Source organism: Pan troglodytes, chromosome 4 (assembly GCF_028858775.2).
Source record: "Pan troglodytes isolate AG18354 chromosome 4, NHGRI_mPanTro3-v2.0_pri, whole genome shotgun sequence".
Lineage (NCBI taxonomy): Eukaryota > Metazoa > Chordata > Mammalia > Primates > Hominidae > Pan > Pan troglodytes.
Genome location: NC_072402.2, coordinates 129710301 through 129830000, shown reverse-complemented (window position 1 = coordinate 129830000; position 119700 = coordinate 129710301). Strand labels below are relative to the sequence as shown.

The 119700-nt window shown below is 46.9% G+C and overlaps 2 protein-coding genes across 17 annotated transcripts; one reads left to right on the top strand and one right to left on the bottom strand.

Moving 5' to 3' along the window:
* Window positions 1-3104: 3104 nt before the first annotated feature.
* IL3 (interleukin 3) lies at window positions 3105-5387 on the bottom strand. Its single transcript, NM_001135634.1, has 5 exons — window positions 5048-5387; window positions 4908-4949; window positions 3517-3606; window positions 3351-3392; window positions 3105-3249 (listed from the first exon to the last, which is right to left on the bottom strand). Exons 1-5 carry the CDS (start codon window positions 5207-5209, stop codon window positions 3127-3129), a joined length of 459 nt encoding a protein of 152 aa, NP_001129106.1. The 5' UTR covers window positions 5210-5387; the 3' UTR covers window positions 3105-3126.
* Window positions 5388-53779: 48392 nt separating this feature from the next.
* Window positions 53780-112044, top strand: ACSL6 (acyl-CoA synthetase long chain family member 6). 16 transcript variants are annotated; one of them, XM_016952773.3, is made up of 22 exons: window positions 54331-54466; window positions 71715-71935; window positions 75001-75115; window positions 75802-75866; window positions 76451-76552; window positions 77056-77155; window positions 77721-77899; window positions 79083-79115; window positions 80478-80529; window positions 89096-89169; window positions 90848-90925; window positions 90983-91060; window positions 92418-92552; window positions 92960-93094; window positions 94170-94265; window positions 95626-95698; window positions 97785-97873; window positions 99278-99394; window positions 103138-103281; window positions 105202-105303; window positions 106217-106288; window positions 111449-112044. In XM_016952773.3, exons 1-22 carry the CDS (start codon window positions 54418-54420, stop codon window positions 111584-111586), a joined length of 2247 nt encoding a protein of 748 aa, XP_016808262.1. In that variant the 5' UTR covers window positions 54331-54417; the 3' UTR covers window positions 111587-112044.
* The last annotated feature ends 7656 nt before the right edge of the window (window positions 112045-119700 follow it).

The window sequence follows — 119700 nt, the reverse complement described above, 5'->3', positions numbered from 1 at the left end:
AGAGCCCCTTCCTGGAGTGGGAGGATTCCTGTCAAGGGGTGAGGCTTGTTGTGCCTTCTGAGTTCTGCCCTCCTTAGGCACTTGCCTTTCTGTCAATTTTCCCTTTGTTCTATTTTTCTGCATTTCCAAGTTTTTCAGTAAAGAGTATATATGCTTTCCCATCTTCTCCTCCAATGAAAAACAATAGTGTTTTTTTTTTTTTTTTTTTGAGATGGAGTCTCGCTCCAACAATAGTTTTTAAGTGAAAAATAAAATTCCTGGCTGAGAGCTGTAATCCACCTTCCCCCGAGCAGACACCTGGGATGTGGGAAGGCAGGAACTTGGGCCTTCTCTGGTGGTTCTGGGATTTATAATGGGGCAATGCTGCCCCCTGGCGCCATCTGGACACACAGACCTGGCCCAAAGGACAGGCTCCACATCCTAATACCATCACAGTGGGGATTCAATTTTAACATACAAATTTGGAGGGAAAATAAACCTTCTGTCAAAGCATGTAGAAATTCCCCCAGCCTGTCCAGGAACTGACTGCCACTTGGTTCTGGCCCCAGTCTGGCTTTAAGCTGCAGTCTATACTATTCCAGAAGGTCAGCGAGGAGCCCACAGCGTATCTGAAAAGGTCCGCCCACTGCCCTCTCCAGCATGTCACCTCCACCTGCCACCCTCCGCCAGCGACAGGTCCCGACGACTGGCCTCGTGCACCAGGTCTGTGTCTGATCCAACCACTAACCCTGCCTCTTGCAGGCATCAGTCACTAACACAGGACCAGCAGAGGAGACGGCTGCTGACCCACTCTCCAGGGTGTGAAGAGGAGGTGGCAAGCAGCGACTCATCTGGGAACATGGGGCTGGGGCACAAATGCTGCCTCAGCCCAGGATGAAAACAGGACTAGCTGTCACGTGCGAGAGGGAGGGAAAGTGAGGGCTGGGGGGGCTGGGTGTGCAGGAGACTTGGGAAACCCAGTTCAGAGTCAGACCTCTCACCCTACCCTCTCAGGCCTGGCTCCTCCAGGACCCCTGAAGTGCCCTGAGACCAGTGGCACACACCTCCCCCTAGTGGTCAATCCAGAAACTGCAGCAGCATCCTCTGTATCTCCTCCCAGGCTAAGTCCAACAACAGACATCCCCTGGCCCCCGCGCAATGCCCTCAGTGAGCCAGGCTGGGGAGAGGTGGGGGGAGGGGGAGAAGAGAGTTCTTCTGTGGGAACATAACGATTTTTTAGGGGGAAGAATTTAGGGAAAAAGAGTTCTGAGCCTGTAGCAGATAAATCTTCCATCATCTCCAGTGCCATTCAAGCAGCCGGGCTGTTCCTTATTCATAACCTCAAGGGAGGGATGGATCAAGGTGGAAAAGAGGAAAAAGGGGGACAGGACCCCTGCACCTGGTGTCAGCCTCTGACGCTTTTCTGGGACTTAAGAGGAATCAGAGAGGATGCTATTGCTGCTTACGTGGTGACAGAGGAAGGCCCCTCTGCCCCTCCTTCCACTGGCAGACTGAGTAGGGCCACAGGGTGGTGTGCAGGGGAGTTAGAGGGGGGCACTCAGGGCTAAAGGGCCAGGTGGTAGACTGAAGCCACACGGGATGTCCCAGCCTCCCGCCTTCTGCCTCCAGGCTGGTCTGCACCACCTCCGTGCCACAGTGGCTGTCCCTCCAGTGGGTCCCTGTGTACCCACCTATTTCGGAGGAGGGCCCTATCCTGGGATGGTGTGGACAGTCCAGAGGTGGGCAGAGTTTGAGTTGGTCCATGGAATAGGAACTCATCAAGCCAAGTAAGGACATGCCAGACTGAGGTGACAATGTGGATAGAAGCTCCGGGGCATGAAGAGAGGCTTCATGGAAGCCTGTCTAGGAAGTCCCAGCACTCCTGTTGGCTGGAGCATTGATTAGGGTGGTAGCCATGGGGGAAACAGAAGCAACAGATGGAGGCGAGCCTTATACGTTGTCCTAAGGATATGGACAAGGTCCAGAAGACCCCGAGGACTGGGGGATTCAGTATAGATCCACATGGTCAGATTTGCATTTTCTAAAACTCCATCTGGCTCCCCAGTAGAGCACAGATCGTCAGGGTGTGGGTTCCAGGGCTGGCCGGGAGGCCTACAGGGTGGCTGCTAAATCATCAGGCAGGAGAGGCTGGGGGCTTAGGCAGGGGTGGAGACTCCAGGCTTGGAGGGTTTTAAAGGAATGGAATGAAGAATTGGGTGGCTTGTGTCAGCAGAACCTGCTGCCTTGAGGGGGTCAGGGGATGTTGATCCCTGATGTTGGCCCTGGGAGGAGCAGGGGCGACGGCTGCAGTTTCTGGAAGGACCACTAGGGGGAGACATGCCACAGGATTGGCGTGCTCCAGACCCCAGGGACCTGAATTCAAGCCCCAGCTGGGCCACTATCAGCTTAGGCAGTTGCTCAACCAGGCCGAACTTCAGTTTCCCATGAAACGGAGAAAACATACTCTTGGTTGGGGTGAGGAATAAGTTAGATAGCACAGGTAAAATGCTCAGAACGGCTCCTGGTACCTCGTAGCAGTTCTGTGGATATTCAAGATTGCTAGGGTTATCATCACCTTTCTGGAAATGGGATGGCAGGAGGGCAGTGTGAGAACAAGCTCACCCAGACAGCATCCACGTGGCAGGATCAAGCCACCCAGGATTTGTGGCACACCAGTCTCCCTTAAAATGGTCACTAAGTCCCAAGTCAAATTGAGACACTGGTAACAAAGCAGTTGTTCAGAGTCTAGTTTATTCTCACACATCCCTAGGAACCAGTTTAAAACTCAAGGTACAAATGAACATGCTCCCCACCCCACTCTGAGTTTTTTGCAGAAGCAGCAGGACATGGCTCCTCTGCTAAAATAAATACACTTCACACTCCAGGAGGCAATAAATAAATAAATAAATACATAAATAAATAGTCTCAATGGGATAAAAATGAGAACACAACCGCACAAGGCCAAATGGGAGCTGCACATTTCAGAAATTAGATAATTAACAATTCATCTGATGCCGCAGGAAAAGGTGAAATGCTTCTGGTCCTGGACTGTGTGAGAGATGACCCAGAGGTTTCAGAAGTTCTGCTGTTTTTGATGTCCTGAGGCTCTGTGGTGAGAAGGCCCAGAGAACGAGCTGGACGTTGGACTCAAAAGATCGCGAGGCTCAAAGTCGTCTGTTGAGCCTGCGCATTCTCAAGGGTTTTCAGATAGAACGTCAGTTTCCTCCGGAATTCATTCCAGTCACCATCCTTGATACGGATTGGATGTCGCTATAAAGAAACCAAGAAGGTGGCATTAGGTGAGTCCAGGCTGTAATGGTGATGACCAGCTGAGGAGCAAGCCATGACGGGCATCTTGGGGGACAGCTTACCGTGGGTGCGGCCGTGGCCAGGGGCAGACATGGCAGGAGATTCTGTGGAAAGAGACCAAAGCAGATGGTCAGAGATTCCCTTGGAAAGGGAGTGGGCCCTGCTGTCCTCCCCAGAGGCAGGGCAGGGCCAACACAGGGATCCCAAACCCTCAACAGCTTCACATACTTTAAGAATGCTCTCAATTGCTGATGCGTTCTGTAAACTCTTGACAGCCCTGTTGAATGCCTCCAGGTTTGGCCTTCGAAGGTTATTTTCCTAACGGGGCAGAGAATACACTTAAGGGGGAAAGGTTACAGAGTATCCCTCCCACAAGCAGGTGGAAGTCACCCCCACAGTTTCCCAAGCCCACTGTTGGGGACATCCTCGGGTTCCCTCCTAGTCCCGTTCTTGCCTCAGGTGGGTCCCTGCCCAAGGGCACAGGCCTAGAAGTGAGTGGCAGGCAGGACCTGGTTTCCTCAAGCCCCCAGTCTCTGGCTCCATTTGAGCTACATAAAGGGCCTAGGTGGGCTGGGCGCAGTGGCTCAAGCCTGTAATCCCAGCACTTTGGGAGGCCGAGGCAGGCAGATAACCTGAGGTCGAGTTCAAGACCAGCCTGACCAATATGGTGAAACCCCGTCTCTACTAAAAATACAAAAATGGGAGTGGTGGTGCATGCCTGTAATCCTAGTTACTTGGGAGGCTGAGACAGGAGAATTGCTTGAACTCAGGAGGCAGAGGTAACAGTGAGCTGAGATCGTGCCACTGCACTCCAGCCTGGGCAACAGAGTGAGACTCTGTCTCAAAAAAAAAAAAAAAAAATGGGTGGGGAGGGGGTACCTAGGTGGATCTTTCTGCACTTGGGGGAAAAAATATCTCCAAAAAGAAGCTCTACAAAAGACGGGGTTTTCCAAGGGAAGCATTTGTAGCTCAGAGGCTGATAACAGTGTTCATGCCCTGACTGAATTAAAGTCTCCTAGAAATCAAGAAGAAAATCACAGAGACCCCAGCATGGAAATGGGTGCAGCATGTGAGCTGTGAGTGCCCCAAACACAGATGGCCCAGGAACTCAGCAAAGGCTTCCACTTCTTGTTTGACCCAAGAAATGTCATGCAAAGGTGAGACAGAACCACTGCAACCAACTGGAACCATGAAAAATAACTGTAAATGATAATGCCACAGCCAATGAGGGTGGAAAACACAAACTCAATTTTTTAAGGGAAAAAGAAGCTGGCACATCTGAGGGGGAAATTTCTGTCTGTCAGTCCAGAGTCTGCCCTACCAAACACTGACCTTAAGGCCCTTGGTATTCCTCACCTAGAACTGCCTTTTCATTTTCTAATTTAAAAGTCATTTTCATTATTATAGCCATGGCTGTGGCCATGTATTGAACTCTTAAGTGCCAGATGCTGGGCCAGAACATGCACATTGTGCCATTTGATTGTCATAACAATCCCACTGAGATAGGTGCTATTAACCCTATTTTACAGATGAAGAAAGCAAGGCTAGGTAAGATGGAATGACATGGCTGAAGTCACCCAGGCAGGAAGTGGATCGGGATCCACGGGCTGAGCTCTTACCATCAGAATGTCTTGGTCTTCCCCATTGAGGTTGTTGAAGTCCTGTGGGGGTGAAGGGAGAGAAAGGCCCATGAGGCCTTTTGGCCTTAGGCAGCCACCACCCCTCACTGCTGCAGGCCAGTCTTATCCAAGCTACTCACCAGCAAAGGCAAAGGTGGCTGCTTTAAGTGTGTTATAATTTCATCGATCATGTTAGAGCAGTTAACCCAGCTTGTCTTCAAGGACGTTGTCTGGGTCATGGGAGCTTGGAGTCCGGGGCGGACCAGGAGTTGGAGCAGGAGCAGGACGGGCAGGCGGCTCATGTTTGGATCAGCAGGAGGCACTCTGTCTTGTTCTGGTCCTTCGTGGGGCTCTGAAGAGTTGGCAACAGCCTCCCGCCTTATATGTGCAGCAGCACGGTGCCCACAACCCCGGGCAAGGCGGGGGGAGGTGGTGGTGTGGGGCAGGCTTCGGAAGGATCTTTATCTGACATGGAACCTCCATAGAAAACCACAGACGTAATTATTCATCCATGACTTTCTAGTACTCAAGATCAGTGAAACAAGAAAAAAGATTACTTAAAGGGTATCACTTCATCTTGTCAAGGAGGATGAGAGATGGGAAGCATGGCAGCAGGTGAGAGGACCCCTGTGGCAGGAAGGGGAAGCCTGACTCAGCTCACTGAGGCTTCCTGCCCAGTGGGATCTCATCTGCCATCACCTGGACTACCCTGGCCCTCTGCTGCCCGCCCTGCTTGGTCCTGGTGGGTGGCCAGGAGGCCACTGGAACAGATGAGAGTTTGTCTGGTAGCCGGTCACGCTGCTAAACATCCACGTTCAGCCTCAGGCTCTGAGAAGCACATCTCTTGGTGCCGTTTCCCAATACAGAATTACTGCTGTTCCAGTCCCCAGTGGTTTGTCCCATGGGCTTCGGGCAGCTTCTCCTTGACACTTTGTTTCTGGTGGATGGCCGAGGGCGCTCAGGCCCCAGGTGGCCATTCTCTTACTGGTCTGCTAGCAGTGGCATGGCTGTTCCCTGCGTGTGGGACTCAGCCTCTGCAGGAGGCCTGGCTGCAGCCCCTGGCAGTCCCTCTGGTAGCACCGAGAGCTGAGCTCAGGTACCTGAGGACAGGAGCTCTTGAGGACACTGTCACTTGGAGCTGGGGGAGGGGCTGGCCTGGGAGGTTTAGGAGGTAGAATTGGCATAGTCTGAGGGGTGAGGTCAAGGGAGGAGAGGAGAAAGGAGAGCAACTCCCTGGTTTCAGACTGGGCCTCAGGCTGCTGGGGCAGGGATTGGCAGGAGACAGTTGTATTGAGAGGTCTTGATCCCCGTCTGTGCTGAGCATGGATTTGCCAGGTGCAGGCCCAGTAGGCAAGGTTTGCAGAGAGGGGATGTGAGTGGGGACAGACGATGGGGAAATCCACAAGGGACCTGAGAAACTGCAGCCAGATAGGAAGCAGGAAACCCAGAAGGGCGGGGGTGGTTATCCCAGAGGGCAGCCCCTGAGAGAAGAGGCGTCCTCCTGATACGGGCCTGTCTTGGGGCCTGCCTGACCCACCCCATGGGGTAGGGGCTTTTGGTAAAGGGATGAGTGTGACAGGGGCATGTGGAAGACTTCTTCAAGATGACTGGCCCTGGGTGGGAGGGAGAGAAGAGCAGTAAGGAAAGGCCAGGGTCTGGGTCATGGTGCGGTGTGTTGTGATCAGTGTGGGGGATGCGGGATAGGAGGTTATGCTGAGGCAGCGGAATTTGGGTGCTTTGGGCTTCTGAGCATAAGCAGATCAGGTGAAGACAAGGACCAGGATGTGGCTGTGGGGAGGCAGGTGAAGAGGCTGTGACTCAAGGCCATGCTGTGAGGATAATTTCTGTAGCTGATATGCGCTCCTGGCTCAGCCCCAGGCTGGGCCCTGGACCAGGAGGAGCCCTAGGTTCTGGACCCCGGAGTGGAGTCTGACAGGCACAACTCAACACAACAGAGGGGAGCCTTAGCACCAGCTTGCATACTCCGTAGGCACAATTCATTCAACAGACGTCTACAGAGCACTTGCTGTGAATAAAACAGACATGGTAACCTCCACTAGCAGCTCAGTCTTGTGAGGAGACAGATTTCAAGTCTTGCTACCCTTCCTGTGGTCCCAGACCTGCAGGTCAGCACTGCCTGGGAGCTTGTTGGCGGTGCCAACCCTCAGGCCCCAGCCCAGACTTTCTGAATCAAAAATTGCACTTTGATAAGATCCTCGGTGATTCAGTGCATTTGAGGGGCTCTGATCTAACTACCTCAGCAATCTTAGCTCTGGTAGGGTCCCCTATTGCCCCACGGACCCAGAGTTTGTTCCTTGCATACTCAACTGTACCTTGGTGTTACTGTCTATGTAAATGTTTTGGGGACTTGTACACAAATAATGTGATTCCTTACAGAGAAAAGCTGTATTTTTTTTAATGTAAGTGGGCTTTTCTAGGGAATTTTAAAGTTCAATGAATTTAAAGCTGTGGAGACAAAACATTCCTGTATTTTTTTTTTGTTTCTTTAAAAGTCGAGACTTTGTGTTGTAACCACACATGCACACAAAATCCTGAATAGTAGTATTGTAAATCTTGACATTTGTAGTGTTTTTCTCATTTTAAAAATGAATATATACCAGCCCGAGCAATTTGGCGAAACCTCATCTCTACAAAAAATACAAAAAATTAGCCAGGCGTGGTGGTGCACACCTGTGGTCCCAGCTACTTAGGAGGCTGATGTGGGAGGACCACCTGAGCCTGGGAGGTCGAGGCTGCAGTGAGTTGTGATTGTGCCACTGCACTCCAGCCTGGGAGTTGGAGTGAGACCATCTCTCCAAAAAAATTTTATATATACACATAGTTTATTAAAGGCAAAAGAGGTTGAGGCTTCATGCTAGGAGCATTGGAGGACTTGCGGGGTTTTCAACCAGGGGAGGCGTGGTGAAGCTCAGGTGCACCTGCTGTGGGGGAATGGATGAGAAAGTTCAAGGCAGCAGGGTGGCCAGTGAGGAGATATTGGGAGTCCTCTGGAAGACAGGTGGTGGGAAGCTGGACTAGGTAGGTTCTTATGGGGTGGAGAGGACTGGGTGAAGGGAAGCGCTCTCACAGCTGACTTCTATTGAGTGGCACTTGTGAAGCGTGGAGAACTAAGTTCTTTTCATGGCTGAACTTGTTAATCCTCATGATGAACTGTGAGGCAGGTGCTGTTATTAGCCCCATTTTCCAGATGAAGAAACTGAGTCTCAGAGAAGCTGAGCTGATGTAGCTAGGAAGTGACATCACTGGGACTGAGATAAGCAGAACAGTCCAACCCAGAGGCTGAGCACCCCCTGGGCAGCATCGGACAATGACGGCCTTAAAGGATGATGCCATGTGGCAGGAGGGGACAGCAGGGTGAGGATGAGATGTAACCACTCTGATTACTGACGGGGAGATCCCTGAGGCCTCTGGCGGAGTAGTTTCAGTGTATGGTGGGGCAAAGCCTCTGGCAGTGGGCTGAGAAGCGAGTGACGGTGAGACGGAGGGTAGAAGATTCTTTGAAGTTTTATTTTGAAGGAAAGAGGGGGATGGGGCAGCCAGAGGAGTCACAGGGTCAGAGACGCACCTTCCACACAGCAGTTTGAGCTCCTTCCTCTCTTAAGGAGGTGAGCCGGGAGTGGGTGAGATGGCTGGCTGGCCAGCACAGGCAGAGCCCCAACATCAGCTGTCACGGGCTCCTCGCAGAGAGCTCAGGGAAGGGCTGCCTGGGTGGCCCAGTCCATCTGGGTGGGGTAGGTGCAGTGGGGTGGGCCTGGTTGGTCCACAGGTTTGTGGTGGGAGGGGACAATGGCTTCTGTGTTCTCTGTGAAATAGAGGTCAAGTCAGCCCCTGAGGTGGGGCTAGAAGCAATAAGGGTGGTGAGGTTTGGTGGCTTGAGCTGTGACTACCTGGAGGTGACCTTGAGGGGCTGGCAGCCTGGGGTCAGAGGGCGAGGAGGTTGGGAGGACCCAGGGCCTTGGCAGGCAAGAATATGGAATGGAAGGCCCCAGAGGCAGGGTGTGGGGCCATGGGAGGAGGCTGGGATGGGCAGGGAGGCCAGCCGGGCAGAGCAAAGGAGGCAGGAGGTGGTGCAGCCCCGGACCCCGGAGAGGCCCAGTGACTGCAGCCCAATACCTGCTGCTGTTCGATGAACCAGGGAGGAATGGAGGGACATGTTCCTAAAAGCAAACCTCATTCCGAAGGGGCTGCCAAGGATATCTGGGTAGTTGGCCACCACAGCGCTTCCGTGAGCCCTTGGACCGAGGCATAGCCTGGGTCATCCTGGGGGTCTCCTTCAAGGTTCGCCTTGACTCTATAGGAGCTTCATGCAAAATCATGGGCACCACTTCCCTCCTCCAGAGGCGACAGTCCTGCCAGCCCTTGAGGAGAGACCTGGTCCCCTGTAAGATGGTGATTCCACCCCAGGCCTTTGTGTCAACCCAGCCCGGCTTAGGGGAAACCTCCTTTGTGGGCTGGGCTGATTGCTATCAAGAAGGGAAATGAGCACACGTGCCCACCCCTGGGGCAGGCATGAGGGAGGGTGTGCCAGGGCCCGGACAGGAGAGCCAGCCCAAGACTGCAGCCCAGGGTCTGCCAAAGCCCTGGAGGTTTCAGGAGGGGTCTCTGGACCCCTGTCTAATGGATCCCTGTGGGCCTGACCCCATCCCTATGGAGTGGGCCACAGTGTTGGAAGTCCTGGCCCTCAGGGTCCAGTCCAACTAGAGGTACATGCCTCCTTCTTCCCATCACTCACCCCCACAGGCCTAGTGGAATTTTCTGGGGTACCCGCCACAGGCAAGAACCTGGGCCTCAGTCACTGTGACGAGCTCCTCCGCCACCCTTTCCATGGCATCACAAGTGTCAGATTTAATCTGCCCATGACCTCGGTTGTATTTCCGCTGGTGGCCCTGATGACATCGCCTGGTTTTGTCACCACAGAAGGCAGCTCAGGGTTCTTGGCCAGCCAAGCAGTGCAATCAGATGTCCCCTGCTCACCTGAGCAGAGAGCTCAGGAAAAAGCCACCGAGTGGGCCCAGCTGGAGAGCCCTGGCCTCCTGTCCCAACCTGGCTCTGCACTCCATCCCCAAGACCTACACAGCCTCCACCTGTGCACCCTCGCCTTTCTATCCCCTGCTGCAGGGTCATGGCTTCCTTGGGGCCCAGTCGGTGCAGAGCAGACCCTCCATCCCAGGCCCAGTCTAATAGAGAAGACAGTTGGAGAATCCCCATTTAGAATGATATGCCTGTGGGAGGTGGAAGCCCAGAAATGAGGCAGCCTCATCCAGCCTGCACCATCAGAGAAGACAGGAGGAAAGGACAGCTATGACCTAAAGGATGATCTGGAGCCAGGCATGCCACAGAAGAAGTGTTCCCTAGGGAGTGCTGGGTTTGGGGCTGCAGGTGCTCCATCTGTTGGCCTCAATCCAGGGCTCCAATATCTGGATACCTGGGGTGGCCATATCGTTCCTATTGTTATTAATAAGTTATGGGCTTTCAGTGTCTGTCACTCTCTTGTTACCCACCTGAAATACAAAGCTTTGGAAGATGCATTCCTATTGCATTTATCATATCTATCGCAGACAAAACCAAGAGCTCCCCGTTCTCAAAGAAGCTGCCCCCAAACTGTGAGGTGACAAGGTTGGGGCATAAATGCTAAGAACCTGGCAGTCCAGGCCCTCAGGAAATGCTCTCTTAAGTGGGGGAGACTTCACATGGAGCGTTAGTTGTGTAGATGATGTTGCCATGCGAAGTCTTGTCTGCCTCCCAGGGAGAGAGGGGAAGGGCCGGCCTGGGTGGGCAGCTGCAGGTCAGAGCTGTCCAGGGAAGGGCAGGACCAGATGCTAGCTAGGCAGGGGCACAGACAGACCCAGGTGAGCTCAGAGCCAGGCTGCCTCTCAGCCGTGCCTGCTCTGTCTTATCTTCCTTGGTGAGGTGAGGAGAAACCTTTTACATTGTTTCCAGCCTTACTGATCTTTTCTTTACAGAAAATGATGAATAAGTTGATGTGTTTGTCGTGGAGGTTCCATATCAGAAAAGAGTATCAGTCCACTGGGGCTTCTCCCCACACCTCATCATCCCCCCCAACCCCCACACCCCCTGAATCTCCTGCACCGCCCTCCCCCGTGCTGGGCCTTTACAGAGGATGTGGGCCAGGCCACTTCAGATCCACACAGGTTAGGGAAGACCGTGGTACCTCCAAGCAGTACAGATATGTGGAGACCGTTTTGCCTCCCCCTCCTCCTCATCCTTCTTCCTCTCAGCCTCCAAAAGCCCCTACCCACAATGGCCATTAGAATCCAGACTAAAGACAACTTCTTGAACATCATCCTTGAAATCCAGTGGCACCTGAGCATGCCCTCTATGAGTAGCTGGTGCCAGATGGGCACAGGGTAGGAACAGCTCCGCTCGGCCCCAGGCCAGGCACTCATGGGTTCTTGCTCTTCCCCTGCAGAAAGGTGAGATCCAGGAGCAATGGATCCTGAGGTGGGCACACAGCCCCGAAGTCCCACTGCCCTCCCTACCAGTCGTCACTGCCATTGTATTGCTGGTCACTGCTCTGGGCTTGGGCACATTTGGGTGAGGCGCACCTGCAGGGTCACACTGGAGTCAGCCTTTATCTGGCATCTTCACTGCAGATGCATCCACCAGCCTATTCTTTGCCTCATGGAGGATGTGCATGGTAGATGTTCTTTGCCAAGTGTGGGAGTTGTAATATTCACATTGGCACAGCTGGCTTCCTTCTTTTTGCATCCTGGAAGCTGGTTCAGAAAGTGCCCGTATACCCCAGGCCCTTGCCCAGTGCATCTGGAGCCAGGAGGCATGATGGTCCCTGCCCTGCCGGCCTGTGTCAGACTGTGCTGTGACCCGCTTGGCTGCTGTGCTCCTAAAGCAGCGGGGTTCCTCCTGGGGCCTGGGCAGGACAGAGCTGGGGGAGGTGATGGGGGAACTAGTGAAGGCCACCCCAGAAAGGAGGCAGGGGAATGGCAAACAAGGCCACAAGGACAGCCCTTCCTGGCCGTACCACACACACTTGGCCCCTGTAGAACACCACCTTTCTGAAGCCTAACCTGGCTGCCTTACTGAACACCTCAAAGCTCTTTAAACCTCATCTTCTTTATCCATGTGTAACAATCCAAAGATGATTGAGGTGTGTGAGGCTGGGGAGCGTCCCTCTGTCACTGGAGTCTCTGTGTTCCCAGAAGAGTCCGTTCCGGGTTAGAGTGCCTGCCCTTGTCCTGCCCTTTCCCAAACAGGAACAGCATTTCCACTCCACCTCCGCCCCCCAGGTTCTTCCCCTCTCCACTGCCAGCAGCCCCTCCAGGGCTGGGCCAGGGCTACCACCCAGGACCTTCTCAGTCTTTTCAAAAGGCCCCCCTAGTCTATTTGGCTTCCAGAAGCTGACTGGCCTCTTTTGTCTCTGGCCCACAGGAACTCCTGCAAACCTTGCCCATCTCCACACGCACACCCCAGGGAAGCTGCCACCTGGGCTGGGATGCCCACTGCCCCAGGCTGAGCAAGGTACCTGCCACGACCCTTCCACCTTCTCTACACCTGACCCAATGTTCTGGTTTCTTCAAGGGAAAAACAGCGGCTGCACATCGAAGAAAGCAATTTTAATAACTTGTTGAATAGCTTCCCGAGAACCCTGGGTGATGTTGGGCTCTTGCTACCAACCAAATCTCTCATGCCTTTGTTCAGGCTCTTGAACTCCCAGGCCTGAGAGCTGGGCTCAGGTCCTGGGTCACCAATATTCCTTCTCGATGTCCCAGGAATACTCCACTCCTTGTTACAGACGTTGGCAGTTGAAAGTTTAGCTCTGGAATGAGCCGCTCAGTTTTCATCTTGGGGATACTGACAATCATGTGTATTTATGTTGCAGATTACTTAACGGTTATTCACTTTGTTGTGAAATTATTTATTTTAATAAGGGAGCCCTCTTAGGAGCCTCTGAGCAGAGCTCAGAGCGGGTACGAGAGCATCTACATTTCTCTCTCAGATTTCAGTAAGTTCCTTCTCCTCTGGGAAAGTGAGCACTTTGTAGAGGGTCCCTTTGTCAGCAGTGCTGCATTTCTAGAAGGCTTCTCCATTTGACTTGGGTCTGGGTTGCAATTTCCACACTCCACAGTTAATTTCTTTCATGCCACAGCTTGGATTCCTCTCAGGACTCTGTCTTTGGGGATTTTCCTGGTATTTCCCTAGCTTATGCCCTGAGTGGGCCCACTCAGACCCTGCTCGTTCTCCCTGGCTCAGTCACCCCCATCACTCCCGCTCCACCTACTCGCTCCTCTCCCCACTGCCCACACAAGCCTCTGAAGGCCTCTCTGCGCCGTCTGCTTCTCATCGCTCCCATGGACTCCCCCATCCTGGTCCAGGCCTGGCCGCCTTGGTTCTCACCACAGCTCTCAGGCCTGGGTTCTGCCACTGCATGTCTCCCAGTTGTCAGAGCAGCCTTTCTGGACACCTCTCTGCTCACGTCACCTCTGCTGTTGGCCCTCCACTGATTTACGGTTGGTTCCCTGGGACCAGGACCCAGGAGACGAACAAGCCAGTTTTCTTCCTGTGGAAATCCCCACTGAGGATTCCTAGGGCTCCTTCCAGTCCAGGGAACAATGGGTCTTTTTTATTTTGGGATCCCTGCCCTGCCCAAACTCCCTCACCCCTATTTAAGACTTTGATTCTCTCTTTCCCCTCCTGCCCTCCTCCACCTCCTTGGAACTATCCCCGTGGGTCTACTGGATAAGAAGCATGCGACCCGTACCATGTGAGATGAAACATGCCCCCACTTTCTTTTTTCTTTTCTTTTTTTTTTCTTTTGAGATGGAGTCTCACTCTTGTTGCCCAGGCTGGAGTCCAGTTGCACAATCTCGGCTCACTGCAACCTCTGCCTCCTGGGTTCAAGCGATTTTTGTGCCTCAGCCTCCCGAGTAGCTGGGACTACAGGTGTGTGCCACCACAGCCGGCTAATTTTTGTATTTTTAGTAGAGATGGGGTTTCACCATGTTGGCCAGGCTGGTCTCAAACTCCTGACCTCAAGTGATCCACCCGCCTCGACCTCCCAAAGCGCTGGGATTATAGGCGTGAGCCACTGCTCCTTGCCCCAGTTTCTATACTCTAAAACCCTGCCATCAGTCTCCATCTAAAGGACGCCAACTACAGACACCAGGCAACTGCGGTGTTGCCTCCTTACTAGTTAACTGTCCACTAGAGCCATCTGCCTGTTCTAAACTGCCCCCTCAGTGTTGGGTAACAGTTTAACAGGATGCTAGGTAGGATTTTACCAACTGCCCTGGAAAAGACAAGCGGCACCCAACCACGTGCCTCTGAGCCAGGAAGAAACTGTTCAGACAGAGGACCCTAGAGCCTTCTACCCTCCCACCGTGTGGAGGAGAAAGGACATAGGGTTTCCCGTCCCCTAAGTGGACGCCAAAAAGTTAGAGGGCTTAAACCTCTGATTAAGAGGGTTGCCTTCCAGGCAAGGGGACCGACCCATCAGGCAGAGGTTGCAGGACAACCACAGGGTCCAGAGCAGGGGGGCTCAGAAGAGGCCACATCATGGGTTTTCCCTTGGTGGGGAACTGTGAGGAGGGAGGTCTCTGCTTGTTCTTATGGAAAGTCCTGTAGGATGCATACACATGCCCCATGGGGACCCATCTGTCAGACAGCCTCACAGCCAGACACAGCCAGTCCAAACAGCAGCAACAGATCAGAGGAGGACGATAGTGTCTGTCATGTAAGAGACAGGTCTCTTTCCACCCTCTTCTTCCCTGCCCCAGTACACCATGGAAGAACAGGTCCTAAAGAGGGAGGGGAGAACAGAAAGGCCAGACCATGCCCTCCCCTGCACCCCCATTTCAGCTGTCTGTGGCCAGTGCTGGTCAGCCCGGGGGAGGGGAAGAGACGGGCGTCACATTGGAAAAGAGATTGAGGCTCTAAGCTGTGCTGGATTTTTTTTTTTTTAATGCTGCAAGTGACTCCAGAATTGGGAATCTGCCCTAGAAGTTGACCGGGGTCAGGAGTGAGTGGCAGGAAGGGACACAGTTGTGGCTGGTGATTGGAAAAAATAAAGTGTTCTGTGTGTGCCCCCCAGGTTCCAGGCATGCCACAGCCACGTGCAGGTGTAGAGCACCTAAACCAGCTGCCCACGGCCCTGCCGCAGCTCCCCCATGCCCTTCACTCAAAGCCAGCTATTCCCATGCACCTGCCTCCCCATTCAGATGCCTGACTAACCTTTCCCCAAGGAGACCTGTCGGGTGTGGATAACCTTCCATTCCTGCTAAAGTGGAAGTCCCTGAGACTGAGAGAGGAGAGTTTGGACAAATGTTCACTGCTCTGACGCACACACATCTTCCTCCAGGGCACTTCTTTGGGGAGCTAAAATCCTTCAGCCCCTGGACCATCACCCTCTTTTCTCAGAGAAAGCCCTCCTCCCAGGCCTGCTCTTTCATCAGGACTCAGCTCAAGAAGATGCCAGAGGTCTTCTCCTTTGCAGAGCCTGGATCCACTTTCTCAAATCCCCAGGTAGGGCCCCCTATCTCAGGCCTGGAGACCTGGCTCAGGAATTGTGGGCGCAGGGGTGATGCCCACCCCCTACTGCTTGGTTTCCAGTCCATACAGTGGGTAGCTCCGAGTTACAGCAGCAAGGGAAGTGTGACAAGCAGCCTGGAACATAAGTGCCAAGAGCCCTGAGTAGTGGTCAGAGAAAGAGGAAGCCACAGGGCCCCGGATCACGGGAGTGCTGTGTGGTCCCAGCAGGCTGGGGCTCGGGTTGTATGTAATTGGGCATTAAGGGGAGAGTGACCCAGAAGTCTGGAGGACAGTGTTCCATGACACAGGCCTGGACCACACAGGACGGGTTTCACTGCACCTCTTCATGTAAGCTCTGCATTCTACAGACTTTGCACCTTCTGACAGTGTCCACTTCTGGGGTAAAGGAGCAGGCCCATGAGAATACCTCGGGGCCCTTATAAACCTTACTCCTGATGCAGGGAGTGGGGGCTGCAGGGCTCTGTGTTTCACATGAGCTCCAGGACAAGCTCACTTGCCTCTTACTCAGAGCTCTCCAGAGTGCTCTTCCCAGATAATCAAGCACATTGAGTTTTCCAAAAGGGCTTTGAGCTTTAGCGGTAAGAGCGTCATAAGCCAGACCTCGACATGGGCTGAGCGCAAGAGTGTATCATCCAGGAGGAAAAGTGTCTTTCTGTAATTCGCCCACTTAGAGGGCGAATTCTCACCCATGCAAAGGCACCTCATGCATGCTAGCGGAGATCGGCTTTGCTTGGCTCGTTGCTGTTGCCATCCTTTAATTTACATAGCTTCTGCGGTGAGCAGGTCTAACGCACACCCACCCCTGAAGGCCAAGGGAGCTGAGAGGCTGAAGTAATAAGAGGCTGAAGTAAAAGTCTGACAAGTCCAGTTTCTCAGAAAGAAGCATTTAATAGGGACTTAGGAACGGAAGTGATGTCTCTGGCAGCCAAGACAGTGGATCCCCACACTTGTCCTCCAGAAAGTACTCTTAATACGGCAAGCTTTAGGATAAATGCATGTGCAACTGTTCATATCTTAGACACTCTTGTGAAACTCCTAACCTCTGGGGGAGTTAGATAAGCATCTTTACAATGGTTTATCTATACTACACGCATTGTTTCTTCACCTTGCTGTCGAACACCTTGGTATGCAGGAGTCAAACGTCAATCACAATGGTGGTTTTGCTTCAAGATGGCATCACTCTTGCCATGCAACAGGCTATTTTCCTACACGTGGCTGCAATTATGGGGATTATAAACTCCCTGCTCACTGTGTGTATTTCCCCTGCAGGCACCCAGAGGCAAGTAGGGCAGAGACATCTTTGCTGAAGGCCCTGTGAAGCCCAAGAGCACAAGAGATTTGCCCTGGCCTGAGGGGGCTCCCAGTACAAAGGACTTTTAGCTTTAAAAAACCAGGATGGGTCCAGGCAAACCTCACTGTAGTGAGGATCTCTATGCTGTCCCTGATTGGTGAGTCTCTCGTCTATACATAGAACCTTACATTTGGCTTCATTTGTAGGAGTTTAGTTTGAAACATTTACTTTACTATTGAGCACTAACGTTTTCCAAGTATTTTCTTGCATACTGGATCTCGCAGGTTTGCGATGGACTTTTTCAACTCTGAAAACTTTCTGATTTATCCACTGAGTCATATTCTTGTCACTCTGCTGAACATGTATAGTATTCCATGAGGCTGGGATGAGGTTTTAGCTGCTATTGAAAAGCCCATGGCCTGGAATGACCACACTTCATTTCTGCAGAGATGCCTGTGCCAACAGGGCCAAGAGGTCACTGACAGCAGGTAGGAGATGGATTTGGAGTTCCTGGGTCTCTCTCTGGTCTTGGTAATTGTAACTGTACTGGCCTCTCCAACGGTTGTTTTCTTAACTGAAATTGCCTTAGTTTTTCACTTTGAAACATCTAGGCTGTATTCACACACCAATGTTTATAGTGGCTGTCTTATCCTGTTAGGGCTGCTATAATAAAATACCATACTGAGTGGCTATTCAAGAACAGAAATTTATTTCTCACAGTTCTGGAGGATGGAAGCTCAAGATCAAGGAACCAGAAGATTTGGTGTCCGGTGAGGACCCACTTTCTGGTTCATAGACAGCCATCTTCTTGCTATAACCTCACATCGAAGAAGGGGTAATGGAGTTTTCTGAGGTGTCTATTATAAAGGCCTAAGCTTATTCATGAGGGCTCTGCTCTCGTGACCTGATCACCTCCTAAAGTCCTCACCTACAAATACCAACACATTAGGGCTTAGGTTTCAACATAAGAATATTGAGGCATAGATATTCAGTCTGTAGCTGCAGCATTATTCACAATAGCCAAAAGGTAGAAACAATCCAAATGTCCATCAGTAGATAAATGGATAAACAAAATGTGGTGTGTATATAAGTGGAATATTACTCAACCTTAAAACGAAAGGAAATTCTGACATGTGACAATATGGATGAACTTTGAAGACATTGTGCTAAATGAAATCGGTCAATACAAAATGACAAATATTATATGCGTCTATTTATTTATTTAGTTAGTTAGTTATTTGAGACAGAGTTCTCACTCTGTTGCCCAGGCTAGAGTGCGGTGGCGTGATCTTAGCTTACTGCAACTTCCACCTTTCAGTCTCAAGCAATTCTCATGCTGCAGCCTCCTCCTGAGTAGATGGGACTACAGGCATAAGTCACCATGCCCGGCTAATTTTTGTATTTTTAGTAGAGACAGAGTTTCAGCATGTTGGCCAGGCTGGTCTCAAACTCTTGACTTCAAGTGATCTGCCTGCCTCAGCCTCCCGAAGTGCTGGGATTACAGGTGTGAGCCACCGCTCTCATCCTGCTTCCACTTATATGAAATACCTAAAGTATTTAAATTCACAGAGCTAGAAAGTAGAGTAGTTGTTACCAGGGGCTGGGGGCTGGGGGATGAAGAGTTAATATTTAATGGGTACAGAGTTTCAGTTTGGGAAGATGAAACCATTCTGGAGGTAGATGGTGGTGATGGTTGCACAACAATGTGAATGTACTTCATGCCACTGAATTGTACACTTAAAAATGGTTATGTTATGTATATTTTATCACATGAAAAAAGTCTAGTCTGGATGTTTTCTCAATAGACCCTGAGACTCTTTCCAAGGTTTCCCATAGATACAGCACCCAGCCAATCCCAGCATCCTCCCCACCCTGACCCCTAGTCCTCCTTAGCCTGGGGGCCTTGCCCCCTTGAGATCTGATGAACGACTCTTCATGTTGAGACCCCAGTTCGTGGTCCCTACTCTGGATGGCCCTCTCAGCCTCCCTACCACCTAGAAGGCAACACCTATCCTCCTGCGGGTCCCCACTGTACCGGCAATCCTCCCTTTTTGTTTGTTAAGGTGTCATACCAGCCCTGGAGGTTTCCATGGAGAGGCCATGTCTATATCCTCTCTAGCACTAGGAGGCCTGGGCAGGGGTTGGAGCACATACTGGGGTAGTAGACACCAGGCAGGCACCATGTTAAGATGGCTCTAGAGGCTGGAAAACTGTAGCTCACAGCAGGATATGGCACAGCCCCAGGCTCCCCTTGAAATTCATACTCTATACATTTGACATTTGCGAAAGTCAGTTAAGTAGATTTGCATTTTCCATGGAGCACCCTCAGGGTGGGAGGAAGAAAGGCCCAGTGGAAAAAGCAAGGGTTCTTGCCATCTTGCCAAACTCTCTTCATTCTAAAAGTTTTTCAGATTCTCTTTGGTTTTCCAGTATTTTAAGTGCAAGAAACATAGTTTTACTTTATTTTATTTTTTAATTAAAAAAAATAGAGCACAAATGCATGCAGAAAAGAGCATAAAACATTTAAATAAAACCTAATTAACCTAATTTAACAAGTAATTATAAGCAATCACCCATTTAACCATGCTTAAGTCAAAAAAAAATCGCCAACGCTCCAAAACTCTCCCCATATTTGTCCTCTAATCGTGACTGCTCGCCCTTAGAGGTAACCCACTCACCTGTCTTTTATGATGATTGCTTCCTTGGTTTTCTTTTCTTTTTCTTTTTTTTTTTTTTTTAACCTGGATCTCTGGCAATTTTTTTCTTCCTTGGTTTTCTCTGTAGCTTTGTCACTTACTTACACATTCCTAAACAATACAGTTTTGTTTTGCCTGTTTTTAAACTTTAAATAAATAGATTGGGGTTGTTTTCGGTACATAATGCAAACAAATCTGCTGTGAACATTATCTTGGTGCACGTATATATGAATACATTAACATGTACTTATTAAACAGAATAATACATCACACTCCCCACCCCCCAAAATGTTCATGTCCTAATCCCTGGAACCTGTGATATGTTATTTTACATGCAAAAGGAGCTTTTGCAGATGTGATTAAGTTAAGGGTTTTGAGATGGGAAGATTATTCTGAATTATCCAGGTAGGCCCAATGGAATCACAAGAATCCTTGTAAGAGGGAATTAGGAGGGTCAGATCTAGAGAAGGAGACATGACAATGGAAGCAAAGGAGAGAGAGAAATTTTTAAACACTACACTGCTGGGCTTAAAGATGGAGGGAGGGGCCATGAAGCAGGAAATTCAGGAGGCCTCTAGAAGCTGGAAAAGTCAAAGAAACAGATTCTTCCAAAAGGAATGCAGCCCTACCAATACATTGATTTTAGGATTTCTTAGCTCTAGAACTGTAAGATAATAAATGTGCATTATTTAGCCACTAAATTTGTGATTATGCATGTGTATGTGTGCACATGCACACATACACATAGGACTGAAATTGCTGAATTAATCACGAGATATATTCACTTTCCTAGATAATGTTAAACAATTTCACAAACATACAATTTATACTTCCATTAGCAGTATTTGAGAATTCCTTTTGCTCCACATCCTTGCCAATACATTAAATTGTCTGAAATTGCCAATTTTTTTTTTTTTTTTTTTTTGAGAAAAGGTCTCACTCTGTTGCCCACGCTGGAGTGCAGTGGCAGGATCTCAGCTCACTGCAACCTCTGCCTCCTGGCTCAAGCGATTCTCCTGCCTCAGCCTCCCAAGTAGCTGGGACTATAGGCGTGTGCCACCACGCCTGGCTAATTTTCGTATTTTTTGATAGAGATGGGGTTTCACCATGTTGGCCAGGCTGGTCTCAAACTCCTGACCTCAAGCGATCTGCCCACCTTGGCCTCCCAAAGTGCTGGGATTACAGGCATGAGCCACCATGCCCAGCCCAAAATGTTTTCATTTATACCAATCTGATATGCACAAATGTCCTCAGCACAGCACAGTTGCTCTACCAAAATGTAGCCAGACAACTTCTTTAAGTAGGTCCCTGATCCATTCCCCTTCACTATGTGGGACCTCCCAACTGGGGCCTCTAGTCACCCCCAACAGAAATTTGAATTCTTTCTCTTATTGTGGTTTAAATTTTCCTTGATCTGATTATGAGTGAGGTTGAGAACCTTTTATTGATTATTTGGATTTCCTGTATTATAAAGTGCCTGTTCAACCTTTGTCTGGCTTTCTATAGGATTGTCTGCACTATTTTTTTTTCATAGAGACAAGATCTTGCTGTCGCCCAGGCTGGAGTGCAGTTGGTGTGATCGTAGCTCACTACAGCCTCAAACTCCTGGCTTCAAGTGATCCCTGAACCTTGGCCTCCCAAAGAGCTGGGACTACAGGTGTGCACCACCATGTCCTGGCTAATTTTCTTATTTATTGAAGTTTTTTTTTTTTAACATTCTGGTTACTAATGCTCTATGGATTATATATGTTGCAAATATCTTCTCCCACTATTTTGTATCTTTTCATTCCACGGTATCTTTTGAGGAACCAAAGTTCTAAATTTTAGTGTAGTCAAATATTTTCATTGTAGATACTGGAGTGTGGCCAAGATGGCCAACTAGAAACAGCTAGGGTGAATGGCTCTCACAGGAATGAAAGAGGCAAGTAAATACAGCACCTTCAACAGAAACATCCAGGTACTCTCTTTGGGAGTAATCAAGGAAACAACCTGACACACAGAGGATGGAGAAAAGCAAGGCAAAATGACGGCCTACCCAGGAGCAACACGGAGCCGAGGGAACCTCTCCCAGACAAGGAAGTGGTGAGTGAATGGGGAAGAAGTGGGGAAACCACACTTCTCCCACGGATCTTTGCAACCCTTGGGTCAGGAGATCCCTTCGTGAATCCACTCCATCGGGGCCTTCAGTGTGACACATAGAGCAGCCGCTCAGGCATGTGTGGACACTCAGGAGTTTTACATACTCGGGCTCCAGGCTTCCTGGCAAAAGTAACTGCAACTCCAGCAAAGTGGGAGGTTAGACCCCCATACACACCCCTAGGAAGGAGGCTGAATCCAGGGGCCCAAGAACTGACAGTCTGCAGACCCCACTTTTAGGGCACCTCACAGGATAAGACCCACTGTCTTGGAATTTCAGCCAGCCACTGGCAACAGTGTTGCACCTACCTGGAACAGAGTTCCTATGGGGAAGGGAGGGCTGCCATCTTTGCTGTTTGGGCGACTCAATCATTGCAGCCTTTGGACTGTGGGGAGTCAAAACCAACTGGGGGCAGAAGGGAGTCTCCAGCACAGAACTGTTGCTCTACCAAAATTTGGCCAGGCTGCTTCTTTAAGCAGGTCACTGATCTGTTCCTCCTCACTGGGCAGGACCTCCCAACTGGGGCCTCCAGCCCACCCCCACTGGTGTTCTCTGGCCAACAGAGATTTGAATTCTCCCTGGGGCAAGTTCCCCAGGGGAAGGGCAGGCCACCATCTTTGCTATTTGGGCAGCTCAGCCCAACTCAGGGCAACAAAGCCTCCAACTCTGGCTTTGGAGAGCCCAAACTGACCGGGGCAGAAGTAGTACCCCAGCACAGCATAGCTGCTCTATGAAAGCATGGTCAGACTGCTTCTCTAAGCAAGTCCCCAATCCCATTCCTCCTCACTAGGCAGAACCTCCCAACCGGGCCTTCAGCCACCTCCTCCAGTGTTCTCCTACTGACAGAGATTTGAATTCTCCCGGGGACAGAGTTAGGGGGACAGGCTGCCATCTTTCCTGTTTGGGTGACTTAGCCATTCTAGCCTGCAGACTTTGGGGAGTTCAAACTGACTGGGGGCAGAAGGGATAACCCAGCACAGCACAGCTACTGTACCAAAATGTGGCCAGACTTCTTTAAGTAGGTCCCAAATCTGTTCCCCCTCACTGGGCGGGACCTCCCAACCAGAGCCTCCAGCCACCACCACCAGTGTTCTCTGGCTAACAGAGATTTGAAAACTTCCTGGGACAGAGCCCCCAGAGGGAGGGGCAGGCTGCCATCTTTGCTGTTTGGTGACTTTGCCATTCCAGCTTCCAGGCTTTGGAGAGCTGAAGACGATGGGGGGTGGAAGTGGTACCCTGGCACAGCACACCTACTCTATGAAAGCATGGCCAGACTACTTTCTTAAGTGGGTCTTCAATCCCGATCCTCCTGGGTGAGACCTCCCAATTGGGGTCTCCAGCCACCTCCTACAGGTGCATTTGGGCCAGCAATAGGTCCATACCTCCCAAGGAGGAGCTCCCAGAGGAAGGGGCAGGCTGTCATCTTTACTGTTTTGCAGCCTTCACTGGTGATACCTCCAGGTACTGGAAAATCTGAGGTGACTAGGGACTGGAGTGGACTCCAAGCAAACTGCAGCAAAGTGGCCAATCTGTTAAAAAAAAAAAATCCAAAAGTCAGCAATCTCAGAGATTGAAGATAGATAAGCCCACAAAGATGACAAAGAATCTGAACAATAATGCTGAAAACTCAAAATGCCAGAGTGCCCTCTTTCCTCCAAATGACTGCATCACCTCTTCAGTAAGCGTTTGGAACAAGTCTGAGGCTGAGATGGCTGAAATGACAGAAGTAGAATTCAGAATATGAATAGGAATGAACTTCAGTAAGCTACAGGAGTATGTTGTAACCCCATGCAAGGAAGCTAAAAATCATGATAAAACATTGCTGGAGCTGACAGACAAAATAACCAGTATAGAGAAGAATGGAACTAATCTGATAGAGCTGAAAAACACACAAGAATTTCATAATGCAATCAGAAGTGTTTATAACAGAGTAGACCAAGCAGAGGAAAGAATCTCAGAGCTTGAAGACTACTGTTGTAAAATAAGACAGACAAGAAAAGAGAAGAAAGCATGAAAAAGAATGAAGAAAACCTTCGAGAAATATGGGATTATGTAAAGAGACTGAATTTATGACTGACTGGTGTACCTGAAAGAGATGAGGAGACTGGAACCAATCTGGAAAACATATTTCAGGATATCATCCATGAGAACTTCCCCAGCCTAGCTAGAAAGGCCAACAATCAAATTCAGGAAATGCAAAGAACCCCAATAAGATATCCACTAGAAGATAATCCCCCAGACACATAACCATCAGATTCTTCAAGATCGAAATGAAAGAAAAAATGTTAAGTGTAGCTAGAGAGAAAGGCCAGGTCACCCACAAAGGGAAGCCCATCAGACTAATAGAACTCTCAGCACAAACCCTACAAGCCAGAAGAGATTGGGAGGCAATATTCAACATTCTTAATGAAAAGAATTTCCAACCCAGAATTTCATATCCAGCCAAACTAAGCTTCATAAGTGAAGGAGAAATAAAATACTTTACAGACAAGCAAGGGAAGTCATTAATGTCAGACCTGCTTTACAAGAGCCCCTGAAGGAAGCACTAAATATGGAAAGTAAAGACCACTGCCAGCTACTACAAAAACACACTGAAGTACACAGATCACTGGCCCTATAAAGCAACCACATAAACAAGTCTGCAAAATAACCAGCTAATACCATGATGACAATATCAAATCCACACATATCAATACAACCTTAAATGTAAATGGGCTAAGTTCCCTAATTAAAAGACACAGAGTGGCGAGCTGGATAAAGAACCAAGACTCATTGGTATACCATCTTCAAGAGACCCATCTCACATGCAGTGACACACACAGGCTCAAAATAAAGGGATGGAGGAAAATCTATCAAGCAAATGGAAAACAGAAAAAAGCAGGGGTTGCAGTCCTAGTTTCTGACAAAACAGACTTTAAACCAACAAAGATCAAAGAGGATAAAGAAAGGCATTACATAATGGTAAAGGGTTTGATTCAACAGGAAGATATAACTAACCTAAGTACATATATGCACCCAGTACAAGAGCACTCAGATTCATAAAGCAAGTTCTTAGAGATCTTCAAAGAAACATAGACTCCCACATAATAATAGTGGGAGATTTTAACACCCCACTGACAATATTGGACAGATTATTCAAGACAGAAAATTAACAAAGATATTTAGGACCTGAACTTGGGACTGAATCAAGTGGACCTCATAGATATCTACACAACTCTCCACCCCAAAACAGTAGAACATACATTCTTCTCATTGTCACATGGCACTTACTCTAAAATCAATCACATAATTGGAAGTAAAACACTCCTCAGCAAATGCAAAAGAACTGAAATAATAACAAACAGACTCTCGGACCACAGCACGATCAAATTAGAAACCAAGACTAAGAAATTCACTCAAAACCATACAATTACATGGAAATGGAATAACCTGCTCCTGAATGACTTTTGGATAAATAATGAAATTAAGGCAGAAATCAAAAAGTTCTTTGAAACAAAGACACATACCAGAATCTCTGGGACACAGCTAAAGCACTGTTAAGAGGAAAAAATGTCCTCATCAAAAAGTTAGAAGGATATAAAGTTAATAACCTAACATCACAATTAAAAGAGTTAGAGAACCAAGAGCAAACAAATCTGAAAGCTAGCAGAAGACAAGAAATAACCCAAATCAGAGCTGAGCTGAAGGAGATAGAGACACGAAAAAAACATTCAGAAGATCAACGAACCCAGGAGCTGGCTTTTGGAAAAAATTAATAAAATAGATAAACTGCTAGATAGACTAATAGGGAAGAAAATGGAGAAGATTCAAATAAATACAATCAGAAATGATAAAGAGGATATCACCACTGACTCCACAGAAATATAGACAACTATCCGAGAATATTATGAACACTTCTATGCACATAAGCTAGAAAATCTAGAAGAAATGGATAAATTCCTGGACACATGCACCCTCCCAAGACTGAACAAGGAAGAAATTGAATCCCTGAACAGATCAATACAAGTTCTGAAATTGAGGCAGTAATAAATAGCCTATCAACCAAAAAAAAGCCCAGGACCAGATAGATTCACAGTTAAATTCTACCAGATGTACAAAGAATATATGGTACTGTTCCTACTGAAACTATTCCAAAAAATCAAAATGGAGACTCCCCGCTAACTCATTCTATGAGGCCAACATCATCCTGCTACCAAAACCTGGCAGAGACACAATAAAAAAAAAAATTTCAGGCCAGTATCCTTGATGAACATCAATACAAAAATCCTCAAAAAAATACTGGTAAACAGAATCCAACAGCACATCAAAAAGCTAGTCCACCATGATCAAGTAGGCTTTATCCCTGGGATGCAAGTTTGGTTCAGCATATACAAATCAATAAATTTGATGCATCACATAAACAGAACTAAAGATAAAAACCCCATGATTGTCTCAATAGATGCAGAAAATGCTTTCTATAAAATTCAACATCCATTCATGCTAAAAACTCTCAATAAACTAGGTATTGAAGGAACATACCTCAAAATAATAAGAGCCATCTATGGCAAACCCACAGCCAACATCATACTGAATGGGCAAAATCTGGAAGCATTCCCCTTGAAAACTGGCACAAGACAAGGATGCCCTCTCTCACCACTCCTATTCAACATAGTATTGGAAGTTCTGGCCAAGACAATCAGGCAATAGAAAGAAATAAAGTGCATTGAAATAGGAAGAGAGGAAGTCAAACTATTGCTGTTTGGAGGTGACATGATCCTATACCTAGAAAATCCCATCATCTCAGCCCCAAAGCTTCTTAAGCTGATAAGCAACTTCAGCAAAGTCTCAAGATACAAAATCAATGTGCAAAAATCACTAGCATTTTTATTCACCAACAACGTTCAAGCCAAGAGCCAAATTATGAGCAAACTCCCATTCACAATTCCCACAAAAAGAATAAACTACCTAGGAACACAGCTAACTAGGGAGGTAAAAGATTTTGACAAGAACTACAAACCACTGCTGAAAAATCAGAGATGACACAACCAAATGAAAAAAAATTCCATACTCATGAATAGGAAGAATCAATTTTATTAAAATGGTCATACTGCCTAAAGCAATCTATAGATTCAATACTATTTCCATTAAACTACTGTTGACATTCTTCACAGAACTAGAAAAAAAATTTTTTAATTTATATGGAACAAAAAAAAAAAGAGTCTGAATAACCAAGGCAATTCTAAGCAAAAAGAACAAAGCTGGAGGTATCACACTACCTGACTCCAAACTATACTCCAGGGCTATGGTAACCAAAATAGTATGGCACTGGTACTAGGACAGACACGTAGACCAATGGAACAGAATCAAGAACCCAGAAATAAGACCACATGCCTACAACCATCTGATCTTTGACAAAGTCAACAAAAACAAGCAATGGGGAAAGGATTCCCTATTCAATGTATGGTGATGGGATAAGTGGCTAGCCACATGCAGAAGATTGAAACTGGACCCCTTTCTTACACCATGTACAAAAATTAACTCAAGATGGATTAAAGACTTAAACGTAAAATCCCAAACTATAAAAACCCTGGGAGACAATGTAGGCCATACCATTCAGGACATAGGCACAGACAAAGATTTCATGATGAAGATGCCAAAAGCAATTGCAACAAAAGCAAAAATGGACAAATGGGATCTAATTAAACTTAGCTTCAGCACAGCAAAAGAAACTATCAGCAGAGTAAACAGACAACCTACAGAATGGGAGAAAATTTTTGCCAACAAAGGTCTCATATCCAGCATTTATAAGGAACTTAACAAATTTACAAGAAAAAAAGCCCCATAAAAATGGGCAAAGGACATGAACTTTTCAAAAGAAGGCATACATGCAGCCAATAATCATATGAAGAAAAGCTCAGCATCACTGATCATTAGAGGAATGCAAATCAAATAAAAACCACAATGAGATACCATCTAACAACAGTCAGAATGACTACTATTAGAAAGTCAAAAAATCACAGATGCTGGTGAGGTTGTGGAGAAAAAGGAATGCTTATACATTATAGGTGGGAGTGTAAATTAGTTTAGCCATTGTGGAAGACAGTGTGGCAATTGCTCAAAGACCTAAAGACAGAAATACCATTTGACCCAGTAATCCCATTACTGGATATATACCCAAAGGAATGTAAATCATATTATAAAGACACATGCATGGGTATGTTCATTGCAGCATTTTTCACAATAGCAAAGACACGGAATCAACATAAATGTCCATCAATGAGAGACTGGATAAAGAATGTGTGGTACATATACACCATTGAATACTATGCAGCCATAAAAAAGAACAAGATCATGTCTTTTGCAGGGACATGGCTAGAGCTGGAGGCCATTATCCTTAGCAAGCTAACACAGGAACAGAAAACCAAATATCACGTGGTCTTATTTAGAAGTGGGAGCTAAATGATAACACATGGACACAAAGAGGAGAACAACACACACTGCAGCCTTTCGGAGAGTGGAGGGTGAAAGGAGGGAGAGGATCAGCAAAAAGCACTAGTGAATACTAGGCTTAATACCTGTGTGATGACATAATCTGTACAACAAACCCCCATGACACAAGTTTACCTATGTAACAAACCTGCACTTGTATCCCAGAATTTAAAATGAAAGTTAAAAAAATAGGTACTGATTTTGTTTTGTTTAGGAATTCCTTCTCTACCTTGAGATGATATTTTCTTGTATAGTATCTTAAAAACTGTGTAGTCTTTTCTTTCACATCTATGTCTTTAATTGACCTGGAATTGCATGAGGCAGGGCTCTGGTTTAGCTGTTTCCATATTAATACTCATTTGTTCCAGCACATTTTTTGCAAAGACTTCTTTTCCTGCTGATTTGCATTGCTGACTCTTATATTTCAAGGGTTCATAGATAACGTGGGTGTGGGTCTTTCTCTGGGTTTTCTATTATGTTCCATTGCTCTATTTGTCTCTCCTTAAACTAATATCACATTGTCTTAAATATTCTAACTTTATAATACATCTTGGTATCTACAAGAGCAAGTTCTCCCACCTTGTTCTTTTTCTTTAAGAATGTCTTGGCTATTCTTTATCCATATTCATTTTAAACTAGCTTGTCAACTTTTCCCACCACACCCCAAAATGCTGGGACTTTGAGATTGCACTGATTCTATAAATCAATTTCAGTAGAATGACATCTTTACAATATTGAGACTTCTAGTTAATAAACGCAGTATTTTCACTTTGTGTGTTTGTGTGTGTGTGTGTGTGTCTCCCAATAAAGTTTAAAATTTTCTTAACAGAGAACTTTTGTTATATTTATTCCTAGGAACTTGGTATTTTGGCATTATATTAAAAAATGGCAACTTCTTTTAAAATATCATGTTAATAAATGTCTTTTTCTGGTATAAAGAAATGCAATTGATTTTTATGGATTGATTTTGCATCCAGCAAACTTGCTAAACTCTCTTATCAATACTAAAACCTTATCTATAGATCCTTTTGAATTTTCTACATATACAAATGCATCACCTATGAGTAGTGACAGATTTTCTTCTATTTTTCATAGTTTTCTATCTTTTATTTATTTTTCTTTCCTTACTACACAGACTGGGATATCTTGTAGAATGCTGAATAGAAGTAATAACATCAGGCATCCTTGTTATAGATCTCAAAGGGAAAGATTTCATCATTTTACCATTAAGCATGATGTTTCCTCTAAGTGTATTGCAGATATTCTTTATCAGACTAAGGAAGTTCCCTTCTATTCCTAGGTTTGCTAAGAGCTTTCATCATGAATGGATGTTGATTTTATCAATTGTTTTTTCCACAGATATTGAGATGATCATATGTGTTTTCTTCTTCAATCTTTTAATATGGTGAATCCCATTAAGTTATTTTCTAATGTTAAAATAATTCATATTCCAGGTAGACCCAACATGGTCATCATATGTTATTACCATTTTTTTGGTATTACTAGTTATGTGTTATACCTTTGAAGGATTTTTGTATCTATGTTTATGAGTGAGATTTAGGGGACCACATGGCCCAATTTACCTGGAACAACTCCAGTTTACACTTCTTTTTCTGCATCATTATTGATAGCATTTACACTCTTAAAGTGCCTGGGTTTGGATGATAAAGTATATGGTCACGCTAGTAATAATGGCCTGTGATATTATATTCTCATATTATCTTTGTCCAGTTTTGGTATCACAGCAATGTTTTCTCATTCTATATTTCCGAGAACAGTTTGTATAAGATTGAAACAGTTATTTTCCTTGAATGTTTGGTAGAATTCACTATTGAAGCCATTTGGGGGTCAAAGTTTCCTTACTGAATCCATTATTTTATAGGTTATAGAGTTATTACTGTTTTCTATTTTTTAGTCAACTTTGAGGTTATAATTTTGTAGTAATTTGTCAATTTTTTCTAAATTGTGTTAGCATAGGGTTTTTCAAAATATGTGCTCATCTTCTTAATGTCTGCAACATTAAAGGTTCTGGTATTGGTTATTAGTTCTCTCTACTTTATTATTTCATTAGAAGTTTGTTAATTGTTTTAGTCTTTTCAAAACACCAGCTTTGAGCTTTGTCGATCCTCTCTATTAAATGATAATTTTCTATTTCATTACTCTTTACTATTTATTACTTTCTTTCATCCTTTTTTTTTTTTTTCTTTGAGATAGAGTCTCAGTCTGCCACCCAGGCTGGTGTGCAGTGGCGCAATCTCAGTTCACTTCAACCTCTGCCTCCTAGGTTCAAGCTATTCTCCTGCCTCAGCCTCCCAAGTAGCTGGACTACGGGCATGTGCCACCACACCCACCTAACTTTTGTACTTTTAGTGGAAATGGGGTTTCACCATGTTGGCCAGGCTGGTCTCAAAACTCCTGACCTCAAGTGATCCGCCAGCCTCAGCCTCCCAAAGTCCTGGGATTACAGGCATGAGCCACTGCACCCAGCCTTCTTTCATACATTTTATTAGGGTTTATTTTGTTGTTCTTTGCCATATTTCTTGACATAGATCCTTAATTTTTTACTTTTCATGCTGTATTTTTTTCTAATGTATGTACTAAACCAAACATTTTTTCTGTAAAGGGTCAGATAGTAAATATATTTGTCTCGGCAGGTCTCTGTCTGAACTACTCAATTCTGCTGTTGTAGGGCAAAAGCAGCAAAGGCAGTAAATAAGCAAATAGAAGTAACTTTGTCTCAATAAAAGTTTATTTATAAAATCGGGTTGTGGGCTGGATTTTGCCACATTTTGTTCTAAACTTTGCTCAGTGTATTGCTTTAGCAACATGCCACAGACCTTGATGTTATACTTTTTTATTCAGTTTAAATGTTTTGTAATTTCAGTTTTGATTTCTTCTTTGACACACGAGTTATTTTTGAAATGTTTCTTAATGCCTAAGTATTTAGACATTTCTAGTTTTCTTGTTTTTTTTTTCTGTTTTTTTTTTCATTTGTCTGTTTTGCCACTGATTTCTATTTAGTTGCATTATGGTCAGAGAATATACTCTATATCAGTGCTATTTAAAAGAAATATAATGCAAGCCTCATATGTAATTTTAAATTTTCTGGTGGCTATATTGGGAAAGTAAAAAGAAGCAGGTGGAAATTAATTGTAATAATATATTTTATTTGACACAATATAGTATATCCAAATACTATATCATTTCAGCATGCAATGAATATAAAAAATTACTGATATTTTACATTTCTTTTTTGACAATGTCTTTAAATACATTGTTGATACATCTTAATTAGGACTAGCCACATTTCAAGTGTTCAGCCTGTGCCTAGTGGCTACTGTATTGGACAGTGGATCTACAGATGATGTCATGGTTTGAAATTTGTTAAGATTTACTTTATTGTCTAGTATAATGTCAATTTTTATAAATGCCCCATGTATAGTTGAGAAGAATCTGTATTCTTTAGTTATTGGATACAGCATTTTATCCATGTTTATTTGGTCAGGTTTTCTTTAAAAACCAAACGGTTTTTAAAGTTTGGTGTCCTTACTGGATTTTTGATATGTATATTCTGTCAGTCACAGAGTAGCATGTAAAAATCTTCCACTATGATTGTAAATGTGCCTAATTATCCTTGTAGTTCTATCAATTTTCCTTTATATATTTTGAGGTTATACATACAAATCATAAATTATTGTATCTTCTTGAATTGAACAATTCCTGGTCATTGAGTTTTTTGCTTCTAGAAAAGCTGTTTGCCTCAAAGTCTATTTTGTCTTATATTTCTATGGCTCCACTTACTTTCTTTTGGTAAGTGCTTGCATGGTATATCTATCTTCCTCTAGTCTTACCTCAACTTTTCTCATGTTTCAGGTGTGTCTCTTGTAAGCAACATATAATTGAGTTTTGCTTTTTAACCCAATTGTTATCTTTTACCCAAAATGTTTGTTTTTCAATCTAATGTAATTATTGTTATATTTTGGATAAATTTATCATCTTATACAGTGATTTTCATTTGTCTTTCCTGCTCTTTTTCTTTGTTTTTTTGTTTGTTTGTTTGTTTTGTTTGTTTTGGTTTGGTTTTGCTCTTTTGGATTAGTTTCTTTTTTAAATCTTTTTTACCCCTCTACTAGACTGGAAGTTATACACTGTGTTTCAATTCTTTTAGTGATTACCCTAGAAATTATAACATTCTTAACTTATCAAGGTCTAAAGTTAATTATTATTTTCCTCTTGAGAAATAGTTTGGAACATTTTGATATCATTTACCTATTTCCCAACTTATATGTTTTCATTTTTGTGTATTTTCCTGCTATATTTTAACTCCATAAGAGATTATTATTTCTGTTTTATGCAGTTTGTGTTTGCTTAGTTCTATCCGCCCCCTCCATGATTATACTTTCTCTGCTCTTCTTTCATCTCAAACATTCTATGTGGAATTACTTTCCTAATGCCTTGAGTGTATCTTTTAGAATTTCCTTTAGTTAGAACTAAATGGTTACGAAATCTCTCAGTTTTTATTTCTTGAATATAAAATTCTAGGCAGGCAGTTATTTCCTTTGGCACATTCCATAAACGATTCCCCTGCCTCCTGGCTTTATTATTGCTATTGAAAAGTCAGCTGTCAATCTAATTCCTGCTCCTTTCAAGTCAATATATTCCTTTTCTGACTTCTTTTTAAGATTGCCTATTTGTCATTTATGATCTACAATATACCTATAATGTGTCTTAATGTAGATTTATTATTATTTACTCTTTTTGGGTTTCAATAAGTTCCTTAAGTGTGACAATTGATGCCTTTACATCAGTTTTGGAAAAATAAAATCTGTTTTGTCTCTAAATATTTCCTCTGTTTCATTCTTTCTGCTTCATCTGGAATCCTGATTAAATATAGGTTAGTTCTTTTTATTTGATCCCTCATATATCCTAATTTCCATTTTTTCCTTCCTTCCTTCCTTCCTTCTTCCCTCCCTCCCTCCTTCTCTCTCTTTCTTTCTTTCTTTCCTTCTTTCTTTTTCTTTCTTCTTTCTTTCTTCTTTTTCTCTTTTTTCTGTCTTTCTTTCTTCTCTCTGTGCTATAATCTGGATAATGCCCTCTTACCTGTTTTACAGTTTACTAAGTCTCTCTTCAGCTGAATCTAGTATGCTATAAACCTTTCCATTGAGTTTTTTATTTGTGTTGTGTTTTTTAAATGCTACAAGTTCTACTTTATTTTTTAATTCAAAACTGCTAGATTACTTTTTATAGTTTCCTATTTCCTTCCGATATTTTCAAGCTTCTCTTCTGTTTCTTTGAATCTTAACAAACATAGTTGTTTTATAATCTATGTCTGATAATTGAAATATCTAAAGTCTTTGTGGTTCTGTTTCTTCTGGTGCTCATTCACAGTGCTTTGTTTTCTCATATGCCTGGTTAATTTTTACTGTGCATGTTTCAAAGTCCTTGAAAAATTATTTATGGTGATAATTGAGGTCTAAGATGAAGGTGACTGCATTAGCTCCTGCCAGATTTATTTCTGTTTCATTCTTATTCTGAAAGTGCAGGCCTCTAGGGCCACAGGCTAGTGAGGAAAGTGTGCCCTATTAGACTCCCTACCTCAGGCAGGCTTGCACTTTGACTTCTGACTCCTCACTCTGTAAGACCATCAGAACTGAAGTCAAGATTTGCAGGACTGGTAAATACTTTGAGCAGAAGTGGCTTCAGAATTTTGTTTTCCCTTTTTTCTCCCCTTCAGTTTTTACTCTACCCCTAGTTTGTACTCTGGTCCTTCTTGACTATCTTATCAAGTAATTCATGCCTTTTTTCAATTCAAATAACCTAGACCAGTATATTACTGTAAATGAAGCCTTTTAGTTTATTTTTGTGACTAAACGCATTCTCCATTGCAAGCCTCTGTGATACTTGATAAATTCATCTGGGTCTTCTCCCATTTCCTGGGTTGTATTTACATTCTGGGTATTTTGGAGCCATCAGAGAAGAGAGAGGCATGGACAACAACAAACCACGTAATCATGAATCAATGAGGGCCTTCAGATGTTGGTTTTCATATGTCATTGCAAAATCTTCCCTCATTCCTCACCCAGGCTTCTTCCATCTGACCCTCTCTCAGGTCACAGACACCCCGCCATGAGGGGAAGAGGTTGGATGGCTCTGTTGCCCCTAGCCATCCTGTTGCTCCTGGGCCAAGCTGGAGGTTCACAGTAATCTCTGTGAGAATCTCTGGCCCAGCAACCTAGATTGGCCACTGTGTGGTCTCACCCACCTCTAGCTCCACCTGAGAAGAGGGTACCCTTCCACACCGAGATCCTTTAAATCCTTCTGGCCAAGAAGGGGGAGGGACAGGACTTTTCCTAGGGACCTTCGCTTTCCCTCTGGCTGGCATCACCCCAAATACTCCCTCCTACCAGTCTAGGGAACCTTTTTCTAGTTGGGCTAGAGGCCTAGCTCAAAATCATTTTGCATTCATTCCCTGTGTCCCAAATTCCTTAAGAGTTTGGGCTTTTGAAACTCAAAAGTTTTTTTTGTTTTGTTTTGTTTTGTTTTTTCTGTTTCTGACCCCTCCCTGGAAGTCTCAGATACATCACATTCCATGGGAATTGGGGAAGCCTTGTGGATAACAATTTACCAGGAAATTACAACTGGGTAATATCCCCTAACATTTTCCTTTAATGTAATTGTCATCTTACGATTTTTCCTTGACTTCTTGGGAACTAAGGAAAGTTATAAGGAGCAGAGCCCAGGGACCACAAGCAACAATGAGGGGGATAGGAGTATGGGTAGAAATCCTGTTCTCTCCTACTCTCATATTTCCTTTTTCACTCCTCCAGTGTGGGCTGTGAGCCCACTACCCAAGGAGGCTGCTTTGAAAGGAGCACTGCTTAAGGTCCTTGCTATAGTTGAAGCACATGAGGGTTCAATTTCAGTGAGTATCTACTCCAGGGATTTCACTAAATGGTTTCAGAATCCTTAACCTGTTGCAGCAGCAGCCTTATTGGTTTTTCTGGTTATCCTCCTGACAGCTCCTTCTAGACTTTGTAACTTATTCCTCTGCCTCTGTCTGACTCCAAAACAGTCTTGGAACTCTACCACTTAGACCAGGACAGCCAGCATTCCACAGCTCCATGACACCTCTAGGCCAGTGTCTCCCCTGGGTTGTGCCGGACCTCCAGCTTACCACATTCTAAGCTGGATCATCTTTCTCTAGTTGAGCCCCCTCTTCCCAAAGCATTTCTCACCCAGTGACTACCACCATCATCCACCCAGAAACTCAAGCCACATGGTCATCCTCACCTCCCCTGCGCCTCACCCTCACATCACCTGCTCACCTCACCTCCACCTTCAAGCACTCTCTCAATCCTGTTGGGAAGACTCTTCCTGGCCCTGTCCCCTGCCCCCAACCCCATGGCTTCTTACTCATTGTCTACTACAGGCTTCTCACTAGAATCCTGCCCTCCAGTCCTGCTCTGTCAATCTCTCTCCCACCCAGAGCCAGATGTGGTCTTCTTAAATTTAACTCCAGGCATCTCACTCCCCTGCTTCTCAAAATTCTTCAGTTTCTCTATGGCCTTGTGTCCAAGGTCATGGCCCCTTTTTCCTCCAGCCTTATCTCCCATCACTCCTGTGCCCCTGAACCCTGGGTTCACCCGGCCTGAACAACTCATGCTCCTTTCTCTCCTTCCCAGGCCTTTACACAAGTTTTTCTTTCACTCTGGAATGCTGGCCTCCTCCTCTCCTGCCCTCGTACCACCTCTTTCTCTTCAAACCATAGCTCAGACACTGCTCCCTCCAGGAAACCTCCATGTCTGGGTCAGATAACTGCTCTGGGCTCAGATAGCACCTGTGCTTACCAGGTGGATTGTAGACTTTATCCTTCTCGTTTAATTGTCATTTGCTTATCTTTCTCATGACACTGTGAGCACTGTGCCTTATTTCCTCTTATAATCCCAGCATCTAGTCAATGCCTAGACAGTAGTCCCATCATAAATGCTAGTTGACTGAAAGTGATTGAATATCTTCTTTTCTTCCTTCCTTCTTCTTTCTCTTCTTCCCTCCCTCTCTCCCTTTTTTCCTTCTTTTCCTTTCCTTTCCTTTCCCTTTTTCCTTTTCCTTTCCTTTTCCCTTTTCCTTTGCTTTGCCCATTTCTCCATTGGGGCCTCAAGAGTTTTTCTTAGAAGAGCTTCTCACATATTAAGGTGAGAAATGTTTTGTCATATTTGTGGAAAATATTTTCTCCAGCCCGATACTTACTTGTTAATATAATTCATGATGATTTTCACACATAAAAGTGAAATTTATATGAGCACATCTACTAGCCTTTTGGCCTTTCTCTGGTTTCTTTTGGGAGGATATTGAGTAAGAGGGAGTATGAGGGAAACCTCTGGGGTACTGAAAATGTTCTAGATCCTGATTGAGTGTTGCTTACACAAGTATATATGCATATGCAAAAATTCACTGAGTTGTACACGTATCTATCTATATTATTATATATAAGACATACCTAGGCCAGGTGCAGTGGCTAACACCTGTAATCCTAGCCCTTTGGGAGGCCAAGGTGGGTGGCTTGTTTGAGCCCAGGAGTTCAAGACCAGCCTGGGCAACATAGTGAAACCCTGTCTCTACAAAAAAATATAAAAAATTAGCCAGGTGTTGTGGTGTATGCCTGTAGTCCCAGCTACTCAGGAAACTGAGGCAGGAGAATCACTTAAACCCAGGAGGCAGAGGTTGCAATGAGTCGAGATCATGCCTCTGCACTCCAGCCTGGGTGACAGAATGAAACTCCATTTCAGAAAAAAAAAAAAAAAAAGTAAAGTTCATTCTTTCTTGTTGCTGAGTAGTATTTCATTGTATGGCTATACCTCAATTTGTTTATCCATTTATCTGTTGGTGGAAATTTGGGATGTTTCCAATTTAGGGCCGCTACACCTAAAGCTGCAATCATTCATGAACAGGCATTCATTATATGGACACATACTTTGATTTCTCCTGGATAAATTCTTTCATTGATTTTTATTTAGAAACTCTTCTACCATTCAATGAGAGGATAAGTATTTAAACTTTTCTTCTAGTTGTTGGGCTTTTTTTTTTTTAATTTAGCTTTTAATCCAGCTGGAATTAATTTTGTTGTGATTAAGCATGAGGCAGGGATCTTAATCAGCTTTTGTTTTGTTTGTTTTGTTCCTAAAAAGCCATTTTCCCCATCACTATTAGTGAAGAATTGATCCTTTCCCCCATTGATTTGTATTCTGTAACTCACCCCTCTTCAAATGTAATTATAGCAATTGGAACATTACAGGAATTGCTCTGACCCACACATGTCCATGCCCCTCCACCATCCCTCAATTATTTCTGAGCGTCCCCAGAGCAGTATCCATGGTCACACACAACTCATACTGATGCCCACTCATGCTCAGATGTTAGAATTATTCACTCCCAGGTACAAGTGACCACTGATCATTGGCAGGAGATTTTAGCAGAGCCTGTCCCATTCATGTAGTGATGCAGGCGTTGGCAGAGTGGGCAGCCTGGAGTGAGCCACAGTGAACAGGGCAAAGCAGCTGGCAAACTGTTTAGCCAGAACTTCTTCCCGCTGTACTCTGCTGAATGAGGCTAGAAAGAAAGCTTGGTTGTAGATGATAGGAGCCTTGAATGGCAGGCCAAGGGCTTTAGTTTACAGATGCCTGCTCTGCCCACAATCCTGCACTGAGTGCTGAGTACACAGAGGTGGCTCATCTTTAGGCCCTACCCTTGAAGCTTAACAACAAGTAAAGAGACAGCTATGGTTCATGAATTCCACTAATATTTATTGACCGCCTCCTAGTTGCCAGAAACTGTTCTAAGTGCTTAAGATGTATAAGTAAAGAAAACAGCCAAAGATCCCTGTCCTTGTAAAGTTCAGCAAGGAGAAAGAGAGACAATACTAATACTACATGTGATTTTAGTAAGAAAATGTATGGGATGTTAGAAGCTGATAAATGCTTTGGAAAAAAGTAGAGCAGAATAAGGGAACCAAGGATACTTGAAAGAAGAAGAAGGAGGGATAGCAATGTTAAATAAAGTAGTCAAGGCAGCACTTGGGGAGATCATTTGCAGCCTCATTGGGAACTACACTGTTGGCCAGGCATGGCAACTCATGCCTGTAGTCCCAGCACTTTGGGAGGCCGAGGCGGGCGGATCACTTTGAGCTCAGGAGTTCAAGATCAGCCTGGGCAACATGGTGAAACCCTGTCTCTACAAAAACTACAAAAATTAGCTGGGTGTAGTGGCACATGCCTGTGGTCCCAGCTACTCGGGAGGCTGAGGCTGGAGAATTGCTTGGACCCGGGAGGGGGAGGTTGCAGACAGCCGAGATTGCACCACTGCACTCTAGCCTGGGCAACAGAGTGAGACCCTATTTCAAAAAAAAAAAAAGAAAAGGAAGAGAGAGAACTACACTGTCCAGGGCCTTTGAGAGCATAGAGGGGTGCCTTCCCTGATGGCAGGGAGTTTATGGAGGGCTTCCAGGAGGAGTGTCCCATGAGTGAAGACAGTGGGGAAAGGTATTCAGGCAGAGGAAGCAGCATGAAAAGTGAAAGAGAGAGTGGCTCCGCAGAAAGCCACAGGCCAATCATGGCTTCAGGAGGTCAGGGCTGTGTGCATGAGGCATGTCCAGCCTGGGTCGTGGAGAGCTTGGGTGAAGATCACAGTCCAGGGATGTTGGTCCACAGATGGCCCCCAGTACCTACATCTGTACCCTTGGCCAGGGGTTCAGTGGGGTTCCCCAGAGCCCGAAGGGTGCTTATCATACCTGTGGTGAGTGCAGGTCTACCCAGAGCTATCCTGTCCATCCAGGGCCAGAGCTGACCCTCCCCAAGACATCCAACTGGCTGCCACTGAATGTGTCCCCTGAATCACAGAGTGCCCACCTTGGGAAGGGCTGGGGTGGGGGTGGGGGAGCGTGGGCTGACGTCACATGCCTGGCCCTGTCTCTAAAGTAGTCTGGCTGACTCTCAGCCAAGACCAGCCTTGTGGGGCAGTCACTGAGACTGTGACTATGGCTTCTGATCTCAGAAGAAGGCAGGAAACTGTGGCCAAGGACCCAGTGACAACGTTTGCTCATCAAATGGGAGAAAGGAAGCGTGTGCCAGGAAATGTGTACAGCAGCCCCACCACCCCCAGCCCAGACCTGAGTAGCCTTGGTCCAGCAGAGTCCCAGGTCTGACCTGAGGCCTGCCATGGCCCACTTTGTCCCAGATGGTATCACCCACCCCATAGTGGTCAGGGTGGTCACTATGGCATCAGAAACTCCAGACCCCAGCAGATGTGGAATGTATGACCAAAGGTCGCAGGATGACTTGAGATCTCCCCACACACACCCTGCCCCAGGGCCTCTCTGAGTTGGGGCTTCCCATGACTGCAGCCACAGAGGTTTCTCAGGCCCCTTTTCTCTGATGCTTTTTCCATAGAACATCTGGGAACTGGTGTGAACTACTCTCTGGAGCCACAGTCTCTGAAAGCCTCACAGATTCTCCCCTGAACCCTCTGCATCTGCATCTGCACCTCTATTCTGCCCAGAGGCCTGGAGGAAAACTCTGGCTTCCAGTGCAGTGGGGCAGAAAGTCCCACACCAGCGAGGCCACAACCACCTTCTGCTTCTATGATGGCCACGAACATTGCTGGAATTCACATTCTGTCCAAATGCAATGCTAGGACCTAGGACATAGTAAGGAACAAGGCTGGGCCTGCCAACAAGGAGTTCCCAAGGGAGGGAGAGAGACAGACAATTGAAAAGTGAACACATGCACACACAAGGTAATGTCCCATAGTGATAAGTGGTATTCATCCAACAAGGGACTGTGACAGAGTTTGGGTGGGCGCCATGAGATTGGGCCACAGGCCAGGCCTCCCTGAGGAGAGGACATCTGAACTCAGACCTGAATGGCATAGGAAGAACATGGGTGCAGTGGAACAGGGACAGAGCCTGCGGTAGGAGTGACCAGGGAGTTTCCGAGGAAGAGGAGGCCAGTATGAGTGGGTGGGGGCCATGGAGAGGATAAGCCAGAAAGGTAGACAGGGCTGGATCGCTCGTGGCTTTGTGGACTTGATAAGTACTCTGGATTCTCTTCCAAGTTGGAGAGTTTCAGGCAGGCTAGTGACATGATCTCATTTAGGTTTTTCAAAGATGAGCCTGGCTGCTGTGGTGGAGTGGGAAGCAGGGAGACAAGAGTAGGAGTGGGGTGACCAGTGAGGCACCTGCCATGGCAGGGCAGGTAGCTGGGGGCAGCTGCAGAGCAGCCAGTCACCCATGGACTCTGCATTTGTCGTTAAAACAGAGCTGGAAGGAGCTGCTGACAGGTGGGCGGGATGTGAGGTATGAGAAGATAGAGGCAAGGGTGAACTGGAGGATTGCAGTTGGACTGCATAGACTCCAGTGACTGAAAAGCCCAGAGGTGGTACAGGTTATGGCATGGCTGGGTCAGCGCTTCTCCATCAGTTGGTTTGTCCTCAGTCTGGCATCCCTCAATAAGGCAAAATGGCTGCACTGGTTCCAGTCCTGACATCCACCAGCAGAAGTTTCTGCTGTCAAACCATTAAACAAAAGTCCTGAACTTTTGTTTAATTTAGATGACCAATCACTTTGGCAATGGTGCAGGGTTCTACCAGTTGCTTTCACACTAGGAGTATCTGCGTACCAGAGCAGGAAGTGTGGGAAGGATGCCAGGAAAGCGCATCTGCACCGATGTCCATAGGGCTGTAGTTCACTGGAGAGGCCACTTGATATCCGGTGGGAGTTACCAAGAGGAAAGGTGGATGTAGGAGTCTGAAGCTCCAGAGAGAGCTCAGGGTGGGAAATAAGAATTTAGTTGTCATTGGCAGGTAGACAGTACTTGCACCTGTGAGGCTGGGAGAGGGGATCGAGAAGCATGTGTAAATTGTGCTCTGAGGACTCAGCCCCAGAGCATTCCAGCACTTAGAGGCAGGACAGCTCCTGAGGAGAAGCAGCAAAGGAGAGAACAAAGGAGCATCTGGAGAGGTGGCAGGAAAGCCTGGGGTGTGTGCTGTCATGGAAGCACGAGAAGAAAACACTCAGGAAGCTGTTTCCCTGCAGCTGAGTGGAAGGCTGCCCGGCAAAAAAGCAAGATGAGAACAAAGACGTGGACCCTGGATTTGGCAACATGGTGGTGTTAGTGACCTTGACAAGTCACACCTTGGAGGACAGGCCATGAGGTGGAGAAGTAGGAATAGTGAGTGTAGATGGCTCCATCAGGGAATTTTGCTGTGAATGGAAGAGAAAAGGTGCGATATTTGGCGGTAAAAATGGACTCAAGTAAGAGTCTATCATGGCTGGAGCTAGTGCCCATGTGGTTCACAGCTGTGGTCCAAAAGGAACATCCAGGCCACAGGACAGTCATTTTCTTCTCTGTTCTGGGTTGAACTTGGACTCAGAGCAGCCCTGTGCTAAGAGCCCCTGTGCCCTATGCCTCCAAACCCCTTGGAGTCTTTCTGTCAGAGCACACAGCCCACCCTGCTGTAACTACCCACGCCCACCTCTTCTCAGCAGCCCAGGCTGGTCCCGGGCTGGGGACAATGGAGTGGAAGATTAAGCCCCATTCATGGGGGCATCAGCACAGACGGAAAACCCAGGGCACTGACAAAAGTGATTGATAGGGAGTTGGGGGCATGGGCATCAGAGAGTTGGGGCTGGACAGGAATGGAAATAAAAGGATGAGGGAGAGTAGAGGCACAATGGCCAGCATGGCAGGGAGAGTGGCATGAGTGCTGGACCATCCTGAGGCTGTGTTGTATGGGATGTGTGTGGGTAAAAGTCATGGAAGGGGAGAGCTGGGACACAGAGGTGATGGCCTGGAAGAAGAGAGCAGGAACAGGATCCTAAAGTTCTGGGCCATCCTTGGAGGCTGATGGTGCCTGGGCTGGGAGAAGCCCCATAAGCTGGTGCCAAGTCATCACATGTGTCATGATAAAGTTTGGAAGCCTTCATCTCCTTCTGAGCTGTGTCATTTCTTCACTCATGCCACCGAACTCCAGCCCAGTGGCCCATCCACACCTGGGAAAGAAGCCACATGATTAGCTGCACAGATCAGGGCAAGATCTATCCATGGCTGACTTAGGAGCCACATGAAACCCCAAAGACTATCAGCACTCCATTTTAGGGAGGATCATCATAACCAGCTCTAGAAGATAGAGCAAGGCTGGACTGGGGGTCAAACAAGGAGCTGGAGCACAGGGAGTAAGTAGATGATCTGTGACTGCTGCTGTCCTGCCCATCTGCCAAACCCACCTTAGTGTGGTCCATGAGAAGAAACAACCCCTACCGAGGACTTCCAGGAGCAGCATCCTGGGCCAGATCAGGGCAGGAGGTGAAGGGAGGGTCTGTGAAAACTTCCAGGACATTCGGGATTTTCCTGCTCTAGAGTCCAGAGGACACAGGAAGGCCATATGGGAGCAGAGGCTGGGATGGAGGTTGCTGAAGGGGAATGGGGTGAGGGGCTAATGACCTGAGGAGTGGAGATTACAGGGGTCAGACTATTGCCAGGGGTTTATAGGATACCCCTGAGGGTGAGCAGAGGTCAGAAAATGGGACCTCAGGCATCTTGGAAAGGGCTTGGACTGGGCTGGGTGGATTGTCATGGGTGTGGTGGGTCTACAATATCTCAGGATGTGGGAAAAAAATCTTGGCCACCCATTACCTGGGTACTAGAAGGAACCAAAAGTGACACATTTGATGAATAAAAAGAAAACAAGCGGTCAAATAATTACTGACCAATTCTGAAGGCTAATTTCCAAAAAGTCAGCAGAGGCTCAGAAAAAATACAATCAAAAAGGCTAGGTTAGGAAGGACTGAGTCAAGCCAGTGGGCAACCTGTCTGTCCCAGCTGCTCAAGGGAAGCCTGGGCCTCAGCCATGCCTGGGGATGAGATGACACTGACTCATGGGAAAGACGCTGTAATCAGGATCAATATGATTTTGTGGGGGAGGTTGTTTGAGAAAGACCTGCAAGATGTTCCTTTGCCTGAACTTTCTTTCCTCCCACCTCTCATCCTGTGTTATCTGGATCCCACACCCACCTCTGCTGCTGAGATGTCCCTTCCCCAGAGCCCCCTCACCTCCATTCCCAGAGCAGCCAACTCCTGAGCCCCATCCAGCCTGTCTTCTCTGCAGCGGTGGGAAATGCATTTAGAGAAAAACAAACCCTGTGATTTTGAAAACCTGATTATTACGTATGTCTTAATTTGCATTCCTTTTTAAAAATATAACTTCATTTTTCTTTCTGACTATAAATGTGATATGTGTTCATTATAGAAAGTTTGGAGAACTCAGAAAAGCGCCAAAAAGAGTACAAAAACCACCCTCGATCCAGCTCAGAGGTCATTATTTACTTCTGACACATCAGTCTGTGTCTTTCCTGACTCCCTTCCAATCACATCTTCTTTTTGTTAATTGGAGCCATACCTTCCATTCCAGTTTATAAATTTCATAATGGAATGTAGGCTCCATGAGAACAGGGGTTTTATCTTCTTTGTTCACTGCTGTTTCCTAGTACATAGTAGGTACTCAATAAATATTTGTTGGAAGAATGGATTTTGTAACCCATTTTAATTTAATGCAGTGCAGCCACCTTCTGGCATTATTTCCCATTCTCATATGCCATTATTTTTACTGGCTACATAGTATTTGTCCTATGGGTATGCAATAATTTATTTCTCTAATCCACCATTGTTAGATATTAAAGTTGCTTCAAACGTGTTATATTATCAGTAACATCGTGGTGAACATCTTCATATATAGCTATTTTTTGTACATATTTCCTTAAGATAAATTCCTAGAGGGAGACTTGCTGGGTTTACCATGTTTACTAAAATTTTCTATGTATTTTGCCAAATTGCCTTCCCTCCCCAAAAGGGTGATTTAAACCCCTGTCCTTAACCCTTTCCAACAGAATCTATTATCATGCTTTAAACTCTGATAACTGACAGGAAAGATGTACATTATTTTTATTTTTATTGGCTTTTTCTTTGATTACTTTTGGGATTGACAAATATTTACTAGTGATTTGTATTTTTTATTTTCTGAATTGCTTAGTCAGCTTCTTTTGGGGTGTGTTTTTCCTAATTGATTTATAAAGAGCTCCTCATATAATACATATTTTTGAGTTGAAATTTTTTAAATTTTATATGGTATTTTTATTTAATATTTGGGCTTTCTAATCAATTGATCTATCCATTTTCATACTTGTATCACAGATTTTATTTTTGTGCTATTCATTGTACTTATTTAATATGGTATTTTAATGCTTAGTATTATTCTCCTTTCACAAATGTTTCTTGGCAAGCATTGTACATGTACAATTTTCAAATGATATTTAGATTCACATTGTTAAGTTTGAAAATGAGATTACATTAAATATAAACATAAGTTTGGGAAGAATTAACGTCTTCATAACATTTAGTATTTTAATCCAAGAAAATAGTTTACCTCTTCGTGCATTTGTGTCCTTCTATAAAGTTTTATATTGCTCTTCATCTAGGTCCTGCACACATCTTAAGTGTATTCCCAGTTATTTTCTATTTTTTGTTGCTTTTTGAAGGAAACATTTTTCCTGTTATTTTTCTGTTTCTTTTCATATGCAATAAATATTCAACCACCTCATAAATACTCCTCTTATGTACAAAGCTTTTTAATTGCTTCCGTTGAAGTTTCTGCCCTCCAGGCACTCACTTTAGGTCTTTTTCTCTCTTCCATCCACATATAGACGCAGAGCTAAATTTGAGTAATCCAAAGCGGAAGTACAAAGCAGTGTGGGCTGCTGTCCTCAGAGGAGTGCGATCTTCCCCCAATGAGCTCATTGTTGCTTATCTTGGAAAGAGGAGTCTTGTATGGAGGCATAGACTTGTCCAGGTTGAGTCAGGAGGGATACCGAGCCAGGGAACTGTGGAAATAGGTCCCCTGGTAGGAGCAAATCAGTTAGGGGAAGCAGAAAGCACATGGAGGGAGTAGTGGTTAATATGGCAGGAGGTTCAGCAGGACCAGGCCTTGGATGCTTGGGCTGGCTGGAGGACCTGGACTTTATGCTTGGGCAGGGAGGACCCACCCTTGAGGAGCATGGTGATGGGAATAGAAGAATGGCCCATGGAGGAAGAGGGGCTGAATCTGCATAGAAGGGGGCTGGCAGGAACAGAGGTGCCTGGAGGGAGGTGCAGGGTGAGTACGGACCTGTCTGCCAATGCTCCTCTTCCTTCAAGAGCCACTGTCTGCCCCTGCCCTGCTGAGGAAACCAAGGGCACAAAATGCACATGCTGACTCTGGAACAAAAAGTACTGCCCCAGGGTGAATTATTTTCTGACTCTCCACCAGAACAGGCCCTACTGGTGTTTACACCTGCTCAAGGACTTCTCTTTCATTCTGAAATTCTATAGCACAACATTTTAGTGAATGCCTTTATTGAGTGTCTCTGGATTGCCAGAAGGCTGAGCGAGATACCATGTGCATGCTGAGTGTAGGAGGTGACGTAGTGTCAGGAAAGGGTGGCCCTGTGGGTTTTGATCTGACTTTTCACAGGTGTTTGTGGCCAAGTCACCTCTCTTACTCCTCACCTCACAGTTTCGGGGAATTCACTTTGTGAAACTGTCCTTTCTTCATTGCACACTTGGCTCAGTGTGTCTGTCCTGAGTGTCTTACATGCCATTACGTTTTCCTTGTTTGGGAGTTTTCATTGTACAGATTTCACCTTTTCTTTTTGGAAATTATTTTGAGAGAGGTTGGAGTGTAGGATGTGCTGGTATTTTGGGTGGATTCCCTGCTGTTGTGTCATCACTGAGAGCTCATGGTTGGCTCTGGTATTTCTACAAAAGCAGGGGATCTTCTGTTTCTTTCCCTCTGGGGTTTGCCCCTACACAACCACAGCAAGGCTATAGTAGCTTCAGTGATGAGAGCAAAGGCTCCAGTTACTAAGGTTTCTGGGGTTACACTTGCTATGTTTTCCTACTATGAAACAGAGTGCCTCCTGAATTCAGTTTGCCTCTTCCCAAGAAATTAATTCTTGCGTTTCCTTTTCCACATTAAGAAATTCTCTATTTCTAATTTTAATAGATTTTATTGAGAAAAGATGTTGAATTGTTGTGAATTCCTCTTTGTATGATCTTTGCCAGTTTTCCTGTTAATAGGTATAATGGAAAGAACACAGTCTTGGAATTTGGATGGCTTTGGGTTCAAATCTCAGGCCAGCTGTGAGACCTTGGGCAAGCTATGTCAGCTCTCTAAGCCTCAGTTTCCTCATCTGTAAAATGAGGTGTTAGTCAGTGCAAGTGACCACAAGCACTGTAACCTACTCAAGCCAGCTAAAAGGGAATTGAGATTGATCAGTCAGTCACCAGAAGTATCTCACATGTTCCAAATGCAGGAGTGCAGCTGGGCTTCCAGGGCTGACTAGAATCAGAGTTGCAGGCACAGTGGGAAATGAGGGCCACTGAAAGGTCAGACTCCATTCAGGACTGGCTGAAAACCTCTACCTGGGCTTTGAGATGCAGCATAGTTGGTTTTGAGCCCTCTTCTAGTCTGATTTTTTGCACTGATTTCCCCACCTGTCGTCTGCCCTATAGAGAATCTAGCAATGCATTCCTCTGTTTTTCATCTCTGCTTCTCTGGGCATATTTGCTTCACTTGTCATGTTTTCTGCAGATAAATATTCTCTGCAGAAAAGGACTAAAGTCCCAATTCAGAGTTCCCAGGGAAGAACTATGATGGGTCCAGCTAGTTATTGGACCAATTAGTTATTGGTCACCTGGACATTTCATAGGTGACCAGTGAGCAGGGTCACACTTCTGTGACCATGGCAGCTGCTATCATAAATTTATGGATGGAATGAAGGGCATAGTGAGAGCAGGCATTCTCTAAAGAAGCTGCTGCAGAGATAATCCTAGCATCCTTATATTTTAGCGTGGCTAGGGGTAGAATGTGAGTTCATCATGCAGTTGCGCTTGGATGATGCTCAACAAGTCTGTGGGTTCTGCCCCTGGCTGCTTGTTCCATATCAACCTGGCACCTTGGAGAGAGATGCTATTTTATTTTCATGGAATTTCTATTTATATAGTTAATCCATCTGTTAAAATTTCATTTAGGATTATGGTGCCTGTATTTATATTCAATATTGGTCTATTTTTAGTTCAAAAAATTTGATGTCACATCAAGTCTTGGAATTGTGTCTATATTTACCTCATAAATTGAACTGGATGACAAATAATGTTTTTATATAGTTTTAAATAATTTATATGCAGGAATTATTTAAGTTTTCAACATTTTAAACATTCTCCCTAGGGAATAATGAATGGTGCATTGGGGAGGGAGTTAGAAATCCATGATTTGGTCTGGTCTTAGTCTTAATTTTCTGTGTGGCCTGGGGCAGTTTCCTGCTCCACCTTGGGCCTCTGTGGAATTAGGGAGGACAGGACAGCTGGCTCCGATGGCTTCTCAGGCCCCCGCCCTGCTGGCCTTTCTGGGTGGTCTGCCACTGGTTCTTGGGGTTGTTTCTTTTGTCAGGCCCCTTCTGCACCTTTCTGGCGCCCTCTAGCAGATTTCTAGTGACTTTTTTCTCCACCTTCCTGTTACTTTCCTGGCCCTGAGGGTGTCCTCCCAAAGGACAGGTTTTGTTTTCCATGGGTCTGGGTGCAAATGGGCAGGGTCCAGTGTCTTAGGTGTTGAAATCTTGGTTCCCTGTAATAAGCTCTGTGAGCAGGACATATTCTGCCTGCCTCCAGAGAGTGCACCATCCTCTTCTGGAAATTCTCTTTTTTGACTTCCTGGCACCTGGCCGCCTCCTGGAGTTCCTCCTTCCACCACCTCTAAAAGCCTCTGGCTCTTCCCCCTTCTCACCCTCTGTACCATCTTCCCAGGCTTAAAGGAGCTACCCTGAAAGTCCTCATGGCCACCTCCAGCCCTGTTCTCTCTCTCTCTCCAGCCCCAGCTCACTGTGGTTTTCTAACAGCCGCAAGAGAAAGGGGGACCTGGGGCAGGTGCCAAAAGACTGCAGGGTCAGAAGGTGACAGGTCCCGGGAGGAGGAACTATCTACTCATACCCTGCTGTCAGGCAATGTGGGAGGGGGCGTCACTCTGATTTCCCTAATTATCTACCCATGACCTGCTTCCCCTTCTCCAGCACCCCAGTCCTCACTGAACCAAGAGACACCGGAAATGGCTTCTTCTTATAATAGATTTTTCCTTGTTACAAAAATGTTTATTCATTGTAGAAAATTTGGAAAATACAGATAAATTTAAAGAAGAAAAAAGCCTTATTATCCCATCACTCACTGATAACTATTAACCTTCCTTCTATTTTTTCCGTGAATATATAACTGCTTCTAAACATCATTTGAATAATGCTGACTATACTGTTTTATAACCTGCATTTTTCAATTGGCCGCATGCCATGAACATCTCTCTGTGTCATTGTGCAGTCTTCTGCATCATCGTTTTTGTGGGTAGCAAAGCATATGCCATCCTATAGATATCCAAAAATGTTTCCAACCTTGTGATTGGGCATTAGGGTAGCTTCCAACTTGGCACTACTGTAAATAATATTGCAATGACAATCCTTTTGAACAAATAATTCCTGACTCCCACCCCCCTCACCACATACACACACTTCGTATTAATTCCTGAGCAACCCACCATTGATAGTCCAAAGGTAAGAATTTTTTGAGGTTTATATTACTCCTTACCAAACACCCCCCCGCCCCGCCCCAGAAAGGGCTCTCAGGCTGTCAGACCCTCAGATACACAGTTTCTTAATATCTCTATCCTGCTTTTATTGTTTAAAATCATCTGGCCTGGTTGGTGGGCTTGAGTTGCTTAGGTGGCCACTGGGGAAAAGGGTCTGGATTCTTAGTAAAGAGAAAAGTGATTGGGGTGGCTGAGGGGGTTCCAGATGGATGAGATGGGGCTTATGGAATGCTGGTCATCTCTCCTATCACAGGGATCAGCATCCTGAGATGCCACCATAGTCTCTGGAGGAGGGAGACAAAACATACAGGCAACAGCTTCACATTTCACCTGGGTGGGCAGTTCGGCTGAGAAGGACAGCATTTCTTTCTTGAATTGCCTGTCTATGGCTTTTGCTCTTTTGTCTTTTTCTTATTGATTTGGATTACATGTCATACCCTCTGTTGCCTGTGGCATAAATATTTTTGCAAGTTATCTATTGATTCTTTAGATTTTTGTAATGGTGTTTTTTAACATCTAAACATTTAAAATTTGCATGTAGTCAGACCTTCAAATCTACCAGTCTTTTCCTTTGTGGTTTCTGCCTTCTCTGTTGTGCATAAAAAGACCTTCCCCATCCCCAGATGGTGTAAACATTAATCTATATTTTCTTCAAGTTGGATTTATTTTCAGTCTTTAAAATGTAGTTTGTTTCCCATTCAATTCTGACCTCGTGTGAGTGGGAGACATATGCACAGGCATCCCCTCAGGAACCTGGAGGTGCCAGTGCTAACTCCCAGCCAGTTGACGATTGCTAACTTCCAGCCCAGTGGACTCAGGACAACTTCTAAGAGCTCTATCTTTGCCTTTCCATAGCTCTGGGGAAATCCCAGAAGCCCTTCAGTTATTTAATTGGCGTTTTTTTTTTTTTTAAACGAATCTCATTGGTTTTGTCTGTCTGGTTGGATCAACAGAGAATTTTCAATTAGAAGAAACCCTCCCCAATAAGCGGGGTTAATTCATGCCTGACAGATGGGCAATGGCATTTCCACAGGGCAAGTGCTCTCCATGCAGGCAGGGACCTTTTGTTTGTTTACTGCTACATCCCCAGGACCTAGAACAATGCCTTGCACATAGTGGGGACTCAGCATATACTTGTTAGATGAATGAATGCGCGAATGGCTCTCATGTATTCATTGTTTAAAATGCAAAGAGGTAATAACATGGGAAAAAAACTCATGTTAGGTTTTTAAAAAGCAGCATAAGGGCCAGGCACGGTGGCTCATGCTTGTAATCCCAGTACTTCGGGAGGCCAAGGTGGGCAGATCACCTGAGGTCAGGAGTTTGAGACCAGTCTGGCCAACTTGGCAAAACCCTGTCTCTACTAAAAATACAAAAATTAGCTGGGAGTGGAGGTGGGCGCCTGTAATCCCAGCTACTCGGGAGGCTGAGGCAGGAAAATCGCTTGAACCCAGGAGGCAGAGGTTCAGAGGTTGCAGTGAGCCGAGATCATGCCACTGCACTCTCCAAAAAAAAAAAAAAAAAAAAAGGGCAACATAAGATACTGAATAAACAATATCCATCATTCATTTATTCATTCAACAAGTATTTCTTGAACTGCACTACACATGGGGAAAAGACAGGGTTGATGTAAAGATTAAACAAGTTAGCATATTGTATTAGGCTGCTGGAGCTGCCATAACAAAAATACCACAAACTTGGTAGCTTAAACAACAGAATTTTATTTACTTATGATTCTGGAGGCTGGAAATCTAAGGTCAAGGTGATGGTAGAGTTGGTGTCTGGTCTGCAAGACCTCTCCTTGTCTTACAGATGACTGCCTTCTCTCTGCAATAAAGTTATCACAATAAACTTTCTCGCAATAAAGTTCAGGCCTTTATTCCTGATGTTACTCTTCTTATAAGGACACTAGTCCTATTGGATTAGTGCTCTACCCTTATGACCTCATTTATCCTTACTTACCTTAAAGACCCTGTCTCTAAATACAGTCACATTGAAGGTTAGAGCTTCCATATATGAATTGGGATGTGGGGGACACAATTTGGTCCATAACACATACGTAAAGTGCTTAGAAATAATGTCTGGCTCATACTAAGCCCTGTGTAAATGTTGGATATTATTATTGTTGTTAGGAAATATACAGAACTGCATTAGTTATTATTGCATTCTCATTGGGGGATGAAATTACAAGTGATTTTATCTTACACTTTTCTGTATTTTCCAAGATTTCTATGTTGAACAATTTTACTAATCTGAGGGGGAAAAAACACCACTACTCAGTAAAAGACATGGTTGAATATTGTTTGCAGCTCCCCAACCATTATATCATGTGTTAAAAGCCTTTGCTCCAGATTGGGTAGTTATCCTTAGTGGATTCTTTGTTGAGTTTCAAGTTTTTGGTTCAGGTCTCCGAATATGTGGTTGTCAGAATACAGAGAAGCAAAGACCTGGCTCAGCCCACCCAGCCCCATCAGTCAGAGCTTCCACTAGGAGATGCAGTAATGGGGACAGAGGATGCATCATGCTGTGTGCCAGCCCCCTATCCACACCCTCTGGAGGGCAGGAAAGACCTTCAGCAGTGGGATGGTGAGTGGATCAATTTGAGTTCTTGGCTCCAAACTGACTAAACAAAGTCTGGACTGACTGTTTTAATCGAAAAAGAGTACATTAAAGAACATGTTCACTTCTAAAAGACTCAACTTTTGGGGCAGTTCAAGAAACAGGCTCAAATTTCAGTTTCTGAAATGACTCCCAGAATCATCCACCATCCATGGCTTCTGTTACCACCCTTGTGCCAGCAACGTAGATGCCATGTGCATGACTTTCTTTCACTCATTTCTGGCTTTTTTATCGAAGGCTCATTATCCCATTACTCAGTGTGTTTCATTGGTACAGTCTAAGTCACTAATCCACTCCTAGCTGCAAAGGAAGCTGGAAAAGTGAGTTTTCTGGATTCTACCAGAGACACTTGCAACTTGGGAAACTATCAAAATGTAGGAGAGAATGAATGAAAAATGAATAAATGGGAGTCAGGAGCCCAGAACTGCTGTGTGACCTAAGACAGTTGTTCGCCTTTCCCAACATCAGTCTTCTGCTCTGTCAAATGGGATAATATCCTCTGCATTCTTTGGGCCAGACCCCATGCCAGGGCTGCAAATAGATGATTAGGCTCCTGCCTGCCAACCCACTCAGAGATGCTAGTCTGGGAGGAGATATGTGTGAACATGGCTGGCAGCTATGGTGGCTGGATTTGCTGGCTAAGGACCAAGAGGGATATCCAAGGGCTCCCCAGCCTGGCCTGGGCATTTCTGGGCCCTGGGTTCCATGGATGCCACACCCATGCAGTCTAGGGCCTGAGTCACAGCGTCTACCCATGCCTGCAGATGGTCCACAGATTGAGACTCACAGAGAAGGAAGAAGACCTTGGGAACTCAGGACAGGAAAGAACAAGTCCCATTACTCAGTGGAAGGAACAGGCCTAGAGAAGAGAGAGACCTGGCCATGATCCCACAACCAGGCTAGGGCCTTTCTGTCCCCATCTCTCAGGGGAAGCCAAGCCATGCTCAGAGGAAAACAGAAAAATACTTGGCTAAGCTAGAATCAGTCACAGCTCCAGTACTGGTTTTTGAATTAAAATATTCACAAGTAGCAGAGACATCTGTAGGGAGAGTAACGGGATGCGACATCCTGCTGGAGGCCAAGCTAAATGTGTCCCATGACATCACTCTGAAGAGGAGGCTGCCAGAGCCGCATAGGGCCCGGAGTGCTCCTGCAGCTGAGTGCCGCAGAGGCCTGAGGCTTGCAGCCTGGCTCCTGGCCCCCTGCTCTGTGAAGAAATGCTCTGTTGGCCCACTGGCCTATGGGGAAATTACCTGACCACCTCCCTATACCAGTCTGGTCTGGGGAGATATGTTCTTTCTGCCCAGCCTTCTGGTTCCTCTGGGTCTCCTCTTCAGTACCAGCAGATCTCCAGTTACTCTGCTGCCAGTGGGAGTGTATGGGTGGGGTGGGGGGATTCTGAAAGCCATGTTACTTGCTGGGAGGAGTCCTGCCACACAGCCTCTGTCACACCCTCTTGGAGGAGCCCTGCCAAGCTTGAGATCCCAGCAAAGTCCCTGCCAGGCTGTGGCTGAGTTCAAGCTGGAGCAGCTCTCCCAGGAGTCCAGATCCTATGATGGAGAAGGTGTAGGATCCTATTGTAAAGATTGGAAGTGACTCAGAGGCACACATCTGCACACTTGCACCACTACAAGGTGCACACAGGCCTGGGCACATACATGCCATGTACTCGTACTACAGATACAGGCCCCCACACACACCCAGCTGCTGAGCTGTGGGCGCACATGCATTCATGGCTGATGGTCTCTGGTGGGCCTGAAGAGATCTCCTGCTCTTCCACTCTCTGCTTCCTGACTTCTGCTCTCTGGTTTTCTATCCTCTTCTTTCTGGGCTGTGGCTCAGCCAGCTCCTGGCCTGGGAGGGCTGCGTATAGAGAAGGCCCGGCTGCCTGAGCGCTGTCCTCGGTGCTGGAGTCCTGGTGGGCTCTGCATGCTTGAGGAAAACAAGCAAGGGCATTGGGAGGAGGTGATCTTGCTTGGAGGTGCAGATGTTCATGGGGTGCCCACCAGGATGCCTACCCTTATTATTTCAGAAAATGTGCAACTGGGCTTCCTCCTTTCAATGGCAGACACTGCAACAGGTGTCCAAGCCCTCTGCCCAGCAGTGTGGGCATCTGTGGCTGTGTGTGGCTATATGGCCATTCATTGTGGCTATGAGGGGCTTCTTGAGACCTCGTGTGCCACATACAGTTGTGTACGAAGATCATGATTTCCTCATGAGACACCTGTGATTCCATGTGGCTGCCTGTGACCATGTTACTACTGGTGAACACATATGGCAGCCTGTGATCACACTGAGTCTCCTGTGACCTTGCGTAGCCTCAGACCTGAACTCGTGCGTCCCCAGATGATCTGGGCACTATCTGGTCTAGCTGCCCGATTTGTCAGAGCCTAGGTGAAAACTTGCCACTCCCTCCCCTCACTGATTTGCAGAGGTGGCACCCGGAGGCTCCCCATGTCTGCAAAATTGGGTCCTAGGGGGCGTTGGTGTCAGCAGGCACCAGCCCACAGGAGTGTGCACCTCCTAGGACAGGTAACCGCGACCCGGCTGCCATTCGAGCCTGCCCAGCCATAAAAGCCAGGATGCGAGCCGCGCGGGGGCAGGGTCGCGTGTTGATGGGGTGGGTGGCGGCGGGGTGGGCTCAATGTCACGCTCTGGCGCTCGTCGCCCGTGCTCCCCCTTCCAGCCGGTTTCCGCAGAATGACAGGTACTGACGTTGGGGAGCGGGGCCGGAGAGGGCTGGTTCGCTCTGCGGCCGGGCCCCTCCCCCGCCCGGGAGCTTGGCGGTTCCGACACCGCGGTCAGTGCGGGGCAAGCCCCAGACCCGGCCAGGCTGCAGGGCAGGGAGTAAGGCTCGGTTGCGAGTGCGCGCCGCGCCCTCCCCCTTGAGCCGTCTCCGCAGCGGCGCGGGGAGGCGGGAGCTGCGGGGCCGGAGGGCGGGGGCTAAAAATACCCGGCAGCGGCGGCGGCGGCGCGGCTACTGCTGGGGCTGCTGGGCTGCGGGGCTGCGGGCCGGGGAGGCCGGGCCGGGCCCCGCTGACCGCCATGCTGACCTTCTTCCTCGTGTCGGGGGGCTCCCTCTGGCTATTCGTAGGTAAGTGCCCGTCCTGTCCGCGTCCGGGACTCCCATCTCCCGCAGGCTATGAGGTCTTCGCCCGAGGTGGAGGTGTTACATCTCCGCGGCCGCCGAGCCCCCATCGCCTGCTGCTGAGCTGTCCCGTCAAGGTCCCCAGGGCCGCCTAAGTACACCCTCCGCCCCCAGTTCTCGCGGGCTCCGGGCCGGGTTTGGGGAGCACCTGGGTCTGCGGAGGGAGATAGGGGGCTTGCTCTCTGCGACCCCACCACAAACCCCCGCCGAGTTCTTGCGTCCCCCTTCCCTGATGGCAAGGACCATCCGCGGATCAGATTAGGCCCTGAGCCAAGGCCAGGAACAGACATTGCGTCCTTGTCCATCTCCTGGGACCAGAAACCGAGGGTGTTGGTCCCCGAGGTCCCACAGCAGGTCAGCTATGTAACCCGGACTGACCTGGGCTTCCTGATCCCGGCGAGGGGCTTCCTCACGACCCCTCCCTGCCCGTCCTTCAGCCAGAGTACAAGATTTCTGTAAGGTAGGGTTCACCTGGCTCCTCTGCTCTGCCCAGGGCTGCTGTGTCTCCACTGTTTCCAGACCCCTCCCCTCCACCTCACAGGAGTCAGCTTCACCACTGCACTTCTTAGGCGGCTACAAGGACCCCTGCTCGATCCCGCCTCCGCGCTTACCTCCCTCAACCCCCCATACACCCACACCTGGAGTCTCACCACAGGCCCTTTTATCTGCCAGTTCTACTACCCGCACCGGCTACTTCCCCTCTCTGAGCCTGGGGTCCTCCAGAATATAATACCACTAAAGGATCTCCACCTCCACCCCAACCCCCATGTGCAGATTCAGCCTGATAATTTGTGTGCAGTGCTTGATCCTTAAATTGGCCTTAAACCTGTCCTAGGCCACAGCAAATGCTCTATGAATGTTAGTGTTTATTATTATCTCACATTCAAACAGCACCATCAGAAGTGGTAATAAAGCTTTTTCTGAGCCAAGGAAGGGGAGGAAGTTGACCCTTTTGAAATCCTTACCTGAGGCTTTGTATGTGTTATTTAATATTCATGGAAAACCCTAGGAGGTCGGTGGCACCATCCCTTTTTTTACTGAGTTCAGAGGTCAGTTGACTTGCCTAGTGTCACATGGATATCTGGCAGACTGGGATTCCATTCGAGGTTTTAATTGATCAACCAATGCTAAGTGCTTGGCTGGATCAGGCCTGAACCTGGAGGGTTGGTGGGCCAAGTAATCACTTCCTTCACCACCACCATTTCCTTAAGTTAGGCCACAGGGACACTTCCCCTGAGCTGGGAGAGTGAGTGAAGCCTCCCTAATCCCCTCAGCTCCCTAAGCTCCTTCTGTCTGCCAGTGTCTGTGACCGGCTGTGCAGGGGAACTCTAGTCCTGAGGCACATCCAGCAGACAAGGGCAGGGCTAGAGCTGGGGTTGGAGGTAAAGGGCAAGGATAATTAAAATAATGGTGATGGTGGTAGTAACAGCCACCATTTAATGCCTGAGTGATGGATGTTCTCAGAGCCTCTCCCCACTGCCAGGACCCCTTTGCCCTACCCTCAGGAGGCCCCACCCAGCCATGGGTCCAAGGTCAGCTCTCTGAAGACTTGGTCTTCTGTGGCTGCAGGGAGGTGTCTAGGGGCTGCAAGACCACTTGTGACCGGGGTCATCAGCAGCCTATGAGAAAAAGTCCCTCACCCTGTGGGGTCCTTGTCTGTGAGCAGGGTTAGCTGGCACTGACTCAAAGTGGAGTCCTGTTTCCTTGTGGAGCATTTCCTACAGTGGTCAGCTCCCTCCTCTAATGGGAAACTGGGGGATCTGCCTCACTGAGAGACTATACAGGGCCTCAGAACCGTCAAGCAGGAGCGATTCTTGGGGCAGGTAGTGGCTGCTTCCACAGAGGCCGAGCTTCCCAATGCAAAAAGCAAGAGGCTGAGGCTGATCTGTGGTGCTTATTGGATAGAATAACCCAGACAAATGCTGGGGCATTTTAAGTTATGTATCCACCCTCCTTGAGACTCCACCTGGCCCCCAGCCTTTCTCTGGTGGCAGAAGAGACTCCTGAGTTAAGAGCTGTAGTTCTGTGAGCACACCTGAGAACATGCTCTGCCTTGTCATCTCCAGGGTCCCATGGTCCCACGGCAGCTGCCAGATCCCTTCCACTCAGCCAGTAACAGGAGGCAATGTCTCTCTTTAGTAGAGTTATGTGCTTTTTGCCACCTAACCTGGCCCTAGGGAGACAAGGTAGGGCCAGGCAAGGGTTTCCCTCAAGGGCCCTCAGGGAGAGATGACATAAAGTCGGGGATGGGGGTGTGGCAGTGCACCAGGAGGAGGAGCTGACTGTTGTTTGCGGGAGGTAGCCATCTGTTCTGGGCTGTGTCTGTCCTGTTGCCTGCTGGAGAGGCCAGCAATGAGTCCTGGGCCAGCCCAGATCTCACCTGTGTGTTGAATACTAAACAAGGAGACAAGTAAAATAAGTCCAGCATGAGTCAGATGCTAGGTCTGGTTTGGGGAAGCATGCCCTCAGTGCCATAAACACCTAGAGGACAATGGGAGCAGAGGATCAGAGCTTCTGCCTGCCTATACAGCACCTTTGTGCAAAGTAGGAAGAAGTCTCACTCTTGGTGGATAACTTTCTAAAAGGGCACACCTTCCTCTAGGCTAAGGCAGCCCCATGCCGCAGGGTCTAATCTGTTCAATCATATACCCAACCATCAGTGACATATGAGTGGGCTTCCGCAGCATTCAGGGGAATTTGTCAGAGATAGGGAGGCCAAGATCCAAGTGGAGGAAGCCAGACTAGCAGAGTTTGTGGAAGAACTGCAATGGGGGATGAGTCTTCAGGGTCTTGTGCCTGAGCAATGTGGGTTGTGGGAGAGGATTCTGGAGAAGGTTTTATTTGGGTGGTAGAGGAGGCCTCCATTTAGCTGCTGAGTCAAGAGGAAGAGAATGGAGTCCAGGAGGGTAGTAGGAGGTCGTTATGATGTTATGGATAAGAATAGATGTGGTCCAAGGATGGCTTGAGTCATGGCTGGGCTCCAGTAAGGAGAAGAGATAAGCCCCCACCCCTGGCCTCTGCCTTAGGAGAAGTGGGGCTGGCCCTGGTGGGGCGAGACAAGGTTGCCCGTCTAAAGAATGGTTTGGCATGCTCCTGGCTATAGATGCCTAGGGCAAGCATAGACTTGCACACTTTGGCTTAGTTCAGGCCTGTGAGATCCTCCCCTTACCCCACTCTGGGCTCCCGTTAGGGAAGAGAACTGACTTGAGGTCTAGGGCCACCCCAGGGGTTTGGAGATGGCAGTTATGAATTGGGACAGATGGTAGAGCTCCAGGCAGAACAGGTGGCTCTGTGGCCAGCTGGGGACATGCCTCACAAAGAAAGCCTGAATTTGTACAAGGTGCACCAGCATGGAGCAGGATTTTGCCCGCAGCACCTTCTCACAGCTCTCCAGCCTATATGGTAGGAACATACTGACACCAGGGGGCAGCAGAACCCAGTCATTATGCTCTCCAGCTATTGTTCTGTCCCTTGTGGTTATAAGGATTCATAGGTTGACCTTCAGAAGGCTGAATTTGGCTCAGCTACAGCCCCAGATGGGACTCAGGACTGTCCCATACGTGGGGTGAGTGATCATGAGGCTCTGGCTTGTTTATAAAAATGGGCAAAAGTTACAGGCTTTTGTATAACAGAAGCTACACTGTGTATCCAGCCAGCACTGGGCACATAGTAGGCACTCAAATACTCATTAAGTACTAGGTGTGTGTGGAGGGGTGTTTTTATGGGATTAACTATTGCAAACAGGCTGACTTGGCTGTTGTTTCACTGAGCACCTACCATGTGTCAAGCACCCTGTCTATGATTCTCCAAACTTTCCTTCCATCCTCCCACAACACTGTGTTGTGTTCTCCCCATTGCCTAGGTGAGGCCCTGAGACTCAGCGAGGTTCAGTGGTGAAGCAACTTGTAAGAGCTGTGAGTCAGGCTACATTCTCAGACTTTCAGTCCAGGAAGGGACCACCAGGCATGATCAGCCAGCCATGTTAGCTAAAATTATAATAACTTGTGTTAGGCTTTCCTTAAAGGGGATCCAGGATTCTAACATGCAGAAAGGGAGTAGGAAAAGAAAAGGCATTCCAGGCCAAGGGACCTGTGTGAGGGAAGATTGGCAATAGGACTGAATGAAGTTGAAGGACCAATTCTGCTGGGCCAGTGAGGTTGCCAGAGGTGGGCTCTGCAGGCCTAGGATAACAGGCCAAGCAGCATTGGCTTTATTCTGTGCAGTGGTTGTGTCAAGGAGGTGTGGGTAGAACTGGGCATGTGGATGACCAAGGTGACACTATTCCTGTGCTCCAGAAGCCTCCTCCACAAGTCCATGGTCTCCTTGAGGGCAGGGCCAGGTGTCTCATGTCTATGTCCCCAACCCAGAGTTGGGCACACAGGGTACATAAGTGTTTATTGCATAAACTAAAGAATTCCCTGAGAGTAATTTATTTTAATAATGTGTTTTATAAGCTGTTTCCTTACCACAAGTCAATCAGTAAACAACAGATTTTGAGTGTGCTCCTGCTAGGATGCCAGGCTCTGTGCCCAGGTGGGGGATGATGCCAATATGTTAGAAGCAGTAGGGAAAAGCAGGTGTAAACTCCTTGCAGGCAGGGCCAGGTTACCCTTCACTGGAGAACCCTGAGTGCTGAGAACCAGTGCAGCCTGGAATAGAAGGAGGTGCTCCAGAAGTGTTTGCTGAATGAATGAATGAACTAGTGAACCCACAGCTTCTGGGTGACCGGTTTTGTGGAAGAGAGTCTTCTCTGAGGGCTGCTGCTTCCTTAGAGCTCCAAGGTTCCAGTCTCCTGACAGATTGGGAGCTTGGGCCACTCTGCCAAGCATAGATGAGAGGAATTCCCAGTGAAGGTCCTCACCTCACTGGATGGTCTGGTGTGATGCTCCCATTCCTTGCGTTGGCCTTGCCAGAGTTCCCACTAACCATCCACTGGGTCCACAGATTGGTGGGGTTAGGGGAGTGCTGTGGATGAGATGCTGCTTTGAGCCTTTGGGGTTGTCCTTCAGGATGCCCAGGGGTGGTTCCTCATCATTTGCTCGGCTGCCTTGGGAGATCTGTGGCAGGTGTGGTTATTCCTGGGCCTACTTCCTTTGTGTAGCTCCTAATTCATGTGAATCTTGGGGCCTGGGACAGGCAGAAATGGGAAGATGGGAAGTGGATTGGAACAGAAATTTCAAGCCAAGCTGAGCTATCTATTCTGAGACCCAACCAATACTCTCAGAGCCAGAAGGATTTCAAATCCCAAGAAGTCTCACCTGACCCTATTTGCCAGCTCTTCCCAGAGATACCCTTCCTCTCCCTGCACCTAAGCCAGGCATGTAGTAGGGGCGTCTGGGGGAGTTGGGAATGGCTTCTGATTTGCCATCTGCCCATTTAAGCTTGTGTTCCGAGATCACTGTCTCCTGGGAATTTAGAGCAGGAAGCCAGGCCAGTGAGGGAACAATCAGCATCTTAGTGCTCAGCCCCTGGTATAAGCAAATGTGGGCTGGCACCTGTTAGGGCCAGGAACAGACTTAGTAATTGATAGCTATTGGAGAAATGAGTGAGTAGGCAGGCCCAGGTTGACTGGGCAGCTCTGGGACAGACCCTATTGACCAGTGCCTGGGACCCCGCCTCACTCTCAGCACAGCCTGGCCCACCAGTGCAGGATGTGGATTCCAAGGGACTGATCAAGACTCAGCTCTGCTACAAAGCTCTGCTTTTCCCTCCAACTCATGGACTGTTGTAGGGGCTGAGACTCCCCTGTGGGACTCCTCCTGCCCACGCACCCCTGTCCCAGCCTTAGCTTTGCTGCAGACCATTCTAGATACTGACTGCAGATCCTGCCTTATAAACAGGCAGAAATGTCACTGGGAGAGACAGTGAGGTCAACTAGATATTGGATAGAAAGGGCAGCTAGAGGCTGCACAGCAAGGACAGTTAGAGCTGGGACAGAGAGCAGCAAGGTGGCATGTGAGCTGGCCAGTGAGATTGGACAGGGAGGTTGGCTGGAGTAAGGCCTTTCGGCCAGTGAGAGGAAGACAACTGTCAGTATGGAGAAAGTGGACTCAGTGGAGACCCATCCAGGCCTGCAGTGACCCCTTTGCTTTGGAAGGGAAGCTCTGGCCACTCTGCCTTGCCACTAGAGCTGATGCTGCATGAAGCCACATAGACCTCAGGACCGTGCTTAGTGGCTGGAGAACTTCAGTGTTCATCGTGACTGTGCTTTCCAGCAGATGGGCTGGATGTGATTCTCTGAGGACACCTTCAACTCACGCATTTTTTTTTCTTTTTTCTTTTTTTTGAGACAGAGCTTTGTTGTTGTTGCCCAGGCTGGAGTGCAATGGCGTGATCTTGGCTCACTGCAACCTCTGCCTCCTGGGTTCAAGTGATTCTCCTGCCTCAGCCTCCCATGTAGCTGGGATTATAGGTGCCTGCCACCACACCCAGCTAATTTTTTTGTATTTTTGGTAGAGACGGGGTTTCACCACATTGGCCAGGCTGTTCTCAAACTCCTGACCTCAGGTGATCCAGGTGATCCACCCATCTCAGCCTCCCAAAGTGCTGGGATTACAGGTGTGAGCCACCATGCCCAGCCAACTCATGCATATTCTGCAGGCCAACTCCCCTAAGCCTAGGTCTGTCTGTGGTGGCAGGGAGGGTTTAGAGAGAAATGGAGGTTGGGCCTTCCCCCATCCAGTAGGCTGGTAGGGGATTTGGGTGCATGTGTCCCCGATCTCCTTGCCACAGACCAGATATGGAAGGCTATGACCTGTGGAGCCAACTTTTCCAGGTCATTCTGAAGTGTCCTGTCTCCTCTGCCTCCTGCTTCTGCTCCCTGGACAGTTCCATGACCTCTCACAGAGACATGCCTGGCACCTTAGCTTCATGAAGATACTGTGTGGCCCAAACGAATACTAGTTTCCTTTAGCCCCAGAGGCTGACAAGACGTATCTCCCTTGGATTTCAGGAGATCCGTGGAGCATCCACCAACCCACCTGTTGGTTCAAAATCAACTCCAAAGTGGTTTTGTCCTAGATGTCCTCTCAGGCTCAACGGCCACATGTGTGTTTGAGATCTTGCTGTGCTATTTCTCCTGGTAGTGGGAGTCTGAGTGGCATCCATGCTCCACAGGGCACAAGGTCTGTGCTGTGGTTAATAGGCAGCTCCTGGTGACCATGGGGTGTCAGAGAAGCAGTGTTCTGGCTGCTGAAAGTCAGCCAAAAAAAAAAAAAAAAAAAAAGGATAGAAGCCTGACCTTGGCATGGAGCCTTGGTTGAAGAAGGAGCCCCAGCCCTGGAAGCTAGTGATCCCGCACATGGGGCTCTGGGCTGCCCTTATCCCCACCTCCCACTCGAGGGCACTTGTGGCAGCAGGAGTGTGGGCACCAGGCAGAGGACACACGTGTCCTCCATTATTGAAAGTCCTCTCTGTGCACTGCAGGGTCTTCTTGTGTACCAGCACTTTTTTCTTCCCATTTCTTTCTCCATGTTTACCGTCAACACTGTGAGAATAACTGAAGTTTCCTTATCCAAAAAAAGGGTGCTACTCCAGATTCCGCCACTACTGTTTTTGAAAAGCACAAAACCAACAGAGCCTCAGAGGGGGCTGACCCTCTTTCTGGATCCCACCTCCATCCCCCCGACCTTACGTAGTGCTTTCCTCAGCAGCCACTGAGGCCTCCAGTTCCCTCTCCAAAGATGGTGGGTTCCTTCCAGTGGGTGCAAAGTGAGAGCCCCAGTGATTGGTGTTCATAGTGGGTCAGTGTGAACAACGCCCGATGGCCTGCCTGGGCCAGCTGGGGCCTCGTTTTGCTTTGGTCTGAAAGACATTTTTGTTTTCTGGTGAGAACAGCCCCAGCCTGGCCAGGAGCCGGCCAGCGGCAGGAATACAAACGCTTTCATGTGACAGACCCAAGTGGAGTGATGCCCTCCTGCCAGCAGCAGGCCCTCCCCTGCCGCTCCTGGGAGGCGGCCATTTGCATATTTCCCATTCATCCTGGCCTTGAAAAGGAGGCCTGAGTTCCCAGTGCTCCTGCCCGCTGAGGGCTGTGCCGCTCCAGTCTAGTGTTAACTCTGTGGACACTGTAGGCTCTCACAGGCCAACAGCAGAACTTGACCGCTTGCTGCCGGAGGGAGAGCAGCTTAAGGCTGCAGCTGCTGTGCCGCCTGACCTCCAGAGGGGGGATTCAGGAGGTGGCAGATTCCCGTTGACCAGCACAGCCTTTTGCTAAACTGGAGGAAATTCAGATTTGTTTTTTCTTCAGGCATTCAGAAGAGGAATTTTGTCAGACTATGGGGATGCCAGAATATTCAGCTATTTACCAAATTTGCCAGAAAATGTGCCCTTAACCAAAGGCAAAACTCTTTTTGTCTTGCTCACTTTCTAGTCTACAAAAAAATTCAATGACTCTGGAATGGTAGGTGAAGGAGCCATGCCGGATCCTGGCTGCAGCAGCAATCCCTTTGCCAAGGATGGAGGAGCACAGCTTGCCTGGGGCACTTTTGCATCCCCAGGGCTGAGTGCCATTAGCTTGTGGGCTGTCACTCTGAAGGCATGAGGCAGATATACAGTACCCATCACCATCTTTTTCCTTTCTCCCATAGCTAAGTGCCATCCTGCCAGCCTCAGCTTCCTGCCCCAGTCCTCAGTGCAGACAGGTCTCTGCCTCCTTCCCGCCACTGTGTGAGGGCTCCTGCCAGGGGCCCCAACATCTTACAGGCTCTTCCTGTGACTTACCAACCCACTTCTGTCCCTCTTTGATAGCCCTGTTCTCTACCCTTTCCCACCCAGCTCGGATCCTCTCCTTGTTCTCCCTCCCTGGCTAAGGATGTCTCAGGTTCTGTCTTTTGTGCATTTCTCCCCTAGCACGTGCCCCCAGGAGACCAGCAGGGCTCCTAAGTGAACAAGCAGGCAAGCAAATCCCTCTGTTGCTCCCCCCACCTCAGTGACCCCCAACCATATATTGGCAGGACCCTCCCTACTTCAAGGAGCTTCCCTCTAGCTGGAGGAGGTCGCATCCCATCCTGCTTGTACCCCAGCCACCTGCAGTTGAGCTCTGAGTGCATGGCCTCACCATGAGCAGCCCATATGCCCTTTACTGGTTCAAGCTTAGTTTGCAGTGTGTCCTAAGTTTGAGCCAGTGGCAGAAATGAATCATTGCTCCTGAGGCCAGGACACCAGCAGTCCGAACGTGGACATGGCCAGAAAGGCAAAGGATCGTGTTACAGCCACAGGATTTGGCTTCCTGCACAGGAGGGCCTGGCCAGGGAGTGTCCCTGTGCCTGTGAGGTGATGGTGACCCTGGTCAGTATTCCTAGGGTCCTGCCTGCTGTCCCAGGGCTTGGCGTGGAAGGATCTGAACTCGTCCACACCATCAGTCCTGGTTATCATACCCTGTAAATATTTCCAAAGGGACTACTGCTGTTTTTTTAGCCCCTGCTGTCCCTCTTTGCTCTGAGAACTTTGTCCTGCCTGATTCATGGTGAGGGCAACCTTTATCTCAGAGCGTGTGAAAGACACTGTGTATCTGTTTGCTCCTCTGTTCTCAAGGCTATTCGTATTTTAAAGTTCCTGAAAGCATTGTTTGTGCCTGGCTTCCTGGTGCTAGCATCAGCAATGTGGACCCACATTCCCTGAGCAGGGCTTAGGGTGAGTGAGATTTTTGAGAGGTACTGTCATGAGGATGGGGAGGCCAGCGGGCAGTGGAGGCCGCTAAAGGGAGGCATGCTCACAGTGAGCTTGGGCTAGTTGCAACAGGTGTCTCTGTAAAGTACTCAGTCACAGTCAGCCTTAGCTGGGCCTTTCTACATTCAAGGGGCTTAATTGAACCATCAGAGCTATGATCAGGCTCCTTGGGGAAGCTTGGCAGGTGAGCCACCATGTAACCTGGCAACCCCGTATCGTATCCTGGGCCTCTATCTCATGGGGGATGTACAGTGGGTCTCACCTGGCAATTCCCAAGTCAGGGAGGCTCTTTGCTCCATTTCTGCCCTGGTCTTATGTGGTTCTGTGAATCTAATTAAAACCCAAGAGGAAAATGGAGAGCAAACCCTTCTCTCACAGCAGAGAGAAGCTTGAATCCCTGTGTGGAGAGGGCAGGTGTTGGGCAAGTGTGTGCTGCTGTGTTTGCACCTCTGCAGGTCAGGGTTGCACATGTGTGACGGTGAAGGCTGTGCATTTCTTAACCTGGCAACTGGGCTGCACACTGCTTGGGGTGAAACTACTCCCTCAGCTCTATGCCTCTGGCACTCTGTGGGATTTCCCACCGACCACTGGATTTCCTGCCCCAGAGGCTGCCTTGAGAAGCATTAAAGGAAGCTTTCATATTAAAAACATCTCTGAAGATATTTGGAGAAAAGTAAGGGTCCTGCCTAGAAGAAAGGGGAAGTGACTTTGTGGGCTGATCGGGGGTGCTCAGATATTCGTTCATTTTAATCGGGGTGGGTTGGGGGAAGCTAGGGCCAAGTTCCAGATGAGGGTCGCTGAGGCAGGACGCTCTTCTCATGGCTCACCCAGATGGTAGGGTGAGTAGTGGAAGCTGTTATCTGCTCCAGGGAAGGTGTTGCAAGCCTGTGGGCTCTAGACTTGCCAGGCAATTGGGCAAACAGCTTTCAAGAGGGAGCTCAGAGCACTGGGTCCTGTCCTGGGACATTCTTGCAGCAAGGGAGCAGGGTTAAATTTGGGTGGACAGTGGCCCAGTGCAGGCAGACTCGTAATTGCCCAGAAGCACCTGATGTGGGTAGGGCCTGGGGGTGGTAGTAAGCTGGGTCCTGTGGCCTAGACTTGTCTTTTACTTATTAGCAGGTGCCACCATGAGTCTAGCTGTCTACCTTATGATCAGAATGAGTGTCCAATTCAAAATACGCAGTGATCATACTTGTGTGCTCAGCCGCATGTTAGCCATGGAAATGGTAGTGAAAATGCTATGGAAGTAGCCACCCACACCCCTAAGCCTCACAGATCTTGCAGTAGTGAGACCCCCGAGAGCCCCTGGGACCTCAGTCTCTCAGTCTGGCAGAGGTGCTGCAGGACTTCGGAGCTCAGCTTCGGTCCTAATAGGCAAGGGTGTGGGTTCTGGCTCCAGGGTGACCATTCCCATGCAAGCTAGGCAACAGTATCTCTTAGTGCAGGCATGAGAGCAGGGCTGGTGTGCTGCCCTGGGGTCTTGTGGTGGAGATCAGCCACTATCTTCCACCTGCTGGCTCTGATCCTTGGTCCAAAGTGTCCTCACTCCCCAGAGCATCCCTAAGCAGATGTTTTATCTGGAACTGTGCCATTTCTTTCCTCTTCCCAAGTAGATTGGCTGTGACCTTGTGGGGGTGGGGAGCAGAGGCAGCCCCTGGGAGAGGCTGGAGGCAGAATCTCCCGGGTAGATGGCACAGTCGCCCTCAGTGCCAGAGAGCTAGCATCCCCATCCCCTACTCCCCACTACTTCCTGTCACCCCCCACCCCCTACACACATAAACTCATGCTCACTGCAGTCCCAAGCCCACAGCAAAGGCCTGGCCCTAATCATTGTCTCAAATGGATGTGTAAGGAGGCTTTGTTCTTAAGAAACCCACTTGGCAAACTCCCTTTCAGAACTGCAAACAGGGTGGGGTGAGGGGAAAAGCAGGGGGGTGTAAGCTGAGGCTCTGGCACGCTGGCAGGGTGAGGGTTAAGGCTGGGTTGCTTGGCTCTGACCTGATCTGAGCCAGCACCGCCCTGCATGCAGATGGAGGTGGGGCTGGCGGGGGCCTTGAGGGGCCAGCAACTCCTTACAGAACTGCTGTGTGCCCTGTTCCCTGCCAGACCTGCTTCCACAGCCACCAGGGAGCCTGTGCTACCACTGCTAACGGCTCTACCACCACCCGGCTTCTCAGAGCAGGCGGCTGTTGCCATCGACTGTCCCCAGGAGGGCAGACTCGGGGCAGGGCCTTCGCCACTTTTGTGCTTTGATCAAGATGTGGTAACTTCTTTCCCTGGGCCCCACAGGCCCTATAAAGGGAGGCTGGTTCTAGTGGGACGAGCTCAGCCGCCTCCTCAGTGCCAGGAGCCTGCTGGAAAGGTAGGGTGTGAATGCATCTACTTGTGCAAGTTGTCTTTGAGCCCCTTTGGCTTGCAAAGAGATGGAGTAACTGCTTCAGCTACTTACTATCTACTAAGTGTTTCCCTTACTACATGCCTGGCACTGCACTCTCTGTCCATGAGCTTGTTTGAGATGAGGCCCAGAGGGGCAAAGTGACCTGCCCAAAGCCACACAGCTATCAAGAGACTGAGTCATGATTTGGACCCAGGTCAGTTCAGCACCGGAATACCCAGAATACCCACTTTGGGTCCTCTCCCAAGCTCATTTGCTAGGGTCCCTGGGCCCTGGGAGAGGTTGTAGTTTTCTTTTTAGAGCTCTTCACTTGGAGTTGAGGAGATTCTTTGACGATTTGGTGGCTGGGCTTGATCTTCCCCACCCGTTTTGAAGACCTCAGAAGTTTGCAGAGGCCCAGAACTCCATCATATGAACCCCTATTAGAGAGGCTGATACAGAGGAAGCTGGAGTGATTCAAAGGGGAGGGAAGAATCCGAGGATCATGGAGAGCCTCAGTGTGAGCATTAGTTTGGACTCTGGTCCTAAGGCAATAGGAAGCCAGATGAGGTTTCTGAGCAGTGGCATGACATGATCCTATCTACATATCAGGAAATAACTTTGGTAACAGGGCAAGCACCTGTTAGAGCAAGGAGACCTATGGAGAGGGTGGTATGGGAGTCTGGGCTGTGGTTGGTGGTGGCTGTCAGGCCTGGGGCCGTTGGGGTAGAGAGGAGTGGTCGGGTATCCAGCTAGACAATGAAGCCTAGAGTATTGAGGTTAGGAGGCTGGACCAGCAGAGAGTTCTTGGAGCCATGTCAGGGTCCCCAGGGCCAGTTCCACAGTGACTGTGCTCTGGGGCTTTGCTTCTGCCACCCCACCACATTGGAGCCAACATATTTCCCACCAGGGCCCCTTTCTTCGTGTTCTCTCCCATGCTGGATTGCCCTAAATCAGCAGAGGGCATGCTGAGGTGGGAGGAAGTTCCAGTTTCCTTAGCCTTAGCTACCACTTGGTATTCTGAACTGGTCTGTGCTGGAGAAAAAGATGTCGGATATTCCAGGAAGAGAGGAGGAGGTGGTTAGTTCATGTTAGGTGGCTTGTTCATGCCTGAGTCCTCCTGCCAGGTGAATATTTACAAACACAGTCACTCACCTGGCAACACCAGCACCACTGATTCCCTTGAGTGCTGTCCACACTCCTCTTGCCCCCGACACACACACAATGCACATCTCTGCTGCAGCCAAGAGAGTCTCTTGGGGTATGGAAGGAGGCAGTATGGCTGGGACCCTAGAGACCACCAAGCCCTACCCCAGGTCAAAAGAGAGGTGTGGAGGTCAGAGGAGGCCAAGGCCCTGTGAAATGAGATGAGACCAGACTCCAAGGCCTAGGCTCTGCCCTCCCCATGTCAAAGGCTTGGTGGCTTGGGCTGGCTCTGAGGCCCATGTCCTCAGGGGACCTGGACTCGCAGCTCTGCCTTGCAGTGGCTCCCAGGTCTGAAGGGAACCTCAGTGTAAACGCAAGCAGTTCTGACTGTCTGAGAAGGTCGATAAGCCTGAAAGAACGAGACCCTCTGGTTGCTGCCCAGCCAAGGTGGGGTACAGGCCCAGCCTCAAGGTCAGAGGAGCTGCCACTGCTGCAAATACCTCCTTCAGGGTGAGCACCTAAGTAGAAGTTGCAAGGAGGAGTGGGCAGCCAAGCCCTTTGCGCACTGCCTTCCATCACCCCAGGTAGGAGGAGAAGGACTCAGCCAGGAGAAGATGGTGAGTTCTTGATGTAAGGCCAGGAAGAAGCCCACCCATGTCCATGGCGAAAAATAGCAAATGACTGGCCCAACTGGCTGGTCCCCTCATACAGGCTCTGGTGGCCCTGCACTTCCCCCAGCCCCTGAACCTGGGCCTGGGCTCTTCCAAGCAGCTGGAGCTGGTTGTCTGTGGGTTCAGTGCCAATGCGAAGGAAAGGATGGATTGTGGGAGTGGGCCCAATGTTGGCAGGGGTTGGGGTGGCCATACCACACGAGGGGCTGGCATTGAGACTGCAGTCTTGGGCTTGAGTCTATGCTCTACTACTTGTTTACTGTGTGCCTCGCTTGCTGAACAAGGTGGCTTCTCCAGTGGAGTCTCTGTTCTCCCAGCTTAGAGGGAGTACCTGCAGCTGTTGTGAGGGTCAAACAGTACAGTGTGTAGGAAAAGGCTGCCCAGGCATCAGGAACTCAGGAATTTTAGGCCAAGTCCCCTTCTTCCTCCCACTGAGGACCATGGTAATACGGTGACTGCTGAAAGCTCAGCATATCCAAGAGGCCAGCCTCACAGACTTGTAGCACTGATCTTTGTATGAGATTTTGTGGGTTCAGTGCTTTATTTTCTGCACAGAATATTCTGTTCCCTAAGTGTCCCATGTGCTCTTTCAACTCCAGCCTTTGTATGTTTACTTTCCTCTGCCGGGCCACCCTTTCATCTTTATCTTTCATTCTCAGGATCAATATCACTTCCTGCCAGAAGCCTGCCCTGACTCCCTCGTACCTAAGTCAGGCAGCTTTTCTGGCTCCCCATGTCTGATCATAACACTGCCCATTTCCTCATGTGTCCTTCCCAGGGGACCGAGGGCAGGCCCAACTCTGAGCTAGATGAGAAGAGGGACTGTGTGAGGGTCTGCCAGATGGGTGGAAAGACAGATGGATGACTTGGCTAATCTGGGCTGTGCTCTGTAAAAACTCTAGCATTGCACCGAATGCCACAATATGCAAAGCTCAGAGTCTGTGAGCATCTGCCAAGGACCAGGGACTGGTGGTAATGAGGTATCCTTCCAGGGTTCCCTTTAAAACTTTTGGGGTATACAGCTGAGCCCTCGTGCTAGGCATGAGTTTCTTGGTCCTTGGCTTCTCATATCATTAAGTCAGTTCAGCTCCTTCAAGAAAAATGTCCATCAGCTCAGAACCCACCCTACGAGTTGGTGAGCATGTCTGGATTTTCTACTAAGTAGTGAGTCATTTATCTGATAGGCCTAGCTGTGATTTCATCTTCCCATCTATAGCTTAGGGAAGTAAATGTCCCAAGAAGGCCAGCTAGTCACCTCCCCAGAGTCTTCTCCAGAGTGATTTTCCCTGGTGAATCTACTGTGGTCTATAACTTGGCCTCTGCTTTATTATGCAGAAGCTGAATTGGATGGATATGCTAGGAGTGGGTTGTTCCTCTAGGATGGTCTCATAACTGACCCAGCTCAAGGAAGCTTCTGTTAAAACTGGATTTCCAGCTCAGGAGCTCAGTGAAAATACCACACTTGGCTAGAGGCTCACCCAGAGCCTGTGGGTGGCTGATGAGTGTTCCCAGGACTCAGCCTGCTGTGCCATCTGCAGGGCATAAACTCCTTCTGTGGGGCCACAGTGTGCAGGCCAAATCACCTCTGCCCAGTGCTTGTACCAGGCCTGCTCCTAACCCCTTTTCATGTGTCCTGGGCTGAGCAGTCCTCTTGGTTTGACAAGCATATTCTTTAGCCATCTCTTTAGTCCTCTGAATATGCCAGATGCAGTGCAAGGGGCTTTATATGTCTAAATGGTACTGCCCTCATTTTAAAGATGGGGAAGTGGAGGTTCAGAGAAGAAGGATAGGCTCAACCTTGCATTGCTCATAAGAGAAGGAGAAGGAATTACAACTGAAGGGTTTTTTGTGTGTCTCTGCAATGACTTTGCACATCACTGACTTCATCTCCGGTGTCATGATGTTATGGTTTAACACAAATGCCATTTATTGGGATTTCAGCAGATCTCCCCTCTCTCAGGGGTCAAGCAATTTTTTGGCTCATATCCCATGGCTGCAGAGTAGCCACTATTGCATTCTCCTTGTTTCCCTTCTTGGAAGCACAGCCATGCTTCCAAAGGCTTAGGGCCTGTGAGGAGGGTGCCTCTGGCTGGTACAGGGCAGCCTTGAGCCCACCCTGCCATCACTGGGCTGGCAGACCTGTAGGTGCCTCTAGCCTCAAGTCCTACTAGGCAGTGACATGAGGGGGTCCCATTGGGGATGCCAGCACCCATCACCTGGCCCACCCTTGATACTTTCCTCAGTTCCAAGCAAGGTACAGAACCCTTGAGCCAAGCTGGCTGTGTATTTGCTGTGCCAACACTGCCTCACTTAGTGGCCGAGAGGAGAATGCCACAGGCCCCTGGGGCCTGCTTCTCTTTCAGCCATTCTCCAGTGCTTCTCACAGAGACCTTCCCTCTCTCTACCCCAGGGCATCTGCCATGTCTCCCTGATGGGCCCACTGTACCCACTTGGGCTGTAGTGGGTGAAGGTGGCTCCCTGGCTGCCATCTGTGACATGGCAGGAGATGTTGGTCCCCCGGGGAGCGCACACAGCACTCCGCTGAGCCATTTCTCTCTGAGTCGTGGTTTCTCTTCCTACCAGGTTAACACCTGCTCTCCTCTGCCACCTGCCTTGCCTCTGAACACTTGCTGAAGGGATCAGGGAGGACAGCACAGGGCCCAGTTATGGTGGGGCCAGTTGTCCTCTTGGTAGTCGGTCAGGGACAGTGCAGAGCCATAGTGCTCATACAGTCAGATAGGTCTTCACCTTCACATCATGAGGGCTGGAGTATCTGTCAGGGCTGATCTGCGGTCTTTGCCCTGCCCCCACTTCGCTCTCGCTCAGGGTCAGGGCCTGGAGTTGGGAGATTAGAGGTAGAGGGGGAGGAGCCTGCATTTCTTCACCCCTGGGCACTGTGCTGAGCACTTCTGCTGCCCTTCCCTCTTCTCCACACCCCAGGAGCAAAGATAAGTAAAATGCTATGACAGCAGTCACACAGGAGAACAGAGCACCCAGGCCTTGAGGTCCAGGAAGCATCATTCCCAGAGCTGCCAGAGCAGTGGCCCTGGAAAATATGGAAGCAGCTGTCAGCCATGGCCCAGGGCCTGAGCGTATGATTCTCAGGAAAAGTGGGCAGGACATCTGACTGTCAGGTGTGATGGCAGAAGGTTCTGGCCTCTTCCTGGGAAAAGCCCTTCTAGGTAGCCAGCTTCTGGGGTGCACTCTGTACATCCCAACTCCCCCAGGGCCTGCCCTACAGTGTTTCAGACCAGATATCAGGTCCTGTGACCCAGGACCCCTCCCTAACCTGCCCGTCAGGTCTCTTGCCTTATCTGACTCTTGTTTTCAACAGAGTTTGTCCTCTCACTTCTGGAGAAGATGCAGACACAGGAGATCCTGAGGATACTGCGACTGCCTGAGCTAGGTGACTTGGGACAGTTTTTCCGCAGCCTCTCGGCCACCACCCTCGTGAGTATGGGTGCCCTGGCTGCCATCCTTGCCTACTGGTTCACTCACCGGCCAAAGGCCTTGCAGCCGCCATGCAACCTCCTGATGCAGTCAGAAGAAGTAGAGGTAAGCAGGGTAGGAGACGTTCCACTGAGGAAAGTAGGGGGCGGAGGACAGGCATCTTGGAAGTAGAAGCCAGACTTGTGGCTTATTTGACCTCACATGGCCCAGAGAAGGTGTCTCCCCTGGCAGTCAGCCACTTAGCTCTGCAGCAGCCTTGGGCAGGGTCTCCTACCAGGCACTCCTTCTGCCTCTCCCAGGAACTGCCTCTGGGTAGAGCCTGACCTGGGCCTTGCACTGGGCCTCTGGTTTGCCTGCTTCTCAGGTAGGAGGGCCTTGGCTCATTGGTATTGCAGTAGGAAGCCTAAGCAGGTTCTTGAGGAGCTTCCTGGTAGATTCCCTCCCAAACTCTCCTGGTCTGGTGCTGGGACCCAGGATTCAGCCCACCCCTGGCCCTGCTCTCCCTGAGTACATGGACTCACACATGGTGCCACCAAGGGGAAGACGATACAAGGGCCAGTGGACAAGGGTGTTCTAGGCTAAGCCTGGAAGGACTGGTGAGGCGTGTTTCATTATTACGCTTATGGAATTTATTTTTGCCTTTTAAAAATTTGCTTTCTCTCCTCTTGAATTCTGTTCATTTGGAATAGATAATGTATCCACATAGTCCAGAACAAACAAATGGAATGTACTGAAAAGCTTCTGTCTTCTTCCTTGCTCTCCCAGTTCTCTTCCCCTGAGGCAACCTGCTAATGCTCTGTCCTGGCCGTGAGCAGATGTGTAGAGATACTCACCACGCTTTAACTCATATCCACCACATACCCTGTTGTGCACCTTGCCTTTTGCTCTTGACAGTGCACCTTGGTGATCATAAGCATGTTTTGCCTTGTAGGGGAGGGTGCAGGTTGAGGTAGGGGCTGGGATCTTCAGGGCATTTTTCCAGCGGAAGAATGGTATGTGCAAAGGTGCAGGTGTGTGCTGAAGCACATGGGGGCTTTGCGTGGGATGCTAGGTAGTGGAGAGGGGCCAGAGATGGGCTGGCCAAGTGCTGTTGAGAATGGCCTTTGGTGACTGGCAGTCCTGGGTTTGAAGCCTGGCTGTGCCTCTGAGTTGTATGGCCCTGGGCAGTTTCTTAACTCTCTGAGCCTCAGGGCTCTCAGTTGTAAAGTGTGTAATAAAAAGAGCACCTGCTTTCTAAGGTGTGGTAAAGTTTGGGTGTGATGACCCAGAGAAGTCACTAAGGAGAGCTGTTTTTGGTTAAGCTTGTGACTATATCACATCTGGAGAGGTCAGCAAGGACAGAGCCCTGTGAACTGTGCAGGGACCAGCAGAGGGAACAGTGTGGAGCTATTTGAGGTTTTCAGTAGGGAGAGACATGGCCAGTTTGTGCCGTAGAAAGGTGGGTGTGACAGGGGCAAGCGTAAGAAAGCAGCTGCAGGCATCTGGGTTGAAGGTGACAGTGGTCTGGATGGTGTCAGAATGGTGAGAGGGATGACCCTGGCTCGTGTATAGGGGCCACTGAGTGAGTCACCTTGTGGGTCTGGAAGACAGGACATGGGATGAAGCTAATGCCTCCCTTCCTGGAATGACTGCATCCTCCCTTGCCTCATCCCCCAGGAGCCCAGAAAGCCAGAGTGGCTGCATCGGAGTAGGCAAAGGAGACAGTGGTAGGAAATGAGATGGGAGAGGCAAGAGGGGCCCAGATCAGACAGGGCCTGGCAGCACTGACTGTGCCTGCTGTGTGGTGAGAAATAATTCAGATCTTGTCACTCCCCCTGGCCTAAAACCCTTTCCTGGCTCCCCATTACCCTCAACCTCAAGTCCAGATTCTGCCTTGATCTGCAGCCTCTCTGGCCTCCTCCCCCACCATTGCCATCTGGAGCTCCTTGAATTGCCTACAGTTCCCCAAATGCACCTGTGCCTCCTGCCGGTGCATTTGCATGTGGTGCTGCCTATGCAGGGTTGCTATTCCCTCCTCCTCACTCTGTCCGGCAACCCCCATGCATCCTTCAAAGCCCAACTTGGCAGCTGATCGATAACACACATGCCCAGTGTTGAGCCTCTTCTGTCCCTGGCATACAGTCTCTCCTTTTACCATATCTGTTGCCCAAGTGCAACTGGGTCTGATTGGATGTGTCCCAGCTTCTCTTGCAGGTCTTAGGTGGGCTTGGTCCTTGAAAGCACTGGCCAATCAGAACTTTCCACTCCAAAACAGTCGGGAGCTGCCTGTGGTTTTGAGTTCGGCTGTTTGCTTTCTGGTTCTCACAGATGTTTTTTTCCTTAGACCTGCTGTTCCAAGAGGTGGCAGGCTCTGGCCCAGCCCAGGGTAGCTCAAATAGTGCTTGAAGAAGAGGTAGAGCTGTGATACTGGAGAGTTTGGGTTTGGGCACCCTGGGGAAGGGTGACAGGGTAGAAGGGGAGGAGGCAGGAGAAGGTTGGCTCCTCGCCCTACTCACCAGCACAGAGGAGGTTTGCCACCTTCCCACTCTGCACCCGTGCCACTTTGGGCCCAGGAACTTGCTGCCTGCCTCTCCTCCCCCATTGCACATGAACATAATTCAGCCTGTCCTCCCTCCCTAGCCTCCTAGGCTTCTGTGCCTGGGACAGAACCTTCAGCACAGTCCTCTAACTCACATCATTATGTGAATGATGGGTGGCAGCCTTCTTAGCTAACACCACACCCAACTGATCCTTAACTCAGGGGCATAGCAGTAGATGATGGGATGGGAGATACCTTGGCAGGTTGTTCCTGAATCCAGCCAATACTCCCCACTGTGTTGTATGAATGAGACATGGGTGTGTACGAACATTAACTGAAAACTCTGGACATTCTGCATATGCTGACCTGCTGTGTGAATGCTGTATGTGTGTGTGGAGTTTGTATGTGGGGACACTGGTATACCCGGCCTTTATGCATAAGCCAACTATGTCAGAGTGTGGCTACATGCAGGTTGAGTGTATACAGTCCAGGTGTGTGTAGTCCATGTGTACGCGGGCACACAGATGCCACAGTGCTAACTGCATGCACGGGTTGTACATCCGAGCTGTGTACAGCCTTGTGCATGCTGCGGCCCTCTCCTGGCACCCCTACCTGCCTCAGCCAACTTCTCTGGCCGGTGCTTGGCTTGTAGGACAGTGGCGGGGCACGGCGATCTGTGATTGGGTCTGGCCCTCAGCTACTTACCCACTACTATGATGACGCCCGGACCATGTACCAGGTGTTCCGCCGTGGGCTTAGCATCTCAGGTGAGAAGGGTTGTGGGGGGGTGTGGAGGGGCTGTGTGGCAGGGGTGGAGTGGGTGCAAGGGTGGGTATGCAAGCATGATATCAGGGCCATGGCAGGTGAGCTATCCCCAGGTTCAGTGGAGAGAAGCTACTCCTGGCCTTCCTCCCACCAGTCAGAGAAGCAGCTGCATTATATGGCTAAAGGGCTGACCTCAGCTTTGTTCCAGCCCTTGGGGCAGCTTGACCTTAGGCCATCACTTGGCCCACACTCTGTACTCTTGGGGAGCCTTGAACTGCCAGGCCACTGGCTGGCATGGTTCTGAACCTGAACCTCTGAGATGTCTGGGTGCTCTCAGGGTAAGAGGCAAAGAGAGGCAGCCTACCACCTCCTCCCAGTGGTCCCCAGGTGTCTGTATCCTTTGGGTCTGTAATAGGGATCACCACACAAATTATGGTGGGGACTAGGCACTGCATCATTCCCCATTTCCAGACCTCCCTGATCCCTGGGATGATGCCATACTTATGTGCTTTAGGCCCTCTTGGGCTTCAGCAGATTAGACAGGTAGCTGGCAGTGCAGGAGGGCAGTTCACTTGGCCCATGGACACACTACAGTATGGGATGTCCATCCAGGTTTCTGATGGGCGGATGCAGGTGGCACACCCACTCTGACCCCTCCCTGACACAAGGCTTTCTTATCTCTCTACAGGGAATGGGCCCTGTCTTGGTTTCAGGAAGCCTAAGCAGCCTTACCAGTGGTTGTCCTACCAGGAGGTGAGTGATACAGGACAGGCCCCACCCTGGCCACCCATACAGATCTGGCACTCAGGGCAGGTAGGGAGGGATGTGAGCACCTGCTGGGTCTCGGAGGGTCATTTATTTCCCTGGCCTGTCTGCCAAACTCCCGGCAACAGCCTTGAAGGGCTTCCAGCATACCCGGGTTGGAAGTCAGGGAGGTCCCTCAGATCTATAAGAATCCCGGCTGGGCGTGGTGGCTCATGCCTGTAATCCCAGCACTTTGGGAGGCCAAGGCGGGTGGATTGCCTGAGCACAGGAGTTTGAGACCAGCCTGGGCAATGCAGTGAAACTCCATCTCCACTAAAATACAAAAAATTAGCCAGGTGTGGTGGCATGCACCTGTAATCCCAGCTACTCGGGAGGCTGACAGGAGAATTGCTTGAACCTGGGAGGCAGAGGTTGCAGTGAGCAGAGATTGTGCCATTGCACTCCAGCCTGGGTGATAGATCAAGACTCCATCTCAAAAAAAAAAAAAAAAAAAAAAAGAATTCCTCCTGGGGATCTCCTTCCCCTGTTGAAGAGTCCTTGTTTTCCCATCACTTCCCCACATCTGTGTGCAGGTGGCCGACAGGGCTGAATTTCTGGGGTCCGGACTTCTCCAGCACAATTGTAAAGCATGCACCGATCAGTTTATTGGAGTTTTTGCACAAAATCGGCCAGAGGTGAGCATCTACCTTGACTGGTTTTAGAGGGATTCGTGGGGTAGGGGTTGGCTGCCATGGAATAGTCCTGCTTTCACTGTTTGTAGGGCCCAGGACAAAAGAAAAAACAGAGACCCTTGGGCTATGCCACCACTCCTCTTCCCACCCTGGCTCTGCCCCTCATCAGCACTGGCCACCCCAGCCATGCTCCATGCACACCCCACCCAGCTCTACAAACAGCTGCCCCTTGAGCCAATGGGGAGGAAAGACCTGAGGAACAGGCTCATGCGGGCCATGGAACTGTCCTTGGGGCAGTTTAGACATGAAATCCAGGAGTTACAGAATTCTCTGGGACAGGCCTGGTCCAGAAGGCTGTGGGTGAGCAGACACAACCCATTAACCTCATGGATTCCTTGCCACAGGCATAGGGCTTAGAGCAGGGACGCTGGTTACCTGGGCCTAAGGGCAGGAAAGCCCTCTAATCTCCCCTTCTTCCCCGCTCCCTGCCTCGTGTGTCTCCACAGTGGATCATTGCGGAGCTGGCCTGCTACACATATTCCATGGTGGTGGTCCCACTCTATGACACCCTGGGCCCTGGGGCTATCCGCTACATCATCAATACAGGTAAGCCCACTGCCACCCCACCCTGCCACTGGCAACTGGCCCCCAGCCTCCAGCCTCCAGCTTCTCAGGTTATGCTGATTGTCTGACACTCGTAAGAGGCACTTTGCTCTCAGAAAATACTAGGGGCTTACACTGTGGCTCCTGAGTTGGCTTCCTGAGTCAAGCTGTCCCTGGTCAGACTTCACATGAAGGTTCCTTCCACAGGGCTCAGCTGCTAAGAAGGAGCCTCTGCAACAGCCTCCACACAGGGTACAACCCTCTGAAGTTCATGACAGCTTGGCACAGATGCAGGGGGGTGGTAAATATCTCAAACAGACCTGGGATGATGGGGGCAGAGCCTGGAACAAAGGGGAGCTTGGACTCTGCTTGAGGAGGTTCCCTGGCCTTCTGCCCTTGGTTCCGCCCAGGACCCACGGCAAATTCCTCTGTACACGAGGCCTGTCTTATGTATTTATTTACACATAAGCTATGGGCACACAGACCATGGAAGTGCTGCCTGGCACATGCTGCCTGCACTCATGACCTGGGCCCACATGGCCTGACTCTCCTTGATGGCCCCCTGCAGCGGACATCAGCACCGTGATTGTGGACAAACCTCAGAAGGCTGTGCTTCTGCTAGAGCATGTGGAGAGGAAGGAGACTCCAGGCCTCAAGCTGATCATCCTCATGGACCCATTTGAAGAAGCCCTGAAAGAGAGAGGGCAGAAGTGTGGGGTGGTCATTAAGTCCATGCAGGCCGTGGAGGTGAGGGTCTGCTTCTGGGCTGTTTGCTGGGCTACTGCTGGCTGGTCACCAAGTCAGAACTTCTGGTTATCTGTCCCTCTCATGCCCTGGGGTGGCTGTTTTGGGCCCGCAGGGTATATCAGTGTCCAGACAGGGCAGGCTTTGCAAGGGCTGGTGGTTGGTGGTGGGGTTGGTGCCCACAGGCATCCTCTAGGAGATAGGCTCCGTGGCTGGATCAGTTAATCCAGCCTGGCACTAGGTGCTGACTGGTGGACCGTGGTGCCAGCTTACCTCAGAGGTACTCACACAGCCTCTGGAGCTTCCTTATTTCCAGCTAGCCTCAGCCTGTCTGTGTCTGAGGACTACAGACATAGGTCCAGGAGTCTGGGAGAGGTTCTTGCAAATGTGATCCAGACCCCCAGCGGCCAGCAGAATGGATGTTTCTGTGCCTGGCCTCCCCAGAGACATCAGGTTGGTGGCAGTTGGTGGTCTGCTGGGGTGACACAGGACATCCTGGCCTCCAAGGCCTCAGGCCCTGCCCAGTAGCAGCTGACCCCCCACTATGCCCTACTGGATCTAGGCCCCAGGCCCTCCTTCTCCTGCCTCCCTGTGTGCTCCCCACTCTACTGGTAATGCCTATGCATTGTACCCCTCCCTGGCACTGGCAGCTGACCTACACTGGCAGCCCCCACCTGCCCCACTAGCACTGACTGCTCATCCAGAAGCCTAGTCCACCCAGCTGCTGCATCCTGAGCATGTGCCCAGCCGTGCCAAGAGCACTTTAAGCCCAACATGCCCACACTCAGATTGCCATCATACAGGTGGCATGTGCACTTTGCTTAGCCTCTCCCTGGGGCTCAGACTCCCAGTCTGTAATGTGTGGGGTGGCCTAGAACCTCTAGTCACCCTCCCTGTCTCCCAGGAGCCTCAGGCTTAGATGTCTGTCTGAGAAGAGGCCACTGAGGTCATGTCTGCCATGACCATCTCAGTGGCTGCTTTGGAATCTTAAACTCTGGGATTGGTGCAGGAGTAAGGCCTACTGAGCTGTTTATTCTGATTTTGTGTGTGGGGTGTGTGTGTGAGTGTGTGGGTATGTGTGTGTGTGTGTATGTGCGTGTGTGAGAGAAAGAGACAGAGACAGAGGGACAGAAAGAGAGAGAGAGAGAACTTTTGAGCATTTAAAAACAGCATTTTCTTCTTTCAGGACTGTGGCCAAGAGAATCACCAGGCTCCTGTGGTAAGCGAATTCACCTGCAGGTCTTTATTGAGCGAGATGGCGTGCAGGGCCTGTCCTCACAGAGTCCCTCACTGTGCACAGAACAGCACCTCTGTGTTAATAAGCAACTCCTGTGTGCAAGCCAGGAAATGCCCACTTGAGTGTCCAGGACTTCTGTGGGCCGAGGGCCCAGGGAAGGACCTGGAACAGGAGTCAGGTATTTGGGAGGGAGAAAAAAGAGCTGCCAATCCTGGCCACCCTTGGTTCTTCAAGTAACTTCTTTGGGAAGTCTTATTTTCTCACTATGAATATGGCGAACTCTCCAGAAGATGCAGTAGACAGAAGCAACAGCAGAACCAGAAATGGACTCTTGTGCCAAATGGCCTTGTGGCATCTGCTGTCTTTGTCATCTTTGCTTTGTGAACTGTTCTGTGCGTCATCCCCATGTGATACTTCCTGGGGTTGAGCCACAGTGAGGACAGCTGCCCCCGGGATGGGCCATGTGGGGGTTTTCAACTTTCTAAAAGGCATATGGCCTCCAGGCCTCCCTCCAGCTCAGTCCTTCCCTCTCCCTTCACACAGGCCTGAGCAGGTCACCCCTGGCTTCCCAGGGCACTGCATGGGTAGCTCCTGGTGTTTGCCCATCTCCTACACATCACGGCTCAGTTTTAGAGAACCACTCTCCCATCCCTCAGCACCCTTTCTCTCTTCTGCCTCTGTGCCTGTGCCCAGGCTGGTTCCTCTCCCCAAAACACCCACCCACACTTCATCGGGAGAAATCTTGCTTGCGCTTCCATCTCAACTCAACTGTCACCTCCTCTGGGAAGCCATCCTCTACATGCAAGCAGACTTCGTGGGCTCCTTCTGGTGACCCCAGACTATCTGCCCAGTGCCAGGGCAAGGGCTGATGCAGAGCAGCCTTGGTGACACAGTGGGCAGCTCAGTGCCCAAGCCACACGTGCTCCCAAGCTTAACCTCAGATACTTGGGAGAACATGGGAAGGAGGGAGGGAACTGGGTCACATCCACTAGAAAGGTCAGAGCTTTGATAGAGACTGAGATGTGGCCACTGCAGCCCAATCCCACCTAGGATAATTCAGCCCAGGCTCAAGTAGGGGAGGCAGTGGGACCAGATGTGAGGTTGGTGGGACAGATTAGTGTTCACACCCCAGTTAGGTTTCCTCAGCTTCTTTTTCTTTTTCCTGAGCGCTCATCTGCCCACCTTTCTGAGCGCAGCACACAGGAGCATGCAGGCGTGCCCAACACATGCTCACACCCACACACAGCATACATATGGGCCTGGCTGGTGGGGGAGCCCAGGCATCTTGGGCCCTGGCTGGCCACACTGGGTCTCCCTAACACACTCCTCTTCTCACCCCTGCAGCCCCCGCAGCCTGATGACCTCTCCATTGTGTGTTTCACAAGCGGCACGACAGGTAAGCAGAGGCACGCAGATCCCCAGCCATGGCTACCTGCACCCTTCCCTGGTGGCCTAGCAGGTGACTGCTGGAGTCTTTGATACCCTGTTTGAAATGGGCTGAGCCTTGTCTTGTGCCTGGCTCCAGACACTGGGTCCCTCCTGCACCTCCCAGTGCCCGGCATAAGAGTGGCCAGATGCAGATGGACAGTGTGCATTGGGAGGTCCAGTGTGAGGGCTTGGCACCTCCCAGAGCTGAGTCAGCAGAGTCGTGGGCAGCTGGATCATGTGCTGAGGGAAGGTCCTTTCTCACTGGCATCATTTCTCTCTGGTAAACAGCTCTCACTCCCCTGCTTTCTGCCCCTGCCTGGCCTTTGTGTTGGGGACTGGGGAAAGAGTGTGAAGTTTGGCGTCTGAGAGCCTTGGTTTGAGTCCTACCTCCACTGCTTGCTGGGGGACTGTGAGCCAGTCATTTAACTTCTCTGCCACCAGTGTCCCCAGTTTCTCATCTGCCATGAGGGTGGCTAAAGGTGCCAAGTGGGAGATGGGACAGTGTGTGAAAGGGCAATGCAGATGCTCTGCAGGCTGGGGCTGGTGTGCCATAAGCAAGGCTGTCAGGCAAAGCACACAAGCAGAAATGATATCCTCTGTGCTTGGAGCTGACAGAGGAGCACACACATCAACAGTGGCAGGAATAATCAAGGAAGGCTTCCTGGGGGAGGCAGAAAGCACAAGAGGGCACACACAGCACAGGCACAACCCTCTGCATTTCTATAGCATGCTGTCCACCCTCTCTCTGCACCACTGGGGCCTCAGCACAGCCTGTGAGGTGAGCAGGATTGTCACCAAGCCTGCTTGCTCCAAAGGGACACCATCAGCAAGTAGAAGCACCAGGGCCTGTGCCCTGCTGTCATAATTCCCAGGCCAGAGCCTTTCCCAGTGCTGCCTTTCCATCTCATCTGATGACATGGATGTCACTTGTCTTGCCCTGAATGGGCAGGAAGTCTCCAGCCTTCTTTTTCCAAACTGAGGATTGGCCCATCTTGATGACAGCTCTCAGTGGGCAGTGAACTGGGGCTCTGCATGCCTTCTGCAGATGCAGCCTCTAAGGCATTTGACAGACCTGTGACCAGCCCTACAACCAGGATTATTCATGTCAGTGGATCATGATAAACATGCTTTATTGAATATAGATAGATTTTTACCATTAACTCACATGGGTTCAAGGATTTCCACCATATTCTACTAAACTTTATCAGAAAAATAACAACACAGCCCTTCCTCTCCAGGAGCTGACATCCAGAGCCAACCCAGAATTCAAAAATGCCCTTCAGGTTTATGTTGCTTTTTGAAGAGCACTTTCCAATGTCTTTTTGTCTTGAGTTTTACAATGTGAATTTTTGGTGACATGGTTTTGGGGAGCAGGTCACTGCTATGGCCTTACCTTTGGACCTGCCTTCAAAGTGTGCCTTCAGCCTTTTAACAGGTCACTTGGTCACAGACATTGCCCTTGGATCTGGAGAAAAACTTCATGATGCAGAAATGTGCTATTGCCTGGCTGGGGAGGGCAGACATCATGTCCAGTGCTTTTCCAGACTGTAGGAAGCTGAGCCATCCTGCTCAAGCTCTGTGTGGTGGAAGCAGAATGTATAGGGCTTGAAACATAGGCTGTGATTTACTATCCCAGACCTCCCACTCCAAAACTATGGCTGTTGCCTGGGCAGAGCTGGGGGAGTGAGCAGGGCTCTGGCCTGATATCACCCCATCTGGCTGTGCACTTGGATTTCCTTGGCTTTAGGCTAAGCCCATGCTGTGCCTCTTGTACTCATCCTCTTGTCGGGCACATCAGCCTTGTGTGTCCTCAGCGTCACAGCCCAGATACAGCTTCCCTTAAATGTAAGCTAAATGTCCTGGCTCCCAGCCTCATCAAGGGCCACATTGTTCTTTTCATGGGGAAAGATGGAAAATATGATCTGAACCTGACATTTGGCCCATGATTCTGATGGAATCATTCCAGGAAGATTTCATTCTTAGCATGTGGTGGAAAAAATCTGTGGAGATTCCTAGAATAAGTCAGTACTTTGAAGTCCCTATTCAGGCCAAGAAGGCCTGGGAGGTGGTGAGAGCTTGTGGTCTGTCTGTACCCAGTGATGGCTGAGGGGTGGGCATGTGGTTTGCTGTTCATTTCAAAATAACAGTTAGCTGGACTGGAATCTGAACCCATTCCCACCTCTGAAAAAAAGATAATATGTGGGTGTAACACAGCCCAGTTTGGGAAATTGGGTCTCTTGAATGATAGTTTGGATGTTTTATCCTTGTGAGTTCATGTACCTTGTCTTCCCAGCAAAGAAAATACAGTGCTTTTAAAAAACATAACTTCCAGTCTATGTGTTTTTAGCACTCTTTTTCTAATTCATCTATATTCACTCATTCAGCTCATTTTTGTGAGTACCCACTATGCATCAGACCTAGCATTAGGTGCTGAGGGCATAGGGATGGAGAAGACATAGGTCTGCACCCGTGAGCTCCCAGCTTGTGTCATCAGGCAGTTACAATATGATGCGGTCACTGCCTTGAGGTCTGCATCCCTGGTGCATGGGTTACCCGACCACTGAGAGATCAGTACAGCAGGACAGAAAGGATTCCCAGAGGAAGTCAGTCTAAGCAGAGTCCTGAAAGATCAGTAGCTGCAGAAGCCAGGGAAAGGCATTCCCTGCAGGAGAAAGAGCATATGCGGAGGCCTGATGGTAGCACAGAACAGGCTGCTTTGAGGGAGTTTTGAGAGGAAAAGAGAGGGCCCGAGGCAGGGCTTGAGGGCACGAGCATGAGGGAGATGATGGGACAGGAATTCCCAATAGAGGTCAGGCAGGAGGGGCTGGAGAGGCTAGAGGAGAACAGGATTTGTCAGCGTCGTCTGTGGTTAAGTTGTAACTGGAGGATGTCACGATGAAATGACCTGCTGGTGCTCTTGACAAAGACTTGTCCTCCCAGCACTTTGGGATGGAGTGCTGGGGTGGGTAGATCACAAGGTCAGGAGATCGAGCCCATCCTGGCTAACATGGTGAAACCCTGTCTGTACTAAAAATACAAACAATTAGCTGAGTGTGGTGGCACATGCCTGTAGTCCCAGCTACTTGGGAGCGGAGGCAGGAGAATCGCTTGAACCTGGGAGGCAGAGGTTGCAGTGAGCTGAAATTGTGCCACTTCACTCCAGTCTGGGCAACAGAGCGAGACTCCATCACAAAAAAAAAAAAAAAAAAAAAAAAAAAAAAGGCTGGTCCTGGGGCGTGGGGTGGAGGAGCTGGTTGCTGTGGACTGAGGAGCAAATGGGAAGTAAAGATATTGATTCAGTACAAGCATGTGTGCACTTCTTTCATGAAGCTTGGCCATGCCATCAAAAGGCATGCTCCATCATGTTCATAGCAACACTGTTTGTAATAGTCAAAATCTTGAAATAATTCAAATGCTTATTTGCTTACAGTAGAACATTATGCCACAATGTTGAGCAAAAGAAACCAGGCACAAAAGATTGTATGATTTCTTTCATAAAAAATTATAAAACGTGATTAATTAACCTGTGGTTTTACAAATCAGGGTAGAGGGTGTCTTCTGGGATAATGGCACCCTGGAAGGGTGATAAGGGAGCCTCTGGGATGCTGGTGATGTTCTATGTCTTGATCTGGGTGCTGGTTGTACAGCCAAGTTCACTTTGGAAAACTCCATTGAGCTTTACACTTATTTGGGCACTTTTCCATGTGTGTGTTATACTTGAGGAGAAAGTTGTGGGTTTTTTTGTTTGTTTTTTTTTTTTTTTAATAGTTGACTATGAAGGTATGGCAGGGAGCAAAATTGGCAGCTGGTGGAGCCAAGGGCTTTGGGGGAGGTTTGTTGCTCTTCTGGAGATCCTGAAAGTGTTTCTTATAGCTGAGAAGGGGCCACTGGAGACAGAAGAAAGGAAGAGGATGCTCAAGCGCCAAAGCCCCCGAAGCTTTGGTGTGGGTGGGGGAGAAAGGAGGCCTCCAAGTACCAGGGAGGAGATGGCCCTGCTAGGAAGGAAGGGGTAAGAGAAGAGTCTGGGAGGCCAGGAAGATGCGGGGAGTCCTCTGACGGCTTCTGCCTCCTTTGTGGAGTGGGAGTCAGAGTCCTGGCTGAGGATGAGAGGAGTCTAAAGGGGGCATGTGTTGACAGTTTCTGGGAAGAGAGCCCCTCTGGGACAGAGACTGTGAGCCTCGGGGGCCGCGCTGTGGAGGGAGCAGGAAGGTTGGCAACTGGATTGGCTTGGTGGGGTTTTCAGAATGGGATCCTTGGGGAGGCCCAAGAGCTGAAGCACTTGACAGGAGAGTGACTGAAGGGAGGGACACAGGAGTCAGCATGGGAGGGAGGCAGGGATGAGAAAGAAGATAGGAGGGGAAGGGCCACAGGTCTGGAGTCATATGAAAGTGTCTCAAAACATGAGAGATCAATTCTAAGCACTGGCTGTGGGGCTGGGAGGCTGAGGGGGTGGAGACCATTCAAATTGGGGCGTCCCTTCTGTTCTAACTGAGGATGCCCATGAAAGCCCAGGCATATACAGTCATTTAGCTGAGCATGTAAGTGCCCATCATCCCCAGAACTGTGGCTACTCAGAGGTGGGCTTTCTGGGGAAAATGTTCACCATGACCTATTCGTTTTGTGCTATTTGGTTCAGGACCTGAATGAATGTAGACGTAAAATTAAATCTCAGCACTCCTGCTGTACAGCTTTAGAATTACTTAATCTCTCTTAAGCCTGTTTTCTTGGGTATTAGATGAATACATTTAACTTACGGCACAGGGTTGTTTCAAGAAATAACTGAGTCACCATGTATGAAGTGCCCAGCACAGTGCCAACATTAGTGGGTGTTGAGTACTTGGCTACTATTATAGTTATTATTTCTATTCTTACTAGCCCTCAAGTCTGATTTTTTAAAAATTGGTGGATATGGGATTGATAAAAGTAAGACTCAGACCTAAAGATTTGAGAGCCTTTAGCAGGAAGACGAACACTCTAGCTGCATTATGAAACTTCCAGAGAATGTCAGTCACCAGTAACTATTATAACCCACCTTTGACTATTTAAAAGCAGAAACAAGCAGCCAGAATCCCCCAGCTGGGTGGCCCAGAACTGTCCCCAAACCCACTTCCACCCCTGCAGGAGAAACCTTGAGCTCAAGTCCATCCGCAGCTGCTGTCACCTGGAGCCAACATCCAACCAGGGCAGATCGTCACCCAGCAAAATGCCTTTCTACATAATAGCCATGGGAGGCCTGCCCAGGAACACTGACCAAAGCCAAAATGTCATTGGCAGAATCTAACACTTGGAGAGTTTTTCTTCAGTGGCTAGAGAGAAAATTAAATACAAGAATGGTCAGCTTATGAGTGGATGATGGGAAATAGACAGTGGGTCTCATACCGCTGAGACATTGGCGGCCTGGGTAGCCAGCATCTCTTACTGACATTGCACCAGAAAAGGAGAAAACCAAGGAAAATTCTGCAATTTGATTCTGCAACCTTTCAGTCTTCCCCCACAATTTGTTGCCAACATTCACTTCTTCTTCATCCTTTGGGACCACATGTAGAGACAACTTAAAGAAATAATTTGGGCATGTCTGGGAATGTTTTAAAATTCCATATGCCATTAGACATGTATAAAATGGCATTCATATCCACAAGAAAACTAAAGGACATGAACTTTTCTCATCATGTTGGAGAAGAAAAGGGCTTATCTAACCAAGTGGAATTGAATAACTACTGCTGTTGTACGTGTTTGGGCTTGAACTGAATGGCGGCTTTAGAATTTTTTTTTATCAATGAAGACAGTTTTCCCTTGAGATTCTTACACCATTCACCCTGAGTTCTCTCAAGCATGAACAAGTCAGCCAACTTTGCAAATCCAAAGCTCTGTAACACAGGACTCTATTTCATGACACTTCTGATTTCATACCTAGTGTTTGGGAGATATTCCTTAGAAACTTCCAGATCCTAAGAGTCAGTGGGAAGAAATTGCTAGGTGACACTTGGAATACTCTGTGGGCCCAGGTACTCTGTGGGCCCAGGTACTCTGTGGGATTTGTATATGAGACAACTTGGATATTTCTTAATCTGAGCCTGGGTTTGAGGAAAGATTTTAGGAAGAAAGAAGGATAGGCAGAGATAAAATTAGACCCCACGGCACTTTTTCTTTTCAAAAGGAAGATATTTTGACAGATATTTATCAGAGAAATGTAACTTTTTAAATCATGTCATAATCTTCTGTGTCCCCAGAATCACCTCTGTGATTTGCAATATGGGTGGAAGTGCCAGAGTGCAGGTTAAAATCCCATCCACCATACGTTTCAGTCAAACAGATGTGTCTTGTCTCTTGAATTCAAAGATTGGGCCTTGCCTGATGCTCTTATCTCTGACAAATGGGTCGCCAGTAAGTTGAACAAGTAGGCCTCCTGGGATATAATTATGAGAGCAACTTTATTTTTATCTCCATTCGTGCCTTTAAGTTTGTGCTGCGGGGGTAGTTCTTTTTCTGCTCCTGGGCAAAAACTCAGGCATCTTGTGCCTTTTCTGGTCACTCTCAGTTAATAAAAAGTCCTATGGACATTGCAAGTCACAATCACCGTCTTAATTCAAAATTACAAGTGTCAGTCCAAAATAGGAATCAGTACACTTCACTGAGACTCCTTCCCTTCCCGAGCGAGGGCTGGCTGCAGGCTTGGTAAGGAGGGCACGGTCCTCCTCTCCTCTGTTCCTCTCTGATGTTTTTCCTTCTCCCCAAGCTTGCTAACAGAGGTTTCTGCCCTCTCCTACCAGGTTTGAAGTGGGGTAGGAGAAGAAATAAGTGGACTATGAAAGTTGAAAGATGGTTTTGGGCAAACGTCTAAAACTCCCTCTGCTTGATGGCTGCCTTCATGAGCACTCTTGATTTAGGTGGTGCCCTTCCTTGGGTTGCCTGCTGCCTGCTCCACTTCAGCTTCTGTCTCTGGTGTACTCTTGATTGTCTCCCCTCATGGGCGATTGTCATTTTGCCCTGGCAAACTGGTCTCATGGATAAGATTTCTTGCACCCCACCATTCCCACCACTGCTCTCTAAGACTGATGTTCCTTCTGTAGACTCCATATCCAGATTCCCTGGGATTAATTTGGTTTCTTTTCGTTTTACAACCACAGTCTTCTTCATCTTTCTCATTGGGCCTCCCAGCTGCAGGGAGCACAATCAGGCACTTCAAGTGATCCCATTAGGGGCTGAGTTAGCTTGGGTGTTAGGTTGAGATTGGGAGAGAGGACCCTTCATTCCTCCCCTTTTGATGGGCTATGACTCAGTGTAGCTGTCTCCAAAGATGAAAAAAAATTCTCTCTCTCTCTCTCTCTCTCTCTCTTTCTCTCCCCACCCCCTCATTGAGGCAAATTTCACATAGCATAAAATCAACTCCATTTTAAAGTGAGCAATTCAGGGGCATTGAGTACAACACTCTCTTAGTCTCTCTCAGCCCTTTTATTGCCTCATTCATGGTGAGGGTTGCAAAGTTAACATGTTGGCTTATTTGATGTTTCCCGGGTAAATTCTGCATGTAGTCTGGCCCCTCACTTTTGCGTTTTGCAGCTATTGTATCTGCTGCCTCAGTGGAAACGTCTGATTTAACATCTCTGGCTGCCTCAGTGGAAACTAATTTAACATCTTTCATACTTAGATTATATCTTTAGATCTTATAGAAGCCTGTGAGGTGGGCATTACTCTCCCCATCTTACAGGTAAGGAAACAGAGAGGAACAATGGCTTGCCAGTGTTATGCTGGCAGTGAGTGGCAAGGCTAGGATTTGAGCCCTGTCAGATCTGTCCGGCAGGAACTTTGGGATTATATCTACCCTGACAGGAAATGGTGGCCAAGTTGTCCTCCCTTCCCAGCCTGCTGTGCCTGGGATCCCTAGCCATCTCTACCCTCTGAGTCATCCTAGCAGCCCCTGACTTCTTCAAGGGCCCAGAGAACTAGGCCTCACGAGCAGTAGTGAAAGGTCATATCAAAACAAAGCAAGAATATTTGTGTCCCATTTCTGCCAAGGAGCAGGCAGGAAGGGCTGCCCAGCCCTCTTGGATCTCCAGCCTGGCCTGAGCCTGGGGCCTTTCCAGGTGCCAAATGCAGCAGAGAAGTCCTTTGCCATCAGAGTTGGCTGCTGGACTTAGGAGACCAGGCCCACTCAGGCCCAGGGAGTAGTACAGAGCCCTTGCTATACGTAAGGGGACTCGGGGCTGACAGCCTCTGCTCCTGAAGGAAGATGGGAGAGGATAAGGCACAGACCACAAGCAGTTGACCCTTCAGGCCTTGAGGCACCCCTCCTGTGCAGCCATATCACCTGCCTCCTGGTCCCATGCTGCTGGGAGCCTAATGGTAGGCTATGTCTATAGGATAGCGGTCCCTGAAGCAGCATCCATCTGCCTGTAAGTCTAAAGGTGGCTAAAGACAAAGGCCAGAGGCTTGGGTGGACAGCCTGGGTGTCTGGGACTGCCAACTTGGGCACTGCTCTCAAGAAGTGGCCCTTGAGTTTCCAACTAATTTGACTTCTTGCTTTCTTTTTATAGGGAACCCAAAAGGTGCGATGCTCACCCATGGGAACGTGGTGGCTGATTTCTCAGGCTTTCTGAAAGTGACAGAGGTGAATAAAGTAGAATTACTGTTGCAGGTGTCTCTTGAGGACAACCTCAAGCCTCAGAGGATTTTTTTTATTTGTTTGTTTTCTTTTTCTTTTTTTTTTTCCTGATATAATCTGGGCTGCCATTCACAGGCAGGAGTTTCTGTTCTCATTAGAGCAACCCCACTTTTACCATCACTTTTCACTCCAAATACTGAAATGATCCATACGTGACAAATATTCAGTTGATTTCTGGGAGTACTAAGATCCCAGAAAGAAAAGCATGCAAACCTATTTTTCCTTTCTAACTTCAAATAACTTCAAAAATTGATATACCTATGGTTTTGTGTGTACCTTTATTTAGAAAGTAATCCTTAATAACTTGTTTTTCAAAGGTCAGGGTTTAATTCAGTCATTTTGTGTTTAAGGACTACTAGAGTCTGAGAAACAACGGCAACTGCTAATTTATAAGGCGGTACTTAAAGGTAAATCTAAAATCAAAAAAGCTTTGATGTCTTGGCCTGACCAAAGCATGTTAGCATTTTATAATTGGCTAACAAAGGAGGACTTTTCCCACAAGTGGTGAGTATGTCCTGCAGTTTCCTTCAGCATAAAGGAGTGTATCTTTTCAAAAAAGTTTGGCTTTTTCTTCACTGTGGAGAAAGTCACTCTCCACATTCATGGTAGATGACATTATGGAGTGTGTGCCCCAAACACTTAGTAGAAAACTGTGAGAGACAGTTTATTTTAGCAGAAAACTGTGAGAGACAGTTGGTGGCTGAGCCCAGGTCAGGAGCCAAGGTTTGCCCAAGCTGGCCCAAGAGCCAGCACAGGAGAGTGAAGGCCTCTGCAAAGGGGTGGAGAGCAGGGAAGTCCAGCAGAGGAGAGCACCTGGAGGCACAGCCCACCCGGATCCCAAGCCTTGTGCAGGGCTCCCCTGGCTGGAGTAGCCCCTGTCCCTAGGGTCAGTCCCATCTGTGAGATGTGTCCTGGGCCCTCCCTTTGCTGGCGGGGCACAGCAGGGCTCCCTGTCAGCGTTCCTCTTTAAGGCCCTGGTTCCAGGGATGGCTTGTGAGGCCAGGCTCAGCCAGTGTTTGGGATTTGGCCTTGTCTCCTCCTCTGGCTGGGGCTTGTACCCCAGCCACAGTTGCATAGACTTAGGAGTCTCTGGGCCCCTTTCTCTGCAAGGACTAGAAAGTGCTGACTAGCCAAGACCTTCTGAATCCCTGCCCAGGTAGCCCAGGGATCCTGGAGAAATGGGGTGTGGGGCAGGTCCTGCAGGTGTGGGGAGGAAGGGGAGAGAGCCGGGCTAGAGCCGACTGACTGCAAGTGAGGGGCAGGCCCTCAGAGAGGAGACTTCCCTGCGGAGCCCACTCTGCTGGTTTCTGTGTGCTTCATTTGGCTCTTTGCTTCTGCAGATAACCTAGACCCACTGACGCTGCGACCTAACACTCCGCTTCCTATGCTGCCCTGTCTCTCTGTCTCTTCTTTCTGCACCTTCCCCCTCCCTCTCTCTCTCCCTCTCTCTCTCATTTCTTCTCTCTTTCATCTCACCTCTCTCTCTGTCCTCACCACTCCCATTCCCCTCCCCCTCTTCCTGTTTGCCCTCCAGGACCATTTTCTCTTTATTGTTTTATGATTCTCTTGTCGTCTTCCTGTCAGTGTTTCTTTCCTTTCTGTCTCCCATGCCCGTCGCCTGCAGAAAGTGATCTTTCCGAGACAGGACGATGTGCTCATCTCCTTCCTGCCTCTGGCTCACATGTTTGAGAGAGTAATCCAGGTAAGACGCCCACCTGACTGACCGGGCCTTGCCTGGGCTCCTTCTTTTTTCTTACAGAGTCAGTGGGCTCCCACTTGTGCGGATGTGCACATTTCCTATTTGCCTTTAGCACACATGTTTGAGCGAATGGTGCAGGTAAGGCCCTGGCATCAGGGAGGCACACTCTGTGCCTAGAACCCATAACCCTAGCGGGTGTCACTTGTCACTGGTGGCATGAAGTAGGACCAAACTGCCCTGTCCTCAGAAGGTACCATAGGGGTCAGAGGGCTCAGAGGACTTTAGTCACCCCACTTGTCCCTCCTGGGAGCATTGTTCCAGGGAAGCCCCCAGGCCTGCCCTGTCTTACCCATGGACACACTCAGCTGAGAGAGACCCCAGCTGATAGCATCTTCTCAGAGAGCATTGCAGCTTTGCAGAAGTGCTTTACCATTCAAGCTCTGTGCAGTACAGCTCCGTTTATGACCAAAACACTTATGTTCCATAACTTTTACAATTCACAAACTCCTAAAAGAGAAAACAAAAGAGTAAAGTTGGGGAATGAAACTGGCATGGCTCTTCAGGCTGCAGATGGGGACTGGCCTGAGGCTGGCCCTGAGACAGGCCTTGTGGAAGTACAGAGGGAGTGGGAGGAGGAATCCATATGTGATTATGGAGACAAGGAATTCTCCATATGTGTGTCACTCAAGGGACCAGCATATGAAAAAACTGTGTCTTCTAGGCCTTTTCCATTTTGCCTTGGGGGAGGTCTTATGTAATAGTGCAGGTAAGGCCATGGCATCTGGAGAGCATGCTTTCCAGCTTTCCAGACCTGGATTCAATGCCAGCAATTACTGTAAATTAGTTTTGTGACCCTGGGCAAGTCATGTAACCTCTCTGAGCTTTGTGTTCCTCACCTGTAGAAATGCCACTTCCCTTATAGGGTTGCTATGAGCATTAAAGAAAGGAGCATATATAAGGCCCCTGGTGTACTCCTAGTCCCATTAGGATCCAGCCAGGGGCTCCCCCTTGGCCTCGCACTAAACAGCACCCACAGCCAACTTCAGCAGCATCTCCAGTACTCATGGGGCCTACACACCTTCACCTTCCCAGAATTCCCTGGGGAAATCCAACAACTTTAAGACCTGGAGCAGACCCATTAGTAGGCTGCAGTACATCTCAAAGGCCTGAGTCCCCAGGGAGGCCCATGTCCAGGGTTTGGGAGTAGGTGAGGGGGGCACATGCCAGTGAGAATGGCTGCTTTGGCATCTCCCAGAGGCTCAGGATTCCACTCTATCTTCTGCTTCATCTCCCTGTGCCTGAGTGGGACTTGGTTGGAAGGTGAGGGGGTGGGGGTCACCTCAGATGGCATTCATCAGTGTCTCATGGCAGCAGCCAGAGCTGGGTCAGGGGGTCATGGGTGCCCTCCATGTAGGGCAGCACTTTGGACAGCTTTGGACTATCACCAGTAGTGACCACCCTAAGGGACTCCTCCCTTCCTGTCCTGTCTTTCCAGTCTGTCGTCTATTGCCACGGAGGGCGTGTTGGCTTCTTCCAGGGAGACATCCGCCTTCTCTCAGATGACATGAAGGCTCTATGCCCCACCATCTTCCCTGTGGTCCCACGACTGCTGAACCGGATGTACGACAAGGTAAGTTCTGCAGGGAGTCTTCAGCCAGGCTGAGGGGCTGCATATTTGCTTGTTTGGACAGGGTCTGGAGCCCCAGGCAGGCTTTAAGTGCCTCCACTGCCAAGTCCTGGAACTTGCCTCCTCTCTTGTAGTTCCTGACTCTTTCTCATTCTTCCTTCTCCTGTTTTCTTCCTATTCTCCAAATACCCCTGCGGGAGAGATTTTTTTTCAGGAACTTCCATCTTCACAGCATGCCTGGACCCTGGCAGTGTTAACCTTCAGCTCAATGTCACACATTCAGTGACCTCCTGCAGGGGCAAAATGGAACATGGCTTCTCTGCTGGCCAGTCTGGGCCTTATTCCTGGGGGATATATCTAGAAGTGAGACATTCAGGCTCTGACAGCTGCTTCCAACTTATGTTCCTCAGATCTTCAGCCAGGCAAACACACCATTAAAGCGCTGGCTCCTGGAGTTTGCAGCAAAGCGTAAGCAAGCCGAGGTCCGGAGTGGAATCATCAGGAATGATAGTATCTGGGATGAACTCTTCTTTAATAAGATTCAGGTAAGAAAATGAACAAGTGATTATAGAGTGACACCTAAGTATCCAACGGGTGACCTTGCAGGAGAACTGGAGAAGTTCATCCCAGTGCCCTGTAATCATGTGAAATAGTAACTCATTTGCTCATGAAATCAAAGCTTAAGCTATGATTGAAATTTTAAACTTAGACATTTTTTATTTTTGGAGATACGTTACATTTGAGATGAACAAGAAGAAAACCTACTATGGATAGTAGGTCCCTTGATCTCCACAGGCAACAGTGTGGCTTTGCCCTTGGGTAGTCAGGTCAGTGCTCCACTGAGAAGCTCCTGGGCCCTGAAGTTCTCTTGCCCCTCCCTGTAATCCTGGCCATGGTGGCTTTCCAGCAGCATGGTTCTAGCCAAATGGTTCAAAATCTTTTTCTTTTCTGTGTTCTGTCCCTTTAATATCTCCCACACCAGGCCAATCTTGAATTACTCATTTCTGTACCTCCTCAAAAGTTTTTAAACTCTGCATTATCCAAGGAATCTGTAGTCAATTAGTAGCATTATTCATTTTTTTCTTGCTACTCTATTTTTAGTTATGAAAATTAATATTTAAAATATCTTGGCTCAACTTACATAAACAAAGTGTTTCAAGTATTCTTCGTCCTCAGCAGTACATAGTAAATAAAGCATGGTATTGATTTATACATGAAAAAAGGCAATGCCATTAAAATGGAAATTGGAAGAAATTGTCCTAAGTAATTGTTTTGGATTCTTGTCAATGATGGGAGAGTGAGGGAACAGCTGTGTATTTTAAGGAAGGGAGAAGAACCAATATTATAGAATGCCACCCAGACTGATGGTACTTATCTCAAAAGGCATAAAAGAATTGGTCATATGGTGGATTGAGCTGCAGAGCTGATTGTGTTTATCATTAGGAAGGGGAAGGAATTTCCTCAGCTCGTGTGTTGTACAACCTCAGGCCTGCTTTCTGATCCCAGCCCTAGCATCCAGGTAGGACCCAGTTGTTGGATGTTGACCTTGGATGAAACCCAGATGGACTGGACACCATCTCAGACATCACAAAATTCGGCAGCTCTTCTTTCTTCCCACAGGCCAGTCTTGGTGGGTGTGTGCGGATGATTGTTACTGGAGCAGCCCCAGCATCACCAACAGTTCTGGGATTTCTCCGGGCAGCTCTAGGGTGCCAGGTATTGTCATTGTGTGTCCTCCCTTGGGAACAGCAGGAAGTTCGTTAGGGCAGGAAAACTACTATACCCTCTACTGCTCAGAGAAAGAACCGGGGGACAAGATTTTTGTGAGACAAAAGCTCCCTCCTCTGAGGAGGAAAAAACTCAGAGCCAGTGAAAGCCAGGATGGCATTGCCACATTCTGGAAAGCCCAGGTTTATCCACTCTGGGAAATTCTTTTATCTGGACCTTTGGAAGTTTTTCACAAAGGGCAAAGGGATCAGACAAACCATAGACAGATCATCAATGTGCGGTAGAATCTGTACCACACCTGTACTGCATCTCTACCTTCTTCAGCCTGCAAAATATCTTGCAACCCAGAAAAGGAGAACAAGGGAGAAAGCCCATTTATGTGTTATTTGATCTATTATGTTTTGTCATCTCTAAAAGTGTATTTCTTCATTTTCCATTCAGCTCATATTTATTAAGTTTCTGCATATGAAGGGTATCATAACGTGGTTGTGGCTGACAGATTTGAAGTAAAGTAGACCCATCTTTTTCATAATTGTGCGTGCTTAAATTTTTCTGCTTTAGAAGCCTTGATCTTTATTCACCGTACTCCTATTCCACATCAGCATGGCCTAACCACTTCTAAAGGCAGACACTCCCGCATGGTGTATTCATGCAAACAGGTGGGGCTCTGGAGGGGAATAGCTTATGGAGCCAAAATAAAACACAGAGTAGATTTTAAAATGTTTATCTTTAATTCATTATTATCCAGATGAAAAGTAGATTCAGTGGTTGAAAATAGGTCAGAAATCTTTACCCTAAACTATATAACCTTATCTACTAAGTGTCTGTGATAAAAATAGCACTTCTCACGCCTGTAATCCCAGCACTTTGGGAGGCCGAGGTGGGTGGATCACGAGGTCAGGAGATCAAGACCATCCTGGCTAACACGATGAAACCCCGTCTCTACTAATAATACAAAAAATTAGCCAGGCGTGGTGGCACATGTCTGTAGTCCCAGCTACTCGGGAGGCTGAGGCGGGAGAATGGCGTGAACCCAGGAGGTGGAGCTTGCAGTGAGCGGAGATCACGCCATTGCACTCCAGCCTGGGCGACAGAGCGAGACTCCGTCTCAAAAAAAAAAAAAAAAAAAAAAAAAAATAGCACTTCTTCCAGGCAAATGTGGCCATGCTTGTTGTCTGTGTTCAGTTTCACCTGGAGTCATCTACCTCCAGAGCACCTCCCTCCCTCCATCGCCCTGATCATGAAGCAGTCAGACACGCTCAGTGGGAGGTTAGCTGTCTGGAAGGGGTGGCCAGTTAGCTCTTGGAGGGTGTGTGCCCATAGTGTGGCTTCTGTGTTTTGTTTGAAGGTTTATGAAGGTTATGGCCAAACTGAGTGCACAGCTGGATGTACCTTCACCACGCCTGGCGACTGGACCTCAGGTAGGATGGGCTAGAGATATGGGACTGGCTCGCGAGGCACTGTGGAGTAAAAGCAGCCAGCTCTAAAACTCCCTCATGGAAAGTAAATTTGCATGGGTACTTAGGAATAAAGCAAAAGAGATAGAAAAAAACATTAATGGTGGTTATGTCTCGGTTGTGGCATTGTGAATCTGTAAACACTGTTGAGGTTTTTCCCTTTTTTATTCATCCTTAGCATACTGGAAGAATCTGGTCTAAATTTGGTGAGTAATCCATGGGCTACCCACTACAGCCCTGCTTTCCCTTGGCCCTGAAGGATGAATCTCCTCAGAATGAGGGTGTGGATGAGAGCTGTTCCTTTTTGAGGTTGCCGCTGCCTTTGAGACATTGATATCACAGGAGAACGTAGTTCTCAAAGGGCCTCTAAAATGGCCCTTTAAGAAACAGTACCCTGGCCACTATGAACCTGCCTCTCCTTTACACGTCAGCTCCAATTCATAGCCTGCTTCCTTCATTCTAAAATACTATAAGCAAGGCCATGTAGTATCTAGAATCTATAAAAATCCAATATACTGATATTATAAACATTTTTCCATCTGGAGTTGTATCTTGTGATCTATTACTTCTTTTGTGCATAACTTCTATTTAGCTATAAAAGAAATAGGAAAATACTAAAACCTATGACAAAAAAAAAACACAATAATCTCCAAAGGTGGTTCCTGTGGGAGATCTGCCAGCAGCAAATTGATTAAATAACTTATTTACAAAATAGGTTTTATTCAACTATAATTTTAAAAGACAGGACTAAGGAAAAAATGCTTCTATACTTAGCTTGGCCAAATATGATTTCAGTTTAAAATCCACCTATCCTGTTTCTGCTGACTATCTCAAGGTACTCTGAAAATAATATTGCATTAAACAGCATATTTCTTTCACATGCACATCATCCTAAAATTTTCCAGTTTGTAGTTGAGCAAACTTAAGTACAAAGAGTGGCCCCAGGCTTGGAAAGGAAGTCAGTATCCTGAAGGATTCTTTTGCTGAGTGGTTTTCAGCAAAAGGGGAAACAGGTCTGTAGTAGGCAGCCCATGGATTACCCACCAGATGTAGAGCAGATTCTTCCAGTATCTACCCTCATGTATCCCTTCCTTTTGGACATGTGTCTCTTCCCTCTCAAGTCATCCTTTACATTTTCCTATGTAAACACTGCTGAGGTTTTTCCCTTTTTCAGTTCACTCTTAGCATAAAACTTGAAAAGGCTTTTGTGTATAAGGATAGATATCTTTGAATAGTATTGTCAAAGATTTGACAGCCTCTCTTTTAAAAGAGAAACCAAGGTGGTAAGCCTCATTTTTCATATACGCGGCTCAATTTTCTTTCAGGACCTTGGCTAGCATCTGCTTAAAACCCCTCCAACTTGCCAGTGAATTATCTAACAACCACAATCACTAGAAAAATGACTTAGATGTAATTTTGTGGTAAATTTGACCAAGAGAATTTGGAGTCTTATTTTCATGGGGCAAGTTTCTTCATCCCAGCTTTCCATTCCTTTGTTATTCAACGTGTGGTGTGGGACCAGCAGCAGCATCGCCTTGGTGCCTGTCGAATCTCAGGCCCCATTCCAAACCCACTGAATCAGAATCCACAGCTTATGATTTCTAGATTTCCAGCATAGTAATCAACAGTCTGGTGGCTAGAGGAAAAGCAATGATTGCTATATTTTATGATCCCCAAACCAAGACGTGTGATCTGACAATGGGGAAAATGATTTAATGTGGCCACCATTTTCAAAAATCTTGACCCTGTGTTTGATGCCCCCCATCCTACCCTACCCAGGACCCTGTGCACGTTGGTGCTGGGCCAGGTGTGCCTGTCCTGCTTATTAAGAACAGGATGTAAAACAAATGCCCAGGCAGAGGTTGGCCTTTGCTTTCTCCAGCACTTTGTTTTATTACCAACACTTGCAGTAACAAATGCCCCTTTAAAGATGTGTTACTTTCCATCCATAACCACTTTGGCCACTCAGAGATTTTAAGGGGCTTGGAATATCTTCAGTGCTAAAACAGATCTGAACACTAACAAATGCCATCTTGCTCCGGTGTTCCAGGGCACGTAGGGGCGCCACTTCCCTGCAATCATATCAAGCTCGTTGATGTTGAGGAACTGAACTACTGGGCCTGCAAAGGAGAGGGAGAGGTAAACAAGGATTTAGCCATTCATGCCTGTGGCTGCTACATGTAGTGAGTAAAAACAAGAACAGTAGGGATGGAATGATTTTCCTTTTGCCTTGTGTATAAAGTCATTTTAAACTACTGATTAATTTGACTCAGCTCAACTCAGCATCTCCTCTCCTGTTTATGAGGCAACCAAGAGCTAGTGCTGGGACTGAGCTGGTCTAAATAAAGATTTGGAATTCCCAGATTTTTAAATTAATTAATTAATTATTATTATTATTATTATTATTATTTGAGATGGAGTCTCGCTCTGTCTCCCAGGCTGGAGTACAGTAGTGTGATCTCTGCTCATTGCAACCTCTGCCTCCCAGGTTCACACCATTCTCCTGCCTCAGCCTCCCAAGTAGCTGGGACTACAGGTGCCCGCCCCCACACCTGGCTAATTTTTTTTGTATTTTTAGTAGAGATGGGGTTTCACTGTGTTAGACAGGATGGTCTCGATCTCCTGACTTCATGATCCGCCCACCTCGGCCTCCCAAAGTGCTGGGATTACAGGCGTGAGCCACCATGCCTGGCCCTTAATTAATTAAATTTTTAATAGAGTCAAGGCCTTGCTCTGCCACCCAGGCTGGAGTGCAGTGGCGTGATTATAGTCCACTGAACTCGAGACCATAGCCTCGAACTCCTGGGCTCAAGCAATTCTCCTGCTTCAGCCTCTCAAGTAGCTAGGACCACAGGCATGTGTCACCTTGCCAAGATAACTTTTTATTTTTTTTTTAGAGATTGGGTCTTGCTGTGTTGCCCAGGCTGATCTTAAACTCCTGGCCTCAAGCAATCCTTCCTGCCTCGGCTTCCCAAAGCACCGGGATTACAGGTGCTAGCCATCATGCCCAGCCCCAAATTTTGTAAAAATTCATTTTTTCCCCTAACTGTGTCATGGCCTGCTGCTGTGTGATCTGTCCCAGCAGAAACATGATCCTTTACAAATACGCCAGATGGAGTAGATAGAGCTGGCCTGTACTTGTTCATTCCATGGGAGTAAGTGGGAATGATTGCCTGCTAATGGAGCAGGGGGCTGAAGCATCCCTGGTAGAATCAGCCAGCCATCAATATCTGTGATGAGTCCCCATCAAGTGTCACAGAGTAGCATGTGGCCAAGGCCAGAGGGCTCCTGAGGGAGAAGAGATGACAAAGGCCTAGGGTGGCCAGGGCAGGGGGGAAAGATGGGGAGGATGTTGCTTGACAGAAGGCAGGAGACAGTTCAGATGGCTGCTGGCTGTTCCTTGTCCTCTGTTTCCATCCCTGCCATATCCACAGCGGCTTTCCTGATGGGTAGTGCACCTTATCTCCGTATGCCTGGTGACAGCTTCCCGTCTCCTGATTCCTCATGATGTGGCTGAGAGAAGCCATGGTTTTTGTCCCATAGATATGTGTGAGAGGACCAAATGTGTTCAAAGGCTATTTGAAAGATCCAGACAGGACGAAGGAGGCCCTGGACAGCGATGGCTGGCTTCACACTGGAGACATCGGAAAATGGCTGCCGGTGTGTACGTTTGGAACCACGGAGCTCCAAACATTTTGGCAGTGGGAGGGTGTGTGGTCCGGGTCACTGAGGCAGGAGTCTTCTCCAAATCCCCCCTGACAATGAGTCATTCAGGAGCACCTCTGGGGCCTGGGGGGAGGCTCTTCCTTCCCTGAGCCCCAGAGCGTCTTCCTCTTCTCACTCCGTCTCATGAAGGTGATGAGGGACCTGTGCAGGTGGGTGTGGCTGAGGTCTTGGAGACTGAATTCCTATCCTTAATGGTTTCCAGAAAGACATCTGACAGTGTGTGGAATCTGATGTGAAATAGGAGGAACAAGGGGTACATGTCTCTAGGACGTCTGAGAAGGGCAAGGCCTGCAAGCCCTCCAATGCTGGCCCGCAGCCAAAAGGTGGCACTGAGTGAAGGGGAAAGCTTGGAGACAGGCGGGAGAATGCCTTAGTTCCTGTGGCTTTGCCAGCAGTTGCTCATGTAACCTTGAGCAGAGCCTCATCCCCGTCTGTGGCTTCACCTTCACTCACTTATAGAACAGGAGAACAAGCCTTCATAGCATTCCTTGCCCATGGCCCCCAGCTTTTAGCCAAAACCACTTTGCCTCATTCTCTCATTTTTAAAATAGGGATCATAACGTTGCTTACCTCTGAAGTTATTGTTGTGTTGTGCAAGATCTGGACTTTATCCTTTATTATTTATTTATGAAATGGAGTCTCGTTCTGTCACCCAGACTGGAGTGCAGTGACGAGATCTTGGCTCACTGCAACCTCCACCTCCCAGGTTCAAGCGATTCTCCTGCCTCAGCCTCCCCAGCAGCTGGGACTACAGGTGCCCGCCATCCCATCTGGCTAACTTTTTTGTATTTTTAATAGAAACAGGGTTTCAACACGTTGGCCAGGCTGATCTCAAACCCCTGACCTCAACTGATCTGCCCATCTCGGCTTCCCAAAGTGCTGGGATTACAGGCATGAGCCACTGCACTCAGCCTGGATTTTATCCTTTAAAAATGTTTTAATAAAAGAAAGAAAAATAAAGTTATTTTTGTGAGGAACAAATGAGATTATGCCTGCAAAGCACTTAGCACAGTACCGGGCACATAGGAGATGCTTAGATGAATGCTTTCACCAGAAAACGGCTGTCACTGACACTGAGCACTCTTGCCTGGAGCAGCCCACCCCAGGAAACTCTCCTGTGTCTTTGGGAAGTGCTAAGGTTTGGGTGGACATTTTGAGGTGTTGAGTTAATGAGGCACGTGAATGATGTTGAGCCCAAGGCGGGCTGAGTGGGCTGGTAAATGGATCTGCCCCTGCTTGGGCCTGTGTACTTCCCTTTGAGAAACCCTCATGCCTGCCCCAGACAAAGATGTATCTCCAGTGAGTGCCCTGGCCCAGGGACTCTGTTTAGGGGAGATATGCATGATTAGACAGTTCCCAACCCAATGTGATGGGCATGAGCTGGGGGCACACTGGGGGCACACTTACCTCGGGAGAGGCAGAGGAGGACAGGCACCTACTGCATCCAAGTATTAGGATATGAGTCATGTTCCAAGAGGTGGGAGTGGGAAGGACAATCAGGGCGTGATAGTAATATATGCTGAGTAGAGGCACTAGACATGGGAAGCAGCTAATTCCAACTGAAGACCCATAGGTGTGGGAGAGAGAGGCTAGAGAGGTCAGCAGGTCCTGAACATCTGCAGAAGGTGGATTGTCCTGTCGGCTTAGGGAGCTTAGGCTTCAAGCCCCCTCACTTGCATCAGCCCCTTCCAAGGCCCTGCACTTCATTTTACCTGGTTTTTCTTAAAAAGGGCCCTCAATATTGTAAAAGCTTGAAGTCTCACAAATCTCTGGATCTGCTGCTGATGCCCTGTAACTTGAATGAAACCATTCACCATTTAGGGGGTAATATGAAGCAAATAAATGAATTCGTGTAAAGCACTTAGTGTTGTGCTTGAGCACAGGGCCTAAAGTTGCAGGCAGGTAGTCTGTGAGAGTCCATTTTTTAAATTATTATTTTTAAATGATTTTTGAAATTTAATTAAAATTTATTGCAGCTATTGAGATACTTATTTTTCTATATTTCTCATGTAAAGCAAATCATGCATTCTTGACATAATTCAATTCAACTTAATCATGATGTGACTTTTTAAATAATATTTTTCCTAAAAATTGTGTTTGACCTTTCCATTTATATTCACAAATGAGATTGATCTGTAATTTTCCTTTTATATACAACCCTATTATGGTTTTGTTGTCAGCTTATTGAATGAGTTGGTAAGTGGGTTTTTTCTCCATTTTTTTGGAAGGGTATGTTCAAGCTTTGAATGATTCATTCTTGAAATTTAGGTAGAAATCATCTATAAAGACATTTGTGCTTTTAAAAACGTTATTTTGAAATCATGTTAAATAGATCAAGGAATAAGCATAGTCTTCTGGTCCAGAAGGATCGGGATTCAATCCTGGTTCCCCAACTTCTAGCTGTGTGGCTTTGGAGGAGTTAACTAAGCTTTCTGATCCTCATTTTCCTCATCTGTGAAACAGAGGTGACAACACCCAGCTAATGGACCATGAGGACCAAATAAGCTGGGGTAGGGAAAGTGCCTGATGTCTAGCCTGGGTTTTGGGCAAAACAGAGTCTGCTCATTTTTCTCTTTTGGAGAGATTGCTCTGGCACTGGCAGATCAAGAAGATGGAGTGGAGACAGAGTGTGTGCAGAAGTCCAGTCAGAAAGTGGTTTTGCTGGGAGGAGGTGGTGGATATGAGATGGATTTGTGAGCAAGGACAGGTGAGCCTGACCACTGGAGATCCCAGGAGAGGCAAACAACAAGGTCATCTCCAGGTTTGGGGTTTGGAGGCTGGGGCAGGCTTGAGAAGCTTGGTCGTGAGTTTCATATAGGAGCATGTTACATCCTCTGAGACAAACAGCCTAGTTTTTGAAGCATTCCAAGGGTATTTGGGTTCTGGATCTGGAGCTCAGTGAAGAGCTGGAAGCTTGAACTGACTTGGGAGAGACCAATGAAGAGAAAACGGTGGTTACTCCAAGGTGCATTGTCAGTGGCGGTGAGGGGAAAGAGGCCCATGTAATCACCTTGGAAGCTCAGAAAGGTCGAGGAGAGTCAGGGAGGTGAGGACGGGTCCTGGAGGCCAGTGGCATCAGCACTCCCTGTCCAAGGAGGTGACCTGCCTGCTGCAGAAGTCCTACAGGGGCCTGGGCTCCTAGTGCCATGTGGTATGTCAGGTAGGAGTCACAGGGGCTCTGTCAGGTCTGTGCTATATGCCAGGGGATGCAGAGGCTGCTCTTTAGGGGTGGAGACAGTAGCTGGGCAAGAGACTTGAGTGTGGTCTAAGGGAGTGAACCAAAGATGCTGGTGAGAAAAAGGGCACCTGGAACAAGGGTGTGTGCAAGAGGGGTGCCCTGATGGAAGGGTGGTGGGCCTCCAAGAAGGAGGAGGTGAGGATACCTGCTGCTAGGCATGAGGGTGGCAGTGGTGGGAGGACTGTGTGGGGGGCTAACTGCTGAGGGGAAAGGACAGTGGATGCTCACGGCCCAGCAGAACTTGGATGCCATCAACCTGCGGTGTACAGTGGTTCTCTCCAGGAGCCCTGCAGCTCCCTAAGAGCAGACACAACAGATGGAAAAGAAATCGGGGTGGGGTCTGCAGGGTGGGGTAGGGCAGGGAGTTACGGCACTGAGGAGCAAAGGTTCAGGCTTGAGAGTGCCATGTTCTTATAAAACTGTTTGTCCAACTCTACAGGCAGGAACTCTTAAAATTATTGATCGGAAAAAGCATATATTTAAACTTGCTCAGGGAGAATATGTTGCACCCGAGAAGATTGAGAACATCTACATCCGGAGCCAACCTGTGGCGCAAATCTATGTCCATGGGGACAGCTTAAAGGTGAGGCCCCTAGGCTTCAGCCCTCCCACATATCCTGGGCATGCTGAAAAACCCAGATTAAACATTAACCTCCAATCAGACACCAGGATTCTCCTCTGCATTTTAAAACATGAGAGAAAACTCCTTTTTAAAGGAGAAATCTTACTTATAGTTTGTTGAAATGTAATTAGGTCAAGTAAATTGTCTGAAGTAGTACTAATGAACATTCCTATTCCTTTTCACTTATGCTCTACTTACTTCCAAGGATTTTTGAGATAAAATACTAGAGCAAGATTCAGGGTTTCTACTGTTTTTATTTTTATTTTAAAAATTATTATTACTATTATTATTATTGAGACAGGGTCTCGCTCTTTCACCCAGGCTGGAGTACAGTGGCAGAATCATGGCTCACTGCAGCCTCAATCTCCCTCCTGGGCTCTAGCCATCTTCCCACCTCATCCCCTTCCCCCTCCCTCCCCATCCCCAATAGCTGGGACTACAGGTGCACACCACCATGCCCAGCTATTTTTTTTTTTAATTTTTAGTAGAGACAAGGTCTTACTATGTTTTGCCCAGGCTAGTCTCGAACTCCTGAGCTCAAGTGATTCTCCTCCTGCCTCAGCCTCCCAGAGTGCTGGGATTAGAGGTATGAGCCATCACACCTGGCCTGTTTTGATTTTTTTAATATGCAAATGAACTTTACAAATTAATGAGTACTGCAAAAAAATGTACTAATGGTACTAATACTAATATAGGTTACTAGGATTCAGTTATTTGGAGGAATTTTATACTTATTTTCCTTTCAATATTATTTAGATTTAAAGTCAGAAAGATCATGAGTATATTCTATGATATCTAAGATATCAAATATATTCACTCTGTCACCCAGGCTGGAATGCAGTGGCACAATCTCGGCTCACTGCAGCCTCTACCCCCAGGGTTCAAGTGATTCCCTAGCCTCAGACTCCCGAGTAGCTGGGACTACAGGTGCCCACCACCACGCCTGGATAATTTTTTTTTTTTATTTTTAGTAGAGACAGGGTTTCACCACGTTGGCCAGGCTGGTCTTGAACTCCTGACCTCAAGTGTTGTGCCTGCCTCAGCCTCCCAAAATGCTGGGATTACAGGCATAAGCCACCATGCCCTGCCTGATATCAAATATATTCTGTACTATCATTGCATTTCTATAAATATTATGAAATTATTTTCGAAGACATGCTTTAAAAATCAAAATGGGCCTGGCATGGTGGTTCACGCCTGTAATCCCAACACTTTGGGAGACCGAGGCAGGAGGATCACTTGAGCCCAGAAGTTCAAGACCAGCCTGGGCAACATGGTAAAACCCTATCTCTACAAAAAATACAAAAATTAGCTACATGTGGTGGCATGCACCTGTAGTCCCAGCTACTCGGGAGGTTGAGATGGGAGGATCACTTGGGCTCAGGAGGTCAAGGCTGCAGTGAGCCATGGTTATACCACTGAACTCCTGCCTAGGCAACAGAGTGAAACCTTGTCTCAAAAGAAAAAAATAAACAAAATGAAGAAGTCTTTCATGAATGAAGATCGTATTAATGAAACCATTTCAACGTGGTTTGGTAATCCTGGGAAACATTTTGGTTCAGAGAATTTGGATCAGAGAGTTGTTTGCTCAGCCTCCTAAAAATGTGCTGATTTGAGATTGGCATGAGAATCAAAGGTGCATATCAGTCTAACTTTACTGATTCTTAGTGTCCTTATTTTTTCATATAAAACTAGGGGAATATGTCAGAAAATGGATGGTATGATATATTGGCAGAAAGATTTCATGACATCAACAAATGTTTTATAAACATATACTTAGTTTTTGAAAAAGGTGGAGTCTGAGAATTTTAATGCTGGACCACAAATAACCACTTTAAATGCATTTGTCATGACTGTGTTCTCCTTTGGTGAGCACTACAGGCCTTTTTGGTAGGCATTGTTGTGCCTGACCCTGAAGTTATGCCCTCCTGGGCCCAGAAGAGAGGAATTGAAGGAACATATGCAGATCTCTGCACAAATAAGGTTGGTATCTTGGGGCTGTCTCCTGAAAGGTTACTGAATGTTTTATGATTCCACATAATGAGAAGACAGAAAAGTTGTAGACCAGTGAAATTCGAGCTCGTATGAAATTTCTAACATTACTTTATATATAGTGGGGATTCTAAACCAGAGATTTGTCTTTTTGTTACTGAAGAAACTCATATTTCTTCTTAGAAAGATTGACAAATGTTTGGATTTTAAGCCAGGAGACATCACAGAAAGCTTATCCAGCCCTGTTGCTTTGTGGCTTAGAGGAGAGTCCAGGGAGGGTGGTAACTTGCCCAAGGTCACACAGCTGGTTAGCAGCAGAGTCAGATGTGAGCATAGGCTTTCTGACTCACCTGCCATGCTCCTTCAGATGTAAGGTGGATTTTGTATCTGCTGGGTGTAGACAGCTAGTCATGGAATAGAAAAAGTAGCACAATTCTTCCTGCTTAGAGCATTAGCTACTCACACCTTCCTGAAACCTTCTAATGGCACATCTAGAACTCTGTGGAGGAGGTCGCCGTGCTGTGACTCAGTGTAGCCCCTTGAGTCACATGGTCCATTTCTTAGTAGTAGCCATAGGCCCTCCCTCTCCTACTGGACCCTGGGCCCTGGGCTCATCTAGGGGTAGCAAGACTCACCAGGCTGACCAAAAGCCTGCTTTAAAAAAAAAATTGAGTGGTCCCTTAGTCCATTCATGGTCACTCCTTTGGCCATTTCAGGTACTTACTTGCCAGATGAGAGGTGGTAATTGGAGTGTTGCCAGGGAGTATCAGCCTCAGTTGCAGGCTGTGGGTTAGCACATGTTGGCACAATCATCAGTTGCACTTTACCCAAAAGTGTTGTTTCCTCTACCTCCATTTTGAAATGTGTTCTTGTCTTGTAATTTTTCTCATATGGTTTGATTCAGGATCTGAAGAAAGCCATTTTGGAAGATATGGTGAGGTTAGGAAAAGAAAGTGGACTCCATTCTTTTGAGCAGGTAACTGTTACCTTCCCCATACTCGTTACAACCCTTTAGGCAGTGATGAAAATTAAATTAACCCATGGTGACCCTGACCTAGATTCCTGACTTTTCATGGTGTGGCCCGCCAGCAGGCTATGTACCAATGGACCCCTGAAGGCCTGTTCCAAGCTGCCTCCTGAACCAAAATAGGTCACATGTCAAAAGAGATTGCACCCATCCTTATAATTACAAACTTTCCTAAGGCTGAAATAATACCCTAGCTGTCACTAATAAATCATGTGTACATGATCTGTCTTCCAAGCTTCCTGCATTACCGAAGACGACAGTCCTATCTTATTTTTATTTTTGTGGGGACCATCTTCTTCGCTTCAGCAGACAAGTTTACTTGTTAGGAGGACACTGGAAAGATTGGTCTCCTCGGGCCAGTGATCTGTCAGCCCAGCATGCCCTCTGTAAAGAGGAGGAAACAGAATGCTTTGGGAGAGGACACAGCAGTCCTCCAAGACTTTTTTTTTTTTCTGCAAGGTTGGGTTCTTACTGTAATTGAGCTCATAAGCATACTTACTCTGACTTACATATACCATTTATACATCCTCTTTTGTCAAAAATTCAAAGAGAAAAATGCTTCAAATGGAAAAATATTAATATACTGATTTTTAAAATTTCCTTATATTTAAAATAATTGTTTTTCATAAGATAAACATTTCATTAAAATAATTGTTTTTCATACAAGTTTGTTACCCAAAATTTAGTGACAGGGGTCTTCAAGTTTGACAAGAATCTTTAAATTTTGTATGTTTGCTTAATAACCTAAAAACATTTAAAACCAGTTTAAAATATAAAACTCTTATAGTGCTTTAATTTGCAATTAAAAAAACATTTTCATGGATTAAAATTTTTATTTTTTAGTTTCAAACTATGGAAATCTAAGCATAGTTTCAGGGTCCAAAAATACTGTTTTTCTTTATGAATAGATCTTTACATTAATCCATTTTGAGAAACACTGCTTTACCCTCAACTGTCAGTATGTTTTAGGGCAATTTAGGCCTGGGTAAATAAATATTTTTTAAAAGTATGGAATCTGAGGCATTCAGGCAAGTTACATTTATCTTTCTAAAAGAAAAAGGTCAATTTTGGCATATGAACTGACTTCATTGCCCTTCCTCAGTGGGGAGTTGTGTGATGGGATCCTCTGTGATCATGTAGACCAGAGACCACAAATGAGTGGTCGTAGGCCTGGCTGGTCTGGGCCTACGTGGATTTGAAGGGCTGGCTGCAGCCTAAGCTGCAGTTCACGCAGACATCCTGGTGCATTCACAAGGCCTTCACGCCCCCTGCTGGTGTTTGGATGCGGGACCTGTCCCAGGGCACACAGAGTATCATGACACCCAGATTCCTCTTCATGGAAAAAAATACCAACTCTTAAGATTATGCTTAAAAGAGACCTTTAGTTAAGTTTCCAGTGTTAACCATTGCTCTGGTTAGAGCTTTCACTGAGAGGAGACGAGTTCTTGACTTTCCACATGCCTTTCGCAGAGTTTCTGCTCTAATAATCTGCCCTCACCATGGTAACCTCAAATACACAGAAGTCATGTGGGATCTCAGAGGCCTTTAGTTTTATTGCCAAGGCTGTCGCCTTTTGATTTTCTCTGTTCTCATTCTCCTCTTTGTTGGTCTATGACATCCTCCCTACCATAGCCAGTGTGTGCCCTCAGCTGACCACAGGAAAGCAAAAACCAGGCCTCATGCCTGAGGAGGGTGTGCTCTCAGTTGTGATCCAAAGCGCAACATAAATTATTTCAGTTAATACATAATCCATTGTCAGCTTGTCCTTTTCCCTCTTCCTCAAAAATAATGGCCAATTAAGGCATAACTCTAATTAAACACACACATACACACACAAATAACGAATTCAAGTTCAATATCCAAAGTTTAAGTCATTCAACAAAAGCTTTAGGAGTTCAGACTTACTGGACTTGGTTGATCTGAATTAAACCTTGAATTAGAAAAACAAATGATGTAATTTAATTTCCAAGAACAGACAATTCCTAGAACTAGGCCAACCATTATTAATTTATGGAGATCTTTGGAAGATATATTTTAATGAGTAGATGGCTGGGCAGTATTTGAGCATACTTAACCATGATTTAACCATTTGTTTGACATTTATATGCCTTATTAATTTGCATAGGCAATACAATGTGAACTTTGACACTTGATAGATTTTTCAATTTCTGACTAATTAAGCACTCACTAAAAATATTTTATTGTATCTCCTTTCATTGAAATGAATACTTACCTAACCAATTTGCCTTTAAATAAGAAAATGAGCATTTCCCTAACTCATGTAATTGTTTTTTTTTTACTTTATCTCTCCTGTTCTAAATTATTCACTCTGTGTTTATTATCTACAAGCAATATTGTGTTAAAGGATTTCATTAAGACCACTGAAAAACTTAAAATACTATGTCTCTAAAATTATGAAGTTTGTGCTTTTATGAGTTGGCATAAATGGACAATTTTGAGGAATTTTATTCCAAGGCCATATTTAAATGTTACAGTATTTCTGAATTATTTTTAAAAATCCTGTAGCATCTCTTTTCAGTGAAAAGAGTATGGTTTCAGGAAGGGAAGCTAACATTAGGCATCTCCCTTTTTCTTTTCCCAACAAAAACTTTGCTAATTAAAAAATGGAAATTCCAGTTTCATGAAGTGTGTGGCATAAAGAGAGAATAAGGACTCTCATACCTTTTTTTAAAAAGTTCACAATTGGACAGTTTGGCTTTAGGAGAAAATAATTATTATAAAAAATGAACATATGCTTTTATCATTGATTCACTTCTAAAAAAAACTATAGGTTTGCGGCCCATAGTTAAAGTCAGTGTCAGTTAAACAACTGGCTGACTCATTTTTTTCCACTTACTGCCTATATTTTTTAGTCACTCAAGCAGGTTGTATAGGTATTTTCATAGAAGGATTTAAATAGTCCAAGGGCCGTAGGTCAGACCAGACCAGGGACTGGCAGCCTAGCAGCAGTGCCGCTCCGACCTGCTCACTAAGGGACTGAAAGGTGAGCCCAGAGCAGGCTGTCATATTTCTTGGGCTTCTGCAAGGCTGTATTTAACGATATAGCCTCTTCTCAGGCAGAACTATTTTGTAGACAGCCACATAGAGCTGCAGATGTCCCACTCAGCCATTTAGGTTTGGGGAGGTAGCTGGATTGGCAATATTCCACATCTACCTGTTGATGCTGTTCTTTCTTCCTAAGATCATAATGTTTTCTTTTACATTTCTACTTAACCATATAAATGACATTATATACCTCTCCTTATGAAATCTATATTTCCAGTACTGTATTTTTTAGTAGTTTCTGCTTGTCACTGCTGGCTTTTCAAAGATACTCACCCCAAGTTCCCATACTGAACATAGACTCTTGTCCCAATTATACAATGTTCTCCACATGCTGTTAGGAATGCAGACAAGCCGAAACCCAGGCTACAACACTGAGAAATTATATCTTGGCATTTGTATCTCCTTTTTAAAAGCATATTATTAATTTTAATAACAAAAGAAAGTGGATAGATGGTTTGCACTTACCGGAAGTCTTCATGTGATAGTGCTTCTACAGAAAGAAATTTTTTTTGAAAAGTTAAGGATATTAGTACTGTCAATTTTTTAGTTTTTCATTTTGACAGTAAAGGTTAGTTACTACTGCATTAAATCCCTGTAACTAAGATTAAATTTTATTTTGATTGTGTTAATGTTTTCTTTAAGCTAATTAATTTTGTCATCAAATGGTGATTTCCAAACTTATTTAAGTAGAACTTAGATGACATCTTATATAAAAATTAAGCATGCACAAAACATAAGAGCAGTGCTACTCAGGTTGGTTTAGGGCTTGAGTCAGAGCTTCTACACACACACTTTTCCTCCTAAGCACCTCACCTCATCTTCCCACCCTTCTCCATTTCCTTTCTACCCTTACCTATCTAAACCCCACTTCTACACCATCCCCAGCAGTGGCCTCTGCAGATCACCTAGTTCTCAGTGCACTATGGTTTAAAAACGTCTCCCTTGGGACCTGTTTCCAATAAATATTGGGTCTCCTAGGATGGTTTATGTTTTGTAACAACAAATTAGGAAAAAAGTATATTCTATAGGGTACAAAGAACAGCAGCCCTATTCCTTATTGAATCTGTGCTTCTTTGAATGTCAAGCATACTGAGAGAGTTTTCAAACAAAACCCTTTTTACAATAACCATATCTGATTTTGAAACACTTGATCATACACATCTTTAGCCAAAATTTCCAGCTATTTAAGATGATACCTATCTTTAGCCATAGATGATACCATAAAGATGATGCCCATCTTTAGGCAAGATTTCCAGCTATTTAAATTGGATATCCTAGAAATCCCCTCAAAAACAATCTTCCCATTTCTCTTGGAGAGATTTTTCCAAAATGTGTATTCAGCCATGCCATTGCCCTAACTAAAAACCTTCAGTATCTTACTATCGTATTTGGAATAAAATTTGAGCTCCTCCATAAACTGGCTCATCTACCACTTTAGCTTCATCCCTCACACTCTTTGCCTCTTATTTTATGTAACAAGAAACCACTCAGAGTTCCCTTTTCACACTCTGACATTTCTCACTCCCATGGCTTTGTTTTGGTGTTGCCTCTGCCTATAATGCCCTTCTCCACCCACTTTTCCCCGTTTGCTGGTTAACTATAACCCATTATTTAACATCCGTCTGATTTGGGAAGTCTTCCCTGACTGTCTCTCCCTCTCCCCTCCTATGCCTGAGATGGGTGCCCTTTATCTCATGCATACCATACTGATAATTGCCCAGTGTTTCTCTGTCTCCACTACTGGACGTGAATGTGCGCTCCCTAAGGGCAGAGGCATTCATGATTCCTTTGTATCCTCAGTGCCTGGCATAGAGTAAGCAACTAATTCATTTCTGTTGACTGGCTAAATGAATGAAGAGGAAGGAAAAAAGTTGGCTTTTTGATACGTAAAATAGGCTGAAATGTTCTCAACATAATTTTGACTTAGCATAATGTCTGTATGTCAATATATCTACTCTCATGTGCCTGTTTGCTTTTTACCATGTATACTATAAATACTGTGTTCTATTCCTGTTAAAGATGTATTCTGCATTTGGTTTTTAGGTTAAAGCCATTCACATCCATTCTGACATGTTCTCAGTTCAAAATGGCTTGTTGACACCAACACTAAAAGCTAAGAGACCTGAGCTGAGAGAGTACTTCAAAAAACAGATAGAAGAGCTTTACTCAATCTCCATGTGAAGTTCAAGGAAAGTTCTTCTCAGTATAATGAACTGTGTAGCAATATTATAGTTATTCTTGAAAGTAATGAGTCAAAATGACACAGCTGAAAATGAATAAGCATCTGATTTTATGACTGAGCCTTTTCCTGTCCCAAGAGGTCTTTAACAATATTTTCTCTATCATCAATGAGTATACTTTATTTTTATTATTAAAATGATATTGTGGTGGGCTGCTAAAAATATCACAAATGGCAATGTAAAAATCAAGACATTTTCTCAAGAACTGTGTACCACTAAAAGTAATATATTGTCAATGTTCACAGAACTATTAAACATAAAGGAAAAACATAAGTGATATATTCTACTTAATTATTTGTGAATCAGTAACCAGATGCAGCAAATATCTAGGCAATGTGGACTACCTCATTCAGTAACTGATTGTCAAAATCACAATTAAATCAGACTTCAAAAATTAAAGCTGGGTGTATAGAATCATGCTAAAACAAAACATGATAACTCATAGTCTACGTAACTTCAGAGTCTTTAAACATGACAATCCATATTGTCATATGTGAAAATTTTCTCTCTGATTTTTACTTTCATTCATGAAAAATGAAAATTCAGAAATTCTTTTTTTCCTTTTTGTTTTGAGACAGGGTCTGCTCTGTCACCTAGGCTGGAGTGCAGTGGCTCAATCATGGCTCATTGCAGTCTCCATCTCCTGGGCTCGAGTGATCCTCCTGTCTCACCTCCCAAGTAGCTGAGACTACAGGCACACGCCACCACACCTGGCTAATAGAAATTTTTTTTTTTAGAGATTTTGCTCAGGCTGGTCTCAAACTCCTGAGCTCAAGGGATCCTCCTGCCTTGGCCTCCCTAAGTGCTAGGATTACAGGCATGAGCCATTGTTCCCAGCCAAATTCAGATATTATTAAAACACATGTCATATTTATATAGTAACTTACAAAGACCTTTCAATACATTTTCTCATTTATTAAGCTCATTAAAGTATTCAGGAACTACCTAGAAAAAATATAATGTAAAACTATTCAAGGATAGTGTGTGTATGTTCATGGACTTCTTATTATAATGAATTCTAAAAGACATCTGTTGACTCTACAATGAATGGATCCTTGAGGAAGACTTGGGAGAAGAAACTCAGAGTTATTTCTCAGGGTAGGCAGCGATTAATGTACCTACATTTCTTGCTGGGGTCTTCTAGTCTTCCATTCCCAATGTGCCCATGCTATGCCTGGAAACCCTATATGGTTGTAATTCTGAACAATTTCACTTTTTTTCCAGTAAGAATATCAAGGCAGAAGGTGGGAAGGAGGGGACATTATTTCCAGGGAAAATAGTTTTTCAACAATACAACTTTGATAAACCTCTTTAAAATGCCCCAAGAAAACTTTTTAAGTCCATAGACAAAGAAATACTGCCTAATGGCATAATTCCATTCCTAAAATCTTTAAGTGTGCCGAAGTTTAACCACTAAAACCTCCTTTCTTGCATTATGTATTTAGATGCACCCTGTACTGGGGTGTCAACAATTTCTTATAATTAAAGTCCAGATACCATGGACAGCAATTAAGTTCCAAGCTATAGATTGTGCCTCTGAAAAAGGCATGGACCCCAGGAAGGTGTTTTTCTTCTGTAGAGACAAGACTCTAAAAGCATATCAACAATCCATATGCAATTTGTGTGTTAATTTAAAATGTATGTGCTCAGTGTTTGTAGTCTAGAAGCTCCTTTCCCTTGGAGGAATGCCAAGCAGTTTGCAAAAATAAATGCTGTTAGTTAAAAACCACATAATCACATGGGCCTACTGAATAAATATGCATCAGTGATTATATACTTATATTTCAGTCTTGTCAAAAGTGAATCACTGTTTCATTTGATGTATTTACCCAGTCTTTTTATCCAGTTTTTCTTGGGCATATTCTCTCTGAAGACCCACTGTTGCACTTCTAAATTTGACAGTTAAGAAATGAGCTAGTTCTATACACACTGATTTTTAAAGGCGTTTCTGAATAAACTAATACTTAAAATGTCCAAAGTCACATCTGTACAGCATTAGATTTTTATATTTAATATATATTTGACGAATTAAAAGTGAAAATTGTTACCTGAACTGGATATTCATACTATTTTAAGGGCAAGTTGCTTACATTTCAATAACAACAAAAAAAGAATCTGTTTCCCATTGTCCTCCTACTCAACTAAAATTCATAGTTGGCTTTAAGCCCAAAAGAATTTTGAACAATGTGACATAAACAAGTAATGTAAAACTTATTTTGTTTTATTTATACTTTATAATAGTTAGATATAACAGATTATGGACAACTTAATATTTCTTCTTTTTGGCTGGGCGCAGTGGCTCATGCCTGTAATCCCAGCACTTTGGGAGGCCGAGGCGGGCAGATCACGAGGTCAGGAGATCGAGACCATCCTGGCTAACACAGTGAAACCCCGTCTCTACTAAAAAAATACAAAAAATTAGCTGGGCGTTGTGGCGGGCGCCTGTAGTCCCAGCTTCTCAGGAGGCTGAGGCAGGAGAATGGCATGAACCTGGGAGGCGGAGCTTGCAGTGAGCCGAGATCCTGCCACTGTACTCCAGCCTGGGCAACAGAACGAGACTCTGTCTCAAAAAAAAAGAAAACAAAAAAACAAAAAAACAAGGTTTCTTCTTTTTGCCACTTAAAAGATCTTATATTTCTAGATTTCCAGGTCTATGTGGAAATCATCACACTTGGGCCAATAAATGGGTTAGTTCAGATGTGCTGAGAAAAGTAAATAGTGTACCCTAAATATCTTGCATGTACATTTATCTATTTCTCTGTTTAATGCCACTTAATTTTGTAAGAAATGAGAAATGAAACCCTATGTATCAGTGGAAAAATCCTTCTTGCTTCAGATTTCCCAACTTTATTCTGGAGGAGAAAAAATCTGTATTTCTCATTAACAGAGATAGAAAAAGGTGATGTACTTATGATGGTCACATTCATATTGGGCATTGGATCTATTTAAGCCTAGAAGTATAACAGATAATCAGTTCCTTAAGTGTAAATATGTTCTTAAATGTTTGGCCTTTTTATCTGTTATTCAAATGTATTAGTAATTCTCATATTTTGCAAACAGATCCTTTTGTGTATATTATAAAATATATACCAAATCTGTTTTTCCTTTTGCTGTGGAAGATGTCTTTATATAATATTGAGACTTCCCTTGCAAATGGGAGACGAGACTCTGGTCAGGTATAGTGTGTAGGCCTAGCCCCATGTGTTAGGAACTCATAAACTCATAAATCCAAGGATTAAACATTTTATGTCTCCTTCATTTATGCAAGTCATGCTTTCATTCTACATGTAGTTAAAACTACAAGTATGAGAAAAAAATAGAACTTTCCATTGGAATTTTTTCCAATCAGGTAATGTTTTAACAACTTGAAATCAGCACTTAATTTGATTGTATTACCTATCAAAGAACCAATAACCTTTCCTTTTTCTGCAGTAAAGAAAATGAAATATCCTTTATTTTCCAAATGTATGAAGCACAAATGCGATATAGTTATTTAAAATATAAAATACTTTAAAATGAATGTGAAGAATGGGAAAATATATTTTTGCATGAAAACAGACTACTTACAAATGTGCTTAATATCTCAGGAAAAAAAGAATGAATAACCGTATATAAAATTGGTAAACTATAAATTGGCTGTATTTCCTTGCCAGTTTTAATTTTAAGGAAGCATTTACATGAAAAGAAAAAAGGATCCTAGTAGTCTGAATTTCCTCTCAAGTAAAATACTTGCTATGAATTTACAATTAACTGCAATAAGAAGTGGGTTAGCATTCAAGTAAGGTCAATACCCCAAATGAGAAACTCTTCAGTTAGAACACATTAATGGTTGTAACACAGAGGCAGTAGATAAATATTTGAAATGTGAGCATTTCTAAACTTGGTACCAAATGGAAAGGGTTTCATGAGGTGACAGTGGCTTTTAAACATTCATTTGACTGATTATTCTAATTTTCCTTGTTAAATCATTGCAACAGTTGCATGGGGGAGAATGGATATTTTTTGAATAATTGCTAATTCCACTTTCAATTTTTAAAAATTGAGGGGATTAAAATATTACTTTTTAAATATGCATAAAAGTATCTTAACTGTAATTACATTTTCAGTTGCTTTGTTATAATAGCATGCATATTAAATATAAAATGCATTTATGAAAATTTTTGTAAAAAATAAAAGATTTTTCATTTATCAAAGTTGCTTATAATTACTATTTTATATATTTGCATAATATAATACCCTCATGTGAGTGTATTTGGTAATTATCAATCACAGTTACTGCTTATGATAAACATAGTATCAAGCTGCATTACCAATCAGTATACTTTACATCCGTACTCTACGTCCTCTGTTAAAGTTCCACAAACTCCAAGAAATTATGGTCCATCCAGAGAAGAGCTCCTTTGCCCAAGCCTCTGTTGGAATTTTTGCTATTGTCAGGTATCTCCTGGATTTAAATCATTTTTATGAATACATAACAAATAACTGTCTTCAAATTTTCCATGATGGTGGCCTTTAAAATATCATTTCCATGTCTTTTACTCATATTCAGAATAATGGATACAATTTCTTAAAATAATGAATTCTGCTGTGTCCAAGATATGCAGATTCTGCCTTCTCCATATGTTTGCTATCATCCATTCCTCCCTATTGTCACAGCTATTAGTGTAGTTTGTGCCACCCTTATCTCTTGTCTGGAATATTACAGTGCTTTCTTAACTAGCCTTCATGTTTCCATTCCAGCATCCTCAAATTTCGCCATCCACATTTCAGCCAGGGCAATCTTTCTAAATTGAAAATCTAGATTGAAAATGCCACTTTCCTGCTTAATAGTCCTTCAGTGACTTCCCATAGTTTCCAGGATAAACTTCAAACTCGCTGGTTCAGCACACAGGGACTAGCATCTCTTCTACTCCCTCCTCCGTGGAGCCTCGGCTCCAATCATACTCATTACTTTTGTAGTTCCCTAAAAGCATCATACTTTCTTGTGCCTACATGCCTTTACACATATAGTCCCTTTCTCCTAGAATGCCCTTTCCTCTAATTCCCCTAACTCCAACCATTCATCTTTTAAAACTCGGATTCCAGCATCCTTTTCTCTGAGAAGCTTCCCACGTGGTTGATTGGTTGATGGTCCTTTTGCCCCACCCCCACGTAGACTGAGTTGCTTGAAGTTTTATGCCCAGTGCGGCTCTGGCTGATAGCAGATGCTAAAGAAATGCCTATTAAGGAAAATCCCCTTGGTCCTTTTTCTTATGTTGCATAGCATTAAGACTGCAATATCTGAAGGTATATTTCCTCTCTCACTGTAATTTATTCCATTCTTGTCATCCGAGCAAAAATAAACTGGTTTGCGGTTGGATTCCCGTAGTTCACGGATAGCACCACAAAGATGCTCAGTGGGTTACTCCATAAGAAAACATCATTCAAAAAGATTTACTTTGGGCTCCAGTGAATCTCAAACCCACAAATTGGCTGTTTTCCCAAAAGATTTATTCAGAAATCTCTTTGACATTTGTTTTCCTATGGAAGTTAATATCTCCATGACTGTTCCAAGCCTAGTCAAATCCACCATGTGTTGAAATGAAATGCTGATTACTGAGTTCTGGGTCTAGGTATGGAAGCAGTGCAATGGGGAAATGGAAGAAGTTTGAACACTCATGATTGAACACTTGCACTGGTGTTTGCAGATTTGGAAGTGGAGTAGGGGGAGATAGATGACTGAATTTGAGATATCTCTGCCCTGTCTCATCCTTTTTAGGAGACACGTTTCTTTCCTCCTTTATAGGTTGACTCCAGGTGAAGTATCAAAGAGACCAAGTCTGTCTCTAGTTCCTTCACTTCCCTTGCTACCAAGGAATTCAAGCTCCTTTCTTTGCTCCCCCTACTTTTCTCCCAGCCATGTGTTAGGAAGAATGGGAGTATGACAAGCGCAGCAGTCAGATGCCAGGAGAACCATGTTCCCTATGCCAATCATCTGTTTTAAATAGCTTCCCTACACTCTGGTTTCCTCAGTGGCAAAATGAGGGGGCATCTAGATCATCTCTAAGGACCCTTTTGGCTAAAGAAATCATATCAAAGTTTATTTCTGGTTTGAAACCTGATACATTAATTCCCACAAACCTATGGGAATTACTTGATGACATATCAGTGAATGTAATTCAGTATAGTGAGACAGAGTTCTAGGGAACAGGACCACCAAATGGCAGACCAGCTTTTGGTTTAACCTATTTTCATTTCGCAATGTTTCTTCCATTTCTGGGCCTAAGGCACCCCAGGCTCTAGACCTCCCAAATGTCATTTAAGAAGTCTGAATTTTTTCACAACAGCCCCCAAAGGGAGAGTGGGGAGCATAAAGGCCTGGCTTGTAAACTAGAGACTGCCTGCCAGCATATTATGGACACGACTAAAGAAAGAATGTTGAAAGATGATAATTGCTTTATACTGCAGCAAGGCTGTGAGATCTTTAACTGAAGGACCATTTCTGATTCACTTCTGTATCCCCAGGACCTACTACAGTGCTTAATACAGATTAAGGTGTTCAGTAAATATTGATTCAATGACTCAAAACCCTAGGTAAAACCAGGTACGAATGCCTACCATCTGTTCTTTAGAAAGCTAGATTTTGATGATTAATAATCTAGTAAATTGATTATCATAAATGTTTCTGTGAGCAGATTTTAAATAAAATATTCAGTGATTATATTACAAAAATACTGTGGATATATATGTGCTTATATTCGCACATACAATACTGAGGTGTTACAGAAAAATCTTTAAGCTTTTCATAGTTTTATCTCTTCAAACTGCATTTTAAATGTTATGAAATATTTCCACTTTTTAGAATAAAAAGATGGTTATTGTTATGTGCATAATATGCTCATCTGATGTCGCCAGATGGTTCAACCTAGTGTATGGAGAGAAAGGGAGGTAATTCCAACATATCTCTAGTTGACAGAGCAGAAGAGTTTGCTACCGAGCAGTCAATGGGCTCACTGCCTGATGAATGTAGAGGCTAATACCATGGCACCGGCTTTTGGGAAAAGAAAAGCTTTATTGCAAGAAGACAGGAGGAAATGCTCAAATCTGTCTTCCTAAGCTGGGGTTTGGTTTGGTTTTTATAAGCATAGGGTAATGAGATGTGATCTGATTGGATCTTGTAATGAGGTGATGCTGGGAGGCATGATCTGACTGGATCCTGCTATGGGATGAAGCCAGAGCTCAACCTGGTTGGATCCTACCATGCCATATCTACTTCTTAATTCAGTCCCTCCTCCTTGATCTGAGAACTTGGTTTCCCCTGTGGCTGCATGCTTGGTTCATCTAGGCATGCTCAGGTTACATGACCTCAGGGTTCATGGCAACTGAAAAACAACTCACAATTTTGTTACATAAAAGTTGAACCAAGGCTGGGCAAGGTGGCTCACACCTGTAGTCCCAAGAATTTAGGAGGCCAAGGCAGGAAGATCACGTGAGGCCAAGAGTTCAAGACCAGCTGAGATAACATAGCAAGACCCCATCTCTATAAAAAAATTACAAATCAGCTGGGCATGGTGGCATGTGCCTGTAGTCTTAGCTACTCAGGAGACAGAGGTGGGAGGATCACTTGAGCCCAGAGTTTGAGGCTGCAGTGAGCTATGATTGTACCACTCCACTCCAGCCGGGTGACAAGCCAGACCCTGTCTTAAAAAAAAAAAAAAAAAAAGAGGAGAAGGGGAAGGGGAAGAAAGAAGAAAGAAGAAAAGAAGAAGAAGAAGAAGAAAAGGAAGAAGAAGAAGAAGAAGAAGAAGAAGAAGAAGAAGAGGAAGAAGAAGAAGAAGAAGAAACAACAGATTGGTCTGGTGCAGCAACAAGTTGAGGCCCAGGGCACAAGGAGGAGAGCCCCTATGGAATCTTCTACCTTAACCACAAGGATGCCCAGATGTCTAGAGATGGCTCCTGGACACAGGCTAAGGGACTGTTTGTCGTCCAGAAGCAGCCTCCTAGAGCCCGGGATCTTCAGAGGCTTGGTTAGCCTCTTAATTACCATAGCTTCCCAGTCAGTTGCAGGCCCAGGGG

What these genes read in the sequence shown, in the direction of transcription:
- IL3 (NM_001135634.1), bottom strand. Translation starts at nt 5,209, where the DNA reads ATGAGCCGCCTGCCCGTCCTGCTCCTGCTCCAACTCCTGGTCCGCCCC. An exon ending in AAGACCAAGACATTCTGATG is followed by an intron (nt 3,607 to 4,907) that starts GTAAGAGCTCAG and finishes CTGCCCCGTTAG; the next exon opens with GAAAATAACCTTCGAAGGCC. An exon ending in CAATTGAGAGCATTCTTAAA is followed by an intron (nt 3,393 to 3,516) that starts GTATGTGAAGCT and finishes CTCTTTCCACAG; the next exon opens with AATCTCCTGCCATGTCTGCC.
- ACSL6 (XM_016952773.3), top strand. Translation starts at nt 54,418, where the DNA reads ATGCTGACCTTCTTCCTCGTGTCGGGGGGCTCCCTCTGGCTATTCGTA. An exon ending in ACATCGGAAAATGGCTGCCG is followed by an intron (nt 99,395 to 103,137) that starts GTGTGTACGTTT and finishes CCAACTCTACAG; the next exon opens with GCAGGAACTCTTAAAATTAT. An exon ending in CAGATCTCTGCACAAATAAG is followed by an intron (nt 105,304 to 106,216) that starts GTTGGTATCTTG and finishes GGTTTGATTCAG; the next exon opens with GATCTGAAGAAAGCCATTTT.